General features: G+C 38.9%; 4 protein-coding genes across 5 annotated transcripts; 3 read left to right on the top strand and 1 right to left on the bottom strand.

Annotated features, from left to right (window-relative positions):
- Nucleotides 1-418: 418 nt before the first annotated feature.
- On the top strand, nucleotides 419-4,179 carry cybrd1 (cytochrome b reductase 1). The gene is made up of 4 exons (XM_084724085.1): nucleotides 419-695; nucleotides 2,707-2,915; nucleotides 3,260-3,414; nucleotides 3,510-4,179. Exons 1-4 carry the CDS (start codon nucleotides 506-508, stop codon nucleotides 3,787-3,789), a joined length of 834 nt encoding a protein of 277 aa, XP_084580211.1. The 5' UTR covers nucleotides 419-505; the 3' UTR covers nucleotides 3,790-4,179.
- A 1,295-nt stretch (nucleotides 4,180-5,474) lies between these two features.
- LOC146322980 (dynein, cytoplasmic 1, intermediate chain 2a) lies at nucleotides 5,475-39,131 on the top strand. Of its 2 annotated transcripts, XM_084725156.1 has the most exons (17): nucleotides 5,475-5,609; nucleotides 7,598-7,715; nucleotides 10,314-10,428; nucleotides 13,074-13,161; nucleotides 14,248-14,307; nucleotides 14,718-14,833; nucleotides 25,534-25,620; nucleotides 25,827-25,989; nucleotides 26,102-26,201; nucleotides 27,061-27,186; nucleotides 30,160-30,306; nucleotides 31,064-31,177; nucleotides 31,693-31,826; nucleotides 34,286-34,430; nucleotides 36,625-36,765; nucleotides 36,931-37,056; nucleotides 37,349-39,131. In XM_084725156.1, exons 2-17 carry the CDS (start codon nucleotides 7,608-7,610, stop codon nucleotides 37,460-37,462), a joined length of 1,884 nt encoding a protein of 627 aa, XP_084581282.1. In that variant the 5' UTR covers nucleotides 5,475-5,609; nucleotides 7,598-7,607; the 3' UTR covers nucleotides 37,463-39,131. The 2 variants fall into 2 exon arrangements, with proteins under 2 accessions (XP_084581282.1, XP_084581283.1); XM_084725157.1 differs by lacking the exon at nucleotides 14,248-14,307.
- LOC146322979 (electrogenic aspartate/glutamate antiporter SLC25A12, mitochondrial-like) lies at nucleotides 39,081-82,181 on the bottom strand. Its single transcript, XM_084725155.1, has 18 exons — nucleotides 82,079-82,181; nucleotides 81,519-81,572; nucleotides 76,313-76,455; nucleotides 71,846-71,961; nucleotides 70,212-70,351; nucleotides 66,762-66,908; nucleotides 65,787-65,925; nucleotides 63,092-63,185; nucleotides 60,696-60,780; nucleotides 56,822-56,903; nucleotides 53,748-53,906; nucleotides 52,725-52,777; nucleotides 52,428-52,508; nucleotides 46,238-46,378; nucleotides 42,314-42,452; nucleotides 41,850-42,008; nucleotides 41,615-41,705; nucleotides 39,081-40,542 (listed from the first exon to the last, which is right to left on the bottom strand). The coding sequence occupies exons 1-18, from the start codon at nucleotides 82,088-82,090 to the stop codon at nucleotides 40,335-40,337; spliced, it is 2,043 nt and encodes a 680-aa protein (XP_084581281.1). The 5' UTR covers nucleotides 82,091-82,181; the 3' UTR covers nucleotides 39,081-40,334.
- Nucleotides 82,182-89,633: 7,452 nt separating this feature from the next.
- Nucleotides 89,634-114,304, top strand: hat1 (histone acetyltransferase 1). The gene is made up of 11 exons (XM_084725152.1): nucleotides 89,634-89,721; nucleotides 91,689-91,760; nucleotides 91,885-91,960; nucleotides 94,831-94,951; nucleotides 104,947-105,123; nucleotides 106,896-107,017; nucleotides 107,611-107,715; nucleotides 108,123-108,229; nucleotides 109,627-109,778; nucleotides 111,179-111,295; nucleotides 113,696-114,304. The coding sequence occupies exons 1-11, from the start codon at nucleotides 89,715-89,717 to the stop codon at nucleotides 113,864-113,866; spliced, it is 1,227 nt and encodes a 408-aa protein (XP_084581278.1). The 5' UTR covers nucleotides 89,634-89,714; the 3' UTR covers nucleotides 113,867-114,304.
- Nucleotides 114,305-121,896: the final 7,592 nt, after the last annotated feature.

Genomic DNA, 121,896 nt, shown 5'->3' with positions numbered 1-121,896 from the left:
GTGTGCCCACTTGATTTTGTAGTATATTGTTTTTTTTTTTATGTATTTTAAAATTGTAATCTCCTAATAGGATTACACTTTACCAAATGTAACTGTAATCTGATTATGTCTTATTTTTTGTAACTGTAATGGAAAACAGTTACTTTTTTGTATCCTATAATATGTAATTTGTTACTCAAGCCTGCTGTAAATGTTAAACAGTTGACTGCCCAGCCAGCCTGGTTCACCTGCTGCACACCTGAGGCTCAAACCGTGACAGACTTCACAGACCAGGGAGCTCTGCTTCAAACATACACGTCAGAAGATGACACAGCGCTAAAAAAAATGGTCTCAGACTCTTCTGTAACCACAGAAGTTACAAAACGTCTTTTCCTCCAAACATTTGCACAGCTCTGGGTCATGTGACCGGGGTCTGTCCTGACCAGCCTCCACTTTACACTGTTGTAGTTGTGAACAGCTGCTCCAGTCCGGGTCGCTCTGTCCGGCTGCTCCGACACGGGCGGCGATGATGGAGAGTTTCAGACAGTTCCTGGTCGCTCTGAGCGCCGCCGCCGTTGTCGGGATTGTCTCCATAATATTCGTGCTAAGATGGGTCCTGCACTATAAAGAAGGTTTAGCCTGGGATGGAGGACTGGGCGAATTCAACTGGCATCCGGTCCTTATAGTCAGCGGGTTTATTTTCTTGCAGGGAATAGGTGAGAGGAGTCTTTATGTTTTTTAAGAAATGTGGTTGCAAACGGGATTTTGGGCTTCGTTTTGAAGAAATGTAAACAACTTGAGGAAATTCTCGCTCAACGCCAAATTACACAAGGATTCAAGGAGGGGGAGGACACCACTCATGAGTGCGTAGTTCTCTAGCAGGGGTGGAAGTAACTAATTACAAATACTCAAATTACTGCAATTTAGTCGTTTTTTTTTTTTTTGATACTTGTACTTTTATGAGTGGATTTTCAAGTCTGTACTTTTCCTCTTAAGTATGCATTTCACTTTGTAATCTACTTAGTTACTTTTAAAATCATAATTGAGTACTGAGTACAATTTGAATTATTCTCCAAACCTTTCATCTGCATCTTAGTAGTCAATAAGGTAATCTGATTACAAACAGGCCAATGAAAACTAATAACTACACACTGCAACAGCACAGGTTTGGAGTAAAGATCTTAATGATTAATCATTAATCGATTAATCGCCACTGAGAATTTAACTAATTGAAAATGTATTAATGGATATTTAATCAATAGTCTAGAAATGGCAGTAATTTCACCTAATTAGACATTGTTTGGTCTGGCTGACGGAGCCATATGCTGAGTATGGAAAATCAAACTTAAAATGAAAGCTTGTAGTAGCTAAGAGTACTTTGTACTTGTAAGTTTTTTCTAACAACTTCTAACTTTACTTGTAATTGGGTAATATTTTAGTAATGTATCAGTGTTTGTAATTGAATACAGATTTTGTGTACTCTTTCCACCACTGCAAACTAGTAGTTTTACAACATTTTGCACTAGTTTGCTGGTGTTTCAACTACATATTTCCATCTGCTACAATTTTGGGCCATGACTCATGGACAATCAAAACCAAAGCTGACATTCTTTGCACTTTCTCAGGAATTGAGCCGGAATGATATTGGATTTCTTTGGCTCCTGCCAATATCAATATTAGGGAGTAAAAAAAAATTGGATATCAATATATTAGCTGAAATTCTTTATATAGAATATAATATACAGAATACAGAATATATATACATAAGCACACATTTCTTGCAGTGATCACTCAAATGTGGTTATCAAACACTTGTGACAAAGTTATGTAATGCAGGCAGGACTTGATTGTACAAAATGACATCAGTGCACTGAAACAGTAAACATTCACTGGTATTTTTAGTAATTATAAATAGCTATAAACAAAAAATCAAAAATGATATGCATTAATTTATGCTTTTTTACCACACTCCTTAAAATGTATCTTACATAATGATCTATTTGACAGCCAATAGATAGCCTAATAATAGAAGCCGAATAGAGAGATAGGTAGAGCTTCATTATATGGTAAAAAAAAAATCATTGACAAATATTGACAAATATTGCAATATAATTCACAATCAGTGGCTCATTTTTGGTCATAAGTTCCATTTTTGCTGATCTATTAACATCATGATGATTTGATATTTGTTTTACCAAGAAAACATGTTTTCTTACATCTGGAGAAAAAGACTTCATATTTCATTATAATGCTGTTTTGTCACACATTTTACCTTTATCAAAAAATTCTACGATTTGGATATTGCTCTCGGCCATGTTGTAATTTTGATAATATTTCAATTAATTGTGGAGCCTGGATAGATGGATAGACAGGAAGCATCATCTCTGTGCTGCATTCACTTGCGTTCGCTCTTGTTAACTTCCAGCCACAACTACTTTTTATTTATGTATTTTTGAATATGCTTTGAATATAATTTTGAATATGATTATATCTAGATCCAACCCGGCATTATTTTACAACCTTAAAAGTAATAATGACAATAACAGTGCTGTCTTAAAGGGGTTAACATCATCACACATTTCATATCAAACTTTAATATGATCCTGCCATCAGCCTACCTTTTAAGCGAAAAAAAAAAAAAGTGTTTTTTATTGTCAAGATTTAATAATATGCATCATAGTTACATCAAGAATTGGTTTAATGACAGTGACTTGTCCTCTCTTGTAGCCATCATTGTCTACAGACTCCCCTGGACCTGGCACACCAGCAAACTAATGATGAAGTTCATCCACGCAGGCTTGAACATACTTGCCTTCATTTTTGCTGTCATATCCATGGTGGCAGTGTTTGACTTCCACAACGCTGCCAAAATCCCCAACATGTACAGTCTGCACAGCTGGTTGGGCCTGATAGCTGTGATACTGTACTGTCTACAGGTAAATAAACTTGATTTATTACAAATTATTTGACATCATGGGTAATAAAGCGTGGCTAGTGGTTTTGTGGTGCAGTGCTGATATTGCTATGAATGATAAATAGTGCCAACTTTGACTTTTTACACCTAAATGAGCTTTATGTTGCATCTTCAAACCATTGTTATAGTACCAATCTGTCTTTTATGGAGCTATTTATGGTTCAGCACTATACATATAGGGTAGGAGTCTCCTTTATAACACCAAAAATTCCCCTAGTCTTTTTTAAAACAAAGTTGTAGTGAGCAGCGGTCTTGATTAGTATAATTTCTGACAAGTGAATGTTTTTTTTCTCCTTCACTGAGCAGCTTGTTCTTGGAGTTGGCATGTACTTAATACCAGTTACACCTGTATCCTGGAGAGCAGCGTTTATGCCCCTCCATATCTACTGTGGTCTCTCACTCTTTGCCAGTGTTATAGCTGTGGCACTCATGGGCATCACTGAGAAACTAATTTTTGGCCTGTAAGTATAAAAAAATCTGTGTGATGTTTTATAAAAATCTGCCTGTGCTGCCTTACAGCGAGCATAACTTTATTTTTTTGTATTACATCATGAAGGAGCAACCCGAAATACAAGGACTCTCCCCCAGAGGCAGTTTTTGTGAACTTTCTCGGAGTCCTCCTGGTGGTTTTTGGAGCTCTTATACTCTGGATTGCCACTCGAACGTCTTGGAAGCGCCCCAGTGACCAGACCTTGCATTCCCTGCATACCAACGGGGGAGGCGAGGACAACAGCAAAGTGGGTCCAGCCATGTCTCAGCTGTCTGATGGAGCTGATGCTGAGGCCTGTGGGGACATCAGGAGGAGGAGTAACAAACAAGATGATGAGGCTAACTGATTGCAAATTAACCGTCTCGAAGCTGACACTGTCCGGCTCCAGTGATGAATGTATGTCAGCCCGTCTACACTGGTCAGAGAAAGTCAAAATGAAGATAGTTTTGCTGATCATTCCATTAATAACTTTCTCTCATGCACCTTAAAGGTTTTCACTCTGGTGGCATTTTGATCTTGTCTTTTTCTCTGTAGGATTCATTGTTGTAAGTGCATGTAACTACTTGTGAGCTACTTTATAACAAGATCCAGTTTATGTGAGAATTATTTGAAATAGAGTGTAAAAATACTCTTAGATGTTCTATACTCTGATTCTTTTGTATTCATATATGTGGGTTTTTTAAATATCTTCAGAACCTGCCTTTATTTTACAATAAATATTTGCAACTTCTAACAAGCATACTACATTCCTTTAATATTTAGAAACACGTTAAAGGGACAGTTCACCCCAAAATCAAAAATACTTGTTTTTTTTTCTCCGGCCTGTGGTGCGGTTTATCAGTCTAGATTATTTTGGTGTGAGTTGCAGAGTTTTGGAGGTAATGGCTGTAGAGATGTCTACCTTTTCTCAAAGTGGCAAAAGCATGCATTTGAAAAACTCAAAGGCAATGTCTCTTCAAGGTTGCAAATTTGATGTTTTTTCATAAAATTAATCTTTAATAATTAATATGATACAAAACACACATCTCTCATTTTATGTTTTATTTAAACAATCCTAGAAAGACAATATTTTTGTCAAACAATGTCAATCAACAGAATAATAAAACAAGGCTCTTGATCGAAACTGCTGTTCTTGTCCACCTGTAACAAATTTGCCATTTTGAGACTAACAAGGCAGACCAAACCAAACTGAGTAATTGATTAATGATCACTCAATAATATTTCTAGTCTCTGTCCTAACTTCATGATCTGGTTACTCAAGAAAATCCACAGGAGAAACTACTGAGTTTCAACATGAAACTGCTCACAAGGTCTGTAAAATACAGATGTTGGAAATATACATATTTTTGAAATGTATCTTTATTATCATAATTATTGGCTGCAGAGGATGAAAAATACTGATAGAACAGAACAAGTCATTATATATTATGAGCACCAATTTGTGAGTTCCTGTTACTGTTTCATATTACATGGCTTTGCTAAATACTCCATTCTGATTGGTCAATCACAGCAAGGTCTGTTAATTCTGTAAAGCCTACCGTCGCTATGTATGACAGACCACTGTTATGAAGAAAGGACCGTTGCTATGGACACAGTCTCTGGAGGAACTACACAATTATTGTTAAATCACCAAATTCATTTTGAAAAAAATATTTTGTGTCAAATTATGGATTTTTTTTTGGTACATAATCATGTGTCAAGCAGGACAGTGCACAGTGAGCAGGTCACTATTGCTACATAAAACCATAAAATTTTAAAATTAATATTTTGTGTCAAATAAATGTGTGCCTTTTTTGCTAAGTAACTATGTAGCCTTAGTAAGCAGGATAATGTATAGTCAGCAGGTCGTGAAATAAATCCTGGCAGGATGATGCAGGACACTGTACATTATCCCTTACACCATAAAGACCGTATCAGACAATTTTCTGACATTCATTTACAGTATGGACCACTAACATTAAGTCCTAACGGTATATCCAAACACTTCACTCTGATAAAGATGACTTTTGAGGTTTAGTCAAACCCGTTCTTGACTTCAGATGGCAGCAGCTCGGCCACGTCAAAGCCCAACGCTTCTTTTTGGCTCTTCCCAGCATCTGTAGTTGGGTTTGTTTTGGCTGTTATTGGTTATTGGCATTTGCTGTCAGGTGGAGAACCTGCTTTAAGGTTTGTAATCTACAAAGCAATATCATGTTAGCTTTAGTATCACGCACTTTCAGTATTTTTTTGGTATTAGTCGTTGTGTTTGTGGCCCGACTTTATTCATTGCGGAGTCTGTTACTTTGGTTTAAGCGCATGACATCACTGGTCCACCACGGTCCAGGGCTAACTGCTGTAGCTAGCTTAGCCAGCTGCTAACAAACAAAGCTACCGCTACATCTTCAGCCATAAAAGGGTGGGTTAGATTGTGTAGGTCACATTTTATGGGACCTGAAGAATATGTTACTTAAGAAAGTACGTTAAACTAAGCATTGTCTTCGTAACTACTAATTAAATGTTGTACAACAAGGGTGGCTAAGCTAACTATGTAGCCATTCATAACAAGGAAGGCTAACGCCGTTAGCAGCGGCTGAGGCCGGTTAGATGCTAACGGTGCATGATTTCTTTGAAACTGCGGTGTGATTTGTGACTCAAAAACCCCATATTGACATGCAACCGCCTTTCATTTTTAAAGCGTACATAACAAGGTGATAAGGGCCATAGATAAATTATCGAGATGGATAGCATAACCCCGTGATAGGCTAACCGGGTGTGACAGTTGTACCAACCGTAGGGTGGGGTTCTCTGTTAGCTAGCTGACAATGACTGTTGAGCCTGGCTGTGATGTTGTGGCATGTGGCTGAGAAATTATCTTAGTCAAGCAGCCAAATAAAGAACTCACTCAGCTGCAGAGAAGACATAAGACACTGTTAGATGGTGCACAGGGCTAGGTGAAGTTTTGAGGCTAGTCGGCTCTGCTGTGCAAGGTGGTTCTGAGTCTGAGAGCATCAGCTGTCAGGTGATGCCTCGAGCTTTTTAAAGACTGTTTGTAAAGGTCTGCTTTTATTTTTGCCCTCATGTCTTGTTATGTCTAAAACACAGATATTTAGTTCACTGTCATAAGTGGACTAAAGAAACCACAAATTGTCCATATTTGAGAAGCTGAAATCAGAGGTTTGGACATTTTTTTATTATAAAGTTACTCCAAAGGATGAATCGATTGTTAAAATAGTTGATGATTAATTTAGTAATTGTTAAATAATTGATTAATCATTGCAGATCTACTCAACTGAAATGTCTCTTTCTAGAAATCTTGACCAAGCTACTGAAGATAATCCACAGACCCTGTTGCAGTTTCATGGAGGAACTGTTTTCTTTCTACTGAACTATACCTACCAATGATATTTCTGCACAGAAGGAACCATGTATCTACTCATGGAGAAGAGGCTTGTGCTTGTGACAGAGTGGGATGTAGATGCATGCTTCCCTCTTGTGCACGGTGATATAGTTGGCAGGTGTAGTTTGGGGTTGACAGGGTTGCTGTGCAGGTCCTTAAGAAGTCTGAAAAACAACAGGACTTAAAAACGGATTGAATTATGAAATTAACATTACTTTTATAAAGTTGCATTGTCTTCGGTCTGTTTTGGGGAAAACTGCAAAACATAACCAACGTCGACTCCATAACCACTAACACAAAACTTTTTTCCAGTATGGATGTGAAATAAGTGCTTAATTTTTATTAATAATGTTCTTAAAAAGTCTTAAATTTAGCTTTAGAAATGCAGAAACTCTGGTAGAAAGAAAATAGTTTCTCCATGAAACTGCTCACAACAAGGTCTGTGAATTATCTTGAGTAACTGGGTCATGATTTCTGGAAAGAGATATTACTGTTGAGTTTTTGAAATATATTTTTTGGCACTTTGAGCACCACAAGCTGAGTTCTATTAATTCCCATTATATTCAAGAGAGGGCCAACATCTCCACAGCCGATATCTCCCAAAATCTGCACCTCACACAAAAACAATCTAGATGGAAAAATAGCACTGTGGGTAAGAGGAAAAATATGTATTTTTGATTTTGGGGTGATCTATCCCACTGAGTGATAAGGATATAATCTTTTCCCATGCATGCTTAATGGAACACAAAGACAAACTAAAATATGTGTTTGTATACAGCCGTGGCATTATGTCTGACAAAAGCGAGCTGAAAGCGGAGCTTGAAAGGAAGAAGCAGCGATTGGCACAAATCAGAGAGGAGAAGAAAAGGAAGGAGGAGGAGCGCAAAAAGAAAGAGGTATGTTGAAGATTTTGTAAATGTTCTTGGTATCTATTTGATACTGAATGCACATATGGTCATGGAGAATTACTTTGAATTTTTAAATTCACATGCAGATTCTCTGTCTGCACTTAATTTTTGTGAGTTTTTGTAGTTTACGTGCTGCAAGAAATCATTAAGAGCTACTATTTGCATATAGGTCAAATGAAGTTTAGAGTTTGAGTAAACCTTATTGATGGTTATGTTGGCAGACACACACACACACACACACACACACACACACACACACACACACACACACACACACAAACAACACCTTACAAGACCACATACAAAGAGTTAGGGAAAAAATAAAGTTGGTATGTTGATCTTCAAAAAGAACTAGTTGGGCTGGGCATTATGGACAAAATCAAATATCACTGTATTTTTGACCAAATATCTAGGTGTTGACATTTATCAATATTGTTTCAGTATTGTAGTGATGACCACTGATGCTTCCACAAAATATTAACACAATGAAACTTTTTCTAAATAATCACCAGTAATATGGATATAATGACTGAGTTGGTAAAGGTAAATGACAGAACAGCTAGAACAATCTGATGAGTTGATTTAATTATTACATCACTTTATCGTCATGCAGCCTTCAAAACCAGGAAAAGACAATATAGTGTTGTCCCGAGTATCTATATGTCACTAAATAATGATACTGAATATTTGAAATGCTTTCAGTACACTTTGTTATGCAGTATCAGTACTCCGTTACAAGCTGCACTGTACTCGCTGTACCTTCTCTCTGACAGCGAGTTGACAGACACCGCTGCAGTGCCGACATAGTCCTGCCTCCTCTCATATACATGCAGTGCTGTCTTCTTCTCGTCATTCATCCCATTAGATATATCCGTTGTCATGTTACAGCCGTGTTGTATCTTTAAATAAAAATGTAAAATTTTATGCCCTCAATGGTGAGTGAATTTTTCCCTGTGGTATTGAAAATTGTATTGAATATCGGTATTGTTTCAAAATAAGAAATTCCAGTATGGTGACAACACTAATGCCATATCACAATATTGATATATCAATATATTGCCCAGCCCCAATATGTCACATTGTTTATAAATTAAAAGGAATTTGTGACTGACTGGTCAGTAGTTAGTTTACTCTTGTGGATGAGATGAAGATCAGTCAAGGGTTATATTTATTACACATCCAGATTATGCGCATGTTAAGATGTAAAGTAGTAACAAGTAGTAACATTTCTAAAGTAACAAGTTACTTAATTTTTTTTTTGACCAAGTTCTTAATATATACAATTTTTGATTTTTTTTTTAATATTTTTAAATTGTTGTTTTTTGTTGTTGTTGTTGTTGTTGTTGTTGTTGTTGTTGTTGTTGTTGTTTGTTTGTTTGTTTTTTTGTGGTAAATTTGCTCTATAATTCTGTCATCAAGGATTTTAGATTTGTGTTGCTTATGCAGTATATATTTGATGGTTTGTGCAGCCATTACATTTTATATTGATAATCTAAGATGTCAAAATAAAGTCAACAGATAGCAGATTTTTTTTCCAGGATTGTGTTTTGCAATTAACAGTAAGTGCTAAGGATATAACAATATATCGAATATCAAAATATTGCAATAAAAAATGTCTCAATACCACACTGCACTGTGGCAATATCTACCGTGATATAACATGGTTCATTATAATTGACAAAGACAATTTATGCTGATTTTTTTTGCATGCTTAAGTCATGGTAGACTACTGTCTGTAAGCTGTTTTTCATAACGTACCACAACGATAGTGAGCATACAGTTTCTACTCTGGATAAGAAAATAAGCTCTGATAGCTTGATGTCTCAAACAACGGTGGCTTTGTATGCATTTACCAGCAGGAATAATGTCATTGAACAGAGAAGGGTTTATAAAACCTTTTGCCAATTTGGTCTGGAAATGTTAGAAACAGTCCACATCCACTTATATGGGTGCAGCAATATGAGATTATCATGCTGTGATCATTGTCTGAGAAAATGTTCTAATTTCTTGACATTACACTGTTTTAATTATTATTATTATTATTATTATTATAATTATTATTGTTATGAGTAACAATGATCCTTATAGGATTAAAAACAGAACAGTTTTTTTTATTATCATGTCCTGACAAACATAAAACTGATAGAAACTTGAAGTATTCTTAATTGTTAATTCATCTTTAATTAACATTAATGCGTTAGAATTGAATACATACAAATGCACATGGTATGGTAACCATCAATTCTCATGCCTTGTATTTATACAAAAGATGGACATGTAATCAAAGTTTTCCTTTGTTCAGAAGCTTTAAATTAAATCCAGCTTTTGGGGTGTCTCTTTTTTTCTATAAATCATTTCTATTCTCTGATGCTAGTTAGGTTAAACTCAGGCATTAAGTTCCCTGAATGCAAGTTAATCAGTTAATTGGTCAATATTTAAGCACATGTATACGTCTTTCAGTGCTAGAAATCAGAAATTTGCCACAAGACGAGTTTAAGTTCAACACACTTTATTGACTGAGATCATGTAATGTGGATATTTAGATTTAGATTTGCATTAATGGGAGACTCATTACTTTGTTTCTAGGCAGACCAACTGAAAGATGCTGCACTTCACCAGGATGATTCTGACCTGGAGAAGAAAAGACGTGAGACTGAAGCTCTTCTGCAGAGCATGGGCATAACCTCAGAGGTTCCTGTTGGTACGTTCTGTGTTACCTGTGGGTGGATTGTACAGACTAATCAGCTGTGATATCTACTTTTCAGTTTCCTAACCCTAAGAAAAAACAGCATGTCCACAGGGTTGTTGGACTTAACATTTTCATATATCCCGTTTCATATGGCCTCTTGTATACCAGTTTATGAACACAACAGTTAGAACAATTCATTTGCTGTTATAGCTCACATATTTTGCAGTCATTGTATTCAGACAGTCAATATTTTTTCAGTGTTTTGGCTGTTTATAGTACGGTTTTAGGGTGTTCACATTCATACTGTGTGAACGATGTGTAATTCCATGTCTCCCTAAAGCAGTTCTAACCAGCAGGATAATAAGAACATACAGATCTTTTATGGCCAAACAGTGGAATGTTATTTACTGGCGAGTCAGTCACCTGACCTCAGCCCAGCTGGTCATGTGTTTGACTTGTTAAAGACCAGACTGAAGGCAAAAAACTCAAGCGAGAAACAAGCGAGATGAATATGGCTGCAACCTATGTGTAACCAAACATTTACCACTTTACAAGAAGACCACCCTTATAAATTAATTTTAAATGGTTTATAATGAGGATATACAGTTCCTGCTTACTACTTATAATATTACAAATTAGTTATTAACATTTATAATTGGCTAAAGATAGCTTAATCATAAAGTATAAGCCATTTAGAATTGGCAAAGTGTGAAATACATGACAATGACAAGAGCAAGAGCGTTTTTTTTTTTTTTGGTCTCAATTTATCACAGATGTCTCTATGACCTACAGAAGTTAACGAGACCTTCCATGCGAAGATCGGCTATTTTTGTATTACCTGCCACCAGTTTGGATTTTCTGTGAAATCAGAAGAAACACAGCTGTGTTTACATTTTCCCAGGCAAAGTTGCAGTGAGTAGGACGTTAGCCAGTTACAATGGAGCAGGAGGAGATTTTTATTTAGACTGTATTTTTGATGTTATATTTTGCGGTTACCAAAGAGGCCTCCAAAATCAACAAGATGTGACAGGTCCTTGCAGTAGCTTTGTGTGGATGCTGGATAAATGCTGCTTACTTATTAACAAATATGTGATGAAACTAACAGGTATAACTGCTGCTGATGGAGAAGACGAAGGTTTAACAGTACAGATAAATGCAACCTCACTATTTGGCATGTAACAGATCACAGTTGTAACAGCTTATTTATGATTTATAAAGTTTACAGTCTAATTAATAGCTTACTTATGAGCCATTTTGAAATCATTTATAAGGGGAGTCTTATTGTAAAGTGGAATTTTGCTAAATAAATATCATGAAGCCAAAACTACATCTTGAGGGAACAAATCAACTAACTAACCAAGCAGAAAAGGACAAAAGCATGTATTCAGTATGTTACTGCAACTTTTCACAGCATGTTGCTAGACTAGCCTTTTATAATCAGCATTTCAAACATGAGCCTTAACTTAAGATTTCTAAATGTTTTAATATTTCTAGTAGATTTCATGAAAAATGTCCATAAACACCTGTACTGCACAAGGACAAACACTGATTTAAAAAACACATATTTGTAATTTCATACAGACTGTATTGAAATTGGTGATACTTAACTTGATTAATTTAAAGTGATTCACACTGTTTTTCCCAGGAAAGAGGAACAGATGTGTCATTTTTGTGTGATGGAATAAATTAGACTGTTGGTAACAGAGAAGGGTGATCTTTGTGTTTCTGCAAAGTGCAGTATGATCAGACTGAGTTGTGCAGGGGAGCATAATTATTAGCCGATGAGGAGCAAAAGTTATGCAGAAATGAGGATAATTCTGATTTCATAAATGTTTATTTCACACTAAAAGAGCTTATATATGCTGATCATTCTGTCCCCGGTTGGAGCAGTTTATGTTTATGAATCATTTCAGCATTTCAGTGATTGCATGATGAAAGAGGTTCTAGCTGTTCACTGTTGTGTAAACTCTTTCAAGCGCTACCAAAGCATTTGCAGACTGAAATACAGTTGCAGTTATTAAATACAGTAGAATATCTGTTTTATGTATCAATCTTTGCACCAAGTTAATTTAGTTATTAACTTAAGTTAATTTGAAAATAAAGAATTTGCATTTTAACATTTATTTTATCTAATAAATTACATAATTGTTAATGTTTGTTCATTCCTGTTATTGTGTAAAAGTGGCCCTCTGGCAAAACAAGCACTGTCACGTTGCTAACAGCAGGTGGCAGAAGAGATCCATAAGAGAATCTCCACAGGTCTCACAGGATGCAGACAAAACTTGAAACTGAAATTTAAAAACACCATAGTTTTGTGTATTTTTTTAAATAGCCTGTTATCTGTATATCTGTTCTAATGTTATTGCATGTATTCAAACATCAATTTAATAAAGACAAAGTCAATGTACTTATTATTACTTACTATTACTTATTTGCAGACTTATTTGTATGTTTAATTTGCTTTGCTACTGAAGTCAAGGCTTTACACACATAGTCATTAACATGTAGCTGTCAGGAAATCTGCATTAAGACTGATTAACATTTATCCAGCATTTGAAACAAAGCTGTCACTGCATCATGGTTGTATTTATATTCTGTTGTGAATATCTTAGTGTCTTTACACACAACAGATGATTATGGTCTGTCTTACTATGTAGTCCCTCCTCCCATGTCTCCCACTACGAAATCGGCGGGCACACCGAGTGAGGCAGGGAGCCAAGACTCTGATGGAGCCGTGGGACCCAGGTACACACACACACACACACACACACACACACACACACACACACACACACACACACACACACACACACACACACACACGAGCAACAAATGTTTTCCCCTGCTTTTACTACAGTGCATTAAAAGTGTGGAAACAATGTCAACATTCCTATTTAGGAAGAATTAAGGGATATGTCTCCACCTAAGGTCAAATGTTTAAAGGCTTAATGCTTTATTGAACTCTATACGTCTTCTCAAAAATATCTTTCTGCGCTTTTTTACTATAACAGCTATGCTTATGCCAGCAACAATGTGGTTACAACATCTTTGCTACAGCTTCTCTAGTCACTTAAACTGCAGATGGGTACACAAAGTAAGTTCTGAAGTATTTTCAACATTGCTTTAAAAAACGTAGGTCTGTTTTTGTATATATTTAAAGCATTAAGGACTGAGCTAAAACCCTTTATAAAGTCTCATACCAGTACAGTGACTGATGATGAGTTTATGCCAACTGAGCGCATGTTTATTTAATTTGTGTGTCGTTGAATTAGGGCAATCCTAAATTAACAATAAAACAGCAGGCTGCTGTGATGCCTGGGGGACTTCTTAACCCCTAATTAGAGCCCCTTCCCTGGGCTGAAATTCAAGCTCCCCCAGTGTCCCATCAGGCCCAGGGAGCTGTTCCCCCTACCTGTTGACTCATTTCCCTCACCAGCGTGGCCATTTCCTACACACATGGAGGTCATGTTTTCTCCCTGAGGGTTCTCTCCCTCTCCCTCCCTCGCTGTCGACACAACACTCAGAGCCTTTGGTGTGACACAGTTCGGGCTGTATCAGCCCCGCAGGCTGCACATTACACCCCGTGTCATCCCATTCTAGAGGGTCTGTGCATCCATGCATTTTAAGCAGACACATTCTTCCACCTCTGAGGCAGATTCCAGCTTGATTTGAAGTGAAAAACATTTTAAAATATCCAGTTTAAAGTGTGTTTTTATAACCTCAGATCCAATCAGCATGTTGTGTGCCATAATGCTAACTTTGTTTCCTCTCATCATGTGTGCTTGCTTGTCTCTCTCACTAATGCTGCCTTGTTGCTGTGACACTAACCAGGACTCTGCACTGGGACTCTGACCCGTCCACTCTTCAACTTCACTCTGATTCTGAGCTGGGGTACTGGACACTCTCTTCTCTCCTTTCCTGGTCATTTTCCCTTCTCTCAATCTATGGCATGATTACTTCGTCTTTCAAAGTCATTGTTAAGTGAATGAAATCCAGGAAAGCTGTCAAGTTGTGCATGCAAGAATGGTCAGACTGTTCAGACCTATGAATTAATTCACACTGGTTGTTAAACTAATCTGAAGTCCATCCCATGAAACACTCATTTACTTACTTTGATCAGCACAAGATTCCACTCACATGGAGGTGAAAACTGTAACAATAACAGATGAGAACAGTTACAGTAGGGTGACCGTTTTGTAAAGTTTTTTTGGTTGTTTGTTTGCTTGTTTTCTTGTAAAAAATCAGTACTGTTTTATGATGATATTGAACTGTGCAAAGTGTGAGTTGTTCTTTGCTTTTAGGCGTGGAACTCCGAAACTGGGAATGGCCAAAATCACACATGTGGACTTCCCTCCACGTGAAACTGTGTCCTACACAAAAGAGACACAGACACCTGTAATGACCCAGCAGAAAGAAGGTGATTCTCACATGATATTATACAAGTTAAGTGTGTGAATGGTGTGATTCAATATGTGGATGCATACAGGGCTTTATGAAAATATAATGGTCTATCAAAGGCCCACTATGTAAGATTTACTGGTATTTAGTGGCAGAATATGGCAGAAATGGAATATAATGCTTATAATTAAGTTTTCATTCATGCATAATGACATGAAAAAAAATAGTTGTATTTATTACCTTAGAATGAGCCGTTTATATCCACAGAGGGCGCAGGTCCTCTTCCACCAAGTCCACCATGTTTCTACAGTTGCCCAGAATGGACAAACCAAACTGGATATGGCTCAAGATATGGCCTTTTGAATTTTTTGAATGTTTTTTGTCGCCGCCGTTTGTTCTCTTGCAGCTTTTGAGAGGGAGAGCGTGAGACAAGGTGTTTGTAATCATCAAGCTCACAACTAGATGCCATGAAATCCCACAAAATTGGTCTTTTAAAATGTGTAAAAATCTTGTTCATTTACCTTAACTGATGCACTGGTCTTTTAAACAATTCAAGTGGCACATTAATTATGTGAAACAGTGATTTATGAAGCACAAAAAATTTAACTGAACTGTGTCTGCTTTTTTGACATTAAAAGCCACTTGTACTGAATAGTAGGACTGTGTATCATTTAAAAAATTACAGTACCAGTGCCGATATCAGTACCCTTAAACTACCAATACCAATGGAGTACTTCATTTGATACCTCTTTACGAAGACTTGTGGTGATTGGCTGTGAATAAAACCATATAAATAGATTTGAATGCAGGTATCATTTGACTGGAGAAGTTTTGATACTACTTGGTACTGTGTTATTTCAATCGATACCTGAAAGATACTGAGTACTGATACCCAGCCCTATTGAATAGGTGGTCGGCTCCAACTCATACTGAAAAACCTCGTCATAAAAAAAAATCATATTTGTTTATTTAATACGCTCAAAAATGTTCCAAACATTGCTCTAAATTAGTGTCATAAAGCAACGGAATGAAAAATACATTAATACAAAAAGAGAATGTAAGAATAGTTATCGTAACCACAGCTTCAGTTCTCTACATTTACTGAAAAACCACTCACATTACCAGTGCCCAAATAGAAAAAGATGGGGACGTACCTGACATGTAAGTATTTGTAATATAAAAACATACAGTAAACAATACAAACAATAAATATCAATTCAAATAAATATACTCATCATAAACCTAAGCTAAATTGAACAAAAGAAAAATCAAACCATTTCTTTTAAAGGCCATGACATAAACAGAATAACAAAAAAATAAAACTCTCGCTTGAAATGTCTGTCCTTGTCCGCCTGTTTTTATTAAATAGATGTCTCTTCCAAACAAAACAACGCCAAATGTCACACTTCACTCAAACCCTGGTGTTGCAGAACGGGTCTCAAACCCTGAATCCTTTGCTTAACCTGTACGTCTATCACAACCTATTATTTGCATCATATTTGTTGCTTTTTATAGCTAAACTAAGAGGGTTGGGTATGAATAGCTGAAAAGCTGCCATGGTTCTTTTCTCACCTGGAAGCAAATAGGTTAAATTATTTATGGCAATTAATCCATTGATCATTGACATCCCTAGTTTAGGTGCAATGGTGCACCACCTCTTGAGGATTATTTATAACGGTATATGAGTGGGTACCGGAAGTGAACAAGTGGAAATGATTTTATTTGAGATGAAAGTAAAGGGAAAACTGGGGCCCAGGAAACATAAGAAGTCAAAGAAGAGATTAAATTCAGACAAACCCTGCGCCTCTGAACCTCACAAACGGCTCTGCATCGGTATAATTAATGAGCAGGATGAGAAGACCAGTGACAGGAAGGAGAGATGCGATTGGGGAGGCAGATATGAAGCTGCTGCGTACCGCCTCTGAAGCATGTCGATATGTGTGTAATTGCTGCACTGGAGCTTTCATGTGGTTGGTCGAGGAGAATATTCAGGCTACTACCACTAACGTCCACATGTTGAACACATGTTCCATAAAATATGCAATATTTGTGGGTATGCTGCTTGTTCTTGTCTGATTTATGTAATGACAGATGGCGAATAGTGCGCTCGACTGGAAGTCTGATTAGGTTTTATGTTTTGCATTCATTTTTTTTTTGTCTTAAGAGATCAGATCCTACAAAACCTCCATCTGCAACTATTTGAATTAGAGCTGGGGAATATATTCATATTGTGATATGAGCTTAGATATCATCTTTGATTTTATTGTCATATTGGCATTGTAGCAAAATAATAAGGTAGTGATTGTGCAGGAGAATGGTCGTGCCAGTATTTTACTATTATATATGATGTTTTGGATTAATATTACTGCTGCATTAATGTGTATGTTGCATTAGTATGTTGCTGTAGATTCTTAAGATTGAGCTGATTTGAACTACTTTATGTACTGGTAGTTTAATCTACAGCAACGCATCATATTCTATAAGATCATGATGTTTGCACCTTTTACAGTATTTTATTTTAGAGATAATGTGTATATTGTGGTATAACCTAAAAATATCTAGATATTATTTATAAGCCATGTTGCTCAGTCCTGATTGGAATGAGTCTGTCATTTTTAACTGTTTGCTCCATTTGTTTGCATCAGCTGACACATCTTTTTAAGCATTCTTGAAATGCTGGTTAGGATTTTAAACAGTGTACCGATTGTTGGTTGTTGTCCCATCAGGTGTAGAAAATCCTGAGGTGGCATGCAGCGCGAGTAAGATAAAAATTGTGTGATTTTTTGGAAAACTATGAGCAGAACTAGTGAAGGATGAAGAGCATCCCTCTATTCCTCGTCGCTCTTTACTCTGGACTCTACTGGGCATTGTAAAACTGTGTTAAACAATGATGGTTTCTGCCAGCTGTTCAACACGAGGCCCCCTTCCCCTCTCTGCCACTATGTAATCATTTCATCAACTCCCTCGCTTCCCTGTCTTCTCCCTTCACCGAACAGGCACATAACAAAACACACTCAGTGACATTGTGCATTTTCACACCATCACTTCTGGCACTCGATGAGACGGCATCCCCTTCCCAGCTTGCTCCCCTCGGCGCGTTTTTTGATGTGTGGGGTGGCGTCGGGCCTGTTCTCTGATTGAGCGATTTATCATGTTGTCAAAAGGAGGCAACGGCGCGGCACTCTCAAGGTCAGCGGGCGGTGGCATTAGAGGGAGCGGCTGCCGTGTCCTGGCGGCTGCAAAGTGAGGGTTCCCACAGTGTCTCCAAGACATATCAGTGAAAGGAGAGAAAGATTTTAACATCACCTGCCCAGTTGACCCAAAGACAAACCCCTGAGTGGTCAAGGAGAACACATCTTTGGGTTATTTGTTTGTTATTAATGGGGACAGTGTTGCATCATTCTACCACACTGGACAGTCTTTGTTAGCCTAGTGTGCCCAGAAATCTCCTCTTACATGACAATTTTATAATAATAATTATGATAGTACATTTTATTTGAACAGCAAATTTCAAACATGTTACAAAGTGCTTCACAAGTGCAAAATAAAAACAAAATCCAATAAAAGACCATATAATAGAAGCATTATAAAATAACATGCAAGTAAGAATAAAGTATATGGTATGACATAAAAATGAAAGAAACAATAAAATAGATAAAGACGTACACAGCAAGGAATTAAGTAAAATTAACACTGTCAGAATTTACTTCAACACTTATGAAGTGTTCATTTAATTCTTTGGTGAGTTGGTACCTTAACACTAATTTAAAGTAATTATTGACACTTTTTAACACTAACCAGTGATAGTTTTTCTCTTGTATGTAATTTTTGACATTAACTCTCTCACGCAGTGACTTATATACAAGTGTTACTCCCATATTAACACTGTCAGGAGTAAATAGAACTGTTCTGAATTACTAAAAATTACTTTGCCTATTTGCTTTGCTAGTCTGCAAAAATCAAAGGTCAAGAATGGTAAAAACACATTTATTTTAAAACATAACAATATAGCACAATGTATGTTCACTCAGTTATTTAGAGGTTTTTTGTTCTTCTATACAATCTGCAGCCCACAGCTGAAAACACTGCTTAAGTTAGCATTAGCTTGCTTAGTGTAGCTATCAGCTCAGTAGGAAAATTGTCTCACAAACTCTAGTGAACTCTAGAGTCAAGCTATGGACCTTTGAATTAACTGAAGTCTGGACAGATTGTATTTACTTAAGCATGAATATAGTCAGTTACAGTTATCTAAGCAGGGTGTAATGAAGCAGGAGACAGAAAGGACAAGATCCTGGAGATTATTATCGAAAATGTTGCAAAGGTTTCTGCAGCCATGGGTGGCACCGGTGGAGAATGAAATAAGTTGTGATGAAGTTGTAATACTGTGTTTGCAGATATTGTGTCCTAGTGGCAGCTTGTAAATGGAGAAAAGCGGGAGACCAAGGACAGACCCCTGAAGCACTTTGCAAAAGATGTGCAATCACCCATGATGACACTAACAGTCCTGTTTTGTAGATGTGAATAATAGCAGTACCAGAGATGCTAACCCAGTTTATAGACACTCTATAAAAATTGAATGAGCCACAATATCAAGAGCAGCGGTAAGATCTGAAGGGATTAAAATAGATGAGTAATGAGAATCAGCTGCTAAAAGATCATTAACACCAAAGCAGGATTGCAATTTTTCAAAGAGAGCATTACAAAATATTAATTTGTCCAGATGTTTTATTTGGCCAGTTTGTGAGCCTTGGATAACGTAGATGCATCTTTTAGATTTAAAGCTACTACAAGGAACTCTCATATTTTGTTGATTTTGTAGGCCCCTTTGGACAAATGCAGTAGTGTTTCCACCATAATAATGTAGGTCATATAGAGACATCACTGATAAATCCAGTACTGGTGAAAAACTCCTTGTAGTAGCTTTAAATTAACACTGTTCCCTCTGTAGGTAGTTTCTGGAAATTATTTGATTCAAGCCATCAGATTGGTGAAATTCTGTGCCGCCGCCCGCTACAGTTCCCAGACTGCACTAGTAGGTAATATGCAGCATCAGTATGCACTCCTCAACAAGAGGCTGTAATTATGGAGTAAGATATTGTTGGAGGTTGGGGGCTGGTGGTGGTGGGGTGTGTGTGGAGTGGTTGGTCTGCTGCAGCGTTTTAAAAGGCTTGTCAGGAATACGAGTACGCAGAGCAGTTCAGTAAATCTAATATTTAATTGAATGTGATTGTTTTAATCACTCTGAATTCAGAGGCAGGTCAAAACTTTTAATCACAAAAGCCCTTAATGGCCTTCTTGTGTAGAGTGCCACTTGTAATTGTGGTCAGCTTTTATGCACTTGATGATTAGTACTGTTAAATATCTATTGTATCCCTCCGTCATACAGTAGCTCATCATTCGAATAGAAAACTTGGTATATTCTCCTTTATTTTTTAGTCTATTGTTTGAAAATTTGCACATTTTACAGTCATTTTTTTTTTTGTTCTCTATCTTATTTTCCAAGATTATGATTTTGTATCCGTGACAGACATTTTCTGTAAAGGGTTCAGTGTGCAAGATTTAATATTAAAGGTTTATTGGCAGAATGTAGCAGAAATTGAGTATAATGTTCATTCATGTTTTCATTAGTGTATAATCACCTGAAAATAAAAATCATTGTGTTTATGTTACCTTAGAGTGAGCCATTTATATTTACAGGGGGCGCTAGTTGTCATGTTGCACCTTCATGTTTCTTCTAGGGTTGCAAACACTTTCCTTAATTGACCATTGGCAACATTATGGATAAATTAATCAATTAATCGTAATTACAAAAACTGTTTCCCCCCAACAATCAAGTGTTTATTTCCACAGCAACATATTTAATTTTCTCTGATAGCATTACATGAAATGTATATAGATGTAAAGGACACACACATAGAATTAAATATCAGATAAGATGCAGAGCGCGATCATAAAAATAATATCTGCTATATTTCAGATCTTTATTTGATAGTAGATTCATCAAATTTAATGTGATTGGTGAAATTCTTATAGGCCAATTAATCGATCGTTGACAAATCATTATTATTCGTAGTTTCTACAGTAGCCCAGAACAGACAAACTAAACGCTGGCTCTGTATTCGACCTTTCACATTTTTTGTGAGTTTTGCAGGCTGTAGGTGCTCTTACGTGCTTGGAAAGGGGATAGTAACACTAAAGCTGCAACAATTAGTTCTAATCGGTGCTTAGTAATTGACTCGTTGATTGCCAGGTTGAGTCATTTTTCAAGCAAAAATGTCCAACATTTGCTGATTCCAGCTTCTTAAATGTGAGGATTTGCTGCTTTTCTTTGGCATTTATGACAGTAAATGAAGAGTCTTTGGATTTTGGACTGTTGATTGGACAAAAGAAGCAATTTTAAGATGTCGTTTTGAGCTCTGGGAAATTGTGATGAGCATTTTTCACTTTTTTTTTTTGACATTTTACAGACTAAACTGCTAGTAGATTACATGTGGAAATAATTGGCAGATTAATCAATAATGAAAATAATTGTTTGTTGTAGCCCTAAGTGACATTAGGTGTTTGCAGTCTGCAAGATCACTGCTAGATGCCACTAAATCAAACACACTGGTCCTTTAAAGAGGAAAGTGCTGGTTCTGCTTTCGTCAGCCTGTTTGTGATCTTTAGACATGAGTGTCATTAGAGACATGTGCAACCATGTTGAAGAAGTTGAAAACAGTAGACTCCTGTTTCACAGATGACTAAGTCTTGAGCAGAGTTATCAGATTGACAGAAGCCTGACTGTTGATGTCTTTGTTTTTATTTGCCTGGCAGCAATTTTGAGTTTGAGCTCTTCGACTACGCACGACCACAAATGTTGACCTTTACCATGTGGAAAAGGTTAATCACAATTTTTGAAGTGCACTTTGTAAAGCGGTGCTAGAGGTATTCTATTTTTAGGAAACAAGAAATGATAGTGCACATATCAGGGCTCAACAGTAAGGACTGCCCACTTGCCTGGGGCAAGTAAAATGCCATGTCGTGCATTAAATCTGGCAACTCACTTGCCCAGTTGGGTTAAAATCAATTATACTGTAAACTATTTTGGTAATCCATTCATCTTTGAAGTAATTATTCATACAAAAAATGCAGCTTCTCAAATATGGAGATTTAAAATGTTTTCTTTGGATTTTTGACTGACTAAACAAGACATTTAAAGACTTCACCTTGGACCTTGGACTTTGGAAAACTGGGATGTATATTTTTCCTAATTTTCTGACAACTCAGATTTTGCAGCCCGAGATATAACATGACAATTAATTTTGGTGTTCTTACTTGATAACCACTAATTTATACAGGTTATATATATGTATATAGGTAGAGTTTTGTGTTGTTTGGTTTCATTATTGGTCTTTGTACGGCAGAGAAAAACCCTGTTGCACGTGCTGAAGTCAGCTCCTTGTTCAGTGTGGACATATAGAAAGTGGAAGACACCTGCAGCAGAGAGCAAAGGTCATTTAGTTGTATACTTCTACATCACTGGCCGCATACCGTGTTTGCGTTAATATATTGTTCATTGACTAAGACCTGTGATTAGCCCCCTCTCTCCTGTCCAGCTCCCCCTCCCCAAAAAAAAGCTTTTATTTCTTAAGTGGTACAAAAGCCATAATTGGGCCTGCTTTGAGAGGAGGTGTCAGTGTATGGGACATCAGTGATCCGGGTGAATTCTGTTAAATGCAACCCCCCCGTCATCCCTCCACCCTCCACCACCCACCCTCGCTAGGCGCTACTACCCCCTACACATCCCTCAGCGGGGTCACCAGGATCACTAGCTTTTCTCCAAATGGCCATTTTGCCTGGCAGGTGCATTATACCCTTTATTTTCAGATTGTCTATCCGCTCCTAATGCCTGGCAGGTTGATTGCTCTGGCTGCCTCACCAGGGAAAGGGCTGACGAGCACGGCTGGGACTAGCTGAAAGACAGTGATTACTGTTTTCCTTTAAGCCTGATTGAGGCCCTTGAAAGGAAAGATTTTAACCTTGTCCTGTTGGTTGCAGAGTATGGCCGTACATTGAAATGGCTTGTGTCATCAACCCAGTTCTGTAAACTCATCAGTGCACTCAATAACCTTCTTCCCCCAAACCTCCGTCTGAGAAAGGGGATAAATCACTTTATGGACAAAGTGACAGATGACATTATCATTTAGATTATCTCAGTAGGAAGGAAATTCTGGCATGCCGTGCTGTCATCTTAGATTAACTATAAGGCTCATACTAAGATAAACGCCTGTAGGAACCAGGCGACTATTTCCCCTCGCCTCATGAATCTGTTTGTCCTGCTTTTGCTATTATATTTTACATTGAAAGCAAAGGCTATATACCGTCTCTAGGAGATGTGTTTTGAAAAAGCGTGTTCATCTTCTTTGAGGTAGAACCGGTGTGCAGTTTGCCAGCTGGTCTGGCCTGTATTTTGTTGTACATTCTCTGAGGTTGAATAGGAGTTGCGGGACCTCCTGCTAGGATGGTAATTGCACAGGCTTGCTGTTCAGGGAGAAGCTTGTCTCGGGGCAGCCAGGCGGAAAACCTCTGTGCCATCCCCATGCCACCTCTGAAGAGCACAAGACAATCCCAGCATCACCATCTGCTTTTGCACCATGCCGTCATCTGGCCAGACCAATGGGACGGGGGCCCGGGCAGCTGCTCCACACCCTCTGCCCCGCTGCCCTGTGGCCTAGAAGGGGGCAACCTGCAACCGGGACACAGAGGAAAGAGCTACACTGACAGCTAGACCCTCTATTGAATGGCTAGAGTCTCATTAACAGTTGGGAGAGACAGGGGTCCCTATGACAACAAGACACCCGCTGCGCTGTGTCCCTTTAACACAAATGACAAACTTCCCCGCTTTAGAGGAGCAGGTTCTTTTTGAAAGGCGACATTGTGCTGACAAACCAAACAAATGCAAGGCGGAGATTGCCGTGTCCATAATCACTTGGTGGAGCTTTTTTTTTATTGAGAAAAGGAAATAATGGAGGTGGAAGATGTAGTAACCAAAAGGTATGAAACATCTCTATGGAGGCATGATCGTTTGTTGTGTGGAAGTTGTTACATTGAATTTGATTTTATTCCCTGTTTACATTTGAAGTTTTGACAAAACTGATATCATAACCAAAATTATTTACAATTTCCTGCACAGAATATGGTTACATTGTCGCTGCAGGCCTTAGTGCTCAGCTTGGATTTGTTGCTCAGATCTGATTTTTTTCAGCTTTTTTGAGTGGCCAGTATCATATTCTAGTGTGAACCAGTCAACAGTCAGTCACCTGCCTGACCTCAATAGAATAATAACAAAGAGGTCAACATGGAGGCCCATGAAGTCAGCCTTTACAGTTTCATTTATAAGTTGATGTGCAGTTGAAGCCAGCAAATTTCTGAGCAGATGATAACGAGGATGAGGAGAAAGAGAGCCAAATTTTTTATTATGGCTTTTTGTGGAGCAAATGGCTGCTACTTCTGTACGGAGGTGTGTGGATGTGGAGTGGGAGCCAGGAGTGGTGGGACTGTGATGTGAATGGCTTCACAGAAACAGATTTCATCCAAAATTTCAGGATGTCAAGGGCTGCTTTTAACTAGGGCTGCCACCTGCAAGTCGAAGTTTTGAATGATCAGCCTGAAACCCCTCAGTCGACTGAGATTCTTCAAGTCGAGGAGGATTTTTTTTCCCTTGTCAATCAGTGTGCATTACAATTACAGGATAAAAGAGATGGAAGCTTACAGAAATGCACAGAGATAGAATGTCAATGAGGAATATTGGGAATCATAAATACATTTTTAAATTAACTGCCACACTTATTAAAAAATGATGTGGGAAGGTGAAACAAGCTGTTGGTAAACCAGTTTCAGCTCATGTTTTCATTGTCATTGTACACAGAGCAACGTAACAGCATGACAGGCTGTAAACTTTACAAACCGAGTCACTAAATCACCACGAACCACACAAACGAACTGTAATGGAAGGATTGAAGAGTGATAGAAACGGAGTGCAGGTGCCACACTGTCAGCCCACAGCGCTACAGCACGCTGGGATTTTATACCTGAACGACAAGCCAGAGAATGCATTTTTACCTTCTCTGACTGTGTGGAAATCTGATGTTTTCACATCACAGAAGATGAAAAAAAGTCATTAAATTGTGAGTCTTGGTGGTAAAACATACTCATGTAAGCTGATATGGGAGCTTCGTGTGGCACTGAACAGAGAAAAAGGAACAAATCTTTGAGTATTCATTTTGAATGCCCAAATCTGATTCAACTGGCAAAATTCTGATTCGGTAGAGCCCTACTTTTGATTACATCTCCACAAAGTCTTGCAGCGACAGAATGACATAAAAGTTGCGTCCCGACATGACTGTTCACATTGAGGTTGCATTGCACAATCAGACCTGTATCTGATTTAGGACCACATATGAAAGTAACCCAAAGAAAAGATTAGATTCCATGTGATTTCTACTTTTAACACTGTCATACAAAACACTCAGATGAATCAGGGTTCACATATAAATCAGATTAGAGTACATTCACATCATGCTGTTTGCACTTCAATGATTAAACAGATCAGACGGTCACAAAAAAAAAAAAAAAAAAATCAGATTTGGGCCATTTTTGCCTGCTGTATGAATGCTGTCCATGTCACTTCAGAGATGTGGTGCATGCATGCAACCTAACACTTCACTTTCTGATCAACAGAGGAAGAAGAAGAGGAAGAAATTGCTCCACCTCAACCCGTAGATGAGATTCAGGCTGAGAAACCAGACCAGAAAGAGGAGGAGGAAGGTACTCCACCACCAGTGATGATGCATAATTGCAATACTCTACTGAAATAAAGCTGCTTCAGTTCTTCTTGGGGTTTTATTATAGTTATTGCTGAGTACAAAGAGGTTTCTATTCCTGTAAAGCAGCACATCACTTTCTGTATCACAAAGGCTATGAGCAGTAGGGCTCCTTGCTGCATTTCAGTATATATGTTTTTCTCTGTGTAGCACCCCCCCATGAGCTGACAGAGGAGGAAAAACTCCAGATCCTGCACTCCGAGGAGTTTGCGAATTTCTTCGACCACAGCACTCGCATTATTGAGCGTGCTCTATCAGAGCATGTGGACCTCTTCTTTGACTACAGTGGTCGTGACCTGGAGGAGAAGGAGGGGTAATAATTGGACAACTAGTGTTTTGTTTTTTGTTTTGTTTTTTTAAACAAACTTGTAATTGGTTTTTGAAGAAGTGTTTTTATTGATTTTGTGTTGCTTTGTTTCCCTCAGTGAAATCCAGGCCGGAGCAAAGCTCTCTCTCAACAGACAGTTCACGGATGAGCGCTGGTCCAAGCATCGTGTCGTCACCTGCCTGGACTGGTCCCCCCAGGTCACTTTTTTTTTTTTTTAAACAACTTTTTCTAATTAAACCAACATTTGAACACATTCTCATCTTTGAAATTGTTGGTATCAGTCCTCAAAATTGATTTTGTGTTTTTGTGCTAAAATAGAAGTAATATGTGCACAATTGTTGCTAACTGGCTGTTGAAACAACTTAGCTTTGCACAGTCGTAATGCTTTATGATTACATAGCTTGAGTTTGACAGCATTTACTTTTAGCCACAAGTCCCTGAGGAAAAGTAAGTTATGTCCCACACAAATTGTCACTTAGTCGGAGGCCGTAATGATTTGTTTCCTCTGGTGTCTAAGGTCATTTAATGCATGATTCTGCAACGACTTCTGACAGTGATTGAACACCAACTCTTTGTTCACACTGTTTACCAGCTCAGAGCGATACTCATACCCTTGTGATTTGATATAATGAATTCACAAACTGTAAATCTGAGATCAGGTCCTTGAAGCAGCAGAGGTTAATGGTTTGTTTACATCTGGGTAGTGTTTCTGCTGTCGTTCTCAGCCTGTGTTTTTAATAGTCTCTTCAGTGGGTTTAAATTTAAGATTCTCAATGAGCCGCTCTGTTTTAGTCTACCACTGTTTCCTCTGTTGCTTTTGGTTAAACTTATGAAAGGAAATAAAAACGTAATTTACCAAAGTTCTTGGGGGGATAGAGCTAATTAAACGAGCCATAAATCTCGAGGAAAGGGTTACTCATTCTTAAAGGCATTCGGCAGCACCGCACAGGGCAGGCGAGGCTCGTCCACATGGAGCCAAGCCTGGGGGGCACGTCTGCCTCCCGCTCACATTCATTTGGACTGTTTTTTTTTTGTTTGTTTTTTTTCTGTCACCAGTATCCTGAACTTCTGGTTGCCTCATACAACAACAACGAGGATGCTCCTCACGAGCCAGACGGCGTGGCCTTAGTGTGGAACATGAAGTACAAGAAGACTACGCCGGAGTACGTCTTCCACTGTCAGGTACGCAAAGCAAATCGTCTCTGCTTCCTTCTCTAACCCCTCCCTACTCGGGTTTAATCCCAGGAAACGGGATTCCTGGGAGTGCCCGTCCAAGCCGCTTCCCATTTCCTGGGAAATATTAGAACTGGAAACAAGGGAAAATGTTTTAAAAAATGTATAATATATAGGAATTTATTTGGAAAATATGTAGACCAAGTTTGCATTCTTAAAACATATTCAGCAGCTGTGTGCATGCGCTGGTGAAAAACACTGAACACTTAAATAGTTGATTAACAAGCACAAAGTGCCATGAAGTCGAACACTTCTGACCATTAATGCAGGCTCTACCATCTAAATTTGACTAACCCAGCAATGTCTGCCTCCAGCTTTGTGTGAAAATACTCAAAATGATTAAACTATGAATATGCTAAGTGTCCCCTCTGTGAACAAAGGATCAAATGTGCTGGAGGTTCAACAAACAGTTTTCTGCAACATTAAGAATCTCAGACAAACTTTCAAGTGAAAGTCCAAAGCATGCAAGAACACTGGAGTCATATTTTATCCAAAACACTTCTTGGAAAAATGATGGCAGAGACGCCAACTTATGAGAGTGAGCTTTTTTAGGGCTTTGCTTTTTAACTTTGAGTGATCAGAGACTTTACAAGGCCGACTTTATCAAACATTACAGCATGCACGGTCCGTCTGCGGGTGCAATTCCCAGTAGCCTCTGAACGCAGCCAGAATATAGCTCAATAGAATGACTCTGAAAATGCCAAATGACTTGCTTTAACAAATTTCCTTTGTTTATACAATGAAAAACTGTAAAATATCACCTTCATGAGGCTGATCAGACAGTGACAGATCACAGGCAATAAAATATAAATTAACATGATTGACATCTTTTTGTGTTAATAATGATAATTATAATACCACCAAATAATACACTAAAGTAGGCAGGTTTGGAACCCATATGTCTCCTTTGTTGCATTTAGTATTACCTGATATATGACCAGTTTGTTTTGGTTTTAGCTGACCTTAAAGACAAGTGCACTTGCTGGTTCACCCAGGACAGTGTGCATCTGTTACTGGAAAAGAAAATGTCTAATTTTCGGGAAAAATATTAATCCCTGCTCCTCACGATCTCACCGGTGGCTTCTTCCTTGACAAGCTTAGAACACCACTAGCCAACTCCTGTTTATTCACCCCTCTCTCCTCCTCCTCTGCCGTCACACCCTGCCCCCTCCTGCGTTCATGCACATTGTGAGTTCACTGTACTGGCATCCACCTCCACCACATCTATCCACAAACACATGTTCGTGAGGCGCCGGAGAAGACCTGTGGCGCAGGAGTTTTGAATGGAATCCGAGCGCTGCAGCAGGATTAAGTGTGTGGGGCAGGGCTGGTTATCATGTGCATCTAAACAAGGGCCCTGTGTTCAGACGAGCTTGCAGGGAGAGCGGCGCTGCTCCTCCGCTCTGCACAGCCCTATTATAATGCCTGCCCCGAGGCTCCTTCACCAAGACAAGTTGAGTAGAACCACATGTCGCTGCCTCCAGAGCGGATGTGGATGCAGGCGTATTGCTCAGATGAATAAAACTGAACAGAAGTGTGAACGCAGTTTTCTCCGTGCCTCCATGTCGGCTCATAATGAGATTTTCCTTAAGCATGCGTCAAGAAAAGTCCCTGTAGAAAATATATTAGGTAGGACTGGTGGAGGGACGAGTAACTAATAAAACTCATGAATCAAGTCATAATCCGAAAATAAATAATAATCATGTTCACCGGCCATGAGGTTTGTTTTGTTTGCACTGTGAGAACTGAGGTACGAGTAATGAAAGATGTATTTTGGGAAAGAGGGAACATGCACAGAGCAGTTTTATAACTTTGAGATGAAGCAGGAAAACAACAGGTTCAAGCTGATGTTTTTCACTCAACTTTGAATATTTCAAGTGTTGCTGATGTAAAACCTCAGCAGTATTTTTCAGCGATTGAGCCAAAACCTGATTTGATACAGTTTTGCCTTGTGGTCAGTTACCACAGTGGAAAATTCAAGTTATGTCAACTCTGCATTTGTGTTTCCATTCATTCTAATCAAACAACAATGTAAAATGCTTAGATTGTTCAGAGTTTGTGCTGGTCTGTGTAAATGAATGCAATTCTTATTTTTTCTGAGTGTAAAAAAACATTTCAAAGAGCATGCATGTTTAGTTTTCATTTTATTAAGCACAGCTCTCTAAAATGAATGCAATCTAATACAACAGTCCTGAAATAAGTGCTAGTTTTATGCTTCATAAAGGTTATAATGTTCAGTTTGTGTTCAAGCTTTTCACAGAGGTTTTGATTCAACTTCTTGATCATTTTGGGGGCTGCAGTTTGTTTGCAGCTTTGCTAAACTGACAAATGTCTTTATTGTTTTGTCCACCTCATTTAAATCAATGAGGGCAGGCTAAATAACAGAAATATTTCTCTGTATTCATTTATTTTTATTTGATTTATTGCTGACCAGACTTCTAAACATGAAAGGGATGGTTTGGGTTTTTTGAAGCGGGGTTGTCTGAGGTATTTATCCGTAGTCAGTATATGACCTACAGTACTCAGTAGTCAGCATGCCCCTAAGCTGATCTAAAAAGATTGACATCAGGTTAAGTGTACACTTTACCACTGTTTTACAAGCCAGAAAATATTCTACATTTAGCATACACTTAAACTGATGTTGATGCAGTATAAGTATCTCATACAACCCCACTTCAACAAGCCCGAATTATCACTTTAAGCCACACTGACCAGCTCTACTACACAGATTTTGTATTTTTGAACTGGGACTGGTCCTTGGTCTTGAAGGTGAACATGCATGACTTGTTCCTGGATGCATTCTTGCCTCTTTGATTGGATGTGACATGATGGTACATTTGCTGGCCTGTCTCACTATAAACATGTACTTTTTCATCAGCAGAGAAACTAAACATTGTCTCTGTTTTTCCCTGTTTCTGCCAGTCTGCTGTTATGTCAGCTGCTTTTGCCAAATTCCACCCCAACGTTGTGGTGGGGGGCACGTACTCAGGGCAGATTGTGCTGTGGGACAACAGAAGCAACAAGAGGACCCCGGTGCAGAGGACTCCCCTCTCAGCAGCAGCACATACGGTACGCTGAGCATCTGACACGGTTTATTTTTAAAACAGCTGTTAAACAGTTGAAAAACAGAATTAAAGCTTCATGCACACCTTCAGTTTCTTGTAGACAGGTTTGTTCGCAGATATAGCCAACACCTACTCGGGTCAGACCAGAGACCTGCGCTGAGCTGAGTTGTCAGGCTGTTCGTCCGACAGGCTGTTTGTATTTAGCCCGTTAAAGGCACATCCCACTGAAAAACATACATTCACAGCTAGTGTTGAATAGCAAATGCTTCAATTTATATTAAAAATACTGACATAAATAAGATTCAAATTTATATGACACCATGATGACAAAAACAGTATTGGACAAATGGAAGTTCTTAGGGTAAAAATGTACTTTCACTCTTAACCTCATGAATTAACCTTCAAATAGGCTGGAGGTTATCATAATACAAAATCAAGAGACATCTTACGGAAACTTTAAAAAATAAAGAAATATTATTAGATTTCATAGAATCTTGTAAAAAGAGTAGAAAATGCTATAAATGTCAGATGAACTTAGAAATATATAAACATGGGAGTGCAAAAAGAATCTAAATAGGTGTTCAATACTTGAACAATAGAAGAAAGTTCATCATTAGTGGACCAGTCAATAGATCTAGTAACAATGAAATATTAAATAGCCAAACCCATCCAACACTCGATAGCAGCTCATAATGTGAAGCTCCAATTAGATGCCTCGTCAGCAACAGAAGAGTAAACTGTGTCCCTCGTTCTCTTTGCAGCACCCAGTTTACTGTGTGAATGTGGTCGGCACCCAGAACGCCAACAACCTGATCAGCATCTCCACCGATGGCAAGATGTGCTCCTGGAGTCTGGACATGCTCTCTCAGCCACAGGTAGCTTACACATAAAACTGTGTGAGGGTTTTTCTCATATTTCGGTATTAAATAAATGACTCATTTAAGATTTAACCATAAAATTTAATTGCTATGTTAATGATACATCACATTTTTAAGAGTGGAGCTTTTACATTTTGTGTCTCTTCAGTCGTCACAGACTTCCTGTCCCTCCCTTTCATGTTAAATGTCAAACATTTTAGACCGACTCCTTCGTTTTTAGCATTCCAGTTTGGTATTTCCCCCGGCTTTTACCCTTATTTTTTCTTCAACTCATTTTTCACTTTCAAGGAAATTAACTTTGCAAGCTGTGTCATTCCATCTGTGCTGCCAAGACCTCAATGTCAAGCTTCAATTTTTTATAGAGTGCTAGTTGAATTTAGATTATACATTAATAAACTGTCAAGTGATTTTTATAGGTTGTGCTTGGCAGAGTGTGTGTTAACATAAAGCCTGAGCAGGGAGCTTGTTAAGGATGTTGTTCCATGCTGCTGCTGCCTCTCCGCCCTCCACAGGACAGCATGGAGCTGGTGTTCAAGCAGTCCAAGGCTGTAGCTGTCACCTCCATGTCTTTCCCTCTCGGAGATGTCAACAACTTTGTGGTGGGCAGCGAGGACGGCTCCGTCTACATGTCATGTCGTCATGGAAGGTGCGTTCACAAAGCAGCTGCGGTCCCCCGGCGTCACTCCCGAACACCGCCAGGAAACTGAGGCGGCTTGTTAGGCCCACCTAGCACCGAGTGTCAAATAAATATAGCCCACTCACTTCCCAGTGCAACGCAAATCCAACACTTGATCTCCCGCTGTTTGAGGTTTCACTCCTGCCCAGTCATCCTGTTTTTCTTTTCCGCTTGTCAGTTGTGTTTGTAAAGGTCGTTCAACATAAACAGGGCACACATGCAGGGGAAACAAATCATTCTTTCCCTGTCCTTCTTTTTTCTTCTTCTCTGGCTGAGAGAGTTTGTTTACAGTCAGTCGTCCCGTGGAGAATTAAAAGTGCAGTTCATCCCACAATGTTCTCATTTAAGAGACTGCTCTCACAGTGGATGGTTCCTCTGGTAAAAGAAGCAAAGAAATGTGGCTTAAATCCGAGCTGCCAGCGAGCAGCGTGCTAGCACCACGCCTAAATGTCCTGCAGTGTGCCCAGAGACCGCAGAGAGGGGATAGCTGCTAGGTTTTGCGCAGCAGAATCACCTCTGTAATTGGGGGAATAATTTTCCACCTCATTTACAATGGTATGATACTCTCATCGCAGTTAATAATGCATAAGCATCACTCATGCTGAGTATTTACCTCTCTACGTTAATTATCAGAGCCTCAGTTGGTTAACAGCTCTGCAACATGTGGTTGAAGGATTGCAGGCACTTTTGCCACCCTGCTGTTAATCACATGATATAAGTAAATGATTAATGTTGAATATACGTCCAGCAGAGGTCCATCTGTGCCTGTTGCTTAGACTAATGGTCAGATTATTTAAAGGTCCAATTTGTAAGATTTACCAGGATATAATGGCAGAATCTGTCAGAAATTGAATTTAATGTGTCTTCATTAGTGCAGGGGTCTTCAACATTTTTTCAGTCCATGGACCCCTTAGCTGATAGAGAGATGGAGCAGGGACTCACTACTACTTACATTGCATTGAATTATTTTTTTCAATACATTTTGACTTAAAAACTTTACAGTGCCTTGGAGTTATTGGAAATGTTTGGATCACAGAGAAACTCTTTGACGTAACAAGACGCTCTCCATTAGCTGTGCAGCTGGCACAGGACTGCTGGCTCAAAAATAAATATTTAAATCTGTCCACGAAAAACAAAAAGCAGCAGATATCTTAGTTACAACAGAACTGAGCAAACAAGGCAGTTTTGTGTTTGTATTTGTGGTATTTATACAGTTTGGGAAATCCCACCATCTCTTGAAAGCATTAACATTTAGCTCAAGTCGGCTGGCTGACTCAACAGGGACTAGAAATTGTCTGCTGATCTTTGCTACGGGTCAGTAGTAAACTAGGTCTCATTATGAAGGATTGAAGTTCTACTGAAGTGATTGTCTTCCAGTCATTAGTCAGTCTGGTTCCAGACAAAAAGTTTTAGATTTTTAGAGTGAATTGCCCCACATTCTGCAGGGGTGGAAGAAGTATTCAGATCCTTTACAGCAATGTAAAAATAGCAAAATGTAGTCAAAGTTTTAAAGTGAAAGTACTGGTGCGGTCCTCTGAATGATATATTATTATATATGGAAGCTGTATGTTGTACCTGCTGGAGGTGGAGCAAGTTGTAATTACTTAATATACAGGGATAAATCTGAGGGCCATGAGATAATTAGTGGAAGAGGAAAGGAGAAAAGTTCTGATACACCAATCAGTTTTCAGTTTTTGACTTTTCTCTGATCTAAACTTCTCTAATCTATCTAATTTTGATATTTGGTGACATGTTGAATCATTTGAACATGTATTGAAATGCAAAAAAATCCCTATATGGTGGATCTGTTATAAACATCTGAAATGTGACCACCTACCTCACACTGCTTTTTTCCCAGATGTAGGAATCCAGAAAGGCAGAAAGCTTTTTTATATTACCCATTGTTTAAAAAACCTCATCTCAAAAGTAATTAAAGTTGTAAAATAAATGTAGGCTCATAGAAGGTAGGTAGAAGGTTTTCCTCTGAAATACAGCAGAATGGAAGTATAAAGTAGCACAAAATTGAAATATTCAAGTTCAAGTGCCTCAAAAATTGTACTTAAAAAACAGTGCTTGAGTAAATGCACGTAGTTACTTTACATGTCTGCTTGGAAGGAGAGGGTGAGAAGAAATGTTTGCAATCTGTAAGCTCATGGTTAGATGCAGACTGGTCCTTTAAATCCAGGAGCGCTCCCTGTTAACCCTTTTGGTCTGTTCCCTCCCTGCAGTGTACAGTTATACTTTATTCAAACATGAATCACAGCTGAGGGTCATTACTCAACACCTGCTGCTTTGGGAAATTAAATTTCATGCTAAATTTAATCTGTCACTACTTTTTTTCACTTACTCTCCTGCTTCGTCTGTGTGTGTGTGTGTGTGTGTGTGTGTGTGTGTGTGTGTGTGCGTGTGCGTGTGCGCGTGCTCTACAGCAAAGCGGGCATCAGTGAGATGTTTGAGGGCCACCATGGGCCCATCACAGGGATTAACTGCCACACAGCTCCAGGGCCCCTGGACTTCTCCCACCTGTTTGTTACCTCCTCTTTTGACTGGACTGTCAAGCTGTGGAGCACTAAGGTATGAGTGACACCCAGCGTAGATGTTTAAAGGTCAAAGAAAACTTCAGGATTATACCAATTCGGATCTCATGTGTGTGTAGGAAAAGTTTCCTCCCTCTGTGTTTTGTGTTTCTGTTGCACTATCAGGGTGTTCAGGGTTAAAATGTGTCTTTTTATGTTGATTTTCAAGTCACATACTTCTATTAAATGAGTATTGATTAAATGTGAAGCCAATCAGAGCAGTCACAATACTCAGCCCTGTTTAGCAAAAAAAAGGTTTCCTCTGATTTAACAAGCCAAAGCTGATGAGATAAAGTTGAGGTAAAAACTGACCAGAGAGAGGTGTCAGAGTTGGTGTTGGCCGTGGTAAAAGTGCGCTCTCATTCTTTGGACAAAACATCACACCATCAGTGTCGCACGTTAACTTAGAAACAAAGAGAGAGAAATGAGGAGACTTGTTGATATTTATGGGAACGGAATCGGGATTTGTTACCACAGCTGGATTCTTTGCACCTGCTGTTGTTTGATTATCAGCTGATAGAGATTCAGTGTCACACTTATACTACCTGCAGTGCATTTAAACAGATTTGTCTGCCCTCACTGCTATGGAACACAGCTAGTGCTAACATGCTAATGGTTAGCAGCTGATAAGAATAAACAAAATCTTGACAGGCAGGGTTGCTACACAACACGGGATTGATTTGAGTGATTTTCAGGTCTGGACAAGTCTTTAAAAAAGGAAGGAGTTTGGAAAAATATTTGTTTCCAGACTATTGACCCTGTTCTGTTTTCTGATTTTAAAAAAATCTGAATTTCTAACAGTAAATTGGTCCTATGTACATTCAGAGTGTTTTTCATGGTTTTCGGAGCAGTTAGCCAGCAGAGCCAAAATTGAGAATGAACTTGATGTCATTGAAAGCGAGGCCAGAAGGTATAGCATGCGACTGAATGACACTTGTACACAGAGTGGCTTCTACGTCTGTACGCCACAGCCTGCACAGCTCTTTTCTAAGTGCCTTAAGACTGAACCAAACCCAGACATCTGTGACCAGATTAGTTTGAATATCTTATACTGAATCACAAACAACCAAATATTTAGCCTGCCTGAACATTAATTTTGGCAGTGGTTTATTTCTCAGAGAGGTTCTGTAAACTGGCTTATCGTTTCTGCATAAAGAAACCAAACCTCTGTGGCTGCGTTCAGTGTTGTTTCCATGGACACAGTTCAGGACCCCAGGCAGACTACAGGGTATAAATAGAAGAGTATAAATAACCCTGATATAACATTGATGTCTCTAAATGACCAACGGAGGTTAATGAGACCTGACTGTTATTTAGAGAATTTTATTTTTGCACTGATGCCATGAAAAATGAATTATTTACATTTTTCCACTCATTTTCAGTTATTTATAAAAGAGATTAAAAAATATGGGGCACCAACTTTCTGCATCCAAGCGTGAACTGAACGACCACAACGGGTAAATGCATGTTTTCTGAGGGCTGGCTTAATGATCCCGAATAAAAAGCCTGGTCGGCAAAGGATTCCACACAGGAAAATATGTAAAATATGGTCTGAAAAATCTACTGAGAAGTCTGGAAATTTGAAATAAAAAATGAGCAGCAACCCTGCTGATGGTGGCACGAAGGCCTACACACTTAATCTAAATATTATTGAAATTTCATGTGCAATATCCAAATCACAGAAGCTGCTATTTCAGTAATGAATAATAATGAAGTGCTGTAGTGATGCAAAGATGCCATGGCCGACAGATCTTGCTCTCCAGATGTTAGAAAATGTTTGTTTGGTACAGACCCCAACAAATGTCACATTGTTGTGATCTTAATAGTTTTTTTATTCAGTGAAAATAAAAACTGTGATGCAAAAAAATAGAATTCCCACAAATCGAATCATTTCAATCACAATATCTGTCAAAATTATATTTATTTATTCATTTATTTATCCATATCATGCAGCTCTAGTGGCACACAGTTCATCCTGTGTGGAACATCAAAGTTTGGGTTTGGGGTGTTAAAAATGTTATGAACTTAAAACATCATCAGAGTTTGTATTCATGTAGCATATTAAGTCATATCTCTATATCACATGGTTATATCTTTGTATAGATACATAAACAGACCTACAGCAAAAAATAGAAACTCTCCATGACTTAAATCATTTCAGTAATGTTTTTTTTTTTTCAATCTTTCTGCAGAACAACAAGCCGCTCTACTCATTTGAAGACAGCTCAGATTACGTGTATGATGTCATGTGGTCTCCGACTCACCCTGCTTTGTTTGCTTGTGTGGACGGAGTTGGACATCTGGACCTGTGGAACCTCAACAACGACACCGAGGTCTCAAACTCCTCCTGACAGCACACAACATCCCTCATCATATCTGAATCATCTGAATCAGACACTTATCTCCTTTTTGTTTACTAATAAAATTCCTTCAGTGGAGGCGCCATAGAAGTTTCTACTCCTCTAATTGGTATTTTTTTTACGTTGGTGTTGTTTTAGGTTCCCACCGCCAGCATCACAGTAGACGGTAACCCGGCGCTCAACAGGGTGAGATGGGCTCATTCCGGCAGAGAGATCGCAGTGGGAGACTCTGATGGACGAGTTTGTGTGTATGATGTTGGAGAGGTGAGCAGGCATGACTCAGCTGTTCGCCATTAAATTTTTCCCAACTGTTCTGTATTTTTATTAATCATAATCACTTAGGCATGTTGTTGCAGACATGATTCAACCTCAAAGCTGCTAGACTTTTGCGATTAATTGCACAACATTTTTTTTTTTTTTTAAGATTGTGTCATGGATTTAACTTAAGGTTTGAGTGTGTAATGAAGCTATTGTCCCTAAATATGTGTATGTAGAATTACCTCTGTTGGAAATGTGAGTCATCTGCCTCTGTTTTGTCCTTCCTGTCCCCCACCAGCAAATTGCGGTTCCACGCAACGACGAATGGACCCGCTTTGTTCGCACGCTGGCAGAGATCAACGAGAACAGAGACGATGCAGAGGAGCTGGCGGCGCAGCGCCTGGCTGCCTGATCTGCTCGCCGTGGACGAGATGTTTAAGGGACCAGTGGTGTGCTTGTTAATAGCAACCCCCGTTTCGATGGAAGGAAAAAGATGACGTTCTGATCAGAAAGAAGTACGGACGGTTAGATTTCTTACACCTTCTTCTTATTTGGACAACTCTGCCTTCTCAGTTAGCTGGACCGTCACCAGTCTTCCTTGGAATAACACAAGCGACAGGGCTATCAACCTCAGACACTAACATGAAGCCATACTCACAAACACACATGCCAGTCGTCCTTTCTTCAGCCAGATGCCTTAAACTTTTAATTTTAATCTTGATTGTAAAAATCCTACCTGTCTTCATTTAGGGCATTTTAACACGAGCCTTAATTTTGAATTAAAGGGATAGTTTGGGTGATTTGAAGTGGGGTTGTTTTAAGTGCTTATCGATAGTGGTAGATTGTGTTCAGTACGCCCCCAAGTTTGGAGAAGCAGAGAGGAGTTTTGGCATAGGAGGCTTACAATGTGCTGCTGCAGACAGAGTCAGCAGCGAGAAATATTAAAAAAAAGTCCAAATCAGTTTATGTGAGTTTTCACTGCTTTACTTTGCTGTCAGACAGTCTTTTCTGATGGAAAATCATAGTTATATAAGCCAAGTATCACTCTCTCAAAACATCCAATCTCCATAGACAAAATGAGCAGTTTTACCTCGCAGGACACAGGAGTTGTTGGTCTACTGCCGCCACGATTGGTTAGTTTGTTTGTGTTATTGTGTAACTTCAATATTTTAAATGGTTAGTTCGGATTCAGCAAACGCACACAATAACACAAACAAACAAACAGATTGAGGCAGCGGTAGACCAGGAACTCCTGTGTGCTGCCAGGTAAAATTACTGGTTTCGTCTGTGGAGTTTGGTTGGTTTGGAGAGAGTGATATTTAGCTTAAATAACTGCGGTTTTCGGTCTGAAAAGGCTCCCGGGCGGCAAGGTAAAGCAGTTAAAATTTTCTAAATAAAAATGTTTGGGGGGAGGGACATGACTCTGGTCTGCAGCAGTTCATCGCTTAGCTTTTGTGATGGTGTCCCTCTCTGATTCTACAAACTGGGTGCGTGCCCTTCGCCATCTACTGTAGGTAATACACTGACTATTGATAAGGACCTCATACAACCCCTCTTCAAATAATCCAAGCTAAGCATTTAAGTTTTTCCACCCAAACAGGTGCTCCACTTCACATATTCATGTAAACACTCACAGCATTTCCACCAAAGTTGTAGTAAAACAATCACGTTTAAACCCAGGAATGTAAACTTCTAATAACTGTAGCCCATGTCGTCACCTCTGTTCCTTTTAGACTTGATATCCTAAATATCCACTTGTTTGTAAAATACTGAAATGTTCAAAATCCAAATGTCTTTCTACTTCTTTGTTCTATGCTGCACCAGTTTTCACTGAATCAGTGCAGCTGGTTAGACTTGAGATAGTTGGAATATCCTTAATGCCTAAGAAGTTGATCACCTATGCTGTAAGTGCTCAGTGATTTCTCAGAGATCTGTATAATGTATGTCGATGGGATCTGAACTGTTTTCCTGAAGAATCTCAAATCCTGGTGTCAAAACTGAGAATGTACTTTTCACACAGTAGAAAAACAAACAGTTTGAATGATTTATTTCAATAAAATACAATAAATACATTTAAATTATTTCCCCAAGTCCCTGGTCTTGATTTCAAAATGAGTACTTTTGAAAACATCTGTACATCCTTGTGTCTCTGAAATGCACCTGACACATGCACACCAAAGCTATTGCACACCAGAAAAAGCAGTTACAATCCTTCATAATGCCATAATGTCCCTCTGTAGAGAAGTACAATATGTACAATAAAGTTGTGCAAGCTATGCAAAGAAAACGCAGTAAAGCCATATTCATGCAGCATTGAAAGTAAGACAACTGCTCAAATGCATTTAATTGAAACTAGACTTGCACCGATTAATCAGCAATGCTCGGAGTCGGGCCGGTTTTCACGTGACAGGCCCTGACTGGTGACCGGCCGGTCAGTGTTACAAATCCGATTCTGTGCCGGTCATTGTCGCACGGTGGTCACGTCATGCGTGCAGCAGACAAACTGACCATGATATTAACACAGTGCTGATAACAGCTACACACTCAGACACATGCTTGTTGAAGCTGGTGTCAGCGACAGATTCCAAGAACTGGATAAAGAGAAGACAGACAGTCTACAACGCGACAGAGCAGCTGACAATGTCGCAGAACAGCCGTAAACTCTCTAGCTCTTCAGGCTAATGTTAGCCAGCAGCAGACTGCTGTTCACAGAGGGACAGTTAAAATCTCACCTCCTGTTCTGGCTGAAGAATAAACAACCTGTGTTAATGTGTCTCCTCAAACATTTTCTCATCCAGACTCGTTTAACTTCTGCGTCTGTTTTTCTCACGGCAAAGTTTTACTGCAGCAAACTGTTGCACCGCGTCAGTCTCCAGTTTGTTTACATCACGTGAAATCGTGTCCCACCGATCTCGTGAGATCACGTTCCCCCGATTCATAATCTTAATATAAAACTATAATAAGACCTGGCTGTAACTTGGAGGACTTTGGAGAAATTTTAAATAGCATTTAATGAATATTTAATAGTCTGTGTCTTATTATGAACATCCAATTTAATTTTTACAAGAAAAGTTGCAAAAATGTTTGTGAATGCTGTCAATTACAGTTCTTAGAAAGACTGAAAATCGGAATCGGCCAAAATCAGAATCGGTAGGTCAGACCCTTCTAAAAATCAGAAATCGGAATCGGCTAAGAAAATCGGTGCATCTCTAATTGAAACGTCGTTCAATGAAACATAATGACCGAAGGAGCATGCAGCCCTCGCAGTCACGATGAGTGACGCTTTATGAAGCCTGTGGCTCTGTTTTGGACTCCGCTGGTTTGACTGTCACATCTGCAGAAGGTTTAAACTTGGGCAGGTGAAGACCGAACTTTCTCTCCACGCCGGCGAAGGTCGCAGCAGCCAGTTGGTAGCCGCCTACATGGTCTGCAGTCACAGAAGGAAGGTCCTTGATTGTGGATTTAGGGGTGGGCACGGAGCCAGCAGGACGACTGGAAAAGAGGCGTAGGGTTAGCGTTATACTTCCAGAAATTAAAGGGATAGTTCAACCCATAATCATAAATACATATGTTCCTTCTTGCCAGTGACGCTAATTTATCCATCTAGATGGTACCAAAACAGAACCAGCTTCCTTGTGATTACCAGAAAAGGGATTGTTATGGCAGTGAATACTGACCTTTTTTCAGATGTAAAAAGCAACAGGAAAAAAAAAAAAAAAAACTAAAATGCCTCCATACTGCTCGTCTAGTGTAATCCAAATCTCCTAAAGCCCCGACCTGCCAAGTTGACTTGAAAGATGTCATTTACACCCTGTTTTTAGCCTCGATCTTCCCTGCAGATCCTCAGCTTGGAGTCACGTTCGTCTGTGCTTCCACACTGTCTGCACTGGGCGTGTGTGGTGTGACGGTGTACATGTGCAAGTGTACAGCACGTTATGGCGTTAGGAGACTTGGGATTACACCAGATGAGCGTTATGGAAGCATTTTATGTTTTTTTTTTTTTTTTATGTGGTTTTTATCTGTTTGAAAACTGGTCACCATTCATTTACATTGTGTGGGACATTCTGCAACGCTGTTTTCCTGTGAAATTCCATCAGTGTTTTGAGGACTAAAAAATTAAACCTGACCTTCAATCGGCATGAGGGTGAGTAGATTACCACTAAATTTTCGGGTGAACTTTTCCTGTAATGTCATATTTTTATTTCTATACTTGGGTAAAGCACTTTTAATTCCCTTCTGTCTTAATAGCTCTATATAAATAAACTTTGGCAAATGTAGTATGATAGCAGAAAGTGGCTCCTACATGAAACTCTTGAGTAACCAGATCATGATTTTTGGGAAGGGTCACTGCCGCTGAGTTTTTCAGATGTGCTTTTTTGGCACTATGATCACTACATGCTGAGTCCCATCTAGTTCCATTATATTCAAGAGAAGGCAGAACACAACTATCTCGATGGATAAACAGCACTACAGGTAAGAGGAAAAATATGCATATTTGATTTTGGGCTGAACAGTACCTTTAACAAGAAGTACATACTTGTGCAAATAGGGTTAAGGTACTTACTGTCCTCCAAAGTCGATGTAGAACCATCTCTGCAACAGCTCGTAGGTCACCAGGGTCACACCAAACTGTGGTGAAGATCTGAAGACGCGAGCTAATGGAGGACAGTTTGAACATAACAATGTGGGATTTAATATTTCTGCGGTTCCTTCAAGACAATTACAGCTGCCGCAGCAAGCCCCATTTCCCAGTCATGAAACCACTTATGGGACTGTTGAGTGTGTGTGTGTGCATTTACCTCCTGCGCCCTTCCAAAATGCCCTGAAACCTTCCTCCTTGAGGATCTTCCTGAAGCAGTCGATGACTCCGCTGTATGTCGTCTGGCCTGCTCGGGCCGCCACCTGGAGCCTGGTCTTGATGACATCGGCAGGGGTCACCAACGAAGCTGCTGGTACACCTTAGGAGACGTTTCACAACAGACATAATGAAGCGCTTTCACTATGCACAGATGGTGTCACATTCTGACAGCCCTGCCGCAGCATCACGCAGGGCTGGAGATGGATATAGCTGTATGTGTGATATGACAAAAGCGCTGTATATACAGCGAGGAGGCTATTGTGAGGTTCAATGGATGGAGAAAGCACAAACAAGGAGGAAAACATTTCTTGGAGAGGAAACTGTGACACAGCCCTCAATTAAGAAACGAAACGTGTTGCTGTTTGGACGTCCACAGACCCTCGGAGCTTTCCAGATGTTTGTTACCTGCAATAGCTCCAGCAGTGAGCAGCTGCAGCGGCCCCAAACTTCCATCCTCATCTGCCAGTTTCTGCTTGGTGTGGGCATAGACAGGGAAGTAGATGGCGGAGAAGGGGATGTCACGCAGGAAGCAAGCTTTGGCTCCCTAACAGAAACAAAGAGAACAATTTAAATATACTATATTCCATCACTCAGAGCAACATTTAAAGGGATATTTTGGAATATTTAATGTCTCAATATTGCTATCATTCAGTGTGGATAAGTGTAGACTGTTAAAATCAATCTCTTGCTCTACAAAAAAAGCATGCACTTTGTTTTGCTTGCATTAAAATACCTTTTGATAGTCAGCGTTTAACCACAGTAGATGCAGGTTGACATGTAGGCATGTCACCCACAAAACAAAAAAACAAGCCAAATATTTCCTAGCTCAAACCAACCGAACTCCATAAACAAAATCAGTCATTTTACGTTGCAGAACACGGGAGTTTCTGGTCTACCTCTGTCTCAATCGGTTAGTTTGTTTGTATTATTGTGTGACTGTGGTGTTTTAAAAAGTCAGTTCGGATTTACCGAAGTCACACAACAACAAAAAACCAAACGGATTGAGGCAGCAGTCAACCAGCAACTCCTGTGTTCTGCGAGGTAAAATGAGTAATTTTTCTTGTGGAGTTTGGTTGGTTTGGAGAGAGAGCTATTTAGCAGAAAATGCTGCTAAAAGGCTGACTGACAAAAGTAAAGCAATGAAAATGTCTAAATATAGCAGACACTTGATCTAATAATGTTTCTTTTTTGTTTTTTTTGGTGGACCTTTTTCAAGTGGCTAAAATACATTTTGTTGCTGATCATGTCCACAGCAGTTTATTGCTTATCTTCCATACAGGTACTCCTCTTTGCTTCTTCAAGCTGGGTACTATCAGTACTTCCAGGTTGAGAAATGCTGCATAAATCCATAAATGTGGGCTATAATGAAGCCTTTGAAAAAAACAACAACAAAATAAACAAATATTTTTTTTATATCATGATAATTTAAATGAATGAATCTGAAAACTTTTCACGGACCTCCTAGCAGACTGCCATGGACCTCTGGGAGTTACCAGACCCTTATTTGAGACCCACCGGTCTGGGGGATTAAGTGGAGCTGTCTTATTCAACCTACAGGGGGGCTTTAGTGTTGATGATGGAGCCAAAGAGCCCCAGGCAGAGCTGCAGCACTGGGCCTCCAGAGAGGAATCCATCACACACAGCGCTGCCATGGACCCCAGTGTGGCTGACTTCTTCTGCCAAGAGGAAGTCGGCTTTTTTTTTTTTTTTCTCTTTAACAAGCCACACACTGTCTGCTCCTCATTAAAATATGGAGTATGAACACATGACTCGAGCTGTAAGTGAAGCCACAAGGATCTGGAAAAGGAGCAGTAGCGAAGCGTAATCCTGCAGTAATTTGCTGTTGGTTGTTGGCCGCAGCTCCTTTTGCATGTTTAACACAGTTTTAGAAAATTGCAAACAGTCAGCAAACAGACTATTTGATCTTGATCCCGATCTCCATTATGTCTACATACACATACAAACGTTTGTTCAAATACAGTAGTATTTCATCTGTGCATCATTATATGAAAGAAAATCACATCATGTGTTTATATACAGTCGTGGAAAGTAAAGTACATTTACCTAAGTACTGTATTTTACATGAGTATTTTATTTTATGTTACTTATTTCACCTCATTTAAGAGAGAAATATTGTACTTTTTGCTTCACTTTATTTTCTGTATTTGGCAGATGAAGTAATTTGCTAATTTGCTGATTTTTTACACGCAAAAAATCTGATATATTGTTACAGATTAACCTAAAAATACAGCTACAAGTAACTCCAACTTAACATACTACCACATTAAAGTATTTAAAAAACTTAATACACAATTAATCAGCATCGAATAAAATAATTTTGTAATAATATAACACTCCAATAGGGGCAACTCTGTAGTATTTATACTACTTACGCTGATAATACTTAAGTACTCAATAAAGGTATTACTTTGCATGAAGAAACTTGTGACTAGGTGTTGTTACATTGTGGTACTGCAACTGTATCACTTAATTAAATTACAAATAACAACTACTTTTAACAAATTAATAATTATTAAATAGTTCCACTTTAATTGTGAGAAGTTGCTCTTCTTTAATGTAAGTGCAGGAAATTTGTAATTTTGACTGTTATGTTTGAAAGCCTAGGAACATCCTTGAACTTGAATTAACTCCTCGAATAATGTTTAACTTTCAACATAATGTCTGATGTTTCATCTAAAGCATGCGTTTTCAAAGTCTGTGGGCCTTCCCTCACACAAAGCTCGGAAAAAGGCGCCCGCCCTTAGTTTATTTGCAAAGTTTTGCTTGATTCTTGGATGTTTATGAGATCATGATTATGTTATTTGACCCCGTTCACACTCAGAGATTGAGCCAAGATAGCCTAATACTGCTGTGTGATCTCCTTTTGATAAATAAAGTTATAACTAATGTAATATTGTTTCATTTACTGAACCTCCCCTAAAACTGTTTGCAGGCCCTGCGGGGGAGGCTTTGAAAACTTCTGATCTCCATGATCACTGACGTAAACCAAAGGTCTTCTAATTCAATTTGAAGGAAACAATCCCACCGTCGTATTCGTCACTCATAGCCTAGATAAGTCCTCTTACTCTGGAAGTTAGGAAACATGGAATAATCACGATCAATTCTACCTCTCCAGTTTGCCCAAAATGTAAATCAGCAGAGGGCACTCTGGGCCACCTCTTTTGGTTTTGCCCAAAGCTTACCAAGTTCTGGTCAGATATTTCTTTTCTAAAGTATATAACTGTGATATAATACCAGATACATACACTGTCATTCCTGGCAGGACCTGATCTCTATCAGCTCTGTCCCACTTACAATAAAAGGAGATACTCAACGGCATGGTTATTGGAAAAAGGAATAATTTAATACTTTGGAAAAATGAGGGTGTGCCTTACTTTAAGATCTGGCCAGCAGAAATCACTGACTTCGTACATGTGGAGCAGGTCCAACACAGCGTCTTTAATAAAATGTGGCCACTTTTTCTGTTTGATCTATCAAAGATGATTAATCTGCACATTATTTTGACGATTAATCATTTAGTCTATAAAATATCCTCACAATCCCACAACCAACAGTATAAGACTCTTCATTTACTTTCAACAATAACAGAGAAAAACAGCAAATCCTTACATTTAAGAAGATGCAACCAGATGTTAAATGATTGACATATTTGTTTGAAAAAGTGACTGAAATGATTAACTGTTTATCAAAATAGCTGTCCATTTCTCTAGGCCAATCACATCATTTATTCATTCATAATTATTATCTATTAAATGGCTGGTGGTGTTTTTTTTTTCTTGTTTTTTGTTTCTATTAATTCCTGAGGGTATGTGGTTTGTTATGTCATTTGTTTACAAAATTAAAAACATATAAATAATGTATTTAAAAATAATAATAATAATGATCATGAACAAAACATACAATCAAAGTTAATATGAGCAGCTGGTAAAATAAACAAAGTGACAATATACTCTGATTGCTGTGGATATCGAGGAATTTGCAAATGCATTTATAGCAAAAATACATGATGATAAAGGCTTTGAGAGTTTGGAAATCTTTGGTTTAGGAACCTTAAAAGTGCTCAGATTTTACTCTTAAAAAGCTGTATGGATCCCGTATGTGAAAGTAAAATCAGTCGCACTGATCTGAACTCTCTTCCACCGAAGCTTTTCCACTGTTACTCGACACAGTGAAGTGAAGAATAAATAAACTCCTCGCGTTGTTCATGTTGTATCTGAGGAACTTAAGAGCACCTCTCCCTGCCCTTGTATGACAGCGAGCAGAGGTTGAAGCTGCAGACGTCATGGAGCTGTGGAGGTGCTGACCTACCTTGTAGAGGCCAAAGAAGCCCAGGTCTCTCACAACATTCAGGGCACTGACCCGGGGGCCCGTGGTGATCTCTCCAGCCACCTGCAGACGGATCTTAACAATCTCCAGAGGATTGGTGAAAATCACCTGGGAACCTCCAGCCTGCAGGACGCAACAAGAAAAAAAAAGAGAAACAATCAAAGCAATCACCAGGTGGGAGAAGGAACTGGATTTTTATCATATTACCAGATTTACTGAAGGGCACAGTAATAATACATGAATAAACAAACCAACCAAACAAGAAAAGTACTTAAAGGAGGCAACAACAAGTTGCTGACAACCCAAAGCTCACCTTTCAGATGTTTAACTTCAGTCTAACTCAGAAACCTGTGTATATAAACCACTCTTTTACTTTTTTAAAATAATTTTTATTTATTTATTTGTGGTCCTGTACAGTTACACCAGAAGAAAGAAGGACAGAAATATCAAACAGGTTTATAATAGCTACTGTGTATCCCTCCCCATAATCCCACTATGTACAAATGGTAAAATAGTAATCAATTTGAAAAGACAAGTTGGGGTAATTTTGTTTTGTTTCAAAACAAAGTAACTTATCTAGTCAAATAAACCTGATAATTCAGATGTACTTGAGAAAACATGTTCAATCAGCTTAAGACATTAAGTTGAACCAACAACTGTTCAGTCACATTACGAACAAATCTGATTTACTTTCACATTTTCTCAGTTTGAAAGTCAGTTTAGACCTGTTTTAAAATGTATTAGACACACTGCAAGCTTTCATCACATATGTTTTCTTCAATCTATAAAAAATAAGTTTCAATCAATGCATGTTGGGAAGTGTGCTGATATGCTGATCATTTTTCTTTAGAAACTTTATTTAATTAGTTGATTGAACTCAGGACAGTACATTTACTCAACTCATCATTTCAAGGTAAAAGAGTTCATGTAAGAAAAACTCATATTTATAAATTCTGAAGTGTTCTGAAGGAACAAAAAACAAAAACAAAAAACACTTGACTAAATAAAAATTGTATATTTATGTCAAGTTAATGAGAAAAGATTAGTTGTCACCACTAAATTCACAACCACACCCATATATTCTTTTCCTGTCTGGTTTTGCTGCACTATTGGTCTGAAACAAGCAAAGCTACATGGATAACAGACTCCATTTGGAGTTTTTACTTTGTACAACACAACAGACACTTTCTTAACAGTTTGCTTAGTATCTTTTTAGAATTGTATGAGTAGCGGCACTTAACCACAACTACGAAAAAAGAAACACACAATTAACAAAAGGAGAAAATAAATCACAGGAATAAGATTCTAACTAAACTAGTTCATATGAGATGGAAAAAGGATACAGAAAATAAATATTATATTTTAATATCAAGGTATTCCCTAAGTGAAACCATCATTCTATTCATTTCTCATTAACTTAACATTAATATAAAAGTTTTATGTATTCAAGTTAATTAAACCTTAAAGTTAAAAGAATGTACTGTACAGAGTTCAATCAGCTCATTAAATTAAGTTTCCAAAGAAACATGAGCATGCATCGTTTGAGCCTTAAAACTCTTCTGAGACCTTATTTTTTTGTAGTTTGGAGAAATCATACTTGATGGAAACTTGCAGTGTGTCTAATAAATTTTATAAGTCTAAACTGACACTTCAAACTGGGAAAATGTGAAAGTAAATCAAATATGTTTGTAGTGTTCATCGGTGTGACTGAACGGTATCTACAGCTTATTGAACCTGTTTTCTCAAGTACTATTGAATAAATATAGTTTAGTTTTTACTAGAGGTTTATTTGTTTTGAATCATTACAAAATTATGTCAGTTTGTATTTTCAAATTCATTCAACTTAAATTTTAAAGCAATGAATGAAAGAAAACTGAATTTTTACAATGTGGAATTATGGAATACACAGTCGCTGTTGTTTACATAAAGTTGTTTTTTATACTTCTGTTTGCCTTTTTTCTAAGACGTAGCTACTGTAAGGGACCACAACTTAGTAAATAAAGAGTACTGAGTGATAGGAAGCAGCTGATAAGTGGTTTATAAATCTACAGATGTAGGTTTCTGAGTTAGACTGAGGTTACAGATCCGAGGGGTGAACTTTGGGTGAGGATGTAATGATGTGTAAGCATTTCTCCCTTGTAGGAGTTTTCCAATTATCTCTGTAAACTTCAGCACAAAAGTTACGTTTTTCCTCTGCTATCTAGTAAGAGAACGGCCTTGACAGGAGGAGGAAAAAGCCGGCATTGATAGAAGAACAACCGGGGTCAGAATAGAGCAGACGTAGGGCAAGTAGAAGCCCCGGCTCATGGTTGAGGGGCTCTGACCCTGGCACCGGCCCTCTGCCCCCTCGCCTCCCCCGAGGCACCTCCTGTGGCAGGGTGAGCGGCCCAGCCTGGCCTCACCCCCGCACACTTCCCCAATTCACCCCGATTCCCAGGGGAGAGCGCTGAATCACCCGCCGTGCCCTAAAGGCACAGCACCCTCTGACTCAGGCACATTTATCACCCTCCCCAAATCGAATCAGGCCCCAGGATGGCTGCTGGTGACATTCAGGGCAGGGGTCTTATCTGTAAACATCCGAGCAAAGGTCTAAAAAAAGCTCCGGCACATTTAGTCATTTTCAAAGCGGAGGGGGAATATCCGCTGCTCTGTAGATTGATGCACTCGTCTCGTCTCTTTTATCTTCTTCAGTTCTCTGCTCTGATGGGAGCGATAATTTAACAAGGCGTCAGACTCACCAGACTTTATACTTTCAGAGAAAAGCACAGGCCCCTGTGCAAAGCGAAGGGGTTTATTTCACATTACTACACACCTTTGTTAAATACTTGATTGGTCTATTACAGCATTCTGAGGTCTGTTATTTCTGTATAACCGACTGTTGCTATGTATAACAGACTGTTGCTATGGACGCAGTTCTGATCGTAGGTTCTGGAGGAGCAATGAAATTATTTGAATTGCATGAAATCATTTTGAAATTAATATTTCATGTCAAATTACTAATCATATTTGGTAGTAACTGTGTAATAAGTGGGATAATGTGCAGTGAGCAGGTCATTACTGCAAAATAAACCCTGACAAGGTGATGCAGGACCCCAATGCAAAGATATTAATGTAAACATGATTTTATTGATTTGAAATTGATTTTATTGCTCTTCTAGACTCTATGAGCATAACTGTATCCCTAGCAACAATGTGCTATAGAGAGATAACAGACCTTAGAAAGCAGTAATTTACCAATCAAAATCAAGTATTTAACAGCGCCGTGTAATAAAAAAAATCTCATTTGTGTACAGGTTGGAAGGGTTACTTTAAAAATGTAATCCAATAGTTATTTTAAAAATATTCAATAATTTCATCTAAGTATCACAATATTAAAATAATGCAACTTCACTGCTTTCCGTTACTTTTGGATCACCTTCAAATATGGTGAAATTGTTTAGCCTCGTGTAATGCTTTATGCTCATTGTAGGTTTATTAAATGTTTATTCTTTAAACTGACAAAAAGTTATTCTGGTCTGGGGCACACCATGCCGGTCACCAGCCTCGCTACCTACAGTCCCAAAATATTTTCAGTAGCAGTATTGTAGCTAACATTATTGGTTGGTCTGTGTAGCTAATGTTAGCTGTTGGTAGGTGTAGCTAATGTTATCAGTTGGTCTGTGTAGCTAATGTTAGCTGTTGGTAGGTGTAGCTAATGTTATCAGTTGGTCTGTGTAGCTAATGTTAGCAGTTGGTCTCTGTCGCTAATGTTAGCAGTTGGTCTGTGTAGCTAATGTTAGCAGTTGGTCTCTGTCGCTAATGTCAGCAGTTGGTCTGTGTAGCTAATGTTAGCAGTTGGTCTGTGTAGCTAATGTTAGCAGTTGGTCTCTGTCGCTAATGTTAGCAGTTGGTCTCTGTCGCTAATGTAAGCTGTTGGTCTCTGTATTTAACTTCAGTAGTTGGTCTTAGCTGTAAATGTTTCTTTAAATTAGATGTTGAATCATTGGGTGACTGTGATTGTGAAGGCAGAACTGTGATGTGCCTATTTTCTGATTTAAAGACAAAATATTATTAATTATTTAATTATTTATTATTTAGTAATTTTCTACCAACTGAAACATTTTTTCACTGGTGTACATGATAATTAACTGGCTCTAAGATTAGCTGGTTTCATGGAGGCCAGAGTGATGCTGTGAGACTTGTAAAGTGTTGTAATGTGTGTGTGCTGCACATGGTACTATGTCGATTATGACTATGTCAGTACAGTCACCTTTTTTGTATCCTATCCTTTTTGTAACTGGTTACACTCCAAGCCTGTTAAGAGTATTGGAAACATCCTCGTTGTCCTGCGTGGGGACGTGCTCTGCGACCACGCCTCAGGTATGTACCGCGTTGTCAAACTCAATCACGCAGAGCTAGACCCAGCTTCATCCAGGACCCTCCAGGGCCTCTTCCTACAATTACACCCTGACAGGGGTCACGGCCCCGCAGACCCCGCTCCTCTGTGAGCAACCTGCAGGCTCTGCTGCAGCTCGGCCCGCCTGTTTCACTTCAACACGGCCAGAAGAGAGGCAGAGTGAAGGAATCACATCTTCAATCTGCTGTTTCACCCAGAATTTTAAAAAAGCCCAATTCAGAGGATGAAAGAAGTTTTCATTCAGGGAACTCATGTAGCGTGGGATGAGAAAAGATTAGCTGACATGAGAATAATGGAATAATTATATTATTATATATGATATGACATATATGGCCAGTGGCTATGATTCCTGCTTAGTGGGATTGTTCATTTTAGCATCATAATTTTCATTTTCACCTGTAGAACAAGATTTTTTCTGCGGCACTTACAGGCATTGAATTAGTAAATGTAAATTAAAGAAGAAGAAGAAGTCTACAACATATTCCTGTAATAAATCATAAATTGACCATGATGTCATCACAACCTAAGGAAACATACTCACTTCTCGCTGCAGCGTCCTTCTTTGAAATTTCCATTCCCCCCTGTTTTTGTTTGCAGTTCATATTATATTAATGCTGAATGTTGAATGAGTAAGTCTTTGTTTATGGGTCGTAAGAAATCATCAATAATCTTTCAGTTAAACAAAATTAAATTAAGCAATATGTTAATGGGGTCTGTCAGGCAGTGAGACAGGTAGTCACTTAGTTCAAACTCCAGAGTGTGTATTTTCAGAGCAGTGGCCTTTTATTTTCAGGATAACAGACTGAACTTTACACTGACAGACAGCTGAGAGTTATAAACAGCTGATAAACTTACAGAGTAGGACTCGTCATTACTTGTCCTTGTCAAACTACAGTGTTGCGATCGTCTTGTGCTCCTGCAGCCTGCAGAACTTCCTTGAGTCTGGGGAGGAGGGAGTGATGGGAAACAACTCGCGTCCATCATAGATGGCTCCAACTTGATATTTGGACTGCAGTACTCATTTAAAGACATTTTAAGACTTTTTAAGGACTTGCAGCCACCCTGATAACAGTAAAAGATGGAACATAGTTTCCAATATTTATTCACAGTAATTACTTTAAAGGAACAATATGTAGCAAGTATTTGTCCAAAAATGGAAGTTCTGCAAGCTGCAGAAACACTGCAGGAGCGCAAAACATCATAAATTGACAATAAAAAGTGACGATGAGACCTCCACTGTAAGTTGATCAGCTGTTTATACCTGTCAGTTGTCTGTCACTGTAAAGTTCAGCCTGTTATCATAAAAACAAAAGCTCACTGCTCTGGAGTTGTACTTCAGTGACTTCCTGCCTCACTGCCTCCATAAACATATGGCTCTATTTAACTGTTATAAACATCTACTCCTTCTAAAAGATTATTAATGATTTCTTACAACTCATAAACAAACATTTACTCATTCAGCACAATTCAGTATTAATTTTAACTCTAATTAATGTGAAATGGGCAAATCAAACAGTTATTCTGGCTGGGAAAAAAAAACAAACATAGGACACAACAGCTGTAGTGTTGTTGTTAGAGAAGCCAGTATTTCAACTTAACATGTTTCCTTGATTTCTGATGACATACTGTGGTGTATTTTATGATTTATTACGGTAAATATATTACAGATTTCTCCTTTAAACCATGTATGTTTTGCATATCTTTCAGGTGTTCCTTTACTTGGTTGTGAGTTCATCTGACAGACTGAATTTAAAAGCTCTCTACAGTAATGCTTACACATCCACCAGCGAGAATCTCTGCAGCCAGAGGGATGGTATCATCTTCTTTGGTGAACTTGTCTCTGACAAAATCATTCACCTAGAGAAAAAATGGGAAGAAGACACGCAGAAAAAAGGCAGATGAGACACAATCGCAATCTTGATAGCAGGGCATTAATGTTAACTTGTGGTTGCAGTCACATCTTGATTGCGAAGAGTGCGTTTCCTCTACGCTCCATGCATGTTTTTCATTCACAGCGAATCACTCGGAGCAACTTTTTTTGAACACTCTGAGCTACACAGTGGAATGACTTGCCGTGAGTTTGATAGCTTTCTCCGGGGCAACGCCAATGAGCTGCGGGAGGAGACCTGCAAAATATTATTCATAGATACCATTAGAATACCTGACAGAGAGATGGACAAAGTCTGGCTCGAAATGAATGCACATTTTTTTTTTTTTATCTTTGCTGAATGAATACATCCACTGACAGCTAGAACAATGTGAGCTGCAGGGTTCTTGTGTGCGTAAAACAAACCCATAAATATTTACAGATGTGGCTGATACATCTGATGCACCAAAAACACAAAGGTCCCATTGAAATCGAACAAAAAGTCCAAAAATATGACACTGCTGGTGCGTAGGGGATCAGCATTGTGGAGGCCTGGGGAACAGAGAGAGCTGTGTGGTCACGGACAAGATCAGGAGGGGAGGGCGGGTGCTATGGTGGCGATAACCGCCATACTGTTTCACCGCCTGTCCTTCATCAAGCCAGATAAACTTCTGAAGGAGCTGCTGAGTGACTGCTGCTGGTATGCGGCCAGAAAACAGCCGAGCGTGTCTGTCTCGGAGTCAATCACCCTCTTATCATGTGCAAGAGAGGAGGAAGGAAGGCAGGATCAGAGCAACAAAGAGCTGCAGCGGTGGAGGTAGCAGTAGATGGCAGTCTTGACTTCCCTCATATGAGCAGCCCGAGGGTTGAAGTGTTGTGTATCACAAGCCTTCAGCACCATTATCACCGTCCACGCAGAGCCAGATCAGACACTGCTGCTGCTACACGAATTCTGCCGGTCATTTTCCTCGGGGAGCTCCCTCCTCCCAGGCACTGAGATAATGAAAACGTGACCCCTGGGTGTTGCTTTATTCACCGCTCAACAGGGAGGGCAAAGGTTTCTGGTATCAATTAGCAAACCATGCTGCTGATATTAGCACACTGACAAATTCTAATGCTTTCCCATCAGACCGTTTGGTTTGCACGAGACCCACATGTTGGCCTGCACAACACTGATTTTTGAGCCCCCCTTTTTTTTTTCACGTGCTGTAAAATCAGAGAAGGATTACCTCTGTAGAATCCGAAGAAGCCCTCGTAACGCAGCACTTTCTTCGCACAGTCGAAGCTGTTCTTGTACATCAGCTCTCCTACGAAGGAGCCGGTGGAGCGCTGGTTCTGCATGCGTGTCTTCACCAGGTCAATGGGGTACACAGCCGTGGCACCGGTGGCTGCAAAACACACAAATTTGTTACTGGTTGAAATCTATTTTTCTCATTTATTGGCTTCCATTCTTGTATCTGGTTTTTCTTGGACACATACTGAAAACTGTGAGGGTTACTGCTGCCACTAATGACTCTTTTCATTATCAGTTGATTGTTTTGTTTATAAAATGTCAAAATAGTAAATTAAAAATGGCCATTATGATTTTACAGAGCCCATGGTGGCACTTTAAATTCCAGTTATGGACTTGAGAGTCCAAAACCTAAAGATAATCAATTTACTGTCATGTATGACAGAGGAAAGCTGCACATCAAGGTGGTGCCACTTCTTATTTTTTGAATTTGAACACTTTACAAAAATGATTAAAAAATTATATTAACTATATTAAGAATTGCACCCAGATGCTGTATCTTTGTGTCCCAGGTGCAATTTTTGTCGTTCCTCACATTTGAGATGCTAAAATTAGTAAATATTTTGTCTTTTTACTTGAAAAATTAATGGAACGATGAATCGATCATTGAGTCATTTTTTTATATTAATTTATTACTTTTCTGTTTATCAACTAATAAATGTACCAGTCATTTCAGCTCTAAAATTGAATTTTCTTGGTGTGTATCAGCCATCTTGTCACCGTTTCATTTGTTAGCGCAAAAAAAGTTGTACATTAATAATTATGTAGATATGTTTGAGAATTAACTATTAAAAACAGTACCACTTTATAATAAGGGTACCATTACAAATTGTTTATTGTATATAATTAGGTTTTAAACACTTTATAAATCATTAATAGGCTATTATAAACATGTTATAACAGAGTTTTCATATGTGAACGTGGGCTAACTATTTGGCAACATCCAGTTACTGCTTACTAATTAATCTCAGTAATGAGTTTTACTTTTATAACCGGCAAAATGAGTCTTGTGTGAAATAGTGCATGCTCAAGGTAAAGAATACTGCCAGAGCCTTTGTGTATAAATACTGAAACTTTTGACTATTTAGATCTGCTGTTGGTGGTTAAATGTTCGTAACTTATTAATAAATATGCGATGAAGCTGACAGCTATAAATGCTGCTGAAGAAGAAGACAAAGTAAGCAACAAGATCTGAGACATTAGGTAAGATCACTGTTGCCCTTTTTATCTAACGTGTTGTAACAGCTTATTAAAGATGTTCAAAGTATTTACAACCTCATTAACAACCTAATTAAAAACCAGTTATAAATTATTTATGAGGGTAGTATTATTGTGATGTGGTACCAAAAAGAAAACTTGCCGGTCGTCTGGTAACTGTGGGAAAACTGTCTGGAGAGAAACCGCTGCGGCAAGTTGCACTAAACTCAGCTCTCAGCTTTACTCGCCGTGTCTTGTCTTACATCAAAGGCTGCTGTAATGACTCTTCACAAACAGCTCAGTCAGCACTGCGGCCGGGTGAGAAACGGCACATTGTCGCCACGAGGACATGACGGTTTCACCATAAGCCTCGTGATATTAGGGGTGTCATGATTTCAAAATTAAATCGAAAATCAATCGAAAAGGACTTTAGAGTGTAGCTTACTTGTTGTTATATTACACATGTACCGTATAGATCAGAGATTCCTTTTATAACCACTTCTGATTGCAAAAAAACATCAGAAAACAACATAACATGACAAAGGGAGAAAAAAATAAACTGGGATGTGAGAGGATTTCACCACATCACTGCCTGCCATCATAAATGTAGGGGATAATGGACAGTGAGCAGGTCATTATTTGATGATTCAAGACCCTGCCAGGGGTTTATTAACCATTATTACATGGCTTTGTTAAATATTCGATTCTGATTGGTCAGTTACAGCATTCTAAGGTCTGTTATTTCTGTATAACAGACTGTTGTTAGACTGACCTGTAAACAGGTCATAAAACCAGCGATCTGTTGATCTTAACAAATCAAGACTTGATAGTTTACAAATGGCATAGACATCGGTGCATAAAAAATATGTTCAAATCAAAAAATGGAATCAAATTGTAGCAACTGCGCTGATTTATGTGGCTGCCTGTCTCACTGTCTGCCAGACTCCATTAAAAAAAAATGCTCAATTTAACCGTTATAATCATCTACTCCTTATAAAAGATTATTAATCATTTCTTGTGACTCAGAAACAGACATTGCTCATTTGGCAAACATTCGGCACTAATATGAACTCTAATTAACATGAAATGGGTGAACAAAAACAGTAATTCCTGCCCAGAATAGAAAATTCAGAGGGGAACACCACAGCTGTAGTGTTGTTGTCAGAGAACTGATTATTACTACCCAGCATGGTTCCATAATCTCTGATGACATATCATGGTCATATCATGGTCATAGATCCTTACTTGTGTTGTATCAGCTCTCAGACATATGTCACTTTAGATAGACGCATCTGCTAAATTAAATTGTAAATTTTATGATTTATTAAAGTAAATATATTACAGATTTCTCCTTTAGAATCAAAAGTCAAATTGGCTCGTGGATTTGGGGAATCATGACACCAGTATGTGATAGACATTTCTTTGTGACCCCTGACTGAATTGGCCTTTGGTGTTTGTGGAGAGCACACACACACGCACACATATGCACACACACACACACACACAGAGGGTCGGAGTGTGTTCCTATCTGAGGGGCAGTTATGTCAGACGTTCCTTGTATCAGTTCCTTCCAGTGTAATTAGACGGAGATTCCAGAGAGTGCGGTTCCGGAAGATTTGTGTCATTCCAAAAGCTCTGACTCCCAACGACAGCCTGGAGCCACCGGTGGCACGGCAGCACAATGCCGGAGCCTCACATCACAACCCCTCTCCCCGCCGCACAATGGCCTGGCCCCGGGGCCTCAGCGCGCCAGTCTGGCCGGCTAAGGTTACCCCTCGGGCGGGCCGGGGGCTCCGCCGCAGACATGTCACTCACCTCCAGCGATTGAGCCCAGAGTAAACCTGTAGGCAGACTCCGCAACCTGGAGCCAGACGGACCGAGACGTTTCGTGACCGTGCTGTATGGGAGAAAGAGACACCAGTGGTCAAATGAATCTGGAGAAAGACGGGGAGGAGGGGGGGAGGTGGGGGGGATCAGGACACTAACCATGAATTGGCCAGCTATTAAACTATAGTGAACCAGATACATTGTGGAAAGAAAAATGCTACTCAGCGGCGGAGGAAGGCGCTGGAATGTGGACATGTCATGTAACGTCTGATTCATCATCGTCAGTATTAAATGTCACAGACAGACAGAGCAGCCCTGGATAAATGACTGTGTGAACCTGTAGCTGCAGTTTTCCACACATGCTACATGTGGGAGGCTTAAAGCTAAAGGTCCTCTTTTATTTTAACAACAAAGTATAATTTCTCTGGTATCGACTTGATCTCTGGTTTGGTGTTTGATGTTGAAAGCGGAGCCCCTTTTGTTTTCACTGTGGTGCAGAGGAACAGATTAGACCCACAAGCCTTTTCCATGTTCAGATAACTATCTACATGAATATTACACAGGCCGGGCGAGACCCTGCTAAAGCACGTGTGTGTGCAAGTTGAGGCGGTGACTATAGCTCAACCGATATATACTGGCTGACCAATATACAGGCCGACTAGGGCTGCAAATTTTGTGGCTTTCCTTAACAGATAGTTGAAAACGTTAACAATCGATCAGTCATTAACAATTAATAAGGTAAAGTCTTTTTCTCACTTTAAGTTTTATTTAAACTATTAGTTCTATGAAACATCACTTCATGAAGCGCAAACAATTTCAACAAACAATAATAAAACAATAAGGCTCTCGCTCATAATGACGGCTCTTGTCCACCTGTTCTTATTCAATAAAAGGCTCAAAACAATATGAAATGGGGTGGGATGTGCAGATCTCATACGTTACTTTATAACGTTTACGAGGTTTATTATTAGAAGGTAGATCAAGTGATGTGAATTGTTAACCTTAAAATATCCTATTTAGTATTATTGTAGTATTTAGTATTAGTAACTTCAATCAACTAATACTTTTGACCCAATATTAGCCTATCACAGTCATATTGATCAAGTATCAGCATATATGTTGTCCAATAGGCGCCTGTATGACAACATTCTATTATACAGATTTATTTTATTTTGCTTAAATCTATATATTAATCATTTAATGTTATCTTTGGTACTATTTGTGTTTTTTTATTTATATATATATATTTTTTTACGATTATTCAAAATAACAGTTGAATAAAATAAAATAACTGTTTCGGTGTCTTGATGTCACTTTGGATGAGGTTGTTCCAGTATCATATACCAGCATTGAATCGGCGTCTGATACTGCCTAACATGCTGATATCGGTATTCGATACCACTTAATTTATTAACTCTAAAATGGGACCCTGCTTCTTCCCAGCAGCGCCATGTACGACATTTTTCCCCCCGGCGTGGCGAAGTCCCGGCAGGGCTATTCAAGTAGGTCAAGTAGGAAAAATCACTCTGGGTTTGTGGGCTACACAGAATCAATGGCTACAAACACATCTTACGGTATAATGTTAATAGAAATATTACTACATGGAATAAACTAGCCACATGCATCACTTTAATGGTATTATAATCAATTCCAGACAGCAGCAGATGTCCAAAGTGCAGATGTCTCAAAGTAGATCTGTACCTTGGTTTTATTTATCATATCATGTACATGCCGGTCTGATTTGCAGGCAGCCTCTTGTGAGCCACAGAATAATTCAAAAGGGCCGTATCTGGCCTGCAGACTGCTAGTTTAACAGGCCTGATCTGTAGCATTCATTGTCTGTATGTATTTGTTCACATTTTTAAAGAGCTTAACTGGAGCCAGACCAAACGACAATAATGGCAATCGAATCACATCAGTACAGGGTTAGTAGCATGTAGCTGTTCAAAAACAACAACAGTAATAATAATAATAATAATAATGATAATATACATTTTTATATACTTTTTTTTTAATCCATTGTATTGGCTCATACGCAAAGTTTAGGTATCAGAATCGGTATCGGGAAGGAAAAAATGGTACCCAAACATCCCTGATTTTCAGGACCACACAGAATTTGGATGACACCTCCACAGATTTTCTGCAGATGTTAAACGAATGGAGATGCCGCTTGTAAAACTCAAGAGTGTTATCAAGCATCTTACCAGTTCTTTATTGACCTATTTGTTTGTATATGTGTTAGAGTAATTATTGGGGGTTGATTTTCTGCTCCACACTGAGCCTTGCATTTTAGCAGCCATGTGTCCAACGTTTTGTGCAGCTTGACTTTTCCAATAAATGTTCACTTTGGTTGAAGTGTGTCCTTATTTCTGCTCAGAAACAGTCCTTGTTATCATAAATGAATGTGGTCTATCAAGTAGGGCTGCACAATTTGGTAAAAAAGTCATACTGACTGAAAACGCGATATACGACACGATTAGTGGAAATGTTCAATTTTGCATTACAATTTTCATGTTCACTGAAAAAAAAAAAAAAACTATTAAAATTTGTGATGATGTGATATTTATTGAGGTCTGCACCAAACAAACATGTTTTCTTTCATCTCGAGAACAAGATTTGTAGGCCAGGTCATCTACGCAGCATAACAGTACCTCATTAATGTGCTGTTTTCTCATATATTTTTCCTTTTTCAAAAAAATTGTGATTTGGTTCTGGTTCTGCGATTGCATTTGACCATGCTGCACTTTTATTGAGTGCGCAGCCCCAGTTGATCAAAGGGTTTAAGCTAAAAAAATATTCAACAACAGAATTCAGATTTTCGTTCTGGATCATCGCTGAAAACTGTAAAATAATCCACAGATTCTGTCTGGGCCTGCTAATTTTGGACAATGGTTTAATTTTAAACCGGAAAATATCCTGCCTCCATGACTTATCTTTGTCCGATGTGTTTGGTAACCACATCTGAGGGTTCACTGCAAAAAAATCATGTGTTCATGTACAGTATATATTCTGTATTCTGTATATTATATTCTGTATAAAGAATATCAGCCAGTATATTGACGTCAGAATCTTTTTACTCCCTAATATCAGTATTGGCCCCCAAACTCCAGTATCGGTCAGGCTCTAACGGTGAGTAACTTTTCCCGAACCAGATGAGAGGGGAGCAGGGCAGATCAGCCTTTTCCTCTTTTTTCTTCTTCCCAGATGCTTCCAGCGCAGGGCTGCATGCTAACAAGATCGAGGTCTTGATCAAAGGGTTTAAACAATTAGCCTACTTCCACTAAAGGGCAGGCCTGAGAATCACAGCATCACCCCCCCCCCCCCCCCCCCCCCAAGAGGAATCAAATTCCAGACCTCTGAGCAGCGCGAGTCCCAGGAGCACGAGTGGCCTGAAAGCTCTGACCACAGCCTGATACGGAGCCGTGTTATCCGGTGGAGGCAGGAACTATTTTGTTCTCCCGCATCCACCTTGACTCCGACTCCCCTCCCGCCATTAGCAGACTCTGCTAAAGGCTCCTAAAACTCCTCAAGCCCCACACTGATAAAAGCCTCTTATTAGCTTCTCAGATGTGTGATTGCAGCCGCTGTGTATGTGCAGCCATAGTGAATAAAATGGGGAGAGCCTTTCATGGAGAGGCGCAACGCAACAATCCATTCCTCTTCTATAACTGTAATTGGTGTACTTTTATCTGGGAGTTTAAGTAATGCACTTCACAAGGGAAGAAAAACATGGGCACTCTGCTAATTCAGACTGTACATGCTCCCCTTTTCTGAGAAGGAAGCAGAGGGAGCCGAGGAGAAGTCTTTGATAAAAGGCAGGAGGATGTAAGGTGTATTAGACGAGTCAGTCAGGTGAGGCTACCTGTCTATGGGCCTCTGCGTGGTGGTATGGCATGGCTCCTTCCTCCAGCGGGGCTATCCTCTCGATGTCTGCGTGGTTCAGCCGCCTTAACGCACAACAGCGGGGGAGGGAAGGAGGGAGTTAGGCCAGGAAAAAGCACTGCATCTCCTGTGATGTAAGATTTTCCACAGACCTTTTACTGGCACATAACTCCATGTTACTGCAACTTTAATTTCAGATTGTATAAACAGCAGACAAACAAAGCTGGATGAGCGCCCGTGGCCCGGCCAGTAAATGAAAGTGTTTTGTTACTGAATGTTTGAGACACAAATATTCCCCACCGGCCTGACGCATCATAAAGTCTGAATCCATGTTTTATGTTTGTCTTGTAAATCAGCCAGTGGAGCCACTGTTGTTAAACTGAATGAGCAATAACTTTATCTTTATAGCCAATAAACAGACCTGTAACATGTTTATCCCATTCATGGTGGAATAAAAAAATAACACGGTTTCGTATAAATGTTTTGAATACACTCAGTGGATTTGAGGAGCAGCAGCAGCACCTACCTGGGTGATCGCAGTGGAAGAGTTAAGTCAAACAAGTTTTAAAGGTATAGTACGCAGGATTTTCATAAAAAAACAACAACATACAGACTCATATGAAGATAATCTCTTTATTATCACCTAGAAGTGTGTGGTGGTGTCTGTATCTGCGTAGATCCTGTCCTCTGCCTGTATGTTTCTTATTTTCTTTTTATTTTGCTGTGCTTGGGACGTTCTGAATGAATATTTTTGAACAAAAAGTTCAATATCAATATCGAGATTTCTGGTAGATAATCATCAGTAATATGGATATAAAGACTAAGTGGATTAAGACAAATAATAAAACAGCTAAAACAGTAAAACAGAAAATTAAATTTACACTTACGCCACATCATGATATAACAATATCCAAAATCAAAGACAGTATCTAGTTTCATATTATGATACTGACACACATAGATACATATATTGTTAGACTTAAGAGACTTGACAATATCGACTATCTTTCTGGTGCATTTACAAACGACAGTTGAAAAATCCTGCATATTTCACCTTTAATTTCTTTAATTAAAGCTGCTTTTGGTTCATTTTTAACAACTTTACTGTACGTTTAGTACCCTAATGGAGGCAACAGGTTTTGAAAGTGGTCCAGTATCAACGGGAAGCGCTGCACCTGGCACAAGTAAAACTAAGCTGCAACTTAATCCCACCGGGCAACTGTCCACTGTCAAAGTGCATCTTCTAAAAGTGCTTGTCTTTGCCACTGACAGGCTGACCTTGTTATTCTGAGTGTCTGACAACATTATGGAAAGGATCCACACACAGAGAGAGACCTTCTTGTAAAGAGTAAGATATGTTTTGTTCAACGAGGAGCAGCTGTTTTATTGTTCCAGTCAGACTAACCAGACTCCCTTTGCAAAACTAATCTTAACATTGTCACCTTCATTAAAAATAAATAAATAAATAAAACTCACGAACACCTTATTCTTTTTCCACTGTTCCAATAATCACTAGCTCTGGTTTGGTGGAAGTAAAACCTTTATTCACTGCATTAGATGTGAAAACATATACGACATTTCTCCCCTCTGCTTCTCTGATGTCTGGCGTCTGTCTCACTCCTCTTCTGATATTTTCATATCTAATGCAGTAAAAAAAAAGGGTTCATATTACCCAACCGAAGAGTTGAAGATTGTGGGAAGAGGGAAAGGAGGAGCCAAGACAGTTTTATTTTCCTTCTGTTGAGTTTGAATGAAGGTGACAATGTTAAAATTACAGTTTTTGCAAAGGGAGTCTGGTTAGTTTGACATGAGCAATATAACAGCTATTTCTATTTTAGCAAAACTGTCTCTGCAGCGATCCTTTCTATAATGTTGTCAGACACTTTAGAAAACAATCTGAGTCTGTCAGTGGCAAAAACGAGCACATTTAGGTGACATATTTTTTACATTTTTTAGTTAATAATTAATTACGTTGCAGCTCAGCTTCTGCCGGCTGCAGCGCTCTCCCTCAGTGCTGCACAATAAGATGGGTAAATAAGGTCCAGGTTGAAAAATACCAAAGTGACCCTTAAAGCTACCATGAACCAAAAATCCATGAAAAATTATACATGTGCTTCTAAAAATGTACAAACCTTTTGTCATAATCACTAATATTAATAATTCAGTTTTAAAAATTCCTCTCAAATGTTTTATGGCTGACAGACATAAATGAGACACTGTGTGAAAGGCCAACATCAGCACTTTCAGATGCTTTTCTCAGCGTCTCTCTACATAACACATAAGTAAAGCTCTGTTACTGTAAGTAAAACATCATTGGTGTGCTCAGAGGATGAATAAACGGACTCCAGAGGGTTTGAAATCAAGTGATTCACTTACCCGGAGTGAGAGTGGAGGCCGACGAGCTGGTACAGGATGTCAATCTCCATTGGAGTGATCTGACCAAACTTATTTGCAGCATGAACAAACTCCTCTAGGAGGATGCAATAAAGAAGAAGAAGAAGAAAATGAAAAAAAAAAAATGCAACCGGGATTTCAGTCAGCGGAAACCTCAACACATTAAAGTCAAACAGGAGGCTGAAGGGTTAACCACGTCAGGTTGTTTCTACGGTGTCAAACAGTATTTGCAAATACTCTCATTTGTTTGTGTGTTACTGTGACTGCTTGATGCTAAATGGGGTGTATATATCTATAAGGGGATTACAGAAAAAAACACTTAAAACCATTAAATCAGCTCAGTATGTTTGTTGCTTTACCTCCTTACCCTGCAGTACACTACCTGAGCAGGCAGTCTCTCAGCAGCAGCCTGTGTCACTCTTTTATATGTGCTCTATAGTCTGTTCTTTACTGTTGCCTACTGAGAAGCTCCATTACCATCAGGTGGTCTCTCTCAAAGGAAACCTAATGGTAGCTGTTGGAGGGAAAAGAGTTTGTTATTCACTTCCCCCACAAAGACCTTCCTGTCAGGTCCAAGCATCCTAACCTTTGCTTACAGGCCTGCTTCTCACTGCGATGATGTAGCCCTCTGTGACCGACAGCTGAAATGTGAGAGTTTGTTTGACATTAAAAAGTTGTCTGATCTGATATGTTTGGTAGCACACAAACAGGATGTATTTGCAAATACCATTTGACCAATGTTTTGTCTAGAAGGAGGGAAACTATGGAGAAAAAGGAGAGGAACAGTCTATAGTTTGCATCTCAATGGGAAACAGTTAGGAGCAGATGAGGCTCACAGTACAGCTATCAGACGCTGTTCAGACCTGATGTTAACGTGTCTTTGGTGATCCAATCACAAAGGGACAGCTCTAAGTACTGATGTGAATGCACCCCGGACGCATTCGAGATCCGATCGCTCAGATCGCTCAGATTCTGATGTGGATGTGACCCTGTTTTCTCAGCAGTGTGTACGCAAAGGATTGCCTCCTCAACTGATATCCTGCTAAGTACATCATTTGGTCCATTGTCATGCAAATTATGTATTTGGGCTCTTTACCTTTAGTGGATGTTTGTGAACACACTAGTAACCGAAACATCACCAGACGGCCTTTAAAAAAGTGCTATTTTGAGTGAGGAGAAACTTTTGAAACTTTGCGAAACGCTGTCTACAACAAATACTTAATTATCTGGGCCTTATTGTAAATCCAGCAATTATTATATGTTAAGATATTTCATCTTTGAGGAAAAAAAAAACAGGCATCATGGATTTTTATTTTTGATGAAGGGGAACAGATGTGGAGATCAACACACACGTGAGTGGAGTGGATTTATCTGGTCTGCTGAGCAGCAGTTTGTAAAGTGAAGGAACTGCGGTGTTGAAGGACGCTCGGAGGTGCACGGCGTCCGTTGTGTCTGCAGCTGCCTGCATGCATGTCGATTTGGGAGCAATCCAGCTTGAATACCAGTTAAATAGTGGACTGGGATATCTTCATATCTCCAAACTCTCTGGAGAGTCCCAGTAGCCAAGAAACCAACAATGGTGAGTACTTGCAGATGATGGGGATTAAAACATTTTGTGTCTGATCTAAGCTGAGGCTCCAGAACTGCACACAGGTTCTGCCTCAGTAACTTAATCATCTTTGAGTGCAAACACTTAAATGAATAAATAGCTGTATAACATTTTCCTTCTGGGTTTTTACATCATTATTAACATTTCAAAGCACAAAATGTGAGTTGGATTTGTGCGTACTGGCTTATGCGTGTTCTCAGATGCTTGCAATTTTGATCTTAAGAACAAATGGGAAGTATGAAAATACACATAATTTAAGATCAAATCTGTTCATATGGGTGGCCTGGCACCTCAGTTGATAAAGCGTCTGCCCCAGGTGTATCTTCAGCCATCCTATAAATTAAAGGCCCACCCTTGTATGAACGATTAACGCATGAGGCCCACCGTGTCCATTTGTCCCAGCGTCTTAATGGATACTACTGCTGGGCCTTCCATGTCTGGAAAGTGAAGTCAAAGCAAAAGTAGCTTGAACCTGCATTTTTTCTAATGACCAGCAGGGGATGACTCGATTGGTTGCATAAAGCGGTCTGATTGTACAGAGGCTCATATGACCCTGCTTCTCACTTGATTTATGACCTCAGTAAACAGTTGCCTAATGAGTTTAACTAAAATAAATTAACAAACAGTCCACTCTTTGATTTAAACGGCCAATTGGACAGTAATGGACATTCAACTGACAATACGACCCACTTTTTTATTTGCATATAATGCAGAGAACTCAGATCCAATCACTAGTGGTCACTAGAGACACATCTGGAGATGCATCGTAATGCCAGGTGTGAACCGATGCTGTCCACTAATGACTGGCTCACCCTGGACGCATGTTAATATCAGGTCTGAACAGGCTCATGGTTACACAGGTCTACATGTAGGAGGTGATCTGATTACCAGGTTAAAAATCAGGTTCATTTACCTTAGCAATTTAGTGCTACAGTAATGTTCCCTGTGTGTTCACTCACACCCGTCTGTCAAGAAAGTTAAAACATAATCGCACAGCTACATTTCATCTGACATATGAAAACGCACACATGACTAATTTCAGCGATGTCAGGAGTGTCTCAGTCGTACCTTTGGTAACGAGTGTGTCCCTGTACGTGCCGGCGAGGGTGCTGTAGATCTTGCGGACCAACTCCATGTTGTTGAGGAGGGAGTTGAAGGCATTGAAGTAGGAGAAGCTCACCATGTGGGAGGTGCTGCCTCCTGCAGCCTGGAGAAACACCCAAAGACTGTCAGTGCTTCTGTACAGGAGGACTCTAACAGGCTGGATCTTTTCATATTCTCTTAAATCATCCTTGTTCTGCTAAATGACTGTAGTGCCTGAAAATATGAATTACTGACATGAAGGTCCAAGCTAACTGTGGATCCTAATCTTTTGCTTTTTTGTTTTATACCTGAAAAAACAGATTTATTTTACCACAACAATGAACAATGACATCATCACCTTTTAAAGTTATGGTTCAGATTATCACCTAAAAAACTTACTTTGCTGTCAAACTGCCTTTTCTGATGGAAAACTACCATTACGTAAGTCAAATATCACTCTGTCCATACCAACAAAGCTTGAAATAACTAATTTTACCTCACATAACACAAGCGTTGCCGGTCTACCGCTGCCTCGATCGGTTAGTTTGGCTCATTGTGTGACTTCAGTGTTTTGAAAGAATTCACCAAAGTCACACAATAACAAAAACAAACGATTTTCAGATATCCTGACAGTTCCTGCTGCTCACAACAAAGTCTGTAGATCATCTTGAGTAACTTGGTCATGATTTTTGGAAAGGGACACCGGTTTTGCATTTTAGAACGTATATTTTTGACGCTTTGAGCACCACAAGCCGAGTGCAATTTAGTTCCATTGTATTTGAGAGAAGGCAAACATCTATACAGCTGACATCTCCAAAACTCCAACACAACACCAAAACTATCTCTGTGGATAAACAGCACTACAGGTAAGAGGAAAAATATGTATTTTGGATTTTGGGGTGAACTGCCCCTTTTAAACTTTTAACAACTGGTGTTGAACTTTTTTTCCCTTAAACTCACTGAAACCAGATTCTCCTCCACAAATGGAGTCAGCATGTGGTGTCTGATGGTGGCCATGATGTCGCTGAAGTCCAGGGCGGTGATGCTGCCACTTTTGCTCTTGTCTTTTTGTGCAAACGCCTGGCGGGCGTGCTCCAACTGCAGCTCCTGCAGCAACACACACACACACACACACACACACACACACACACACACACACACACACACACACACACACACACACACACACACACACACAGAGTGGAAGTCAAACTGTTAGCTGACAAAAGAAGCAAAGAATGTTTCTATGATGAGCAGCATCGCATTACAGGGGAACAGAGAAACAGATCGTTGGAGGATGAAAGTATAATAATATCAGTGCTGGACAGATGTGAAAGGCAGATGTGACAGTGTCAGACACTGGCTTTTGTAATCACCACTGTCTCTCTGGAGACTAATGGAAACCATGTCCTGAGCGGTCTGATCCCGGAGCTGAGCCGAGCAGGCGGCGAGACGGCCGGCAGGTGTGTCCGCAGGAAGGTGATTCAATATGACAACCATGCAATCAGACGGGGGTGCAGGGGGAGGACGACCCCGGGTCAATGTCTGCTGTCAGAGCTCATCACATATAACCAGAGGATCACAGAGCAACGTCACCGCCATATTCAGCTGTTGCTTCATCTTTACACTGATAACCTAATCAGTGGATTGTTGCTGGAAATTAATTCGCACAATGTTGGGTGATTGTATTGTTGAAAACTCGGGATGACACTGACAAACTTTTCAAGCCTACACATTCTTTACCTCGTCTGCACTCACTGAAGTTTCAAGTCAAATACTGCAGCAACCACAAGGTGGCAGAGCCAAGACTTGATCCACAATCACATCTACATTTTCAGTAATACTCAGTTAAAAGAAATTAAATGTGCTTGGACATGACAGCAAAACAAGACAATAATAATGGCAGATGTAAATGAAATCCTGCACACACAGGAGTCTTTGGTGGAGTGGTGGGAAGCCCAAGTCTAGTATGATAAACCACAAAGTGCTCTGAGGGATCCCACACTGCAGCGCGGCCCGTCTAACGCTCGGACCACCCAGCTTCTGCCTGAGACCACAGCCCTCGCCTCCAACCCAGGTTCCTCCTCCCTGACCGTGCCGCCGCCGCTGCTGAACAGCAGCACACAGAGACGAACAGCACAGAGGTCTCAGTGAGGCGCAGGCAGCGACCAATAAAGCAAAACAACAACATGAAGTGTCTTAATGGTGCACTGGGCTACCGCAAACCACTGGGACAGCTGAAGAGATGAAACACTAAAGATGCATCTCCACACACCACAACCCCATTATCTTAAGAGATCATTTATGGCGTGTGGCTCATGTTACGTCATTTCCATTTGTCCCTCAGCAGGATAAAACTTCCTCACCACGGGATGAAGATGATCATTATGAAAGGTTTCACATTTATTGATGCACACTTTCTAAAATATTGAGGGGAAAAAAGATGAAAATACATTATGTGTGCTGTCAGTGTTTTCATTTACATACAAAATTGCTTATCTGTAGCTCTTCTTACAAGCTGAAGGGCAATAAATTTACTCTGCACTGTGCTGTCAAGACAAGAAAAAACATTTTGAGAAACTATGCCACTTTTATATGCAGAAATAGCACAATCTTTGGAGTATTTATATATAAGATAGAGTCAGATAGACATTGGATTTTAAAATAGACAATCAATAGTGACTGCAATTTTTTTTTTTTTTTATTCACTCGAAAATGGCAGACCGCAAAACAACACCATGGAAGAAAAACACTCCTTCATATCCTCTGTTATGAGTAGAGTAGTGTAGCTCCTTTTCATGTGCGTAGCCCTACGAGGAGCGAGCTGCAGAGAGTGACTCAAACTGAAGCCGAGGACAAGGTGAACAGTGACGTTTTCAGTCTGGCTGTAAATGTTCAGTGCAGGTTAGCTGTCAGTGAATTAAGGCAGCAGCTCCTCAAGACCAAAGCAACTTGTGTATGTGATGCTTCCCACCTGCTGGAATAGTCACTATGATGATTAGCTCCACCTATGTTTTGAAAGAGTACTATCAGCAGTGGAAAAACAAGGTAGAAGTACCAAAAGAGAGTAAAATAGAGGCAAGTTGAATCACACCATGTAAACACAACTCATGTGAATATGATATTAAATATGAAGCTGAAGCCAGTTAGCTTAAAGTGTAGCATGAAGACTTTTACAGAGTGTTATGTGTGGGACTATTTTTTGCGTAGTGATTCTCTGGAGTCACGAGGTTCTCAGGTAACCAACAGAATCCAAGAAGTCAATGCACCCGACTAACGCACCTTTGGTTTCCGATTAAACAAATGAGAGCAGCAACTCACGATTATTTTCATAATTGATTAATCCGCCAGTTGTTTTTTGATTAATTGTTTGGTACATTGGAAAATATTTAACAATGCCAGTCACTAGATGGTGACATCATCAAAAGGTTGTGAAGTAGCGTGGGATCACGTTTCCCATGTTTTCATGGAAGATAGCAACTAGCAGCTAGCACATCACAGATTTCTGTGAGTTTGAACATTGTTGGAAACATTTGGGATAATGTAAGCACAGAACTCAAAAAAATATATAACATGTTACAATGCCAAAACAGGGTGGCATGGTGGTGCAGTGGTTAGCACTGCTGCCTCACAGCAAGAAGGCCCTGAGTTTGATTCCCTGGTTTGCTGGGGCGGGGCCTTTTTGTGCGGAGTTTGCATGTTCTCCCTGTGTCTGCGTGGGTTCTCTCCGGGTTCTCCGGCTTCCTCCCACAGTCCAAAGACATGCATGCTAGGTTAATTGGTGACTCTTAATTGCCCGTAGGTGTGAGTATGAGTGTGAGTGTGAGTGGTTGTCTGTCTCTATGTGTCAGCCCTGCGATGAACTGGCGACTTGTCCAGGGCGAACCCCGCCTCTCGCCCAGTGTCAGCTGGGATAGGCTCCAGCCCCCCCCATGGTTACAGAAAATGGATGGATGGAACTTTGAGACAAGGAAAAGCAGCAGATTGTCACACCTATGAAGCTTAATCGAGAGAATAGATTAAATTTTTACTTAAAAATAACTGAAACAATTAACCAATTATTAAAATTGTTGCTAATTAATTTTCAAGCACTTAACTAATGAAAGAATCTGCTAATTAATTTGTGAGCTTTAATGGTGTTGGTGTGCCGGTTTGACCGAGTCAGGCTAGCTGTTTCCCCCTGTTTCCAGTCTTTATGCTAAGCTAAGCTAACCAGCTCCTGGTGGTGGCTTCATACTCCAGAGTGTTATCAATCTTCTCATCTAACTCTCAGCAGCAAAGTGAATAAATGCATTTCCCACAATTTAAAACTTTTACTGTAAATATGAAACTGCTCGTCTGTGGAAGGTCGAACATGCTGCAGCATCAGCTCTAAAATAAAAGTGATTAAAGTACAGATAAAATATATACCTGCAGAAACTGGGTGAACTCTGTGTAGCTGAGGTTCTTGTTTCTTTCATGGCCGAAGTGTAGCCTGATGAACTCACAGTCCCAGTTGAAGGGAATGTGGTGATGAACTGTGGTCTGGCTGAAGATGTCGCGCACATTCTCTGAAAAGAGTGAGCCATGAGTGAGCAATACGAAGAGACAGAGGGGGAAAAAAAAAAAACATGCAAGATACAATTCTAACATCCATCTCACAGCCTCATCCCATCTGTAGTGAACCTCGTTAAAGTAGAGGAAAGAGTCCATTTGGACTGTGAAGCAGAATGGGCTGTTTGACAGTCCCACTCCTTTTACATTTTGAGGGTTTCGAGTCCATCCAGGAAATTTTCAGTATAAGCACTGCTCTCAATTTCTGCCGCCTTTATGGAGGCCCATTGCACAGACGGCGCAGAGCAGCAGCTTCTTTGTAAGATGCTGCATCTCTTGGTTTATGACACGCTGGATTCATTTCTCCTCTTGTCAGATGGAGCTGGTTATAATGAGATGTTCCAAACAGCTCGCCTGCTGCCCTGAGATGAGACTTTAAGAATACGAGCTGCTAGCATATGTAATATATAAAAGGACATGGCTACTGCTGCATTTATGGACTGCACACGCTTTAGTAAGAATACTACCTGCGACCCACAATGTTGAATGTTGCAAATACATCACCCTCCATAATGGTTGTTTTCTATTACTTATCCATTAAAAAGCACCTTGAACACTTTTCTCTACCTGCATGAAGTCAACATCTTCAGTTAAATAGTTACTCTGATATGGTGTTAGAACCATACTGAATGTATTTAACATGATGCTTAGTCTCCTTGAGCGTGAAATACAACCTCACGCCAGTGTGCTGACATTAAAGGGATAGTTCGGTTTATTTGAAGTGGGGCTGTATGAGGTACTTACCCATAGTCAGTTTATTACCTACAGGAGATGGTGGTTGACACGCCACCAGTTTAGGGAAGCAGCAGGAGTACCAGTGTAGGATGCTAAGCAAAGTACTGCTGTGAACAGGGTCAGCAGAAAAAGGCATTTTAGCCACCTAAAAAGATCAACCTAAAAAAATCAACATCAGTTCAAGTATTTACTATATTTAGAATATTTTGGAATATTATTTTGAGACGTAAGTAGATTTGAAGAAAGTGATATGTGACTTATATGATGGCTGTTTCCTGCCAGAAAAGGTCTCATCATAAAATGTTTGACATTCAAAAACCCTAAAAAAAAATAATCAGCTCACTACAATGTTAGGACAAGGAAAAGCAACAAGTTCAAGTTCACATTTATGAAGGAGTTTCAGGAGTTTGGTGGCTTTGGTGGCTGGAGAGTGCGATATCTGGCTTTTATAACCGCTGTTTCCTGTCAGAAAAGGCTCCCTGACGTCAAGGTAAAACGGTGAAAATATTGTAACTGTACACTTAAACTGAGTTTTTGTACTACTACTACTACTGTAAATTTTCTGCTGACCCTCTCCACAGCAGTTTATTGCTTAGCTTCTGTGCTGGTGCTCCTCTCTGTGTCGACCATAGGTAATACATTGACTATAGATAAGAACCTCATACAAAACCCACTTCAAATAATCCAAACTATCCCTTTAACCGCTGTGTACATACCAAATGAGATGTTTCCTGTGCCGGTCTTGTCAAACAACTGAAAGGCAACTATGAAGAGGGCATCCGGGGCACATAGAACTGATTCAAAGGCCAGAAACTCCTGGAAAGAGATCAGTCTGTTCGGACAAGAAAGAAAGAGTTGCTATCTGAACAAAGGACACATGTATCTTTGACAAAATTACAAAATCTATAACTACAACACAGTCTGTCCTGAAAACAACCCTTTAAACACACAGCAGGATAATGACTGAAGGACAGCAAGCAAATGCAGAAATATGACACTAAATCTATTTTCCAGCTCAGCTTGAAAATTCATTCTTGACCGTGGAAAAAGGATTTGATAATTTCACTCACAACAAGGACAATTTAGTGGCTGTTCTGCAGCTTCCAGTCATGTGACATCTACATCAGATTCAGATCAGATCAGATATGAGGACTTACTTCTCATCTCTATTGTCTGAAAAACGGCTCCAAAGTTAATTCTATTAAATTCTAGTATGTATTTAGGGCTGCAACTAACAATTATTTTCATTATGAATTACTCTGTTGATTATTTTCTTGATTAATCGATTATTTGTTTGGTCCATATAATACCAGAAAATGGTGAAAAAGATGATGTCTTTAAATTTCTCGTTTTGCCCACAATCCAAAGATGTCCAGTTTATTGTCACAGAGGAGTCAAGAAAACATAAAATATTCACATTTGAGAAGCTGAAATCAGGGAATTTTGACTTTTTTATTTAAACTCAAAATGATGAATTGACTAACAAAATAGCTAACGATTAATGCATAACCCATTTATCATTATAGTTTTATAAACTATATACATGTATTATTATTAATAATAAATCTGAATGAACTTTGCAACTTAACATTTAAGCCAAAATAGATTAGATTTCCTTTGAATGCTCAGAAAATACGGGAATATAAGCATCTAAGGACATTCAGGTGAGGTCTGACTGCTGCTCTACACTCTAACTAAAGGTGAAAATAAACACAGGTACTCCAGATATATTCTGGCTTATCTTATAACTGGAATTTTAATCGATCAGCTGCAGGTGTAAAATTCCTGATAAAGACACCCAGCTACTCTGCAAATATCACTGAGGTTAATGATTAACAGGCTCTTTGGCACCTGCTACACACTGCACTGCCTCAATGAAACTCAAGAATATTTAATCAACAGAGAGAAACAAGTGAAGCGCTGGAAAGAAAAATTATTATACACAGGTTGTGATGCGTCAAAGGTTATGTGATACTTGATCATGTGACGCTGAGACTGAGGTTTGTTGACTTTAAAGAACCTTTAAGAACCTGGTGAAACAGGAATAAATGGTTTGCTTTATCGTTAAGACTCATAAATACGGTGGCCCTGAGAGGTCAACACACTGCAACTTAAAGGATGAGTGTGGAGGACTTAGTGGCATCGAGCGGTAAGCTTGCAGACTGCAAACACCTCGTCTCAGTCTCTGTGTATTACTGTTTATTATGATTTTTATTTGCTTTTTTAATGTGAAAAAATTGAGTCACACACTTCAAGGGACTGTAAATCATCAGTCCAACACTGCACATCACATGACCGTCTTATGAGTTTTATTTCAGCAACATCATTGCTATACTGCTTATAAAAGTAACAGTATTAAATATTAGTAAATAAAATACTTTTTGAAGTAACCTAGCTGTTATTGTTCATCAAGCTGGTGCCATGAGGAAATGATAAATAACATAAAATGTTGGCCAAGATGGCGCAAATTAACAGAACCCAAATGTGAGCCTTTAAATTAACATCTTTCACGCATGAAATGTGACGTTTTGACCCTCTGAAGTTGCTGTAGCTGGTCGATGTGAAGTGATGAAGCCAGAGTAGCAGACTGAGTTAAGAATGTGAAGTCAGCAGCCATTAGTTTGTTTCCACAGATCAGAGGAAATATATGGCTGAAAGTCTGAGCACATGTGTTGTTTTATGTCAAGCATGTGAAGCAAAATGGATCAGTTTGTTAAGATAATGCTAATTTCTGTCTGTGCTTCAATGGGAATTTCCATTATGTGTTAGCATAAGGCTAATAATCTAAGTACTAGCTATTTATGTATACAAAAAAAACCCCGATTCAGCAGTAAAAAAATAAAAAAATAAAAATCAGTGCAGGAATTGTGAAAAGAAGAATCACAACACTTAAGAGAGTCAGTTTTTTCTCCCCGTTTTTTTGTCCATTCTGGGCTACTGTAGAAACATGGTGGTGCAACACAGTGGACTTGCACCCTCTGCAGAAATAACCGACTCAATCCATATCAAAAACACAATAATTCTTACTTTCAGTTGATTACACACTAATGAAAACATACTTCTGAATATTATATTCCCTTTCTGCCATATTCTGACGATAAACCCCAGGAAATTGTACACACTGGACCTTTGCAAGAAAAAAAAACAGATGCAAATAGACAAAATACAAGCAAATTAAGAAAACATCAATTTGACAACAAATGCACAGCGTTCAGATCCAAAAAAACACAACCAGATACGCAAAACAAAACCAACTTGTTTCAAGTCGAACAGACAACAACAGAAACTGTTTCCAGGGCGACACTGAAAAGTGATGAACACAGCTGGGACACACTTCTTGTTGCCATGTGACTCATGAGGTTATTGAAACCAGCTATCTGTAAGTGATATTGGAAAATTTGCTAAAATGTGAATCTTTTTGTGTCCCATCAGTGTCCAGATGCGTTCATCACTTTTTCTTTCGGTTGTCATGCCACTTGCAGCATGTTTTTTGGTGGCGTTTTCTTTATTTGCAGCGTGTTTCAGTAGTTGGTTGTTTTCTCACTTTGCAGCATTCTTTTAAATGCTGCACATGTTGACAGATGTTTTCTTAATTTGCTTGTGTTTTGTCTATCTGCACGTGTTTTCTTAAGCTGCAGGGCCACCGTACATTAAATCTAAATTCAGCTGTTTCTCAATGGATGGAAGTCAAGGGGGGCAAACGAGATTTCACATTTTGGCCAAAACACCAGTTTATTGTTGCAGTAAGTGTATCAACAGAACGTGTAATGACATAGTGTAAGTACATTTAACAGAACATAATCCTCACATAACAGCTAACAAGGCATTGTTGTGTCAGTTAAGACTGACACGCTTGTTGTCTTGTGTAATAATGCCCATTCATGTAGTGCAGTATTGTGCTGACAGCATGTAATCTGCAAATTCCAGTTTCACTTGGTTCTTGCATTGCTCTCAGGACAACAAACTGTGACAAGTAATATATACTTCCATATACATTTAAATAGTAGCGGGTGCCAAATAAATGACAATTTACAAAGAAATACCAAAAGGCTATTTATTCTACACCCAGACAAATTGTATTAGAGCTGACACCGAGAATCTAAGTGTGAGGAAACTGTAATATTCAAAATGAGGTCGACAAAATATTTGTCGAGGAAATGCTTTAACAGGAGTAACCTTTAATCTGTGGGATGACTATCATGGCATATTTCAAAATAGAGAAAAAAAAAAGGTTCAAGAGGTTAAAAGTCAGTGTTTTAAAGCTTGACATTTAATGCTAACATTTTGTATTTAAGTTCTTCTTCACAACAGCGGCACTCTGGGGCTTTTATGCCTTTAATTTACAGGACATTTGAAGATATGACAGGGAAGTGGGGGAATGACATGAAGCAAAGGGCCACAGACGGGAGGCCACCACAGCACTTTTTTATACCATTATATGGACATGGTTCAGGTTTAAAAAGTGGTGGTAATACTTAATATACGTGAGAAAAGTTGTTGTATTTTTTTTTCCCCCAGTTTTGCACATTAAATGTTATGCCCTGGTAATAAATACAGTTAAGAGTGCAGTAATATCTGACATGCAGCTGCCATACCAGTGTTTTCCACCTGCAGAAGACATTAGATTGAAATTTAAAGAAAAACAAATATACTGGGTTATATACTGTTACTATCCATGCTTTAAATTATACCATGACATAAACCGCCCAGCCCAACTTGCGAGTCATGTTATTTCTGGCAGCACTGTCCCACGGCGCCGGTATGAAATGGATGTTCTGTGGGAAAAAAGGTCGGCGAAGAGTCGTTTTATGTTACTGCTAATGCAAACTGAACATTTTCATTTCAGAATTTTTCCCAACATATGCGCACAAGTCTTCAGATCGCCATTTACAAGGTTTCAAACCTGGAAAACAAAATACACTACAAATTTAAAACTCTGAAAATATATTGGAGAAGCACTGTGACAATAGTGCTACAATCGTGAAGAAGAAAAACTGGAATACAAAATAATGTTTGCAGAGGTTTGCAAAGAACATCTTGCAAACGCTCAAAAGCCTTCAATCGTGCAAAACCTTTCCGTTTCTAAATTTGACATGATATTCATCCCACAATAATCTACATGCATTAATATGTCTCAGTAGGAACAGAGGGCTTTGCTTACGTTACTGTGGGCGCTCACTCACCCATCTTTAGTCGTGTCGGCCACTCCAGCCAGCAGATCCACAGTTTTGGGGTTATACTGAGGCTGTGCATGCAGACCCAGGTAACTCTGTACAAAGTCCCTTGGGGTCATGTAATGCTCTCCATCGCTCACCACACTGGCGTACTGCAGAGGAGACACAGTCAGAGCAGTAAGCACAAGTGTGGACATTCAACGTCTCATCACATACGTGGATTTACATCAGGAATCGGTTGGGTAGAGTTTCCATTGTGTGCACAGAAAGAAAATGATGCGGACTGGAGTACTGAATGCAATGAGAGGGAAAAAAAACAACCTATAATAAATCAACAAATCTGTTTTTACTGCAGGTCTCTCGATTGGTAGCCTATCTCTTTTCTTTTTGACAAAAAGGTCTTTGTGTGCAGTTTTCTATACCAGCAGCACATACGGTTACTGGCCGTAAACAATAATTTACATTTATACAATGCTTTGCTGAATCCCATCATGACAAAAAGTATTGAAAAGCGGCATCAGTTCCTTTCAAATGATTGTCATCCTTTGACTTCATGTAAGGCAGAGATACACGTCTCTCTGCACTAGATACAACCACAGCCATCTCATCAGCAGATGAAGGAGATACACAATGACATTTAAAAAGAAAAATATCACATATACAGCCCACAATACAGACGGTGCACGCTGTGCCACAGTTATTACATGTAATAACTGTGTTCAAGAGTGGCGTTATGGTGATAGAAGGAGAGTGTATAACCGTCAGAGGCAGTCTCTCGTTTCAGGAACACCCTGTTCACATTCACACATTCACACCTGGAAGCTGCCCAGTACAATGTGCTGGCCGCTGAGCAGCTCCGCCGGAGCTTTTATGGGTTCAGGGTCGGGCTGGGAGGGCACCTCTGGGATGAGCAAGTGCTGCTCTTTTACTTTCAGGACTCTCCGGTCATGAGCCCACTTCTCTGACCTTTAGGCCTCCACTACCACAAATCAGGGTGAGCGAGATGAATAAAATCTTCTATCGTGCCTTATGTCATTTTGTATCGTGATACTGATACTGCATATTTTATAATAGTGGCAGGAAATTACTTTTAGCTATGAAATGCATGAGTTCCTACAGTCGATGGTTAACTAACTCTTGCCTTTTACCAACCCCGCTAAGCATGTGAGGAGGTTCAGACCTTCTCTAGTCATCTAGTCATACAGATTATGAGACTTTGGGGTATTTTAGTGTCTTGATAAGCTGGATGGAGTCTGGATTCTGTTGTTTAGACTAGATCACTTGGAAGAGCTATATACGCCCTCTATTTGTGACCTTGTTTTCTTTGGTATAAGTAGACTGTAGGAATGTCACAATATATCGAATATTGTAATTGCAATACAAAAAATGTCTCAAAACCTTACTGGACAGAGATGATATCTACTGCAAAATTACATGGTTGATTATTTTATTTTATTATTTTTTGTGCGTGCTCAGGTTAGGGCAATCTACTTTTGTTTTATTTTATTAAGGAAGGAAAGCAGGAGCACTTTAAGTTAAAATTAATTGTATACAAACAAAAAGTGCTGTATACGGATTTATTATTTAATAAAGGACATTTTTTCAAGTTGGCAATTTTCTCTGTTTTCTTTAATACCACATATTGTTGTCATAATACTGGAATTTCTCATTTTGATGCAATATTTCGTAAAAATAGCAAGACCTGAGGGAAAAATTGACTCACCATTGAGATTTTTGTTAAAAGATAAATATAACAAGGCTACAACATGACAACAGATATAGAAAATGAGACAAATGATGAGAAGAAGACAGCACTGTGAGTAAGTGAGAGGAGGCGGGACTATGTGGGCACTGCAGCGGTGAGTGCCAACTCACTGTCGGCGAGAAGAAAGAGAGAAAAAGTGCAGCTGGTAACAACACTGTGAAAAATTAGTATTAAAAGCATTTCAAATTTTCAGTATTGATATTTAGCGATATTATTGACAACACTACATACTGTATCATGGACTTGGGCTGACAAATTACTTGAAATTTCATCAAAATTGCACTATGGCCTACCGCAACTTTCAAATAGCAGGAGATGCAATATTTGTTAAAAGTGAAATGTGTGAAGAGAGAGTGGGGGAATTACTCGCTGCAAAGGGCCACAGGCAGGAGTCGAACCCGTGACCGCTGCAGAGGATTCACAGCCTCGGTACACGGGACAAACTCTGTTCCAACTGAGCTACCAAGCCACCATGAGAGAGTCTTTTACTCACAAAAATATAGACTGACATAAAAGTGCAATATTATTCATCAGGCATATATTACATTTCTTTTGGAAATTCAATTGTGTAGCCACTTATGGACACAGCGAGCACATGGAAATGTTTATGTTTATGATTGGCTAATAAAAGTACAGATACACACACTGACAGTTTTATATTAAACACCTCTCAGAGATTTGAAACAGAATCATGTCCTTTGAATAACATTTTTATTGAGGCAAAACAACGAATGCTGCGCCTGCATCTGGGAGACTGTCGCTAACTTTGGTTGATGCTGGACACTTTACTGTGAGTTTTTCAAATCACGATAATCAAACAACGATGAAACAATTAAGGATTAAAATATGAAACGGCAATTACTAATAGTCAGGCGTTTTATTGTGGCTTCCAAAAAATTCAGCTTGCAGCAAAAACAGACAACGTTGAGTGACTTTTATTGTACCAACACTGCGGGCAGGTTGTTCATTACAAAAAAAGAGAAAAATTCATCCTATTTTGTGTCCATAGGACTTGTTTTTAGTTTTGGCATGGTATTGAAAGAGGTATCAAGTATATTTTTTTATACTAGTGTTTTATCGAAGTTTAAAATACTGGTATCGTGACAACGTTAAATCAATACCTATCACCTTACAGGCGTTCCACTTGACTGAAGGGAAACATGCACAGCCAGTGCAGCCCTGTGCTAAACCTGAGAGCTCAGTCAGCCTTTAAGACATAAGGTCATTTTTAGCGCCTGGGTTGGGTTTCAAGTTGGAACAGAGATAGCTCTGGAAACACAAGCGCCGCATGAACTGGCAACAGAAAGGCCACGCTCATGGGCCTGAGCCAAGCTCGGATAAAGAGAGCATGAGATAAACAGAGGAAGAGTGTGGGAGGAGACCTTCACGCCAAGTGTTTGCAGGGCCACAATTCAATGCACTCTGCTGAATTAATGTTTTAAGTGAAAATATTAATTCCAAGCAATTTATTGCCACATTACTCCGTCACATGATTGTGTATCCATTCACCCTCACAGTAGGCCTCAAGTAGTTCTTAATCAAATTATACAGGCAGTCAGAATGAGCTTCCAGTAATTAACTCTTCCACCTGAATATGCATTAGAAATTACACAGCCCTCTTATAGTGGAGTCAAGAGACGTGGAGGGACAACTTGTACCTCAAACAGACTCCCTTATTTCAGGAATAAGTTTATACTCCAAACAAACCTGTGGGGGTAAAACAAACCCGCACACTAACGTCCGTGATTTGTTTCTCTGGAGCGTAGCGGACAGAGCGTGATGAGAAAGTCAATGACATGCTGAAGATCACAACACACACGCCGCATGCACATGAAGTCAAGGCGAGGGGAGATTCTCTGTTGAAGCTGATCCAAAATTAGTCGAAGCATTTGCGTGACCTTTATTGAACTATGTATCCCTCAGTGGACACCACACAGACTCCACTCTCTCACTGACTGCAGCACGTTAGCAGACTTGTAACAAGTGGTGGAAGTCCTGCATTTTAAATCTCACTTAACCTAAGTAAAAAGACTGAAAACTGTACTGGGTTGCACCAACGTGGATTAATGTTCAAACTCCATGGTTTAACTTTAAATTATGTTGCACAAAACTTTTAAACTAGCTTTAAAACTAGCTTAAAAACCTCTGTGTTTAAATCTCAGTTTGGTTTTCACTTTAATCTTTTTCCCTTACTGTGCTGTTGCTTGTCCTATCTTCTTTTATTTGGACATATTGCCCAATTAATGTGGCCAACAAGTGTTTCTTGCAGGAGGAGACGTTAGAGCTTCTCTATTGAGCCATCATGAGTACGCTAACTATGCTAACTTACTTTTTAGCTAGCTAGCAAACAATCTAGCTAGCTACTGTACATTATCCTGCTTGTTACATGGCTATATACTAAAAAACAATCAATAATTTGACCCAAAATATTCGCTTTAAAATGATTTTAGTGATTTTTATTGTTCCCCCAGAATCTATGATCAGACGTGTCCATAGCAACAAACTGTTCTTCATAACAATGGTTTGTTATAACAGTCTGCTATACAGATATAACAGACCTTAGAATGCTGTCCTTGACCAATCAGAATCAAGTATTTAACAAAGTCATATAATAAAACATTTTTAGCTTTTTAGCTTGCAATAAATGTAATGTTTTACAAACTTTTTAGCTTACTAGCAAACAGTGTAACAGTTGTTAACTTTTTAGCTAGCTAGCAACAATACAATGTTCTCTTAACATTTTAGCTTGCTAGCAAATGATGTAGGCTGAGGTTTTGTTAAGGAATACAGAACAGCTGACTGTTAGCAGCTATCTCCCTTTATTTAAAAGGTCCAACAGCACACAAATTTATTTTTTTATTCATTTATTTATTTTAATTTGAGCAAGCATTACCATAATGATTCAATTCAAATTCATTTTGGTTTACATCAATAAACTTGGATTTACGCTGTACTGATGTTTTTGCCTTAACATTACTGCTGTATTAATGTGTATGTTGCATTTTACTCCTGTAGATGTTTAAGGTTTAGCTCATTTTAACTAATGTATATACCTTTGGGTAGTTTAATCTCAAACACTGCATCATATTCTTTAAGATCATCATATGTTTGAAGTGTTTTCACCTTTGACATAGTGCATTTTCCAGCTAATCCAAGAGTTTTTTAAATAGTATATTTTGCTTAAGGAGTAGGAGAGTTTTCTCAACCCAACCCAGTTTATTGCAAACATTCAGATTCACCAGGACCTAGTAACTAAAGCTGTCAGACAAATGTAGTGGAGTAAAAAGTACACTATTCCCCTCTGAGTTGTAGTGTAGTATAAAGTCGCATGAATGTACAGTACTTTTACGTTTCACTTCTGCTTGTAACTCGCAGTTTTGTGTGTTTTAATGTGTTTCCATGCAGGTTAATACTGTAAGTGTTCTGGTTTCTGTGAGTTAACAGTCTTACCTTTAGAAAAATTGTCTTCAGGTCATGGGGGTCGGCTCTTTTTGTCGCTTGCACCTATAACACACAAATTGGCATGAAAAAAAAAAAAAAGTCAGATTATCACGATGCTGCTTAGAAATAAGGCTGTAAATGACACTATGCCACAGCTGTAAACCAGTGAAAGTGAAGTTGAGGGTGTCACTGTTCAGCTGTGATTTTTTTAACGCAGGCGGCTCAGCGGGATCGATCACACACACACGACTGTGACAACAACAACTACAAACACCATGCACGTGAAAATACTGCCTTCACGCTACAAAATAAACCCGCCTCGAGCCATATGTCTGCGATACAGTCTGCACATGCAACAGAGGAAAAGACATTACAGCTGTCTCTGCGAGGCCGGCGGCAGAGATGCGCCTATGAAAAGATGCAGAAATAAAAGACAGAGGGACTCCGCTGCATTAAAGACAAGATCTTTACACCCACGCGTCCGCACAGACATGCTGTCCTCCGTATCCGACACGCTCGCGGCCGCTTTTACCGCCTTTAAAATGAATAAGAAATATTGACGGAGTCACCTTGACCGCCATGCTGGATGTGACGTCGGGCTCCCACTGACTGCGAGGATATATTTAGCCAAGTGTCGTCGTCTTCCTGTGTGCGGGGCGGCGTGTAGCAGCAGCCGAGCAGAGGGATGCTCAGCCAGACAAAGTTGCTCAGCAAACGTGTTACAACATTTCCTGTCTGCTCGGGTCAAACGAGGACACGGTTCATACTGTACCTGCAAGTCTGAACAGCACATTATACAGTGTAATGGATACGGTCACTAACTGTGACTCTGTTTTGAGGCTGCACAGTCAATCGCAATATTATCGAAATCACAGTGTGGCGAAGTGCAATATCTAAATCACGATATTCTGAAAAAATCAAAACGCGTGACAATTTTAATTTGATTTTCAGCACAAATATCGACTAAACCAGTCTCTCTGCAGCTCCTCTCCAGCGGCTCCCTGTGACTTTGGCAAAAAAAAATGATGTGGAAATGAATAATAATTTTTTTTTAAAATATTTTTCATGTCTCATTGTTGTAGGTCTATGAAAAAGTTGAGACAGCTCAAAATTTCAAGCCAGCATACTACATACACAGTTCATCAGTTCTGAGCCCGACTCAGATTCTTCAGTTTTGAAAAAGTTTTACCAACTACTGATCTATTGTTGAGATAATTTACTTTTCTGCTTTAGATAAATTTAAATATTTGAATTTTAGAAACCCCAAAATGTTGTATTTAAAAAATTATAGAGTAAACATTTAATTTTACGGCAGCAAAATAGTAACAAATCAGGGTCACGGTTACCTGTGACCAAAAATTTTTTTGAGTTTCTCTAACTTTTACTATAAATTTATCTAAAGCAGAAAAGTAAATTATCTCAACAAAAGGTCAGCAGAAAGTTTGTAAAACTTTGAGTTAGGCACAAAACTCAAAAATCTGTTGCAGTATGCTGTACACCAAATTTCAAAAAAGTGTTAATATTTCAATATGCATCAAAGACTGTGTCTATGGCTCGGTGTCTTTTCCTCTAAATTGTGATGGTTACTCGTCTTCTTGAGTCTCCATAAACTATGGCTGCCAAAAAAAAGTCTTCAAGGAAAAGAGAGAATTTAATAGTTGTGGCTCCAGACAGATTTTTTCCCCCTTTATTGGCCAAAAATGGCTCTTTGATCGTAAAGGTTTCAGACCCCTGGACTAAATAATATAAATAATACAAGAATATGCAAGGGGGACTAAAAGGCTACCACACTGTAAAATTTATTACTAGCAATTGTTGATTTCATTAACATTTTCATATTAATCAGACTCAGAAATAAGGCTCTGCAAATCTACAGGGTTTCAGAGTCTCAGCTTGAGGGCAAGTTTTTATTTAACTTAACTCAGAACTATAATATATGTGTTTGTTGAAGGTAGAAATTCATGGCATTGAAACAAGACTTTGATTGATAGCCTCACAAAAATATTGTCATTAGATGAACAAGAGGATCCAAGTTAGCAGATCTTTTGTCTAAACTTGTAAACCTCAGTGCAGCCAACAGTAGCCACAAGTTAAATAAAAAATCTATTGCATCATGTTTCATTTTCATTTTGCGCTTGTGAAATTCATGTTTTTCATAAGTGAATATACGTGGGTTTTACATTTTACACCATGAAAATGCTCCCAAAATCATGTTTTCTATGTGCAAAGGACATGTTAACGTGAAAAACCATATTTTATATCTGATTCTGCACCTGTGAAATTCATGTTGTGAAATTCATGTTTGTCTGTAAGAGCAGTTAAATGGGAGCAAATTAAAATGCAATTCCAATTACTGATTACGATTTTGAGTCTAAATATTATGGGTCTCATACAGATGGGTGATATGAAAAGAAAAGTATACAGAAGAAAAACTAATACAACAACAACTACAACAAAAGAATATATAAAAATATATCCACACAAAATAATCATATGAAAACAGCATTATGATGAAGTATTGTAGTGGTGCGTAGATACCCCTCTTGTTATGATGTTAGATGTTAGAAAACACATTTGTTTGGTCCAGACCTCAAAAAACCAACACATTATCATGATTTTAGTGTTTCGCAATAAGCTTATACAACATTAAACAGCTGGAACCTCCTTTATCCTGCAATCATTGACATTTTGGAATGATTCATAAACATAAACAGGGACAGAATGAGCAGCATATTTAACCTCTTTTAGTGTGAAATACACATCGATAGGATCAGAATCATCCGCATTTCGGTGTGACTTTTGCTCTTTAGCTGATAGGTGTCCTCTTCTGCATTTGAGCCTACTGCGCTTTGCACAGCTTTTGCAATATCTGTCACTCCTTCCTGGAAAAACCCAGTGTGAATCTGTTTATTTTCATTGTGAATTCAAACATGGTCTGGGGACCACCCAGCAACTTATCAGGGATCAGATTTGGCCCCAGGGCCAGAAAGTTGAGTATCACTGCAGTAGCAGGAATGCCATCCTCCTTGTTAGTTACCTACTAAACTGTTTACATGGCTAATGAAAATGAATATTCCTCCAATATTCCCCTTTACATGCAGCTGTGCTGTGTGTGATTATGGACCCTTCTTTCTGTCAAAATAGTATCTGTTAAAAGTTTTCCACTGATGGCAGACTCGTCTGACCTTGCGTTATCCAAAATCATGTTCATATCAAATGTTAAAAATGTTTACACGTAGGTGTGTTTCTCCCTCCAACCATGAATTTGAGATTTTCTTTTGCGCATGCATCTCTACTCAGTCTTGCCAACTGTTGGCTAGTTGGTTCATTTACAGCACAGAGCAGAAGAGGTTCTGTGTCACAAACTGCCCCAACTGAGATGCATATTCTGAATTTGCTGTTTACATGTCCAAAGAATGCTCCTAATACCAGAATAATACCAGCATATCCCACATACTCCATTCAGAATAAGACCTAATTCAGAATATCCAACCAGAATATGCCATTTACAGGACCTGTATCAAATTCTGAATATTATGGGGAAACTAGTGTGCATGAAACCGTCTCCTCCTTTGTCTGACTTAGGTTTGCACAAGCTAAGGTGTCCACACATGATCAGCTGTTATCCTCCGGGGACAGTGGCTGCACCCAACAAGACAGAGGCTCAAACTTGCCACCAAGTGCTGCACTCAAAAAGTTAAAATTATTCCAACCTTGACCTTTACTGCCACTGACCTTTAAAAGTGCAACCAGTGAGATAACGGCTGTGTGTTATAACGTAGCCATAAACAACGCAAGCAGGAGAGTGATGGAAGAAAAGTGTTTCAGAGTTTCCCCAAACTTTGTAAGATTGTATGCGACGATCTCATCAGTAAATGTAATACATGGCAAAAGGTCAGCCATCAGATGGAGCTACTAGATTTGTGAATAGGCATCTCTGCGCTCACGCTGTGAACCAAGATCAAACTTCTTTTCTTGTGAAACACATTTAGAACCAGTGGCCCCGACCGTGGCTCTGAAATACCAGCAACTGAACTGAGCTGTGTGTTGATAAATCCATGGTGCTGTCCGTGGTGCTGAAGTAACAGACAGATGTATCTCTGAGTCCTGTACTTCTATCAGCTTCATCATGGATTTACAATATTCTTCAAACCATATGTACAGTATATGCACAACCAAAAGGTTCACTAGTTGCAGGAAAATTAAACAAATCAGATCCATACTCCATAACCATTTTACAACAGGGGGGCCAAACCTTTTCTAAATTTCACATTTCACCACACATCATCATAATTGTTGCCCTCATAGTGTAAGACTATATAGATGTATATGACACACATTCTTGAGAACTGGGACAAATTAAAATAAATTTAAAAAAGTTAAATAATTATTAACAATCTAATTCCATTTTTTATGTTTTAAAAAAGTTATCCTTTATGGATTTATACATATGGGACATATATAAAAATTTATAAAACTTGATCTGTACCATAAAACAACCTCGTCCCAGGCAAGAATTCACAACTTCCAACAATTAAAATATATGTTAAATCTAAAAACATTTTGTCAGCTCCGTAAGACATCAACTCCATCATATTTTTCATCTTACAAAGCTGGCATCTATGCTGATCAGTCAAAAAAGTCTGGACATGCCCATGTATGTGACATCAAGTTTTTTTTTCTGTTATACTAATTGAATATATGTATTCATGAGGATTCATAAAACAACAAACAAATCATGGTACACCTAATGTGCATTCTTTGTCTTGTGATTTTGTGTCTGATGGAGTTGACAAAGTCCTTGACTGCAAAAAATGCTTATTAACTAAAAATTAATTGAGAAGGAGGTTGGCCCATTTCAAGTTTTATTAGCTGAGAGTTTGATCTTTTGAAATATATTTTCCAGCATAACTGAAGAGTAAAAATCAAAACCTCTTAAAAATAGGGTTTTGTTCCAGTTCTCAAGAATGAGTAATATATTATTGCATAATTGCCTCCACATTTGATCATTAATGGACACCTTCAGTGCGCAGATTACAACATCAGGATACATTTAATTGGGACATGTAGTTTGTAGATAACGTACTTCCATAATGCAGTATAGAATTGTATTGCACATATTAGATTCTTTGCAAGCTCTTGCAGATCGTATAAAATCAGGGATTTGGCCTCCGGTCCTTGATTTTGACACATGTGATTTGCAAGATTAGCAGCACCAACCATGAGGCTGACAAATGACTCTTCCACCTGAGCTACTGCTGCACCATCCATGTACTGATGGAGACAATTCAAAACAGTCAGACCACCAGAGGATCGCACCAAAACTGTTCAACGCTACAACACTGTATTTCATTCCTCTTTTGTGGGATCTTCTCATTCCCCGTATTTGCAGAAAAAAAGTCAAAACGACTGTAGTTTGAAGTTCAGAGATCAAGCAGCATGTTTTGCTTTCATGCAGACACAATTTGTTGCCTAAGGATTGTAAAAGGTATGGTATTGTCCAGGAAGGGGATAATCTAGTGCTGACAGTGTAGCAGAGGTAAAATTACAGTGGCTTAAACATGACTGGGTAGGTCATTCATTGGTGCACCTGGAGGACAGAATAGCTGAGGCTGGGATGATAGCACAGCATTACCCGGGCGCAGAGGGATGTTCAGAATTGCACTTTCCCCCAGAGAGTCAATTTCTGTTTATTGTGGTATCACTGTAGTCTAACCCGACCACTCTCTGAATGACAAGTTTATTCTCACTAACTTGTCCAAATGAGGTGGAATTTCATCCAAATTGTGTTGTTTATCCCCCATTTGTATAACAATAATCAGATGCTCATGCGGTGTGGAATGAGTTCCCTTCCTAATATTTTCATTTCACTTGGGAAATTTGAAAATAGAGCATTTCAGTTTAACACAACAAATCACTGCCACGACTCAGCAGAAAATTATTTTCACTGTCATTGTCGTACTCTGCTACATCAAGCAAACACAATACAATATAATGACAAAATGACAATCAAATTTATTATTCTAATTTAAGTACTTTCTAAATGGCTGTTCTCTCCATGATCACCATATACTCCTGGCCTAAAATATTATTGTTGTTGTCGAAACATAATTTGACGATTTTTCAGTCTGATACAAATATCATTTAAAAATCTATATATTTAATATATTTATACAACATATTCCATTCTATTCTGCATTGTTGATATAAATATTTCATTTTATTTTATATTTAATTTTTTTAAAAGAATAAATCTGGCATTAAGGGTCATTTAAAATGTACTCGCCAAGTATTTTGGTCTCTTAGACTAATATAATTAGCTTTAGAGTCTTGAGTATAGTGAAAGTAAATTAAGTTAGGATTACATTTGTGAGAATAGTTAACATGGATGCCTAGCACTTGTAATTACCCTATATTTTTATATACATGGTGTCCATAAAGTGTCTTTACAATTTAACAAATTTATTACAAAAGCAAATGAATAGACAAATCTGTTGAAATTATTACAAAATGAAAAGTAGATACTGAAGTTTTTTGCCTCTAAATGGGCACCATTAGTTGCACAAAGCACAACAAGATGGTACTCGGTTTCTTGCCATTTTTGCTGTAGCATAGCCTCATCAATGGTAGCAATGGCATCAGTGATCCTTTGCTTCATGTATGAAGCATGAATGTGATTAAAAACTCTGATAACCACTGAGTACATAGAACAAATCAGATTAACATATCTCATCAGGGTATGTGTCTAACAAACTTGATTTACTTTATTTTTTAACCATTTACAGACATGGAAAAAACTATGTTTGCAGTATGGTACTGGCATACCATACTGTTGCTAGCTAGTTAACTAATGAATCTTAGCCTTAGCTCTTCACAGGAAGAAACATGACTCTATTTTCCATGATTTTAATTTAAAAATATAAAGAAATTGATTTATTTGTCAATAGGAATGTGATTTATGGCATTTTTCATTTCATCTCAACTTTAAAATTGTGGATTTATATTATGTGAGTTTAACTCCAGCTCCTCTGTAAGGCAAGGCAAGGCAAGGCAATTTTATTTATATAGCACCATTCATACACAAGGCAATTCAAGGTGCTTTACAGAACTTGAAAATGCATTAAATTAGAAACAATAAAAGAGCATTAAAATTGCATTTGAGATAATTAAAAACAAAAGCTAAAATCAGGACAATAAATAGTTTAAAACATTACAGAAATGCATATAAAGAGAGAAGCAAACATAAAACAAAAGCGGCAGTAGAGAAATATAAAAACAATAGCTACAGATTATACTAAAAATATGTAACGTATCCACTTCACTGGTAGGCTGCAGTAAACAGTAATGTTTTAAGACCTGATTTAAATAAACCGACAGTTTCAGCTGACCTCAGGTGTTCTGGAAGTTTGTACTAGTCTGTACTAAAACTTATGGGAAACTCTTAACTGTTTACCAATATATTTCACCTTTACACATGAGATGTCAGTGAGAATGAGCTGTATTGACAAGCTTAGTCAGGGTTATGGTTAGAGAGCACTTTATCACATTTTGTCCACTGGCAAAGCACCCAGAGGGCACTTAATCATGTTTTATGTACCATAGGAGCATCCAAGAGGGTACTTTTTTTTTTTCAACATGGGGGCTCTAGCCCCCTGACCTGAGTTTACTGGTTGCATCTGGCTGCAGCCCTAATATGACTCTTGTTATTTTTTCTCCTTATTTAATATGTAGAAATTATTTTGAGATAAGCCCTACTACTTTTCTTTCTTTCTTTCTTTCTTTCTTTCTTTCTTTCTTTCTTTCTTTCTTTCTTTCTTTATTCTTTACACACACCACAACTTAAACTTCGTATTGGGAAAACGGCTGGAAACTGCGTTGTTGTTCCTGGAATTTATAAATAAATAAATAAATAAATAAACGTCTCCAGTTTGTAGACATAGTATTTTTAGACGTTGATCTAAGCTTCTAACTTATTTAGCAATTTTTGTTTGAAATGTTCCGTTTCTATTTAGATTACAGGGTTCGGTTCGTGTGTTGTAAAGTATTATTCTTTAAAAATTAAAAAAAATAAAAAAAAATAAAAACGTGAAATCTACGAGAGGAAACCGTTACAAAAACTACATCCTGTTTCCACACGGACCCGGAAGTCGTCCTGATTCCGCGGGTCTTTTGGGACAACACATCTCCGCACAACACTGGGCAGAAATGGCGGGTAAGTGGCTAAACGTCTTCATGCTTTAACCCTGCTGTCGTCGTTTTTATGCACATTCACCGAAAACGGACGTCGGTGCTGCTTTACACCTGTTGTGACTTATAAACTGGCTGGTGTGTCCGGTTCAAAACATAGCGAGCTAAGCTAACGTTACATTGCAAAGGGAGCAATGAGGGCCTGCCTGCTAACGTTAGTAGCATGCTATCAGGTTGTCATAGCGTGCAATTTGTTTGTATGTTTATGAAACGATTGTATGGGTGGATGCTGGCATACTTAGTCCGATATGATGCATTTTGTCACATACGTAAAGTAACTTCCTGTGCTAACAACTGGTGTTACCTCAGTTCATAGAAAGACGTGACTGTAACTTACATGTTGAGCACATTTGGTAGTCCATCTTGAGAGAAAGACATACCCGTACTTCATTTTAAAGGATCTCATAGAGCAGCTTGAGTTGTCAGAAGACGGGGTCTGTGTGCTATTGCATGAGGCTGTTGTTGAGTCTCGAGAGGTACCTGCATGCAGAGCTGACATGCACCTTCATATAAAACCAGGCCAAGTTATGTCCACAAGCACTGTGAGGGGTTGCTTGTGTTTTGCTCCTGCATGTTTCTGATGATACAGGCTGGAGAGTATTTGAATCTCCCCTACCAAAGCCATTTTCAGGACTGTTAAAATCAGGCTGAATCAACATGCTAATATGAATATGGGTCTGTACTAGCATGCACATCAATTGTGCAATACTGGTACTTATATTCAGGTGTAATGTTACTTCATACTGTGCAAAATTTCACGCAGGTATTTTTTTTTTTTTCAATTTGCAATATTCACTGCTTAAATCAGGTATATTAGGTATCATTCACATAGGTGAATTTTAATTGCAGTGTGCAATAATTCGGTATTCTATCATCACTCTTTGTGCAGTCTGAATTTCCCTCCATGCAATGGTGTCAAAAACAACTGCTGAGTCTCCTTATATCATATAAATGGTTCCTACTTTTTACATTTCTCCTGTTTAGTGTTCCTATTTTTTACTTTTTAAATATTGTTTAAATTGTTCTTATTTTTATATTAACTCTTGCTTGTATTTTTATGTTTTATTTTTTAGCTTTTTATTGATGCTCCTTTATATTTTTACTATCCACTCTGCTGCTGTAACACTATAAATTTCCCTGTTGTGGGACTAATAAAGGAATATCTTAGCTTATTGTCAGATGTGTACATCTATCTATCTATCTATCTATCTATCTATCTATCTATCTATCTATCTGCCTGTGATGCCTCAGGCTGCTAACATTTCAGAAATTATTCGAATGGAATAACCAGGGCTGATTGATATAGCTGAAAAGATTATCCCAGTAAGATGCTGAATTTGAGTAATTGATAATGCTTAATGATCCATTCTTAATAAAAAAGCTTGAATTTAACCACTTTATGAAGGCACACAGGTAACAGACTTGACAAAATAAACAACAACATACCAGACTGGCAAGCTGACCTGTCCTGACCTTTATTGTCTTTCTTATTTTCCTCACCATCTACACTAATTTTCACTCCACACCGTTTCTGTTTTTGTTTTGTTTAATGTGCAACTGAGCATAAAACCTGTTAAATATTTGGCTTGTGTGTGTGTGTCACTCATAGCCTGCTCCATTATCAAGGGATATGATAGGTTGTTTATGAGCCAGGGTGAATTAGCTATGGTGATTTGCATTTAAGTGAAATGAACATTTTATTGAACAGTTTTCTTCAGTAAAGCGTCTCAGTACATATTACTATTGTTTTCATTGCCCAGGCGTAGAATAACTTTAATTTGCAAGAAACCTGCACCACTATTATTCTGCAGCAAGAAAGAGATCAGGTGAACTCTCAAAATGAAATGTAGAAAAAGTAGAAGTCTTAAGAAACAAATATGCTAAAATAAAAGACCAAACACAATTTCAGCATTTGATTTTTGTGTTCCTCAGGAGTAAATACCATGGAGAAGAAACTGGCTGAATACAAGTGTGACACCAATGAAGCTATATCCTTGAAGCTGGGTTTGTTTCTTTTTGCTTCATTGTATATTTCTTGTAAATGAGTATGATAATAGGTGTGTGTGTAGTGATGGTGTTTTGTGCAATTGGCTTTTATTTCTCACTTGAATTGTTTGAACCTTGTCAGTTCGCTTCCCCGAGGATGTTGAGGATGATGGCACTACATTCCACCCTGAGTACAGCCACCAGCTTTTTGGAGACGAGTGAGTATTTTTTGTCACCATTACTTTTCTGTACTTGTTATAATGAAACTATCATGATTTTTCTTGTTCAAAGAGGGAAATTGTTAGTTGCCTGGCCTGCATATTTGTCTGCAATGCTGCCTCACTTCACATAAATCCAAATATCATATTCACATGTATGAGGTGCCAGGTACAACTTTTGTAATTCACACTTAGACTAAAATGTGTCTGGGATAGGGGTGTGACTTGAGTTTACAGTACATGAACCAGGGCTCGTAGTTTAATACGCTTGACTAAAAGTGAAGTTTGACAGTATTAGATTGCTTATTTATTCCTTCTTCCTTGAACATAAAGTGTGAAATGGACAAAAGTAAATTTGGGATATGAGGGGTGGACATTATAAAGATATAAAAACTTGTTTTGTTCAAAGTGTTGCAAACTGAAGCATAAGTGAAAATGTTTGGTCAAATACAACCAAATGTGAGCAGGAAGGTTTTGATTGACGCTCCTGTTGTTCACTGCAGGTTTCAAATTTAAAATTCCAACCACACAGAACCAGCAGCATTTAATTAAATGTCAGTATTTATATGCACCTATTTATTTCTTTAGTATTATTATTGCTAAGAATAGTTTATTTCTTTAATAAAATATTATCCTCTGAGGGGAAAAATCTTTTTCACGTCAGTCCATAAAATGACTAAATGGTGTGCAATATTTTTGTTTTTGTATTAGAGGCAGCAGGATAATTTATATCAGTTTTGATCAGTGAGGATGTTTTAGTATACAGCAGACAGCAAACTGAACACCGACATACACCAAGGAGATGAGGGAGAAATCAGTTCATCATGGTTTACAGTAATACAGTTTCAAGTGTCTGTCTGTATGTCACTATAAGAGCAACTCTGGTCTGCAGTGTATAAGCTACAGAACTATACAGTAACATCAGGATTCACGATCAAAAAAAAATTTCATACCATGTTGACACTTCACACACACACACACACACACACACACACACACACACACACACACACACACACACACACACACACTCACACACACTCACTCCCCCTCCCTCCTCTCTGCTGCCTCTCTCTCCTCCTTCACAGTTACAATAAATCGGCTTGGAGTAATTAAGTGTTTAAAAGTGGGCAGATTGGGCTTGGAGTAAAGTAACATTATGATTCATGTTCATAAAAAGTTTTTGTATGAAGTCGGCACATCTGTCCATATTCACACTCTCTCCCTCTCCTTCCCTCCCTCTCTACTGCGGGTTGGCTTTTTTTCTTTTACCTGGTTTCAGGTGGAACTGCAGCTCCATCAGAACCCGCTCCTCATGTTCATGCCTTTTTTATTCCGTTTAGCTCTCCCCTAACACCTACTGCAGCTGCAGGGGAAAAAAAGCTCTCGTCCTCATTTGACTCTACAAAATCGAAACAAGTTCAAAATAGGAGCGTCAAGGCAGTTTGACGCGAGTCGTGATTCTTTCAGTGCGTGTTCTGCCACTTAAAACAATGGATGTGGCTCAAAGCACGAGTGTTGGACGCTTTTAGTGTGTTTTGGCTTTAAGAGATGCTCATTTCACTCCAAAAATAAATTCCAAAATCTTACTACTATTCCTTTAGACATTTGCATAAGATGCATTGGTGATCTTAATCTTAAAAAGGCAATTTCACCATTCATGCACAATGTGCATATAAAGCAATATAAAGTGTTTTCTGTTCTCTTCTTTTGTCAATCATTTTTTCTACATCCCAAGTAAAATGTTGCCCAACTCACATAAACGCAGTCTTGCCAGATTAAATGTGGGCTGATTTGATTAAGCCTGTTTTTATCACCCAGTGGCCTTAAGGCTATAAACCAGAGTCTCTTAGCTTTAAGCACCTTCCTCTCCATGTAGCCCTCTGATCCCATTTAGTATTTACAGAAAAATGTGCCATCATATTTGTGATCCTCAGAGCAAGCCTGCAAACACTACAGGTTTTCTGTTTTTCACTCATTTTACACACAGTCAGTCATCTAGTGATCTATTCAGCTTTTATTTGTTCTATTTTGTCAGTCCAGGTTTAGTCTGATTCACAGTTCACAACACTCAAGTGTCTCGATATTCTCTTGCACCCCTATATGATACAGGGAAGTTTTAAGTATCAGATATGTAAAGGTTTTACCTGAAAGTCTGAGGGCTAAAACCTCTAATGAAGTTTATTAGAAGTAAAAGGCAGCCTGTGGGAATTCTCTGCTCTCTTGCCTGTAAATATGCAAAGGATAAAACGTGAACATGAACAAAGGACTGCCTTGTATGTTATTTTAGCCTCACAAAAAACTGTAAAGAGTCATGTTATTACTCTAATGTGATGCACGAAGAGACATTGATATTGAACCTGAGCAAGACTCCATTATTGGCAGTGACACCTGTGTCTGTGTGTAGGCTTACAGTAGCATGTCGTTGTGCTCTAAATTGCATTTCCAAATTAGTCAAAACTAGGATTGGTTATTTTTGCACTTGCCGCAATCAGCTCAAAGGGAACTCAGTAATTGGGGCATTAATTATTTCTGCAAGCGTAATTGCCAGTAAAGCTCAATCACACAGTTGCATGATGATGGGATCTATTTTGCCATAAACTGCCAGTGATGTAAAAGGAACAATGCACCACAGTGAAATAAGTGGCCAGACCCACAGTATGCATTGATCATCCACTCCAGATGTATATTTAATGAATTATATTAAATAAAAATAATCAGATGTTTATTATTATTCTTGAATTTATCCTGTACTCGACACTGCATAAAATGATTGCTTTATTGTCCCCTGTTTAAATGCCACTGTCCTAGTTAAAATGTATGTTGGCTTATGAGGAGGATTTTACTGATTCCAATGATTTTGTCTGCAGTGAGGTGGCGTTTGGATACAAAGGTCTTCAGATACAGCTCTTCTACACTGCTGGAAACCTGGGCACCCTCTTCAAAGTGAAATATTCCTCAAAAGTCTCTGAGGTGTTTGACTGCGTGGAGGTAAGACACACACTTCTTTGGTCCTTTCATGTAGAAGCCGAAGCACCTTTAAATGGTGACTAGTATTGTTAAGACAGGCAGGAGTGCCTGCTATACTTGTTTCAGCCATTTTATTTTATTGTAATGATAATGGAAAAAGTATATCATGCTGATTGTCTGCCGCTATAAACAAACAAACTATGCCTTAAACATGCACAAGAATAAAGGTGAGATCAAAACACCTGGCCTCCTGCAGAAATATTATGCTTTTATCCTGCTCTTTTATGCCTAAAGAGAGGGTCTTATAGAAAAACAGTGATTGGCTCTTCCTGGAGTGGAATTTGCAGTCAGTAATGTATATTAAATGCTGCTGAATCATGAGGCTATCATCAACTTTTTGAGGTGATATGAGGCGCATATTCAAAAACAAGATGTTCTTAAAATTGGTACAAGGAACTTTCATGTTTTGTTGATTATAGAGGCCCATGTGGACAAAAGCCATAGTTTTTCCATGGTAATAGCCACAAAATGTTGCGTCAAAAATGAAATTACCTGAATAAAAATTTCCCCCTTCGTCCTTTTAGTTTGCTAACGTACCTCTCACTGTAACTTTGGCTGGGAATATGTAAACACAGGCTTGTTTCACTTGATTTCAGGGAGGATCTGACCAGGTGGCAAGAATTAAAAAGAATAACTTTATAGAAATGTCAAGTCTTCTCTCTCATGATCTCGTTCGCTAATGTAGATCATAAAGAGACATCAGAAACAAAACAACTATTAATCTGTTAATTTAAAAAATAACCGACTCATTTGTTGTCCATGAAAATAATATTTATCTGCAGCCCTAAAATGACCGTGATGTGTCATCAGAGATTAAGGAAATATACTACTGTTTTATCCAACAGCAACACACCAGCCAGCTTATTCTCCTTTGAAATATCATTCTGGTGTGGAAGGTTTGTATTTGTTTTGGCTGCACTGCTTGTTTCACATTTTTTCACGTTACATGGAGCTGAAGTTAATACCAAAATATGTTCAATGTTCGCCCGGTTAGTGTTTTAGTCTTAACTAATCATTACTAGTCTTAGAAGGAGTAAATGTTTGTAACGGTTAAATTGAGCGATGTTAGCAGGGTAAGGCAAGTGGTCACTAAAATCAAACTCGAGAGTGTGTGTTTTCAGAGTAGTGGACTTTTATTTTCAGGTTAACATGCTTAGCTTTACATTGACAGACAGTTAACAGAGTTGGCTGAGCAAACCAAACCTTAACAGTGAGTGAACATGGACTTCGATTTATCAGGTGGACAATCACAGGAACCCAATGTGCTGTTAATGTTTCTCTGTGTCTCCTGATGTAAGAAGACTCTTGTTTGATACAAAAATATGTCAGACTGTGAGAAATGTTTGACAGTGTGGTCCAGAATTGCAGACATTGCAACTATTTTGGGGAAAAGTTTTGGTGAACAGAGGGTGGGGAATATCTGGATGTTCATGAGATGAGTTGTAGAGCCATATATAAGCTGTTTTAACAGGAAATTCAAACTTAATTTGGGAAAAAAAATGATATCAGACACAATTTGTTACTACTTGCAGAGCATTTGATGTTGTTTAAAACATAGTTGGAGTTGGACTTTAAGGTTCCTGGCAGGAAAAATAAAAATAGCACCTGGGACACAAAGATACAGCGTCCGGGACAGTAGAGAAACTTATCATCACAAAAACGTTGGCACAAATTCTCAAATAGGCGTTATTTAGATAAACTGACCACGTATTTGAAATCTATAATAGTAGCTTTTTTTTTATTATTATTAAAGTGACATATTAACAGGGAATGTAAATTCACTCATTAAAGCTGCATTTGTATATATTTACTCTGGTAGTAACTTAATGAAAAATATACAGTGTTAGTTTTTGTTGCATCCTCGTTCTATTTTGAGCTCAGAGTTGTATCCATCAAGCTAACTGCAGTAGGGAAGTTGAGTCTGTATTTTCCCAGTCTCTGAACACATTGGCTGTCGTAGTCAAGACGACATTCCCGTGTGCTTACAGCAGCAAAAGAAAGTAATCAACAGTCATGAACAAGACCACACCCGTGTGTGTTAGCGGTTGTATGTAACATCAACAATATTCGCACATACCAACATTACCACAATCCTTAATACAACCGCCTTTCTAGTGGACAACATCAACCTCAACATCAGCTCGCACCGTCATCATCGGGGATGGTCAGCAACAATGTTAATTTAAAAAAAATTGTGGTGCTGTTGGATTATACTGCATTATTATGTTTAATGAGACATGTTTCCAATAGTTTGTCCACCCCATTTTTATCAATAAGAATGCACTAAGTATTAGAATATTAATATAAAAGCTTGTTTTTACCATTAAAGATTTTTTTCTGATAAGTTACAGTTTACGTCCATGTCTGTCCAGAGTAGACTCATATTATACATGCGGTGAAGACTTTGAAGGAATTTGATAAAAGGTATTAAGTGTATTTTTGGCAAAATGGAAAGTATCACTCTGTTGTCTGTTGTATGTCTCCATTGAAAAATTTCCACTGAGAAACATACTGCCTTCACTTAGTGTTTCTGCAGTGAATTATGATGTCACAGTGCAGTTGACCTTTGACTTTTTGTATTTGAAATGTCATCATTTTATCCTATTAAACATTTGTGTGTAATAGCAAGAATTCTTGAGTTATGGCCAAAAACTCTTTTTTCTTAGTTTACAGTGACCTTGACCTTTGATCTCTAAAATCTAGACAGATCATCCTTGAGTCCAAGTGGATGTTTGTGCCACATTTGAAGATATTACGTTCATAAGAATGTGATTGCCGAAAACACAGAGCCTCTGAAAGTGGCTGTGGAATACAAAAAAAGACAAAAGGAAAAAAAGTCCAGGTGGGACTGTTTAAAAGCATTGTAGTATTTTGGTAATCTGAAGAAAAAGACATTTGTATTTTGAGTGTAGTTGTAAAAATGTTAGTTTTGATACCCACTGTCACATATAATTAGTGTTTTTGGAAAACTAACAGCAGGTGGTGGCAAAAGGGAAAATGGAACGGGACTTTTGAAAATTGAAAAACTCAACAGTACATCAAAGTACGACAATAGACGCTCCTAATAATCTGAGGTTTAGTAAATCAAACTTTGACAGACAAATACTAGGCAGCTTTACTGAGTGGTTGCCTCTATAATTCTATGAAAGACGGATTGTACAATCAATTTTTCTTTAAGGGAGGTAGTTAGAGCTAAGGTGCATTTTTGTGGGCAGTTTTCGGTACCATAATGTTGTTTGTTCATGCACTGAAGTAACTCAGAGCCTCTCTGGGTGGTGACATTATTCCTGCGAGAGATCTCCTGTTTTGTTAGACTAAATCTCAGCCCACCATGGCCCCCTGTGCCCGTACACTAATCCCACTCCTCCCTGTCGGAAGAGAAGGGTTTTAAAAGGTTTTGTACGTGGGGTCTAACATGAGGCATTGATTTTTTAGAGGTCTGTGTGATTGAATCAGCAGGAGGAGTAATGTGACACGGTTGGATATCTTGCTCATATATTTCCAGGAGTGAATTGTTGCTCAAGTCATGAACAATCAAAATCTTTGCGGCTGAATATCTGTAAACTGATCCTCAATAGGTTTAAGCTTTTAATGTGTGAAAACCCTTTTAATGTGATGATTAATGCATTCATTAATTCTATTACTCACCTAATGACTTAGCAATTAGCTTTAATTCTTCTGAGAGTAGCACTGCTTAGTATGTAACACTTTCTGCTTTTTTTTTAATTGCCAGACATAAGAATTTACATATGAACGGCCAGTATTCTAACAAAAACGGACAGTAAAGCGAAATGCTTGTCCTGGTAGCTCCTTCCCTCAGACTTCACAAAAGGCCTCTGGCCGCTTTGAATATTTTCCTGAAGCTGTCAATGCAGCAAACACGTTAAAAAACGAGTACATGAATTAGCCCGGGCCCCTATTGAGGTCAGATGATTCAACTCTGGGGACATCTGTCCTGTCTGGAAACAGCAGGGGCTCCTCTGCTGGACAATGTGGCCTTCAACTGGTGGCAGTGCCAGCAGTGGTATTACTTATTAACTCACCAGGATTTGGTGTTTCTGCAGATGCACTGAAATTATAAATGGCCCCATACGACCGTCAGGGTTTCTGCGGTTCTTGAGAAAGTCTAAAATCCAATAGTGCTCTGAGTTCTGGGCCCCTGAAATCAGTTTCTGTTTTTGGGAGAGATTTGTACTGATCACGCTGTAACTAACCAAAACAGACATGGAACCAATAAGCACTAATGAAAACTGTGCAGCTGGCTCATCATTTATCAGAGCACACAGCACAACATATTCAATTAAAAATCCCCCATAAATATATAAATTTTTTTCTGCAGTGAAAGTCCTGGGAACAAGCAACTGTATAATATAAGATCAATAATTCCAAAAAAGACAGAATGTGCAATAACTTTGCCATTTCAGTCGACCCACAACGAAACCTTGTCTTTGAGCATCCGATCACATCAGCAGCACTAATCACACCGTCATATCAATACTTTACCGATCGAGCAGATGGTAAGGCAGTGACAGGAGCTTCAGTTTTTTATGGGTGAGGATGGAAGGAGCGATTGTGTAATGGGCCGTGAATAACCCTGTGCGAAGCGTCAGACAGTTGCACATGGCATAGTTATGCCTTCACTGTGCTAAAATATCCTAATTTTAGCGTCACAATACGATTCTGCTGTAATTTCCATCTGATAACACTGGTTCCGACTAAAGAAAATGTGCAATTGTTTGACTCGGTGTAGCTAAATCAGTGTTTCACTGCTTGTTGTGTTAGCCTAATGAGCTAAGCTAACAGCTCAGCAGGAAAGCGCGTTGTGTGAAACCAGGCCTAAAGAACTGGTACCCCTCGCACTTTTTTTTTATGACAGTATGGAGTTGAAAGAGGCCTTAAATTGCATTCAGAATGGTCTTAAAAAGGTCTTGAAAAGCCTCGAATTTAAAGTTGTTGTACGTATGAATAGGCAGTAGTGCAAAATAGTGCAAACATATGATGGTCTTACAGAATATGATGTGTCCAAACGTCATGTGATATGGACAAAATAAAATATCCTGTTATTTTTGAACAAATAAAGTTGATATAGACACGGCAATATTGTACAGGTGTAACAATACATTAGTCTGGATTAATATATAGATTAAGTGTTCAGTGATCTAATATGACTGATGCAAAGTAAAAATAGTGATTATATCATCGTCTTTAAGATACACCTTTATTTTGAAATTCCAATGGTGTGTCTGTGTCACAAATGTCTTGAAGAGTTAAGTCACAAATCAAAGCATGGTTTAGTTGCTTTTTGTAAGTTGACATAAATGCAACTATTGTTATTATATTGTCCATCGCAGGCCCCTGAATCAAAATTGTATCGTCGACTTTGTGATTTCAGCAAATATTGTTGTCCATAGAATCAATATACAGGGTGTCCATAAAGTCTCTTTACAATTTAACAAATTTTACAAAAGCAAATTAATAGACAAATCTGTGGAAATTATTACAAAATGAAAAGTAGATATTGAAGTGTTTTTGCTTCATTTAATACACCTCCATATGGACACCATTAGTTGCATGAAGCACATCAAGACGGTACTCGATTTCCTGCCATGTTCGCTGTAGCATAGCCTCATCAATGGTGGCAATGGTATCAGTGATCTCTTGCTTCAGGTTGTTGATGTCCCGTATGTTGGTTCGATACACGATATCTTTAACATAACCCCATAGAAAGAATGCATATCCAATTTTGTTTCAGTAAACCACGATACGCATTGTGCCTTTTCTTGAGGAGTAGCCATTTTTTTTAGGGGTTTATTTAACAGAACCTATTTCATCAACAGGGTACCTGAAATACACAAATGCAATGTGATTAAAAACTTTAATAACCACTGAGTACATAGAAAAAATCTGATTAACATATCTCATCGATTGCTTTTGTAATAAATTTTTTAAATTGTAAAGATACTTTGTGGACACCTTGTGTTATCATATTGTGATGAAACTGTGATTTACAACTCTACAATATGGTAGAGATGACTTGATGCTTAATATAATATCAAAATATTGCCCAGTCCTGGTTGTAATTAAGGTTGTCAAGTTGATATTGATACTTAAATACTTTGTTGCTACTTTTAAAAAAACAAAAAAACTAAAAAAAAAACTAAATGGTACTAACCAAAACTATAAAAGAAAAGATATAAGTGCTGTACCAGCACTGTATCCAGGTTGTCTTTTTTTTTTTTTTTTTTAATAAATAGCAAAATTATTTTATTTTGAGTGGGCATGACCTTTTTTTTTGGCATGGTATTGAAAGAGGTACAGAATATTGTTTTTATTTGTACTAGTATTGCATCAAGTTTAAAATTGTACATGTAACCTGCAGAAACCCTGGTCAGTGATGGGTCCTTCCAATAGGGGCGATGAGCGTCACATTACTTTCATCTCTGGCAACACCAAAAAAAAAAAAAGCCATGGCAACAAATTCACTGTGTTTAAACCTAAAGAGAGCCATTAGACTTTTTGGGAACATAGTTTTTGAAGCTGATATTCAAACTGAAATGTGATGGCTGCTGGCTTAGTGTCTGTCTGTGTCTGTGTGTGTGTGTGCGCCACTACTTAGTGTTCAGCGTTGACCCCTGAGTGTTCACCTTGTTAAGGGTTTGAGTGCAGCTGGTGTAGAGGTAGAGAGTGAGGGGAGCAGCAGAGTTCAGGCTGCATCTGAAGAGTGTTTGTCTCTGTGTGTGTGTGTGTGTGGACGACTGTCGGGGTGCGGTGCAGATGGTGAGGGACGAGGGGAGGCAGAGATGGAGTTTACGCAGCTGCCACGCTGATACAAGACTCTCATCAAAAAATCACCTTCTCGCTTTTAAATCAGCCAAAAAACACCGTGCTGCTGGACTTCTGTCAGAAAATGCTGATTTTTAGTGCCAAAGCTTTTGTGCATTGGCTGGAAACTGATTAATGCTCGCTGGTGGTTATGTTTCGTTAATTCTGTTGCATTCATAATGTGTAAATATGTTCAGATTTGTAAGTCCATACATTACAAATGACCATAAAGAGAAAAAATGACCGCAGATTTTGAATGTGGTGTGGTCTTTGGGGTCGATTAAAGAGACGAAATAATGCCAACACAACAAATTAGATAGTTTGTACCCCCTTTGTGCTTATTGTTAGAAATCAAAGACATTAACAAAATCCTCTAAAGGAACATTATTAAGTTATATTCATGCCAAACTAAGGCATCTATTCTGGAAGGCTGCGCAATTTAGTGTCTAGTATGTAGGAGAGTGGCTGGAACAAAGGGACTTGTTTGTCCATGGCCTTTTAAGTATGGTCCTTGTTCCTTAGAAATGTGGCTGAACAATTACAATGGTTAAGAGGCATTCAGCTGCAGGTGCATTACTTCCAGTTAGATATTAGCTGATGTCTGAAAGGGGGGGGATCAGCAGTATGTTGTATTAGCCTTTTGTAGTGCATTTTGCTCAGACCTTCTTCATTTCCCAGTTTTCAATGCTGAGCAGCAAGGGTCTCTTTGCTGAAATAATGCCCATCACACATGTAAATGGTGTGAAAGGGCTGCTTAGCAAAGTGTTCTCATGTCAATCCTTGTGGAAATGGATACAATGCAAACATTACAGCTGAACTAACCACAGGTTGCACTGAGTAAAAAGTCCAAGGGTAGGGCCCCTTTGTACTCGGAGGCTCTTTGAAAAAAGCAGGGGCAAATTCATTTGATTGGGTTCACTTGGCAGGATTAGAGGAGAGGCCTCTATGGATGGCCAAAGGTTTGTTAAGTTGAGATCAATTCATAAGATTTTATTTCCCAGTGAGAAGCAGAAATGCGTTTTATTGTGGCAACTTCATCACATATTCATGGTTTAACATAAGTAGTAAATGTACTGATTTAAGTGGTCTTTTCACCGGGGAGGGGGGAGGGTGCTGCTCTGCTCCCTGCTCAGCTGACAGTTTTAATTGCCTAATGGTTTTCTTTTCATCGCCACAAAACATGTATACTTCCAGTTGTATTTAATCAGGGTTTTTTTTTTTTTGCACTTTTTTTGCCAGCTTATAGAAAAATCTATGAACAAAAAAATCTGTGTATGAAACAAAAAGTATTTTTGAAGAGCCGTTCCCAAATTTTAAAATCGTCTGCAGCCCACTCAAACTTGTAATGACAACTCTGATCAACAAATAAGAATAAGACCCTGTATTTACCTATAAATTTCTTATTTCATAAATGAAATAAAACTCTATGTGAACATGGACACATGGTAATGCAGTGCAAAGCGATTCTTTCCACATACATGTGACAATCTTTCCATTTTAACTCTTGTTCTACCACTAATGAGGTATTCTGTTAACTATGATTCCCTGCCACTGACGGGATTACAGACACTTGTTAATGTGAGGGGTCACCTGTTAAAATAGATCAGATAAATAAAGAATAACACATCATTTGAACCCCATGCCTTTGTTTGATTAATTCTAAATAACTTTTAAAAAACTGTAAATATTCAATTATGGCCATGGTTATGGTCATTTCAAACTTGGTTAGAAAATGAAAAATGAAAAACTTAAATTTTAATGACCTCTCATGGCCCAATTGCAGTACTTTTACAGCCCATCTTGGGGCTGCAGCCTACACTTTGAGAATCTTTTATATTGATATTGGCCTACGTTAACTGGTAAATATCAACTTTAATTATATCTGAATTGACAGATTATGTCATTATGTTGCAAGCATGTAATTTGAAATCTTAGGCTAAATGTTTCTGAAAGCCAAAGTATATTTGTGAAGTTCTCTTTATGTACACTCTCTCTCCCGCTTTCCTTTCATATCTTTAGCTATCCTATCAATTAAAGCCATGAAAATCCCAAAAAACTTGAAAACTAAATAAACATTTGAAGAGTCAGAACTGTTCTTTGTTTTTTGTTGTAACAGTAATGCCATCCATCTTTGCTCACTACATATCAACTTTTCTGACCCTCAGGTGGTGTGCATAAACTACATGTTATATGAACTTAAATGGCAAAAATGTGAAATTATCTTATCGGTATCAGCCTTGTGAAGCAGGTAATTATCAGTTATCAGTATCTGCTGGAAAGAAAACCTCCATGTTGTGCATCTCTATTTATTTGAAAACACTCAAGCTGTACCTGTTGAACAGGATTTGGAACTTAGTTAATGCCTTTCTTTTTAATTGCCTTTCTGATTCTGAAAACTCAAGATTTTCATACAGAGAAAGTGTCCAACCTCGTACTTACAGCTGAGGTATAAAATCCCAGCGCACCAGCCTCTCTCCTGCAGGGCGTCACCTCCATTCTGTATCTGTCACTCTTCTCTGCTTCCATCACACTTAGTTTTGTCGCTTGCGGTTATTTTGAGACTGCTTATAAAGTTAACAGGCTGCCCTGCTGCTGCATCGCTCTGTGTAACACGACGCAGCTAAAAAAACGAGCTGAAACCACTTGTTTCACCTCTCGTCAGCTTAGCACCAGTGCTTGTTGTCATATGGATTTTTTAAAAATGTGCCAGCTAATATAAAAATGTCGCCTATTTATGATTCCTCTTATTTATAATTCCTTATCGAAATGTTTTCCCTGTGCATTTTCTCCTTTTTGTGTGGGAGCTTTTAGACTTTATTTGACAGGGCGGGTTGTAGATAGAGAGGAAATGGGGGAGAGAGAGGTGGAAAGACGCACAGCAAAGAGCCACAGGCTGGCAACACACTCTACCTACTGAGGGCACCATACCTGTGCATTTTTATAAGCCTCTTTTATAAGCTTTATCCTGTTGTTGTAGTGCACAAAGTTGACTGAGGGGTCTCTGGTTGAGACCTAGAAAATACCTCACTAGTTACGTTTATGGAAAGAAGTATCACAAACAAAATGCTCGATTGTCTTTTATTGTCCTGATCTGTTTGGTGCATTACTGAATTCATACGCATTGTGTTATGCAGCCCGACGATGTTGAAGGGAAGATCCGGGAAATCGTTCCTGCTGGGTTCACCTGCAACACTGATGACTTCATCTCGCTGCTGGAGAAGGAGGCCAATTTCAAGCCCTTCGGCACCCTGCTTCACACATACACAGTCCACAGCGAGGAGGCAGGAGATCTCACATACCAGATTCACAAGGTACAAACATCACTGACTGCCTCTCTGAGAAGATTTTAATCAGTTTTTAACTTTGTAGTGTTGTTGTTAGTCTTATGTTTAGGGCTAGGGATTGTTGTTGTTTAAAACTTATCAACACAAGCTCCTGAACAATTCTTTTGCAATATGAATTTCATAAAATCCACTTTAATGAAAAGAAAAAGACATTACATATGACTATACAAGTACTTACGTTAAAGGAGGAAGCTGTTCAGAGACCTTGAAGCAGCTGGAGAAACAGTTTTTACTCTGCACACTTTATTCAACCTGGATAACTAGACTAAAATGAAGACACTGAAGGAATATCTGCACAGTATTGGACTATATAAAAATATAAATTACTGTCAAATAGGAGCTTGGAGAACAAACGGTGGTCTGTCTAATCCAAAGAAGAAGGAGGGAATGTGGCTTATGTTTGTGGTCCTGGGAAACAGTGGCAGAGCGAGACCCCTTTCTTTCTCTGTGCCAAAGAGCAGCTAGCCCAGGTCCGATAACCACTGGCCCTGTCACCTTCTCTCTGCTTTTACCCGTGATTCTGAAATCAAGACAGTGTTAGCCATCAAAAACGCTCTCCACCTTGGCTCCAGGTTATCGGTCTCTGTGGTGATGTGGAAAGGAAGCACCATGGACGACGCGGTTTCTCTGCATTCCTCTATGATCTGTAACATTAGACAGACGATCACCAGCATTATTAGATCATGGGTGGTAGAAAAAAATTCAGTAATCAGAAATGTAAAACCTAATTCCTGTAACAGGTTTGTAAGACCAGGCTATACGTTCCTTCTGGCTGAACCAATTGCATTTTGTATCTGAACAGATTGAAAACGTGTGTCATGTTTACGTTCCTTTTGGCTGAACCAGTTGGATGGTGAAATGTAAGACCTGAACGTGTGTGTCGTGTTCGGCTGTTTCTTAAGTTTTGGTGAGGACGGATGAATGTGACCACAGATGGATACAATTCGACAATTCAGCATTCGCCGACTTAAAACCTGGAGTATGGAAGCATTTTGGTTTCTATGAAGGTACAGGGCAAAGACAGCTGGATTTTCTGGGGCTAGTAAAATTCAATGTCGGGCTAGTAAATTTAGCAACTCCCTTCCCCGACCAGGCAAGAAATAAAAAATGATTAAACTACAATATAATCGGTTAATCATTAAAGTAATGAAGTATTGGCAGGCAATTTTGTTTTCAGCCTCTCAAAAATAGAGATTTTCTGCTTTTCTCTGTTTTGTTATCATGTTAAACTGAGTATCTTTTGTGTATTGGGCTGACAGAAAACATTTGAAGACATCACCTCAGACTTTGAGACATTTTATTGAGCTTGCAGCCCCAGATTTAACATGACATAACAACTTCAGTCTTTGCTGTTGTCTGATAATTGTTGATAAATAAAACAATTTGCACAGGGGCAAGTGAAAAATGGACTTTGGTCAAGAAGATTTCTGTCTGTTGAGCCCTGTGCATCGAACATTTTGATCCATCAAGATGCGTCCATAATCATTTTATAATCTCATCGTAGCCCTCTGAATTTCAATCGAATCATGAGGTGCCAAGAAATTCCCACACCCAGTAGATATTGAAATTTGGTACCAAATGGCACAGCATTTTTCAATACTTGATAGGACCGAATCACTTTGGCTAATTGCCATAAAAGTATCGAAGTTCAGTACCCAGACCTACTCTTGTTTTAATGGCAGGGACGATATTTAACTCTAAACCGTATGAGTTATTTGTTTCTTCCGTGTTCGCCGTAGGCTGATATCACCTGCCCGGGATTCCAAGAGTACCACGAGCGCCTGCAGACCTTCCTCATGTGGTTCATAGAGACTGCCAGTTTCATCGACGCAGACGACGATCGTTGGGACTTCTTTCTTGTGTGAGTGCCCTCCTTAATTGACATCATACCCCCTACCCTATCCCCCCCCCCTCTACGCCCACTCCTACCCTAAAGCCTTTATTGTGTCATTGAAAAACAAAGCCCCCCTTTGTGGCGCTTGTGACCAATTACCAGGCCAGTTTGATTATATTTCCCCCTGTAGGAGAATTGTTGATCAGGCAAGAGCTTCCTTTGTGCCAAAAGCCCTTTTCAGATTTTTCAGGGGCAAGAGCTGAATTGAATACTGTTGTCTTTTGAAACACTGAACAATGTCTTAACAGTAAAAAGAGCCTCTGCCAGTGTTTTCTTTACCCTGGCAACTATTAATACTGACAATGGGGAAAATGGACTGAAGTGATTTTGAGGAGCTCAGTCCCTCCTCCAACCCCTTCTCTTCCTCTAAGTTGCAGTACTCCAATTAAGTGCATAATGTATTCAGGTTGTAGCAGGTGTACCAATCGGGGCCTGGCTGCTCTAACATGCTGACGTCGGGGAGGGGGCGAGGGGTGGGCACGAGAACAGAGGGGCTAAAATGGACACTGCATGGGAGTGTGCCTGTAATTGACCTGTTTGCCTTTGTGTTTTATCTGCAGATTTGAAAAGTACAATAAAGATGGGGAGACTCTCTACGCAACTGTTGGCTACATGACAGTTTATAATTACTACGTGTACCCAGACAAAACCCGACCACGTGTAAGGTAATTGCTGGGGCAGCACGTGCCTTCCCATTCTTTTGTATGAAAAAGGAGTGGAAAATTATACATTTCTTTATCCTCTTCCCAAAGAGCCCAAATTACTGGCTTATATAGCCAACTATTCAACCAGATTTTGTTTCATTACCAAACCAGGGTGATTTGTATCTGAAAACAACTTTATAGATAAGCTTTTGATGTGATTTGATTTGTAGCATTGATGGATCAGGATAACAATCTATTATTTCCTGCTTTTGAATTAAAGAATTTCTGCTCCTGCTCAGAATTACTGCTCGTACGCCACCTAAATGTGTTTTGTGACCAATTTTGAACAAACCTGTGTCCTCATTGGCTCTATGTTTGTGTGTGCGTCTGCCCTTTTTTTTTTTTTTTTTTTTTTTTTAACTAAACAGCCAAATGTTGATCCTGCCTCCGTTCCAAGGAGAGGGACATGGAGCTCAGCTTCTGGAGGCAGTGCACAGATTTTACTGCAGCCTGCCCAAAGTGCAAGACATCACAGGTGAGGATCTGATTATTTCTTTTAAAGTGATAGTTCCGATTATTTGATGTGGGGTTGTATGAGGTGCTAGTCAGTAGACAGTGAGTTACCTACAGGAGATGGTGGTCAACATGCCCCCAGTTAGGAGAAGCAGAGAGGGGCACCAGCATGGAAGCGAAGGAATGAAACAGCTTTTAGCCACTTACAAAAAAAATCAATATCAGTTTACGTGTACACAATGTTTAGAATATTTTCATCACTTTACTTTCCTGCTAGACATCCTTTTCTGGCAGGAAATCACTGTTATATAAGCCAAATATTGCTCTCCCCTAACCAACCAAACTCCATAAGCAAAATCACTCATTTAACCCCACAGAACACAGGAGTTGCTGGTCTACAGCTGCCTCAGTCTGTATTTTTTGTTTGTGTTTTTGTGTGAGTTTGGTGAATCCGAGCTAACCTTTTTAAGCACCAAAGTCTCACAAAAACACAAACAAACTAACCACTCGAGGCAGCGGTAGACGAACAACTCCCGTAAAATTACTGGTTTCGCCCATGGAGTTTGGTTAGTTTAGAGAGAGTGATATTTGGCTTCTGTAATGGCAATGCCGAAGTCTGATGGAAAGGCAGAGCATTGAAAATATTCTAAATATAGCATACACTGAAACAGATACTATCATTATACTATTTTGATTTTTTATTGATATGTTTCAGGTGGACCTTTTTTAAGTGACTAAAATACCTTTTGCTGTGGACCCTGTCTACAGCAGTTCATTGCTTAGCTTCCATGCTCATGCCCCTCCGTGCTTCTCCAAACCGGGGACGTGCCGATCAGCATACACTTACTATCGACGAGCATCTCATACAACCCCTCATCGAATAATCCAAACTGTTCCTTTCGCAGCGTTCACTGTGTCGAAGAAGGCGTGGATTAACATTTTAATCTGAGATCCTCATGTCACCCACAAACAGTTTAAATGATTTCTCTTGGTGGATCCAGCGGGTGAGTTCATTCGGAGGGCTGGCGTGTAAACCAGAATGTGCTGAGGCTCTATTGAAACTAGCTGGATCGAAATAGTTGCTTTGCATGAAGACAGAGGATGAATACTAAAGAGCTTCCTTTTGAGAGGGGAGTCCTTTTCAAAGCTGAAGGTTCCTGCTAACAGTTCATTTGCCCTTGAGTAATATTTCTTCTTTGCTGTTTATAAGAAACTTCTTAAAAAAGTTTGAAATATGTCACTTTTTGCCTTTTTTGTAGACCAAAAAATCCTCTCCTGACACACACTTACATACACACTGAACACAATATCAACAGTGCTGTGTTCTGAGCCAAGCCAGTGGTTTATTGCAAATTATCTGCAAACCATGAGATCAACCCTGTAAACTCATTTTAATCATATTCTGGTATTTGTTATCAGCTGAAGACCCCTCTGACAACTACGTGAAGCTGAGAGACTACGTGCTGGTCAAGCTCTGTCAAGGCCTGCCGTCCTTCGCTGCAGACAAACTGCACCTTGGATTCTCCGCTGACATGGTCACAGAGGCACAAGACAAACTGAAAATTAACAAGGTGCTGTACGAGGCTGCAAGTCATGATAACTTTGCTTATGTGTTTGATATATAGATTTGTACAAAATGTCAGAAAACAGTGAGAAAGCCCATCTCAAATTTGTAGAACCCCAAGGTAACGTCTGCGTTAAGTTATTAGTCCAACACCCCCAAAGTATTCATTGTACATTGTTATAAAAACAGAGAAAAGCTGCAAAACCTTACATTTAAGAAGTTGGAGCCAGATTGTTTGGCATTATTGTGGAATCAACTAGTCACTTAATAGACTGATCATGTTGGCAGCTTTATTGTGAAGCTAGCTGCCCATTAATGCTACAAAATAAAAACTTGAGTGATTTACATATTCATAAGGTCTGTAGCAAGTAGCACTATTCGTTTCACTCGCCTGTAACTAAATTAAGTTCCTGAAATGATATCACTGTACTAAAACAGAGCCTTTTGAAACCACAGCGAGACTAGTCATCATGTTCCTAAAACTACGATATCATCTAAATCTAATTATTACTCATTTTAAAAGAGAAGTGTTTCTTGTACTGTTTCTGTACTTTCACAGTGAGATTAATTCACCCCTTTTCTTGTCATTTCGTGAAATAAGATTTTATTACACTTCTTGTTTTACCAAGTGGAAATTAGGCAATTCATTGAGGAAATTGGAGTCTAAAATCACAAAGATATTAATAGAGACTGACAGTAAATTTATGCAACTTAGTTTTGACTAAAGTCAGATGAATCCTTTTACTTTTAAATGATTAATCTGTAAGATTTACTGGGGTTTATTGGCAGAAATTAAGTATATTATTCATAAGTATCTTTTCATTAGTGTATAATAAAAATAAGAATAATTGTCTTTCCGTTACCTCAGACTGAGTCATTTATATCTGCAGACGGTGTGGGTCTTCTTTCATTGAGGCCGACACTTTGCACTGCCATGTTTCTGCAGTAGCCCAGAATGGACAAACCAGACACCCCCTACATGCTTGGAAGGGGAGGGTGAGACGATGTGTTCGCAGTCTGCAAGCTCGCTGGTAGATGCCACTAAATCCTACACACTGGTCACATCTTAAGGAATCTGTTGCGACGTCTACCATCCCACACTTACTTTCAATACTTCAAACATTGCAGAACTTTCAGTATTCTCTTTTAAAGCAACCCAGTGTGCTGGTCCATGCAGCTGGATGTCATAATGAGGAATCTGTGACTACATGGTGGCTTTTCATGAGAAGACTTTGCTCCTCTTAAAGCAAATAACGAGAGGTTTGATTTATCATAAGCCCTGAGTAGCTTATGACTTCCCGTTGTGCTGGAAACTGTGATGATGATGAGGCACATTGGTGTTTTTACTTCTGAAAATAAGTAAATAAAAAAAAATAATAATCAAGTGTAATCTTTCTTTCTGTACAGAAACATGCAAGGCGAGTGTACGAAATCCTGCGTCTGAGAGCAACAGACATGAGTGATGAAGAGAAGGCAAGAGAGTACCGCCTGGAGGTGAAGAAGAGGCTATTTGGACCATACAGGGTGAGGTTTTAATCATCACAGCTCTAAGGAGTGTACAGAGGGTCAGAAAAGTGCATGCAGAGTGACAGTGTGAGTGAATGATTTCCTAATTTATTCAGAAATAAGTCTGTCAACTTGTCTCTGTTGCTGTCAAACAAGAATCCAGTGTGACGTCCTCTAGCTTTTGTTAGCATAACATTACAGCCGCTCAGTGTAGGAAGCAAAGTGGCCCATGTTCGGCTTACAGCTCCGTATTGTCACTGTTTATTATGTTACCTTTTAAAACAGCAGAAAAATTGATCTTCAATCCCGTGAAAATTGATAGATTACTAGTGCCGTATTGTTACAGCCACAATAGGGCACACCAGGCGTCTATGGTTTTGCTGCTGCTGGAGCTTTTTTCTATTCAGACACATGTCATTAGTCGGGATTTGCATTTCTTTGGGAGAAATAATTTTCATGAAAGTGTGTTTGAAGCACTTTGTCAAAAAGCTGCTACTATTCAGAGCTCTGGAGCTTTACTATTGCGGTGCTTTTTGAACTTCATCAGCAAAACAGTGCAATTTTATAAAGTCATTTTGTGTTATTTTCTCATGTTTTTCCAGCCAAGTTTTATATGAGTTTTGGAGATTTCGTCTAACAGACTTAAGCCTGATTAACAGAATATCACAAGCGTCTTTGATTCGACTGAGTAGATCAGTGTGCACTAACATGACACCCTACATCCTGTTGGCTGGTGACATTTTATGTTTGAGCTGCTCGCTGAAACTTTGCATACCAGCCATTACAGAGTTTTCTGTCAGCGGGGTAACCACATGTCTCAAAAAAGGCAGAATCTGACGTGGAAAAGGCCTATGTGGTGAAGCAGGAAGTCAGAATTTCTTGGGAGAGTGGCAAGAAAAGATCTGGTGGCCAGATGCAGAGCAGTTTTCCTTCCCTGAGGAGATTTAGTGTGTAGTTAGTTCAATGGGAGAAGCCGCTGCTCTGTGAATGTGAGGGGGGGGGGGGTTATACATTTCTGCTTGTACCCCCCAACTCCCCAGTGACTATATCTGCATGCATGTACGTGGAGGACTTTTCAAGCAGCAGATTGCACAAGATTAAGTGAATGTCTACTTTGTCCATCCAGATTCAGAACTGTTCAGCACTCTGACTTCACTGCAAATGTTTATACCACAGTCCAATAAGACATACTTATATAAAAGATATATGAATGGCAACTAATGACTTCATTAATAGTTAATAAAAAGTTTGCATTTCTTTAAAGAGCAGCAATAAACCATAGGTAACATTTGGTTCTTCAGGTGCATTGCCTTGTCTACATTCTTATACCTTATCTTGTGTAATTAGATCTAAAATTCATCATGCATAAAGATCCCTTAATGCACGTCTTAGCCACTAAGAGATACACAGCATGTGGACACAAACAATTTTATCAGAAGATAGAGACGGTGATATTCTAAAATTATCTTATTGTAAATAAATCCCGTAAAAAAGTAATGTATTGAACCTGTGTGTGCATAGAAATTTCCATCGCTGTATAACGCCGTTGGCAACAGGTTTTCGTTTGCACTGCAGTTTGAAGTGATTCTTCATCAAACAGTCAGAAACAAGAAACGGTAACTAATCAAACGACAAATGGATTAATGAAAGCTGTGGCCAAACACCTGGGGTGATTTTAATTGTTTGTTCAGACAAATGCAGAGAACAACAGAACTCCCATGATGGACCGGAGTGAGTCAGTGTGAGTCACTGGAATAAAGTTATACTCTCAGCTCAACTCAGCTTTATTTTTATAGCACTTTTCTTACACACATGTAGCCCAAAGTCCTTCACATAGCGAAATCAAAACAACACAGACAAGAAACAAATAAAAACAAAGAATAATAAAAAAAAAAAGAAAAAATAGATCAATAAAATGATAAATAAAAGTCTTAACTGTCACTTAATAACATCGTTGTTATTAAATCTTTGATTGCAGGTACAGGAGACAGTGTGTGTGTGAGACTTATATTGTCAATCCATGGCGTTCTCCCGCACACCTATCAACCTACAACGGTGCAAAAGTTTTTTTGCTCTTTGATATTTTAGATTCTTCAGTGTAGCAAAGTTTTGCTTTGACAGTTTCTGCACATAATCTGATTTAATTTCTTCTAAAAAATGAAGAAAAAGCAATGAATGTGTCCACTGGTACACTTTAACTGGTGCTGAAAATCACAGTTTGATGTCTCACCTCATCTCATCTCATTTTATCTTGTCATAGCTTATAAACTTTTTACAATGTATTTCTTAATACCTATGGGAAAAGCACCCTTTTCTCACTCCATATAGTTCCTTGGCAGGATTATACGTCTTTGGAAGAGGCGACCACGCTGATATAACACCTCTCCTGTGTGTATTTGTGCCGTTAATGTCATGCAGAAGAACCAGAGGGAGCTGGCGAAGATGAGGAAGTGCCTGCGGCCGGAGGAGCTGGTGTCCCACATGGGTCAGATGGACACGCAGACGCAGCACGAGGAGCTGGAGAAGAGTTACCAGGTCGTGGTGGAAGACTACAGGAGAATCATTGAGAGGCTCGCGTCACAGGCCTGATCGGACTGTCAGCACACAGGTGGTCTGTCCTGTCTGTACAAAGCCCACATCACCACAGACTTTAGCTGCGACCAAGAGGAAGCTCTCCTGACGTAACAAAATCCACTGTTTTAATTAAAGAGTGTTACAGATGAATTGTGGCTGAGACAGGTGACAGTTTGCGGTGGAGAAGACCTGTCTGTTAGCCAGCTGATGTTGATACAGTAGAGGAGAGTGGTGCAGCTGGAGGGTGAGACTTCCTGTTTTTCCTCATGTTTTTAATCACATTGTGTGAGATTAACTGATGTGTAATATTTCACAGGTGATAGGAGGTCCACGACCCCGCAGAGAAACCCTGCTTATTCTCCATCGTAGACATTTTTTTAAAGCTCTTTTGTCAAAATGATTCCCGGTGTGTGTTTTGAAGCACTTCATACTGAAAATAAAAAAAAAAAAAGATTTTGTACATTATTGCGCAAATGTTGTGATTCTTATTGTGGAGAAAAACATGATTCTTTTTTTGTCAGTTACACTTTTATTTTAAAAAATCATACAAGATTAGAAATGTCCTTGTCACATTTCTAGTATTTTTTTTGTTGTTGTTTTACACCCATTTTAAACAGTCTGGGGGGTATAGAAGCCCATTTTCACCAAAGCGATTAGATCCTGTGGTTCATTATAATGAGAAACTCAAAATAATGAGAGAATGAGTCTTGGATACCAACTCATTATTTTGAGATACTAACTAGCTATTTTCTGATACTGTTTAACTGACTTACAAGATTTTTTTTCCATCTCATTGGCAGAAACAGGCTTCCACAGAGGAGTGTAAAAATAGCATTTGACTATAATTTTGTAACATGAACTTTTTGCATCCATTGTAGCCCAGCCAACATTTGAGATCACATCATGCCACAGCTCTGCCTTTCACATAATCCAGTGTGAGAAGGAAAGAAATGTTTTTTTTATAAAATACTAATTCAGAATGCTATAAACTAGGATAACTTAATTAAATTCCTCTTACCTGTGAAAGGTCCAGTGTGCAAGATTTTGGATGAATTGTTGGCAGAAATGGAATATGATTCATATAATTCATATATTAAGAAAAATGTGTTTAATCACCTGGAAATAAGAATTGTTGCACTTTCGATACTTCAGAATGAGCTGTTTTTATTGGCAGAGGCTGTGGCTCCTCTTTCATGGAGACCACCATGTTGCACAGCCGTGTTTGTATGTAGCCCAGAACGGAGGAACGATCACCAGCTCTGGACGGGGCCTTTTGTACGTTCTGCTAAAGTTTAACAGCCACCACAACTTTTTTTTTTCCATGCTTGGAACAGTGAGTGAGATGAGATGTTTGCAATCTGCAAGCTGCACTCTTTAAGATAAAAGTGCTAACTAGAACCTTATAAAGTTCTTCTTCTTCTCCCTTATAGGTGAACCCTTTTTGGTTCCTTGTACAACCTTTCATAAATGTTCCACCCAGAATCTCTGATAAGAGGTTCTACAGAGAATCCTTCTATGGTGTAATGGTTCTGCCCAGAACCCTCTGAGGCACCACCTAAGTGTGCTAACAAGAATGCATGTACCAAAAGAGTCAATAATTTGGCACAAAATATTAACTTTAAAATGATTTTTAGTGATTGAACAATGATTTAATTGATCCTCCAGAGAACTAAATGTATATTTTATAAGGGTTTCACCTACCAGCCTTGTTCTGAGGGTTCTACAGACGACTCCTGAATCCCATAAAGTGTGTATTGATCCATCATTTTAACTGTCTGACCGTTACTGGATTTTAAATTGAGGAAACATCTTTTAACACCCATGCTTTCAACAATCCTTCAGGAACTTTCTTCCAAAAGGGTCCTCAATGGGACCCTTAGTCTTATAACAAACTCTTGACAAATGCCTTATCCAAAAAAAAAATGGGTTCTTCTTATTTCTAAGAGTGTGTTGAGAGAGATGCCACCAAATCCTACACACTGGTCCTTTAATTCTGGACTCCTTAAGCAGTAAATATCACTTGTATCAGTTGAATAATTTGTTCTTTGAGTACCTCGAGCAGTTTTGTCCATTTGAATCATCGCTTGAAAGTCGTGATTTTGTTTTAATGATGTTATTTCCTTTATTCTGCTCTGAGGCTGAGTAGTAGGCTGTATTTTCTTGAGCATTTGTGGGTATTCTCATTTCCTCCCTGGTCATACTCTCAAACAGTTAAATGATGTGAAATTGCGAAGAGATTTCATCAATCTTGTTGAGGCTGTAGAAACTGAACAGTTGGCAACTTTAGTGTCACTTAAATGAGGTCTAGCATATAGATATACATATAGTTTAATCCCATGCTATAGATCTCAAGAGGTCTGATTAATGCCAGTATGTGCTGTATATATTTTAGCCATTTCAGGGATATAATTTTGTCCAGGCAGCCTCTCACTGCTAATGCAACTTCTGATTGCCGCTGATGTTGAGTGTTACACTAATGAGTATTATGGTTTTCAATTGAAAACCTTTGTGCCACTGTATTGGCCTCGCTTATGCAGATCACGGTGATGAATACCCATCATACTTTATGATACTTTAGCACATTGTCACTAAATGAAGGCTGCCGGGTCAATTTTCAATTTTTGTCCCTCTCCACATGCAGCAAGACAAAACCTTGGAACCCTTCACATCTCTAATTCAGATTGATTGAATCCACTCGTGGCCACAAGGGGCCTCATCTCACTGCAGTTTTCTCTGCTTTTTCTGCTGTGAGTGCACATTTCACATTGCACTGCACGAGCTCAGCCGACTGACCCGCTACTGGGAAGTGGCATCATTGTTCAGTAGGCACATGAGTCCGTGTGCCGTCTCATTAATTCCACTAGTGGTATAGGGCTGTGTAAAGGAGCCATCGTGTTGGATGTACCCACTCCAGCCTTCACATCTCTGGTGCTGCAGCAGCAGCAGGAGATGTGTGGATGTGAACCGTTTGGACGATCTGCAGGCCTCCGTGAGGTTGTCAGGAGGTTGTGAAACCCCTTTTTGCTCCGTCAGACCACACAGTTGAGTTTACACAAGCTTAATTATTCCCCACACAGCTCACACTAAGTCTGTCCTGGGCCTTCCTGTCACACTTCACCTGTCTGCAAATACTCAAAAGGGACAGTTCACCCCAAATCAAAAATACATATTTCTACTCTTACCTGTAGTGCTTTTTGTCCATCTAGATAGTTTTGGTGCGAGTTCCAGAGTTTTGGAGATATCAGCCAGTGGGATGTCTGCCTTCTCTACAATATAATTGAACTAAATGGCACCCAAACAATACATTTGAAAAACTCTACTGGAACTACTTTATATATCTACTAGAAAGAACTACTCTGCAACTCACACCAAAACAATCTACATGGATAAATAGCTCTACAAGTAAGAAGAAAAACATGATTTTTTTTAGTTTTGGGTTAACTGACCCTTTAAAGGAAAAGCTAGGCTTAGTATTTGCTGTCTTGCAGAGTTAGACCAATGGCTTAGTGCAATTAATTTTTGTGTGATTGAGATAAATCATCTGAAGAAGCTGAGCATGATGGGAGTCGTTTTCTTCAATGCTGGACAAACCACCATTGCTGATGAAAATCTATCCGACATGACTCAAGCAGAGATCATGTTCATGGTTGAGGTAATGTATTTAAGATTTATTCATGTTATGTTAAGTCACACAGAGCAGGGACAAAAGTACAGGTGGGGTGGTTGAAAACATGGACCTTTTCTTAAGTCAGGAACATGCGGTAAAGTCCACATGGAGTCCACAAGTGAAAATCAGCTCGGTCGATCAATTTTACTAGAGTAATAGTTTAAAAAAAAAAATAGCAAAGTCAGAAAAGGATTTCTGCTTTTACGGTCATGTTAATTTGTTGATTGTAAACATCATCTGTTTATGTCAGTCATATCTTTGGTGCTAACTACGGTAAAGTAGACAGAGAAGGGGGAGCGATGTTACTTTTATCTAACTGTTATTAAAGATATATTTCTTTGCTCATATGTTTGCAGGAAATGCCCGATGTTAGGATGAAGAGAGGTCTCATTAGAGGGACAATCCGTAAGAGGTGACTTTGCATTAAGGTGAGTTTGACCAATGGGACTAATTTAATAAGACTGCAACATTGAACTGAGAGTAACATGATAATTTTCTTGGACGACTGAAGCATTAATGAACATTACATGCCAGAAATATTACCAGTACTCACTTGTTTTGTGGTCGACTCATTCAACCGTTACATTCGTCCTGGTTTCTTTCATCCTGACAGAGGTTGTCAAAAGTAACGCGCAACGTCAATTTCCAGTCTGATTGCGTCCAACTCATTTATCCAGCATTTAATAAAATGGTTGGCACTGGTCGAGGATGTGTATTTGCAGTTCACAGTGAAATATGGTTACTGTAATTAAATGCATCTCAGAGAGATGCAAAGAGGGAAATGGAAAATAATTATTCTTTTGTCCCTGCTCTCACCTATGCAACATATCCCGTGTTTCCCCGGAAATTACAGAAACTAGCGGCTAGTGGGACACGTGTCATTACTTATTTCTCTGGGTTTGAACATTGTTGGAAACATTTGGGATAATGTAAGTACACAACTCAACAAGATCTATAACATAAGTTTAGCATTTCTAGACATTTTAATACAGAGATGTTACATATTATAGCTCTACAACTATTCAATATGTTCGGCTTATGTATTAAAAAAATCAAAGTTACAGTCAGGCTGGGAAGTGCAATTTTCAGCACGTCTATTTCAGCTTATTCCCCCTCCGCAGTCGATCAGCCATTCAGATGCAGTCAATTGAAATCTAAAGAAGGCAGTGCACTTTCTTCAGGAGTCGAGGCTATTACAGTGGATCCAGCAGTGGGCCCTCAGTCGCTGAGCTTTTGTAAGGGGGACACAGTCTGTCTATTATGTTGTGTCAGAGTGGAGATGTGGGAGGTTGATTTATGTCTGAAACTGTCATGAGTTTCAATCTCCTCTCTCTCACTTTTCATATTCCACAAGAGAAAACGGGGAGGAACATCCATTAACGCTTGCATTTCCTCGCTTTTCCCTATGATGTTGGAGCATGTTTAATCATGCAGATAATTGCATGTAACTTACATTAAAGCGGGCAGAAAAGGCCTAATGCCATTATCCGGGGAAATGACAACAACAGTATCAAGCTTGACTTGAATATTTGGTTTCACCTGTTGGCATTTCTGCTACTGTTACCTTATGGCGCCTCCGCATCTCTGCACCGAGGCCGCAGACAGTCAGAGGGTTTTGGACCGGAGCCCAGCTGTACTGAAGGACCTGCTGAACATGATACCTGTGTGGAGGAGCTCCAGCGTCTTAGCCCCCAGGTTCCCAGGAGAGAGCCAGGCAGGAAAGTTGGAGGCCCCCCCCTCCCACCCACACCCTCCCACCACCACTGCTTTTCTTATCGTGTTCCCATTTCTTTTGTGCTCCTTGCTTACCCACATACCCCGAGGCTACTGAGCCCCCTCTTCACCGTCAGTGAACCTGGCTGGTCCCTTTTCTCTGCTAAATGAGTCCTCTTTAAGATAATGTTTGATGCGCTGACAGCCAGAACCAAAACAGTGTAAAAGAAACCGAGTTTGACATCTTTTAATTGTGCGTCAGAAAGCAGAGATTGTGGTTTCTTGGACTGCTTTCAGATCATGCTGCTGATATGGTAATTTGCTCAAGTGAAGGATGTGATGAGAGTGGTGGTGTTGATAGTTTAGTGGTAGAGGTCCCTGGAGTCCAGTCCGCTGGTTCCCCTCTCCATAAACATGACACGACTCCTTTAGCGGCACGTTTCAGCAGCATTTGTTTCAGTGAATTGTCGTCATCGCCAGAAAATATAAAAAATAGCAGCAACAATTGCAGAGGTTTTATTTTCAACAACTCTTTAATCTGCTGCAATAAACAGGCAAAAGTTTTCATCGTGATTTAAAATAAACAGCAGATGTGCATGAAATGAATAAGTCCTGCCTGTGAAAGTGCCAGTGTTTTGTGTTTGCTCTTTGGCAATATTCACAGCAATTTATTTGAATCTGTGTACAGCTACAGTTCATGGTTGTGATTGCCTCTGTTGGTTAGTCTGACTCACTGGATGCAGACTTTGAGTAAAAGTCTACCATTGGTTGGTTGTTTCACGCGGGAAACAAGAACAACCTCCGAGCTGCAACCTGCATGCTGAAAACAGCAGATTAGCGCCTGGGACGCTAATGGTTTGAACGTAAACAAGCTAACAGCGGTTACTGCTTCTTTTGCAGTGATGTAGTCATTTTAATTCCAGTGCTCACCTCCTGTGTACATTTTTCACCAAAACATGTTCCCCCCCCACGCTGTTTTGCAGCAGCACAGCCACTGCATCCTGGATTTAGCACCGCACAAGACGTTTGTGATTTGATCTATATATAAAAAAATCAAACCTTTGCAATGCATTCGAAAGACACAGTTGACTGGAATGAAACTTTTAATCATTGCAATAAAATAATAATAATTATTAAAAGGAAAATGTGTGTGATTGGTTTTAATGCAAACAAGGCAGGGTGTTTCTTCCCCTAGCAGAGTGTGTATGTGTGGAGACAGACCTTTCTCCAGTGCTGAGCTCTGTGGACAGAGATCGGACTTTGTCAGACTATCTGTTAGTTAAACGATTTGTATGGTTTTGCTCAGTCAATCACCGCAGGCGTTCTTTGATTTAATGATGTGTGCTTGGCTCACTACACTGTAAGAAGTCATGCAGGGTTTTATGGCATCAACTAATCTTTTCTTATGAACTTAACATTAATATGCAAGTTTTGTTTGATGAAGTTAATTTAACTCAAAATTTCTAGTATGAAGAATTTTTCCAGTTGAATCAGAATTGACCATAAAATACGAATATTCGGCCATTTGGTTTTTAGTTCATTGCACCACATTAAATTCCTATATCAGCCTGTGTGAGTACGTTTTACCAGTAAGGCTTGTGTTTCAGTGCTTTTCTTTGTCATCTGTGACGTGAAAACATCACAGTCAGAGAAAGTAAAAGTGTGTGTCGTCCTGTAGTTCAGATATAGCAGCAGTTAACAGACCTGCAGAGCTTCTCTCCCCAGGCTGCTGTAGCAATGCAGCTGCTGTCCGGTGTCACCTGCCCTGCTCCACCCTCCTTCACACCGTGTGTTAAGGATTTACTTTGACCAAACCAGAGTTGTTTGACTGCTGGAACAGTGGACAGAGCTGAGTTTAGGAGCTGAAGTGAGTTTTATTTTGTTTCTCCCGAGTTTGACTGAAGCAGACAATGATGCTGTTTTTCAAAGGGAGTCTGGTCAGTTTGATGAGAGCAATAAGACAACAGTTTCTGGTGAAACAAAATGTATCTTGCTCTCTAAAAAAGGTCTCTTAACTGTTGTGAGCCTTTCCATTTCCTACTGTTGTCAAACACCTACTATAATAATCCGAGCCTGTCAGAGGCAAAAACAAGTACAAGGAAATAAGAAAACGTCACCTGCCCTGCACGCTCCGCCATGCACTGTGGTGAAGTGACTGACAGCACGCCACATTTGCTCCGTTTTAATCACAGTTTTTTGGTTTATGGTGATTTTGAAAAATAAATAAATGCAGCACCTAATATAAAAACATATTTATGATTCCCTGTATTCATAATTCCTTATTGCAATATTATCCCTGTGCATTTTTGTAACCTTCTATCCATTTTATCTTGTAACTGTAATGCACACTTACTAAAAGGGGAAAAAAAGGAATGTTTCAGTCAATGTGTTTCAGTAAAACGCCAGCAAATATAAAAATAGCAGCAACAATTGCAAAGGTTTTATGTTCAACAAAATGTTTTCACAAAGTAAATCTCCTGCAATAAACAGACAAAAGCGTTCTGCATGTGTGTGTGATTCAGAATAGATGGCAGATGTGCATGAAATGAATAAGTCCTGGGAGTGAACGTACGATATTCATGGTAATTGATTTCCATCTGTGTGCGACCAGAGCTCGTGGTTGTGGTGATTGCATCTGTTGGTTAAACGATTTTGGGATCATGGT

Source organism: Lutjanus erythropterus, chromosome 8, assembly GCF_056507025.1.
Source record: "Lutjanus erythropterus isolate fLutEry1 chromosome 8, fLutEry1.hap2, whole genome shotgun sequence".
Taxonomy (NCBI): domain Eukaryota; kingdom Metazoa; phylum Chordata; class Actinopteri; order Lutjaniformes; family Lutjanidae; genus Lutjanus; species Lutjanus erythropterus.
This window is presented reverse-complemented; position numbering and strand designations above follow the sequence as displayed.

Excerpts from the sequence above, each read along its gene's own strand:
- cybrd1 (XM_084724085.1), top strand. The coding sequence starts at position 506 with ATGATGGAGAGTTTCAGACAGTTCCTGGTCGCTCTGAGCGCCGCCGCC. Across the intron at positions 2,916-3,259 it reads TGATACTGTACTGTCTACAG|CTTGTTCTTGGAGTTGGCAT; the intron begins GTAAATAAACTT and ends TTCACTGAGCAG. Across the intron at positions 3,415-3,509 it reads GAGAAACTAATTTTTGGCCT|GAGCAACCCGAAATACAAGG; the intron begins GTAAGTATAAAA and ends TACATCATGAAG.
- LOC146322980 (XM_084725156.1), top strand. The coding sequence starts at position 7,608 with ATGTCTGACAAAAGCGAGCTGAAAGCGGAGCTTGAAAGGAAGAAGCAG. Across the intron at positions 26,202-27,060 it reads GCCTGGACTGGTCCCCCCAG|TATCCTGAACTTCTGGTTGC; the intron begins GTCACTTTTTTT and ends TTCTGTCACCAG. Across the intron at positions 30,307-31,063 it reads TCTCAGCAGCAGCACATACG|CACCCAGTTTACTGTGTGAA; the intron begins GTACGCTGAGCA and ends TTCTCTTTGCAG.
- LOC146322979 (XM_084725155.1), bottom strand. Across the intron at positions 65,926-66,761 it reads TGGAGGAGAATCTGGTTTCA|GCTGCAGGAGGCAGCACCTC; the intron begins GTGAGTTTAAGG and ends GTGTTTCTCCAG. Across the intron at positions 63,186-65,786 it reads GGACACACTCGTTACCAAAG|AGGAGTTTGTTCATGCTGCA; the intron begins GTACGACTGAGA and ends GCATCCTCCTAG.
- hat1 (XM_084725152.1), top strand. Across the intron at positions 94,952-104,946 it reads AGGTGTTTGACTGCGTGGAG|CCCGACGATGTTGAAGGGAA; the intron begins GTAAGACACACA and ends TGTGTTATGCAG. Across the intron at positions 107,716-108,122 it reads AAAACCCGACCACGTGTAAG|CCAAATGTTGATCCTGCCTC; the intron begins GTAATTGCTGGG and ends TTAACTAAACAG.